Source organism: Lepus europaeus, chromosome 21, assembly GCF_033115175.1.
Source record: "Lepus europaeus isolate LE1 chromosome 21, mLepTim1.pri, whole genome shotgun sequence".
NCBI lineage: Eukaryota > Metazoa > Chordata > Mammalia > Lagomorpha > Leporidae > Lepus > Lepus europaeus.
Genome location: NC_084847.1, coordinates 25401790 through 25538037, shown reverse-complemented (window position 1 = coordinate 25538037; position 136248 = coordinate 25401790). Strand labels below are relative to the sequence as shown.

Genomic DNA, 136248 nt, shown 5'->3' with positions numbered 1-136248 from the left:
AAAAAGATAGGACAATTGTAAATAATTTTCACCAAATGGCAAAGCCCCAAAATATATGAGGAACTTGGGCAGAACTGAATGGAGAAATACACAGTTCTACACTCCTAGTTGGAGTCTTCAACACTTCCACTTTCTGTAAGAGAGAAAACATCTAAAGAGTAGATAATTGAGGGGGCCGGCACTGTGGCGTAGTGGGTAAAATGGCCGCCTGCAGTGGAGGCATCCCATACGGGTGCTGGTTCGAGTCCCAGCTGCTCCTCCTCTAATCCAGCTCTCTGCTGTGGCCTGGGAAAGCAGTAGAAAATGGTCCAAGTGCTTGGGTCCCTAAACACACGTGGGAGACCTGGCTTTGGCTCAGCCCAGCTTTGGTTGTTATGGCCATCTGGGGAGTGAACCAGCAGATAGACAATCTCTCTCTCTCTGCCTCTGTCTCTTTGTAACTCTTTCAAATAAATAAATAAATAAATCTTAAAAATGATTAATAAGGACTTGAGTAGCACCATAAACAACTGAACCTAGTAGACATACGCAACACACGCCACATAGCAGCAGAATACACGTTTTTCTCAAATGCATATGAACAGTCTCCAAGACAGAGCATATGGTAGGCCACAAAAAAAGCCTCAGTAAACAGAAAAGTATTGAAATCACACGGAGTATCTTCTCTGACAGCAACAGAATGAAGCCAGAAATCAGTAGGAAAAAGAAAACTGGAAAATTCACAAATATGTGGAAATTAAACAACATATTCCTAAAATCCCCCCGATTTAGGGGACAAAACAAGGATGCTCACTATTCAATATTGTATGGCAAGTTCTAGATAAGGTTGTTCATCAAGGAATTGGAGAAAAAGGCATCTAAATTGGGAAAAAAAAAAAGTAAATCTCTCTCTATTCACAGATGACCTAATTATAGAAGGCTTAAATACCACGATGAATTTGGCAAAGTCTCAGGATACCAGATCAACGCTAAAAGCAGCTGTGCTTCTGTACGTCAACAATTTTTCTTGACCATCTGTAAAGAAAATTGACAAAACATCTCCATTTATGATAGCAACAAAAATAATACTCAGGGCGGGGCAGCCCTGTGGCCCAGTGCCAGCATCCCACATCAGAGCTCTGGCTCGAGCCCTGGATGCTCTATTTCACATCCAGCTTCCTGTTAATGCACCTAGGAAGGCAGTGCATGATGGCCCAGGTACTTAGGGCCATTACCTATGTGGGAGACTGGGATGAAGTTCCTGGTTTCTCTTGGCTTCAACCTGGCCCATTGCAGGAGTACACCAGAAGATGGAAGATCTGTGTGTGTATGTGTCTCTCCCTAGCTATCACTCTGTCTTTCAAATGAATAAACAAATCTTTAAAGAAAATAATACCTACGAATAAGTGTAACTAGGAGTTAAGACTTGTACACTAAAATATGGCAAAATGTTGCTGAAAGCAAATGAAGACCTAAATAAACAAAACGACATCACGTATTCAGGGATTGTAACACTTCTCATCGTTAGGATGGCAATTCTACCCAAAGCAATTTATAAATTCACTGTAACCCCTGTCAAATTCCAATGACTTTTACCATAGTAGTGGAAAGGTTAATCCTCAACTTCTTTTGGAATTGCAAGGACCCCAAATAGTCACAATTTTGAAATGGAGAAAAAGTTGGAAAGTTGAATTTTCCAACTTTAACTTTCAACTTGGTGATTTCAAAATTTTCTAGAGCTACAGTGATCAGAACAGTATGGTACTGACAATGGAATACACATATAGGCCAATGAGATAGGATTGAGAGTCCAGAAATGAAATCGTAGATCTATGGTGAATTGATTTTTGGTCATTCAATGTAGGAAGAAATGGTGTTAGGGAAACTAGCTAGTCCATGCAAAAATGAAGCTGGATCCCTACCCATATACAAAAGTTAACTCAAAATAAATGGATCAGCAACCCAAATAAAATAGCTAAAACTATAAAATCCTTGGAATAAAACAGAGGGTTGGGGCCAGCATTGTGGCACAGAGGGTTAAGCCCCACATGCAATGCTGCCATCCCATATCGTCTGGCTGCTCTGATTCTGATCCAGTTCCCTGGTATTGTACCTGAAAAAGTAGCAGAAAATGACCTAACTACTGGGCCCCTGCCACTCAGGTAGGAGACCTGGATGGAGTTCCTGGCTCCTGGCTTCAGCTTGGCCCAGCCCCTGATGTTGCAGCCATGTGGGGAGTGACCAGCAGATGGAAGATCTCTCTGTCTCTTTTCTCTCTGTGTAACTCTGCCTTTCAAATAAATAAGTATTTTTTTAAAAAATATATAGACTTCTTTTAAAGATTTATTTACTTGAAAGTCAGAGTTACAGAGAGAGGAGAAGCAGAGACAGAGAGAGAGGAGAGAGGAGAGAGGAGAGAGGAGAGAGAGAGAGAGAGAGAGAGAGAGAGAGAGAGAGGTCTTCCATCCGTTGGTTCACTCCCCAGATGGCCACAATGGCTGGAGCTGTGCCAATCGGAAGCCAGGAGCCTCTTCTGGGACTCCCACGCGGGTGCAGGGGCCCAAGGGCTTGGGCCATCCTCTACTGCTATCCCAGGCATAGCAGAGAGCTGGATCGGAAGAGGAGCAGCCAGGACTAGAACCGGCACCCACATGGGATGCTGGCACTTCAGGCCAGGCTTTAACCCACTGCACCACAGTGCCAGCTCCCAAATAAAATATTTTAAAAAAACTGTATTGTGATTACTGTGAGCAGACTTTAGATTACTGGTAGTAGCAATAAAACAATAGCAACAGGGGCCAGCACCATGGCTCACTTGGTTAATCCTCTGCCTGAGGAGCCAACATCCCATATGAGTGCAGGGTTCTAGTCCTGGTTGCTCCTCTTCCAGTCCAGCTCTATGCTGTGGCCCGAGAGGGCAATGGAGGATGGCCCAAGTCTTTGGGCCCCTGCACCCACATGGGAGACCAGGAAGAAGCACCTGGCTCCTGGCTTCGGATCAGCGCAGTGCCGGCCTTAGCGACTATTTGGGGAGTGAACCAATGGAAGGAAGACCTTTCTCTCTGTCTCTCTCTCTCTGTCTACCTGTCAAATAAATAATAATAATAAAAAAACAATAGCAACAGGTATGGGGAAATTGGCTGGAAAATATTGTATTACAATTACACTTAAGAAACCTAATAGTGGCTGGTGTTGTGGAGTAACAAGTGGGGCTGCATCTCATGTGGGCACTGGTTCAAGTCCTAGATGCTCCACTTCTGATCCAGTTCCCTGCTAATGTGCCTGGGAAAAGCAGCAGAGATGGCCTGCTGCTCATGTGTGAGACCCGGAGAAACTGGCTCCTGGCTTCGGCCTTGCTCAGCCCTGGCTTTGTGGCCACTTGGGAAGGGGGTAAACCAGCAAATGGAAGCCTGCGCGTGCTCTCTCTCTCTCTCTCTCTCCAACTCTCTCTGTAGCTCTTTCAATAAATACATCTTTTTAAAAAAAGAAGAAAATAGGCCGGCACCGTGGCTCACTTGGCTAATCCTCCGCCTGCAGCGCCAGCACCCCAGGTTCTAGTCCCGGTTGGGGCACCGGATTCTGTCCCGGTTGCTCCTCTTCCAGTCCAGCTCTCTGCTGTGGCCTGGGAAGGCAGTGGAGGATGGCCCAAGTCCTTGGGTCCTGCACCTGCATGGGAGACCAGGAGGAAGCACCTGGCTCCTGGCTTCGGATCGGCACAGCGCGCCAGCCGTAGCAACCATTTGCAGGGTGAACCAACGGAAGGAAGACCTTTCTCTCTGTCTCTCTCTCTCTCATTGTCTAACTCTGCTTGTCAAAAAAAAAAAAAGTAGAAGGAGAAGAAAAGAAACGTAATAAAGCATAGATATTAAAAAAAAAGAAAAAAGGGCCGGTGCTGTGGCTAGTGGGTAAAGCTGCTGCCTGCAGTGCCAGCATCCCATATGGGTGCCAGTTCAAGTTTTGGCTGCTCTACTTCTGATCCAGCTCCCTACTAATGTGCCTGGAAAAGCAGTAGAAAATGGTGCAAGTCCTTGGGCTCCTGCACCCACGTGAGAGGCCAGGAAGTAGCTCCTGGCTTCGAATCAGCCCAGCTCCAGCCATCGTGGCCATTTGGGGAGTGAACCAGCAGATGGAAGATCTCTCTTCATCTCTCTGCCTCTGCATCTCTGTAACTCTTTCAAGTAAATAAATAAATCTGGCCAGCGCCGCGGCTCACTAGGCTAATCCTCCGCCTTGCGGCGCCGGCACACCGGGTTCTAGTCCCGATCGGGCACCGATCCTGTCCCGGTTGCCCCTCTTCCAGGCCAGCTCTCTGCTATGGCCAGGGAGTGCAGTGGAGGATGGCCCAAGTGCTTGGGCCCTGCACCCCATGGGAGACCAGGAGAAGCACCTGGCTCCTGCCATCGGATCAGCGCAGTGCACCGGCTGCAGCGCGCCTACCGCGGCGGCCATTGGAGGGTGAACCAACGGCAAAGGAAGACCTTTCTCTCTGTCTCTCTCTCACTGTCCACTCTGCCTGTCAAAAATAAAAATAAAAAATAAATAAATAAAAATAAAAATAAATCTTCAAAAAAAAAAGCAAGCAGTGGTAAATCTTCATGACTTTGGAACTGGCAATTGAGCTCTAGATACAAAAAAAAAGCATGAGAAAAATGGATAAACTGAACTCAATGTAGGTTTTTCCTCTCTAAACTCTGCTATAGTTGCTTTTTATTTTGCTTTGAAATGTATCCATTCCAAAATATTTTCTAATTTTTGTTGAAATTTCTGCTTTGACCCACTGGTTGTATAAGAGTATGGTGCTTAGGGGCTGGCATTGTGGCATCCCATATGGGCGATGGTTTGTGTCCCGGCTGATCCAGCTCCCTCCTAGCGCACCTGGGAAAGTAGCCGAGAATGGCCCAAGTGTCTAGGCCCCTCCACCCAACTGGGAGACCTGGAAGAAACTCCTCGTTCTGGCCTGGCCCAACTCCAGCTGTTGCAGCCATCTGTGGAGTAAGCCAGTGGATGGATGAACTTTCTCTCTTCCTCTCTCTCTGTAACTACGCCTTTCAAATAATTAATTTTTTTAAAGAATGTGTTGCTTAATTCCCAAGTATTTGAATATTCAAATTTCTAAAAAATTCCTTGATTTTATTTTGCAGTCAAAACAAAAGTTTCACATATTTATTACAAAACTAACATTCTTCTACAGACTCTAGAAACAAAAGGGAAAAAACCTTTTTCCCAGTAAAACGTGTCCAGCTGTCCAGAGAGTGGTGGTACTTTCTTCAGCTTGATGTGGTAAGACGACAGTGACCTTGGTGCCGTCACACGTGCAATTCCTCAGAGACCCAGCTTGGTTCTCCTCCAATGTCTTCTCTTGGAGTTGTACCGGATTTTGTTGCCCGTCTTCATCCAAATCCACTGGGGAATGGGCCGGTTCTGCTTTTGTTTCTTGGCCAGGAATCGCTTGATCCGGAAAGTCTTGTGAGAAGACATGGCGAGCGCTGGAGTCCACTTCGCACACCACGACAGCGGAGAGGAAAGACTGTTAATGAGAAGAGACTGTCAGCGCTTGTAAATCCCATTCTAGAACTGAGTTGCATGGACTCAGTCTTCTTAAGTTTTGGAGTCCCACAAATGGTCTCTCTTGGAGAATATTCCATAAGCACTTGATAAAATGTGCATTGTACTGTTTTGCAGAGTGCTCTATGGACTGTTGTTAGATCTGGAGTTCTAGCGTTGTTTTCTATTTCCTTGTTACTCTTTCTAGTTCTATTACTGACATTGGGGATTTGAAGTCTCCAGCTGCAATTGCCTATTTGTCCCTTGAGTTCTGTCAGAAAAACTGCCTACCAAAAAATTCTGTATCTAAAAATATCCTTCAAGATCAAAGAAATTAACCGTCACCCAGGGCCAGCATTGGGGCCCACAGGGTTAAGCCACAGCCTGGACCTCCAGCATTCCCTATCAGAGCACCGGTTCACTGCTGCTCCACTTCTGATCCAGCTCCCTGCTAATGGCCTGGGAAAGCAGCAGAAGATGGCCCCAGTGCTTGGGCCCCTGCCAGCCATGGGGTGGTTGGACCTGGTTGAAGCTCCTGGCTCCTGTCTCCTGGCTTTGACCTGAATCAGCCCTGGCTGTTGTGGCCATCTGTAAGTGAACCACTAGATGGAAGATCTCTGTCTCTCCTTTTTTCTCTACCTTTACCTCTATTTTCAAATGAATAATTTTTTAAAACAAATTAATGCCAATAATGTAAATTTTATAGGTGAATTTAAAAACCAGTAATATTCTGCTTTTGGTGTACAACTTCTGATTTTCCTATATGGCTTAAAAGTCAAATGCATTAAAAATGGTAAATCTCTATTAATGGGAATATGATATATAAAGTTCTATTCTGTTGACAATAATAATACGAAGGTGCTAGTGGGCTGGCGCCATGGCTCACTTGGTTAATCCTCCGCCTGCAGTGCCGGCATCCCATATGGGCACAGGGTTCTAGTCCCGGTTGCTCCTCTTCCAGTCCAGCTCTCTGCTGTGGCCCGGGAGGGCAGTGGAGGATGGCTGGGGTGCTTGGGCCCCTGCACCCGCATAGGAGACCAGGGAGAAGCACCTGGCTCCTGGCTTCAGATCGGCACAGCGCTGGCCATGGTGGCCATTTGGGGAGTGAACCAACAGAAGGAAGACCTTTCTTTCTGTCTCTAATTCTACCTGTCAAATAAAAAAAAATTTTAAAAAAATACGAAGGTGCTGGAAAGAGTGGTATGAGAGTATTATTTGTATAGTAGTGAAACTAAGATGGTATTTTTTAAAATAAATTCTTTCTAAAATTTTGATATATTTATTTGTATTTATTTGAAAGGCAGAGTGACAGAGAAAGGGAGAGACAGAGACAGAGACAGAGAGAGTTCTTCCATTCACTGTTTCACTCTCCAAATGGCCATGATGGCGGGGCTGGGCCAGGCTGAAGCCAGGAGCCAGAAACTTCTTTGGGATCTCCCACGTGGGTGACAGGGGCCCAAGCATTTGGGCCATCTTCAGCTGCTTTCCTAGGCTGTTAGCAGGGAGCTGGATCAGAAGTGGAGCAGCCAGGACTTGAACTGGGGCCCATACGGGATGCTGGTGCTGCATAGGTCTCCCACCTGGTAGCAGGAACCCAAGTATCTGGGCCATCTGCTGTCTCCCAGGCACATCAGCAGGAAGCTGAATCAGAAACCGAGGCAGGATCTGATTGCAGGCACTCTGATAGAGGATGTGGGCATCCCAAATGGTGGTTTGACCCACTATGCCACAACGCCTTGTCTTATATGTTTTTGTTCCTTAATTTCCCCATTACTAATTCTCTCTCTCTCTCTCTCTTTTTTTTATTTAGTTGATTTTTGTGTGTGTATGAGTGTGTGATGTATCCTTTTGGCTTCCTTTGTGTGCATTTTTTGGTTATTTTCTAATGCCCAACTTGAGGCTACAATTCCCATCTTAAAATTAGAAGAATCTGGGGCCAGCACCATGGCGTAGTGGGTAAAGCCGCCTCCTGCAGTGCCGGCATCCCACATAGGTGCTGGTTTGTATCCCAGCTGCTCCACTTCTGATGCAGCTCTCTGCTATGGCCTGGGAAAGCAATAGAAGATGGCCCAAGTCCTTGGTCCCCTACACTTGTGTGGGAGACCCAGAAGAAGCTCCTGGCTCCTGGCTTCAGATCGGCTCAGCTCCAGCTGTAGCGGCCAACTGGGGAGTGAACCAGTGGGTGGAAGACCTCTCTCTCTGCCTCTCCTTCTTTCTCTGTAACTCTGACTTTCAAATAAATAAATAAATCTTAAAAAAAAAAAAAAAAAAAAAAGGGCTGGCGCCACAGCTCACTAGACTAATCCTCCACCTGCGGCGCTGGCACACCAGGTTCTAGTCACAGTCGGGGCGCCGGATTCTGTCCCGGTTGCCCCTCTTCCAGGCCAGCTCTCTGCTATGGCCCAGGAGTGCAGTGGAGGATGGCCCAAATCCTTGGGCCCTGCACCCGCATGGGAGACCAGGAGAAGCACCTGTCTCCTGGGTTCGGATCAGCGCAGTGTGCCGGCTGCAGCGCGCCGGCCGCAGCGGCCATTGGAGGGTGAACCAACGGCAAAGGAAGACCTTTCTCTCTGTCTCTCTCTCTCTCACTGTCCACTCTGCATGTCCAAAAAAATAAAAATAAAAATAAAAAAAAGAAGAATCTGGGGGTGGGTACTGTGGCACAGCAGCTAAGCTGCTGCTTGGGACGCGCACACCTTTTGAGAATGACCACGTACAGGTCCCTCCTCTGCTTCCAATCCAGCTCCTGCTCACGTGCACCCCGGGAGGCAACAGGTGATGGCTCAAGTATTTAGGTCCCCCCCCCACATGGGAGACTGGGATAGAGCTCCTGGCTTCCTGCCTTATGCCTGGTCCAGCACTAGCTGTTGTGAGCTTTTGAAGAGTGAATCAGTGGACAGAAGATAACAGCTGGCCTGGGCTGTCCCAAGCCAAAGCCAGGATCCTGGATCTCCATCTGATTCTCCCACCTGAGTGACAAGGCCCCCAGCACTTGGGCCATCTTCTTCCCTATTTTAGAGATGAAAATTTGTTTTTATTTACAGGAACATTTTAACATTAAAATTGCTTATATGTTTGGGCTTCTGTGTGATATTTCAATACATGCATGTGTTGTGTAATATCTAGTCAGGATAAATATATCTCCTCAAACATTTACCATTTCTTTGTGGTAAAAGTTATTAAATTCCTATCTTGTAGTTTTTCCTGAATGAAGGATGCTTGATTTGATGCTAAGAAACCTACTTATTAATATTTATTGTTTTAAAATGAGTATTTCCTTTTCTATAATTTCTTTTAATAGTGGGCTTTAATTTAATTGGAACATATCCAAGGGTATTTTCCCCCAGAAACCTTTTATTTAAGGTACACAAATTTCATGCATTTCATAAATAGAAATTTAGAAACAATGATTCTTCCCACCCTACCTGCCCTCCCACCCTTCTTCTTACTCCCTCTCCTATTCCCATTCTTATTTTTTACTAAGATCATTTTTAAAAAAGATTTATTTATTTGTTTGAAAGACAGAGTTACAGAGGCAGAGGCAAAGATAGAAAGAGAAGTTTCCATCTGCTGGTTCACTCCCCAGATGGCCGCAACGGCTGGAATAGCTGCAATGGCCGAAGCCAGGATCCAGGAGCTTCTTTGAGGTCTCCCACGTGGGTGCAGGGACCCAAGCCATCTTCCACTGCTTTCCCAGGCCATAGCAGAGAGCTGGATTGGAAGCGGCGCAGCCTGGACTCGAACCTGAGCCCACATGGGAATCTGGCACTGCAGGTGGTTTTACCTGCTATGCCACAGAGCCAGCCCAACTAAGATATATTTTCAATTAACTTTATACACATAAGATTAACTCTATACTAAGAGCTCAACAAATAGTGTAAAAAAACTTTCTCAACAGTTGAGACAAGGGTTGTTTCATTTCACTTCTACAGATTACTTTTTAGGGGCTCTATTAGTTATCACAGGTCAGGGAGAACAGATGGTATTTGTCCTTTGGGGACTGGCTTATTTCACTAAGTATGATGTTTTCCAATTGCATCCATTTTGTTGAAAATGACAGCAATTCTTTTTTTCTTCAAGATTTTTATTTATTTGAGAGGTAGAGCTACAGACAGTGAGAGGGAGAGACAGAGAGAAAGGTCTTCCATCTGCTGGTTCTCTCCCCAAAAGGCCGCAATGGCCAAAGCTGAGCTGATCCAAAGCCAGGAGCCAGGAGCTTCCTCTGGGTCTCCTACACGGGTGCAGGGGCCCAAGGACTTGAGCCATCTCTACTGCCTTCCCAGGCCACAGCAGAGAGCTGGATCAGAAGAACAGCAGCCGGGACTAGTATTGGCACCCATATGGGATGCTGACACTGCAGGCAGAAAATTAACCCACTGCATAACAGCGCCAGCCCCAGGAACTCTGTTTTTAACCGCTGTGTAGTATTCCATGGTGTACATAACCAATAATTTCTTTATCCAGTCTTCAGTTGACAGACACTTGGGCCATTTTCTGCTGCCTTCCCAGGCATATTAGCAGGGAGCTAGATCGGGAGTGGAGCAGCCAGGATTTGAACCAGGACTCTATGGGATGTCAGCATCACAGGCTGTGGCTTAACCTGCTGTACTACAACGCCGGCCTCAAACATGAACTTTACATTTAAAAAGGTAACAAGAGACAAAGGCATCACATTTTGATAAAAGGTTCAATACAACAAGAATAGTTATATCACAAATTATATATGTACCTAGAAAACAGGTTTCAAAATATATGAAATATTAACAGAATTGGGGCTGGCATTGTGGTGCAATGAGTTAAGCAGTTGCATGGGATGCTGGCATCCTATATCAAGAATGCCAGTTTGAGTCGTGGTTGCTCTGCTTCTGCTCCAGCTCCCTGCTAATGTGCCTGAGAAGACAGCAGAAGATGGTCCAAGTACATGGGTCCCTGCCACCCTCATGGGAGACCATGGACGGAGTTCCAGGATCCTGGCTTCTACCTGTCCCAGCCCCTGTCATTGTGGCCATTTGGGGAGTGAACCAGCAGATGGAAGATCTCTCTCTCTCTCTCTCTCTGAGTCTCTCCTTGTCTCTCTGCCTTTTAAATAAATACATAAATACATAAATAATTATATTTTAAGTACTAACAGAATTAAAGGGATAAATACAGTTCTATAATAATAGTTGGAGACTTCAATAATAAATACAAGACAGAACACTCTCTAGGAAGCCAGTATGACCCATGCCAAAGGTACTCCAAGAAAACAAAATTACAGATCAATATCTCTTACCACTACACACACAAAAGTTCCCAAAAAAACACTATCAAAACACTATCGGCTGGCGCCGTGGCTTAACAGGCTAACCCTCCGCCTTGCGGCACCGGCACACCGGGTTCTAGTCCCGGTTGGGGCGCCGGATTCTATCCCGGTTGCCCCTCTTCCAGGCCAGCTCTCTGCTATGGCCCGGGAAGGCATTGGAGGATGGCCCAAGTCCTTGGGCCCTGCACCCCATGAGAGACCAGGAGGAGCACCTGGCTCCTGGCTTTGGATCAGCGAGATGCACCGGCTGCAGCGGCCATTGGAGGGTGAACCAACGGCAAAATGGAAGACCTTTCTCCCTGTCTCTCTCTCACTATCCACTCTGCCTGTCAAAAAAAAAAAAAAAAAACCACTATCAAACCAAGTTCAGCAGCATATTAAAAGGATTGTACATCATACCCAAGTGTGATTTATTTCCAGAATGCAGGGATAGTTCAAAGTGAGAAATCAAATAACGAATTAAACAACAGACTGGGTTAATATTTATAATTTATGTATATATAGTATATAATTTATGTATAATTCTATCAATTCTATAACTATAATAGAATTAACACTAATGAAGTGGCTGGCACTGTGACATAGCGTGTAAAGCCACCACCTGCAGTGCTGGCATCCCATATGGGTGGCAGTTCAAGTCCCAGCTGCTTAACTTCTGATCCTGCTCTCTGCTGTGGCACGGGAAAGCAGTAGAAGATGGCCCAAGTCCTTGGACCCCTGCACCTGAGTGGGAGACCTGGAAGAAGCTCCTGACTCCTGGCTCCTGGTTTCGGATCAACCCAGCTCCAGCCATTGAGGCCATTTGGGGAGTGAACCAGTGGATGGAAGACCTCTCTCTCTGTCTTTCTCTCTCTCTCTCTCCCACCCTCCCTCTCTCTAACTCTGCCTTTCAAACAAATAAATCTTTAAAAAAAAAACAAAAAACAAAAAACCACTAATGGAATGAAAAAAAATCCAACATGATCATCTCGATCAATGCTAAAAGAACATTTAACAACATTCAACACTCTTATGACAAAAACATTCAGCACACACATAGAAGGGGCCTTCCACAACATGCTAAAGTGCATAATGAAAAACCCACAGCCGACGTGGTACTCAGTGGTGAAAGGCCGATGCTTTCCTCTAAGATCAGAAACAAGGCAAGGAACCCACTTTTGTCGCTTCTCTGTCTTGGTGTACTTAAGCCTTTTTTTTTTTTTTTTAATTCATTGACTCTAATTTTAAAGGAGTTTTGCAGAAAGAGACAAGTAAGTGATGGCAAACCACATTATTTAACCAGACATCTTTTGCTAATGCTAGTGACATCATTTCTATACAACTATATGACTGTAGTTAAAGTACAAAATCAGATTAAAAGAATAAAGTCTGGGGCCGGCGCTATGGCACAGCAGGTTAATGCCCTGGCCTAAAGCTCTGGCATCCCATATGGGCTCCGGGTCGAGACCCGGCTGCTCCACTTCCGATCCAGCTCTCTGGTATGGCCTGGGAAAGCAATAGAAGATGGCCCAAGTCCTTGGACCCCTGTACCCACGTGGGAGACCCAGAAGAAGCTCCTGGCTTCTGGCTTCGGATCAGCACAGCTCCGATCGTTGCGGCCAATTGGGGAGTGAACCAGCGGATGGAAGACCTCTCTTTCTCTCTCTGTCTCTCCTCTCTCTGTGTAACTCTGACTTTCAAATAAATAAATAAATCTTTTTTTAAAAAAATAAAGTCTACGGGATGGGAGTTTAGCTCGGCAGTTAGGACATCACCCGTATCACCCACATCACATTTTGGAGGGCCTGGGCCTAAGTCCCAGCTCCATTTCCAACTCCAGCTTCCTTCTGATGGCTACTCTGAGACTCAGCCCAAGTAGCTGAGTCCCTGTCATCCCCACGGGGGACCCGGATGGAGTTCCAGTGTCCTGGCTTCAGCCAGCCCCTCTCCTGGGTATTTCAAGGCATTTGGGGAGTGAACCAGGGGATGGAAGATCTGTGTGTGTGTGTGTGTGTGTCTGCTTCTCTCTCTTTCAAATAAATACAAAAATGTAACTGTCAAACAAGAGAATAAAAGTCTAGAGTCTGCACAGGCTTGCTTCCTCTGGTTCCTTCACTTGATGACTGATTTCCAACTCAGGGAAATCAGCTGTTCCACAAAGCAAGCCCTTTGCTGGACAGCAGAGCCCTGCCCTGGCCCTCTTCACCCTCAGGCTTCACTGTAAACAGCCACCTCTCCCCACTCCTACCAAAATCAAAACTTGGGAGATGGGGCCAGTGCTGAGGTGTAGCGGGTTAAGCCGCTGCCTGCAGTGCCGGCATTCCATATGGGCACCGGTCGAGTCCCAGCTGCTCTACTTTTGATCCAACTCTCTGCTATGGCCTGGGAAAGCAACAGAAGATGGCCCACGTGCTTGGATTCCTGCATCTGCGTGGGAGACCCGGAAGAAGCTCCTGGCTCCTGGCTTTGGATCAGCACAGCTCTGGCCGTTGCAGCCAATTGGGGAGTGAACCAGCAGATGGAAGACCTCTCTCTCTCTCTCTCTCTCTCTCTCTCTCTGCCTCTCCTCTCTCTGTGTAACTCTGACTTTCAAATAAATAAATCTTAAAAAAAAAAAAAGAATTGGGAGAGTAAAGACTCCCCTAGTGCTTCTGACACAGCTCCCCCACCCTTGACTAAGTTACCAAACTTGCTCAGGTGCCCTGGTCACAGCCATGCCTCTCTTAGGGAAACACTCCACTTGTAAATATAGCAAATATTGATTTTCCTGAGCCCGCAAAACCTGCTCCATCCTCACCCTTTTCTCCTTCAACTGATGGCAAACCCCACCACACCACCACCACCACTACCACCAAGTTCAGTAGCTCAGGCCAAAAACCTTAGAGCAATTCCTAATTCCCTTTAAAAAAAAAAAAATCTCATATCTGATTCTCAATCTTTTGGAAAACCTATCCAGGATCTGACCATCACACCACCAAGACCCTGGGCAAAGCAGGTGCACACTGGGACAGGCTTTTTCTTTTTTTCGAGAACCTTCCTGAGACTCTCGTGGCCCCCTTGCACTGGTTCCCAACACGGCAGCCAGGGTGATTAGTCCAAAACGAAAGTCAGTGATTTCACGCCTCTGCTCAGAATCCCGCCATGCCCCCCACCCCAAGGACCTGCACTCTCCGCTCCCCACTTTCTCACCCCCTCCTCGCCCCCTGCCCCAGCCGTCCCGCCGCCTGCAGTTCTCCCAGCGAGCTCGCTCGCTCTCACTGGCGTCCACTCCCTGAGGTGCACTGCGCTCCCTTCTCGGAGCTGTCCCGTCCGGGAAGGCGGGAATCTGTCCCGAGCGGCGCCTGCCTCGCGCTCAGGCGCTCGAGGGCCGTTAACCGTGAACAGTAAACCCCCGGACTCCTCGCCACCGCTGAAAACACCGCGACGAACAGCACCCGGAGGCGAGCCCCGAGCGAGCGAGCTCGGACGCCCGCACCCGCTACTTGGATTGGAAATATCGAATTTCCCTTCCACCTCAGCTTTTACAAAGTGCGCGTCTCCTGCTCGCCCCATCCAACCCGGGCAAGGCCCCATGCAGCCGACCAATCAAAATCTCGCTTTTTTTTTTTTTTTTTTTTACCCCTTCGGAGACCTTTGCTTTCCGACGCCGGAGCCCAGAAGCGCGGGTAGCGGCCAATGGAGCCGCTGGGCGGTTAGGCTGGGGCGGTTGCCTAGGTCACCTCACAGCTTCCGCCGCCCAGAGGGAAAAGAGGGGCGGGGCGGCAGGCGGACGTCCCGCCCCTGGCGCGCTGCGGGGCCTGGGATAGGCTCGCCGCTGTGTGGTCACGCCCCCTGCCCCGAGCGCGGGCTGCCGGCGCGCCCCCCAGGGCGACCTGGAGGTGGCGGTTGGCGCGTGCCGATCGCCGCCCCCGCGTGAGGCGCGGAGCCCCGCGGCCCGCACACCTGGGTTCCGCCCGGAATAAGTCGCCGGGGCTCGGCTCCCGGAGGGGTGCCTCTGCCCCCGGGGACCCTTCCAGCCGCATTTTTCCTGGTGGTTCGCTCAGGCTGCCGTGCGGGCCTGGAGGTCGGGTTCTAGATCCAGAAGCTTCAGGGAAACCTCAGCGTGGGCCGGCTTCGCATCTAAGACGCTTGTTTAAAAAGGGGTTGTCTCCGCGGAGTTTGCGCCCTGGGCTTCGTGGGAGTCCCTGGGCTAGGGGATCCTCGAAGTGTCCGTGGATAGACGTTGGAAAGCCGAGAGCACCGGCCCTGGCTGTGGCGCTCACTTGCTGCGTGGCCCTGGGCACATCACATCCTGTTTCTGAGTTTCTTTCCTCACCTTGTTGTGAAGGGATTTGACTGAGTGGCCCCAAAAGTCCTTTCTGGGGCCGGTATCATAAGCCGCTGCCTGCAGTGCCGGCATCGCATAGGGGCGCCGGTTCGAGTCCTGGCTGCTCCACTTCCAATCTAGCTCTCTGCTGTGGCCTGGGAAAGCAGTAGAAGATGGCCCAAGTGCTTGGGCCCCTGCACCTGTGTGGGAGACCTGGAAGACTCCAGCCATTGCGGCCATTTGGGGAGTGAACCAGCATATGGAAGATCTCTCTGTAACTATCAAATAAATCTTTAAAAAAAATTTTTTTAAAACTCCTTCTAGTTCTTTGCTACCAAAGAGCCTTGATAACATATGCAAATACTCCTCGTAAACGTTTGAGACTGTCCTGCGAATCATAAGCAATTCATATTGCTGTCTTAGCCACCTGCATTTCCAGAATTCCTAGAGAAGGCAGGCCAGGTCTACACTGGCGCCTAAAAACGAAGTAGAGGCTGCACCACCTGGAACCGAGGCGCCGAGGCTGGTGCGGCATCCACTGGGTTAACTCCTCCTCTCACAGAGGCGGCAGCTCAAGAAAGAACCTCAGGTTTTCTGACTTCGTGATCGACGCCTTCACCAGTGTTAGCCACTAGAAAGCATAAGTAGGCAGAAGCAGGGGAAGAATTACCCACCGAAGGCAAGCAATTTTCACTGGCACCACGTTCTACTTTCGCTTACCTAGAACTTCTACCCTGCCTACATTTGGGGTGAATGACAGAGATCTGTAGAGCAACAGGAATTGAAACAGCAGCAGCGGGCATTCGGTGTCGTGGTTAAGACAGTCTTAGGCCGGCGCCGTGGCTCACTTGGCTAACCCTCCACCTGCGGCGTTGGTACTCCAGGTTCTAGTCCCGGTTGGGGCACCGGGTTCTAGTCTTGGTTGCTCCTCTTCCAGGCCAGCTCTCTGCTGTGGCCCAGGAGTGCAGTGGAGGATGACCCAAGCTTGGGCCCTGCACCCATATGGGAGACCGGGAGGAAGCACCCAGCTTCTGGCTTCAGATCGGCACAGCGCTGGCCGTAGCAGCCATTTGGGGAGTGAACCAACAGAAGGAAGTCCTTTCTTTCTGTCTCTCTCTCACGATCTATAATTCTACCTGTCAAAAAAAAAAAAAAAGACATTCTTATTGCCTAGGTTTCCAGATGTGCCCTTCCTGCTAATGCACATTCTGGGAGGTAGCAGGTTGTTGCTCAAGTAGTGGGGTCCCTGTCACCCACACAGGAACCCCAGGTTAAATTTCAGGCTCCCCACTTGGGTTTGGCCTAGCCCCAGCTGTTGCAGGCATTCTGAGGAGTAAGACAGCAGATGGGATCTCTCTCTCTCTCTCTCTACCCCTCACCTTTCAAAAATAAATATTTTAATAAAGATAACAGAGGCCAGTGCCATGGTTCAACAGGCTAATCCTCCGCCTTGCAGCGCCGGCACACCGGGTTCTAGTCCCGGTCAGGGTGCCGGATTCTGTCCCGGTTGCCCCTCTTCCAGGCCAGCTCTCTGCTGTGGTCCAGGTGTGCAGTGGAGGATGACCCAAGTGCTTGGGCCCTGCACCCCATGGGAGACCAGGAGAAGCACCTAGCTCCTGGTTTCGGATCAGCACGGTGCGCCGGCCACAGCAGCCATTGGAGGGTGAACCAACGGCAAAGGAAGACCTTTCTCTCTGTCTCTCTCTCTCTCTCTCACTGTCCACTCTGCCTGTAAAAAAAAAAAAAAAAATTAAAAAAAAAAGATAACAGAGGCAAGTTATTTCCCTCTTCTGGTTTTACTTATTGTTCACTGCTCCTCTCCAGAAGAGCTGCTTAACTTCGTTAAAAAAAAGATTGATTTATTTATTTGAAAGAGTTACAAACACACAGAGAAGGAGAGGTAGAGACAGAGAGAGAGGTCTTCCATCTGCTGGTTCACTCCCCAATTGGCTGCAACGGCTGGAGCTGCGCCGATCTGAAGCCAGGAGCCAGGAGTTTCTTCCGGGTCTCCCACACAGATGCAGGGGCCCAAGCACGTGGGCCATCTTCTGCTGCTTTCCCAGGCCACAGCAGAGAGCTGGATCAGAAGTGGAGCAGCCAGGACTCGAACCGGTGGCCATAAGGGATGTCGGCACTGCAGGTGGCGGCTTTACCCGCTACACCTCAGCACCAGCCCCCAGCTGCTTAACTTCTAATGTTCCAAGCCCACCTTTGCAGTCTTCAGTGGTCATCTAACCACCTTCCGGAAACAGAAAGGGGAAGAAAAGAAAAGAAAAAAGCCGTCAAGCCCAAAACAACACGAGCCATTTATCCACAACATCCAGGCTAAATCTGCAAAGGCAGAAATTACATCAGTGGTCACCTAGGGTTGGGAGTGGTGGAGTTGAGAGAAAAGGAGAAATGGCAGCTAACAGAAGTTTACTCGTGGGTGATGAGCATGTTCTAAGATTCATTCTGGTGATGGGTTGTACGACTCTGTGAATGTACTAAACATCATTGAACCATACACATTATAAGAGGATGAAGTGTGGGATACGCAAATCATGCCATAACGTGCTTCAAGTTTCTATTTGGCCAGAACCCACAACCTGAACCTGAGTAAGCGGACGGCTGAGTTCTGGGGCCTGCCCACATCCCTCGTCAACCCCAAATGTCTTAGTCTTTTTAGGGATGTATTTATTCGTTTATTTTTGAAAGGGTTACACAGAGACAGAAACAGAGAGAGGTCTTCCGTCTGCTGGCTCATTCCCCAGATGGCCACAATGGTCAGCGCTGGGCTGATGAAGCCAGGAGCCAGGAGCTTCATCCAAATCTCCCACGTGGGTGCCTGGGACCCACACACTTGGGCCATCTTCCGCCGATGTTCCCAGGCCATTAACGGGGCACTGAAGCGGAAGTGGAACAGCAGGAACACAAACCAGCACCCATACAGGATGCCAGTGTCGCAGGCCGCAGCTTCTACCTGCTACTCCACAAAGCTGGCCCCAGCCAGAGATTTTTTTTTTTTTAAGATTTATTGGGCCGGCGCCGCGGCTCACTAGGCTAATCCTCCGCCTTGCGGCGCCGGCACACCGGGTTCTAGTCCCGGTCAGGGCACCGATCCTGTCCCGGTTGCCCCTCTTCCAGGCCAGCTCTCTGCTGTGGCCAGGGAGTGCAGTGGAGGATGGCCCAAGTGCTTGGGTCCTGCACCCCATGGGAGACTAGGAGAAGCCCCTGGCTCCTGCCATCGGATCAGCGCGGTGCGCCGGCCGCAGCGTGCCAACCGCGGCGGCCATTGGAGGGTGAACCAACGGCAAAGGAAGACCTTTCTCTCTGTCTCTCTCTCTCACTGTCCACTGTGCCTGTCCAAAAAAAAATTTAAAAAAAGATTTATTTATTTATTTTAAAAGATTTATTTATTTATTTATTTATTTGAAAGTCAGAGTTACACAGAGAGAGGAGAGGCAGAGAGAGAGAGAGAGATCTTCCATCCATGGTTCACTCACCAATTGGCCGCAATGGCTGGAGCTGGGCTGATCTGAAGCCAGGAGCCAGGAGCTTCTTCCGGGTCTCCCACGTGGGTGCAGGGGCCCAAGGACTTGGGCCATCTTCTACTTCTTTTCCAGGGCATAGCAGGGAGCAATCAGGACTTTAACTGGTGTATCTATGGGATGCCAGCACGCGGGTGGTGGCTTTAGCTACTATGCCACAGTGCTGGTGCCCCGCCTCCACACCCCCAGATGTTTTAAAGGAGCATAAGCCGGGGACCCTAGACTCAGCCCAGATGGATTTGACCTCCTAACTTCGCCCATTTCTCTTGGCCTTGGCAACTTACTCAGACAGCAAACCTGAGCCCTCTCGGCTGCAGCACAGGGACACTCACTTACTGACCCCAGCGCAGCAGAGAGCCCAGGTGCGCGGTGCGCGGCTCAGACAGCGCCCTGCACGTGTCACTGTCACTGTTGTTCTAGAGTTTGGAATTCAGAATCGGAATCAGGCCGAGGCGTTTGCATACAAGGGCGCGTGGCTACAGCGCTGTCCTAGACGAAGCTTGGGCTGCCTCCTGGGCAGTTTCTAAGCCAGGCTGGGAAGCGCTTCCCCCAGCACTCAACAAAGCTGGCACTGTGGGTGCCCTAGGGGCTGTGTCTCCATCCCTCGAGGCCTCTGAAGCTTCAGGGAGCTGCTGCTTTCTGGTGAGGAGCCAGACTGAACACTCGCTATCTATTGCTTGTGTTGGGGGGGGGGGCGCTTCTTTCCAGCACCTGTTCCCCCTGAGGTGACTGAAGCACCGTGTAACTCGCTAGGGCAGGGCACAGATGCCCCGCACAGGCCCCCGGGCTAGACCAGGAGATAGTGTGCGTGGGGACGGGCTGGTCCTAAGCCCAGGGCCCAGGGCCTGGCCTGCAGAGCGTGGATGGCGGGGAGGAGGGGAAGGATCAGTGGGTTGGATGGGGGTTTTCCAGGAAGGCTTTGCCAGGTGGAGCAGGCCCTGGGTCGAGAAGATGTGGCCCTTGGTTTCACCTAGAAAACTGTACAGGGTGTACCAGCGGGGTCTGGATGGAAGACTCAAGTTTGTGTGAGGTCCACGGGAGAACAGTAAGTGCCACAGAAGGCCCAGCGCAGACTCTGGTTTTCTTTCTTTTTTTTTTAAAGATTTATTTTATTTATTTGAAAGAGTTACAGAGAGAGATAGAGACAGAGACAGAGAGAGAGGTCTTCCATCTGCTGGTTCACTCCCCAATTGGCTGCAACGGCCAGAGCTGCGCCAATCTGAAGCCAGGAGCCAGGAGCTTCTCCCGGGTCTCCCACTTGGGTACAGGGGCCCAAGGACTTGGGCCATCTTCCACTGCTTTCCCAGGCCACAGCAGAGAGCTGGATCGGAAGTGGAGCAGCCGGGACTCAAACCGGTGCCCATATGGGATGCTGGCGCCTCAGGCCAAGGCGTTAACCCACTACGCCACAGCACCACAGCGCCGGCCCCCTCTGCTTTTATTTCTACACACCGCTGTCTTGATCTCCCTTGACAGAGAGCCAGCTCCCAAACCTTACTCCTCTACAACGTGAACAATGTCAGTGCAGAAGAAATGCTGGTTCTCAGGTTCTCAGACAGGGAGGCAGTTGAGAGTCGTGGGGGTTATGGCGAACTAGGGGACCTACATTAAATGGGACAGCCAGGTCTCAGCTCAAGCAAGGGGCTGCTGTAAGAACACAGGCCTGAGGCCGGTGCTGTGGCGTGGTGGGTGAAGCTGCCACCGGCGTGAGTTGGCATCCTGTGTGGGCATGGCTTTGAGTGCCGGCTGCTCCACTTCCAATCCAGCCCCCTGCTGGTGCACCTGAGAAATCAGCGGAGGATGGCCCAAGTACTTGGGTCCCTGCACCCTGGCTTCGGCCTGGTCCAGCTCCAGCTGTCAGGGCCATGTTGGGGGTGAACCAGCAGATGGAAAATCTCTCTCTGTCTCTCCCTCTCTTTCTCTATAACTCTGCCTTTCAAATAACTAAATAAATCTTCTAAAAATTTTTTAAAAAAAGAAAGAACATAGGCCAAATCCTTACAGCTCTTATGTTTCAAAAGAGGCTGAAAATCTGTTTTCTTATTTTTAAGAGATTTATTTATTTCAAAGGTAGAGTTACAGAGAGGGAGAGACTAAGAAAGATCTTCCATCTACTGGTTTACTCCCCAATAGCCACAACAGCCAGGGCTGGCCAAGCTAAAGCCAGAAGCCTGGAAATTCACCTGGTCATCTGCTTTCCCAGGCACGTTAGCAGAGAGCTGGATCAGAAGTGGAGCAGCCAGGACTCGAACCCAGGACCCATATAGGATAGTGGTGTCGCAGGCAGCAGCTTAAGTCGCTGTGCCATGACATTGGCCCTGAAATCTGACTTTTTCTTTTTTTAAGATTTTTTTTATTTGAAAATCAGAGTTACACAGAGAGAGGAGAGACAGAGAGAGAGAGAGAGAGATAGGTCTTCCACCCGATGGTTCACTCCTCAATTGGCCTCAACGGCCAGAGCAGTGCTGATCTGAAGCCAGGAACTTCTTCCGGGTCTCCCACGCGGGTACAGGGGCCCAAGGACTTGGGCCATCTTCTACTGCTTTTCCAGGCCACAGCAGAGAGTGGATTGGAAGTGGAGCAGCCGAGTCTTGAACCGGCGCCCATATGGGATGCTGGCACTTCAGCCATAGCACTGGCCCCAAAATCTTTTTTCAAATTAAATCTTATTTTAAACTAAATATCAGCTCAAACTTTAAGGCATTATACCAGTTGGTCAAAACACGTTTTGCTGGGGCTAGCGTTGTGGGATAGTGGGCAAAGCTGCCGCCTGCAGGGCTGGCATCCCATATGGATGTCGGTTCAAGTCCCTGCAGCTCCACTTCCCATCCAGCTCTCTGCTGTGACCTGGGAAAACAGTAGAGGATGGCCCAAGGCCTGGCTCCATTTTGGATTCCAGCTTTCTGCGAACACACAAGAGGTAGTAGGTGATGGCTCAGTACTTGGGTCCTTGCCACCCGCAAGGGAGATCCTGATTGAATTCTGGGCTCCTGGCTTTGGCCAGGTCCTGCTGTTGTGGGCATTTGAGGAGTAAATCAGCAGATGAAATTTCTCTTTCTGTCTTCGTCTCCCTTTCCAATTAAAATATATATATATATATATATATATATATTTTTTTTTTTTTTAAACAACATAAGGGTGGCATTGTGGCCCAGTGGGTTAAGCTGACACTTGCAATGTAAGTATCCCATATTGGGCTGCTAGATCAGAGCCGGCTACTCTGCTTGTGGTCCAGCTCCCTGCTAATGGCCTGGGAAAACAGATTGCTTGGGCCCCTGCAGACCAGAATGTAGTGTGGCTTTTTTTTTTTTAAGATTTATTTATTCATTTGAGAGGTAGAGTTACAGACAGTGAGAGGGAGAGGCAGAGAGAAAGGTCTTCCATCCACTGGTTTACTCCCCAAATGGTTGCAAGGGCCAGAGCTGCACTGACCCGAAGCCAGGAGCTTCTTCCTGGTCTCCCATGTAGGTGCAGGGGCCCAAGGACTTGGGCCATCTTCTACTGCTTTCCCAGGCTGTAGCAGAGAGCTGGATTGGAAGTGGAGCAGCTGGGACTAGAACAGCACCCATATGAGATGCTGGCCCAGCAGGTAGAGGCTTGCCACTACACCACAGCGCCGGCCTGAGAATGGAGCTCTTCATCCCTGGTTTCCTCCTGACCCAGCCCTGGCTGTGGTGGCCGTTTGAGGCGTGAACCAACAGATGGAAGATCTGTCTCTCCCGCTCTCTATCACTCTGCCTTTCAAATAAATCAATCTTTCAAACAACAGCACATTCGCTCGTTACACCTGCCAGTCCGTGACCTCTTCTTAGGGAACGCGAGAGGTCAGGTCACAATGCAGGCCAGGAGGTGGGGTGGCGTTGTGGCGCAGTCTGCAGCACAGCATCCCATGTGGATGCCGGTTCGAGTCCCGGCTGTTTCACTTGCGATCCAGCTCCCTGGTATGTTTATGTCTTGGAAAGCAGTGGAGGATGGCCCAAGTGAGTGGCCCCAGCCGCCCTGTGGGAGACCAAGATGGAATTCAGCCCCTGGCTTCCTCCTGCCCCAGCTCTGGCTGTTTCAGCTCTTTGGGGAGTGAACCAGTGGATGGACAACCTCTCTCTGTGTCTCTCTCTCTTCCTCCCCCTCTCTCTGTAACTCTGCCTTTCAAATAAATAAATAACTCTAAAAAAGGAAGGAAGGAAGGAAGGGAGGGAGGGAGGAAGGAAACGTTCCCAACCTGACCCCGCAGGACCCATCTCCGTGGCAACCTTGGGCAGCAACCACGCTTTCACGAGAGCCTTCGTCATCAGGCTGGAGGGAGAACTGAGCGTTCCCTCCCTGGGGTCTCTGGAAGGTTCGAGGCCCCAGGTGCGGGATGCGCAGGCCGAGACACCTCCCCCTCTCTGCAGCTCAGCGGGCCGGCCCAGCCTCTCGGGAACCTCTGGGTCGCTTTGTCCCCAGACGCTGCAGCTCGCTCTGAGCCCGCGAGTCACTGGAGCCGGCCCTCGGCAGGTCCCTCTGTGGGTCCCTCTGTGGGACGGCTCTAGGTGCCTGCAGCCCTGGTGACTCAGTGGGAATGACCATTCTGCTCTAGCCCGCAGCCCGATCTCGGAGGACTGCCTCTCCTTTCTGCCCGCACAGGGCCGTGTTGTCCTTAGGGTTCACTCTGGGGGCCGTCTGGTTGAGTCCAGGGCCTCTTGCGATGGGGCAGGCTCATCTGACTGGCCCCGGATCCCCATGGGCCAAGGTGCTGGGCATCCCAGCACCTAACCTTTCTTTTTTCTTTTCTTTCTTTTTTTTTTAAGGCATAGTGACAAAGAGACCTTCCACCCACTGGTTCCAGCAGCGCCAGGAGCTGGGAACTCCATCCTGGTCTCCTAGGTGGGTGGCAGGGGCTTGAGTATCCCGACCTTCTTCTTCCACCTGGCAGGTACATTATTATTTTTAAAGATTTTTTTTTTTTTTGACAGGCAGAGTGGACAGAGAGAGAGACAAAGAGAAAGGTCTTCCTTTGCCGTTGGTTCACCCTCCAATGGCCGCCGCGGTAGGCACGCTGCGGCCGGCGCACCACGCTGTTCCGATGGCAGGAGCCAGGGGCTTCTCCTGGTCTCCCATGGGGTGCAGGACCCAAGCACTTGGGCCATCCTCCACTGCACTCCCTGGCCACAGCAGAGAGTTGGCCTGGAAGAGGGGCATCCGGGACAGGACCGGTGCCCCGACCGGGACTAGAACCCGGTGTGCCGGCGCCGCAAGGTGGAGGATTAGCCTAGTGAGCCGCGGCGCCGGCCGATTTTTTGTTTATTTGAAAGGCAGAGTTACAGAGAGGCAGGGGAGATAGAGGAGAGAGAGAGGTCTTCCATCCACTGGTTCACTCCCCATATGGACGCAATGGCTGGAGCCAAGAGCTTCTTCCTGGTCTCCCATGCGTATTCAAGGACCCAAGAACTTGGGCCATCTTCTACTGCTTTCCCAGGCCACAGCAGAGAGCTGGATTGGAAGAGGAGCAGCTGGGACTCGAACCTGTGCTCCTTTACAAGGGCTTAGCTAAGCCACCATGGAGGCCTCTGGGCCTGTGCTTTCTCTCTGTAAGATAAGGGTGTGGACCTGGCAAAGGTTTGCTGTGCAGACTCCGCGGAAGTGTACTCCGCGGAAGTGTGTAGAAGCGGGCTGATCCCTAGAGGTTGGATACATAGTAGATATTATTTTTATGTTTACTACCACAAAAGGAGCGGGGTGGAAGGCCAGTTCTGTGAGGTGAGAGTGAGGGTGTGACACGTGTGACAGCAGAGCTGCTGTTTCCTGAGGTTCCCAGCTTCCTTCCCTGGGCTCTGTGAGGTCAGGCCAGGTCTGGGATTTACAACCACGTGTCAGAGCCTGCTTGGAACCCACGGCGCCCTGGTGCCAGGGCGCATCCTTCTGCTGCATACAGGAATCTCTGGTTGGGGAAATTCTCCCTGAGAATCCCACGCTAAAGCATCGGCCCGTGCAGGCACAGACGGGGTGTCTGGTGAGGCTGGAACGCAGAAGCCTCTGGAAAATCAGCTAATTCCCTTCCAGGATAAAGAGCCCTGGTGCGTGGGCTGCCCCAGAATGGGTGCTAAACCTTGCTCAAAGGAAAGGCTCTGGGGGCCGGCGCTGTGGCGCAGTGGGTTAAGCTGTTGCCTGCAGCGCCGGCATCCCATATGGGCACCAGTACTAGTCCCAGCTGCTCCTCTTCTGATCCAGCTCTCTGCTGTGGCCTGGGAGAGCAGCAGAAGATGGTCCAAGTGCTTGGGCCCCTGCACCCACGTGGGAGACCCGGAAGAAGCTCCTGGCTCCTGGCTTCAGATCGGCGCAGCTCCAGCCATTGCGGCCATCTGGGGAGTGAACCAGCCTATGGAAGACCTCTCTTTCTGTCTCTCTCTCTGTAACTCTGCCTTTCAAATAAATAAAATAAATCTGTTTTTTTAAAAAATGGCTCTTGAGACCTTAAAAAGGTCCAAAGTTGTAGAACATCAAAGAAAGATGCTGAACATATATGTCTCTCTCTCTCTCTCTTTCTCTCTCTCTCTAAAAGGCAGACAGAGAGCTCTCTTGTGTTGGTTAACTCTTCAACACCCACAAAGCCAAGACTGGGCCAGACCAAAGGTGTCCCACGTGGGTGGCAGGGACCCAACCACTGAGCCATCACCTGCTGCCTCCCAGGGTGCACACGAGCAGGGAGCTGGAAGCAGGACCCAAAACCAAGCTCTCTGATAAGGGTGCAGGCATCTTTTTTTTAAAAAACAGAGATCTTCCATCTGCTAGTTCACGTCCCAGATGCCCACAACAACTGGTGGTCCTGTGCCAGGCTAAAGCCAGGAGCCTGGAACTCTTTGGAACTCAATCTGAGCCTCCCAGGTGGGTGGTAGGGACCCAAGTCCTTGCGCCAACACCGGCTGCTTCCCCGGGATGCACAATAGCAGGAAGCAGGAGTCCGAAGCAGAGCTGGGACTGGAACCCGAGCATTCCATACGGGGTTTGAGCGTCTCGTGTGATGTCTTAACTCCTGTGCTAAGACGCAGACGTCTACTCTGTGAGCTTTGGAGAGCGCCTGTTTCTCCATGCACCATGTAATCAAGTTCTATCGGATCACCTCCTAGGTTAGAAATGGTGTTCTAGGGGGCCGGTGCTGTGGCGTAGTGGGTAAAGCCGCCACCTGCAGTGCCAGCATCCCATATGGGCACTGGTTCAAGTCCTGGCTGCTCCACTTCCAATCCAGCTCTATGCTATGGCCTGGGAAAGCAGTAGAAGATGGCCCTGGTCCTTGGGCCCCTGCACCCGCGTGGGAGAGCCAGAAGAAGCTCCTGGCTCCTGGCTTCCAATCAGCGCTTCCAACCAGCGCTTCTGGCTGTTGCGGCCAACTGGGGAGTGAATCAGTGGGTGGAAGACCTTTCTCTCTCTCTCTCTCTCTCCCTCTCTTTCTCTGCCTCTCCTCTCTCTGTGTAACTCTTTCAAATAAATAAATACATCTTCAAAAAATAATAAAAAAGAAATGGTGTTCCATGGTTGGCTTTCATTTGCATTATGAGGTTTATTTTTAAGAAGCAGAAATTGATACCTAACGTGGGAGGTGCAACATTTGAAGGAAACTTCCTGCTGCTTTGAATTAACTCACGTCTCCTGCTCTGACTCGGATGCGTGAAATGAGAGGAATTGGCAGTGAGCGCTCCCAAAGCATCTGACCCCAAGAGATGCAAAACCCTGGAGATTGGATCCGTGAAGCCTCGCTTTTCTAAATCAGGGAAAATTGCCCGTGCTACAAACCCAAAGCCAGGAAGCATCAAGCTTGATGTTTGACACAATCAGAATGCTGAAACAGACGGCCCAGCAGATGCCGTGCAGCCAATATGGTTACAGAGCAGGGACGGAGCGAGGCCTGGAGCCGGCACCACTGCATCAAAGCTCAGCCTTCCCGGCGGATGGCCGAGGGCAAGCACCTACTCTGTCCTTGAACTTCACTTTTCTCTGCACAAAATGAGGACAGCAAGAGCCGTCCACCAGAGTGACGGCAGAAACGAAGATAACTCATGTCCAAGGCTTGGCTAAGGAGATGTTTAACACAGAAAAAAAAGACAGTCAGATCCAAGCCCTGCAGGATCACAGGCCCTGGACTTGAGGGGGAAAAAAGGAAGGAGGAATCTCGCGTGGGCTGGGGCTCGAGGAGCTGAAAGCTAGCCCAGCTTGGTTGCTCCCAGCTAAGGCAGGCTCACTCCAAACCTAGTGGGCGGATCTCTCGGGCAGAGGAGCGAACATCAGGAACAAGCATTTAGTGCAGTGGTTAAAACACTGCTTGGGCCTCCCGCGTCCCAGACAGGAGTGCCTGGTTCGAGTCCCAGGCACTCTGCTTCCAATCCAGCTTCCCGCTAATGTGCACCCTACGAGGTAGCAGGTGACAGGTGACGGAGTACCTGGGTCCCTGCCACCCACAAGGGAGGCCTGGACTGAGTTCCAGTTTCCTGGTTTCAGCCTGGCCCTGGCTGTTACTGGGGAGTGAACAAGTAGTTTAAAGATTCTCTCCCCCACCCCCTTCAAATAATTTTTAAAAATTATGTATTTATTTGAAAGTTAAAGTTACACAAGAAGAGAAGGACACACACACACACACACACAGATCTTCCATTTGCTGGTTCATTCCCCAGTGGCGGCAATGGCCCAGGTTGGGGCAGGCCAAAGCCAGGAGCCAGGAGCTTCTTCCAGGCCCTAACATGGGTGGCAGTGGCCCAAGTACTTGGATCATCTCCTGTTGCTTTTCCCAGGACATTAGCAGGGAGCTGGATCAGAGGTGGAACAGCCGGGTCTTGAACTGACGCCCATGTGGGATGCCAGTGTCTTAGGCGGAGGCTTTACCCACTCAGCCACAATGCCGGCTCCAGAGAACAATACTTTTTTAAAAATTATGGGGCCGGCATTGTGGCATAGCAGGTATAAGCCGCCACCTGCAATGCTGGCATCCCCTCTGGGCGCGAGTTCGAGTCCCGGCTGCTCCACTTCCCATTCAGCTCCCTGCTAATGCACCTGGGAAAGCAGGTCAAGAACTCAAGGGTGAAGTTGAGGATGTGGCCCTCTGCATGACAAAATATCACCTTCCTGAGGCCCGCAGGAGACCTCCCCAGGTGCACATGAGTCATGGAACCGACATTTGCCTGAGTTTCCAGAAAGCTCTGCAAATCAGTACCTCTCACCCCACTCCCACACTATTAACAACATGAGAGTCAGAGGCAGGCGGACAGAGCCCCCGTCCGCTGGCTCACTCCCCAGATGCCCACAGCAGCCAGGGCTGGGCCAGGCTGAAGCCAGGAGCCAGGACTCCAGCCAGGTCTCCCCCGAGGATGGCAGGGACTGACCACTTGGGCTATTACCTCCCCGAGCCTGCATTAGCTGGAAGCTGGAGCCAAGAAGTAAACCCAGCACTCCGACATCTGCAGGCATCTTTTTTCCTTTTTAAAAAGATTTATTTTATGTATTTGAAAGGCAGAGTTAGAGAGAGAGAGAGAGAGAGAGAGGGAGAAACACAGAGAGAGATCTTCCACCACTGGGTCACTCCCCAAAATGGCTGCAAAGGCCGGGGCTGAGCCAGGCTGAAGCCAGGAGCCAGGAGCGTCATCCGGGTCTCCCACAAGGGGTCAGGGGCCCAAGGACTTAAGCCATCTTCTGCTGCTTTCCCAGGCACATTAGTAGGGAGCTGGATTGGTGGCTTAACTGGTTGTGTCACAATGCCAGTCCCTGTAACTCATATTTAACAATTATTTAAAAATAAAATATTTGTTTATTTGAAAGGCAGAGTTACAGAGTGGAGAGAGAGAGAGAGAGAGAAAGAGTTCCATCCTCTGGTTCACTCCCCAGATGGCCACAACGGCTGGAGCTGCTCCTATCTGAAGCCAGGAGCCAGGAGCTTCTTCCTGGTCTCCCACGCAGGTGCAAGGGCCCAAGGACTTGGGCCATCCTCTACTGCTTTCCCAGGCCATAGCAGAGAGCTGGATGGGAAGTGGAGCAGCCGGGACTCGAACCTGTGCCCATGTGGGTTGCCAGCGTCCCTATTTTTAGGGTTGCAAATGATCCTACGGACTGCACTCCCACTGCTACTCTTGTGACAATGGCCGGCAGCTAGCAGCTGTGTGCCGTGCTGGGTGCCAGGCACCTACTGAATAGCGCGTTGCTCCGTGAATGCCTCGTCTCCTCCCTGAAACCAAGCAAAGGCACAAACACACACCAGTGCAGAATTCCCTCTTCTTTTTGAGATACCCTCTTAAAGGTGGCTTCTTAGTTTCTCACAGCCTTAGCTATTAGAGAAAGACTGCATGTCTCTGGCTTCATAGTTCTTAAAAACCTCTGTTTGAGGGCCGGCGCCGTGGCTCAACAGGCTAATAATCCTCCGCCTTGCGGCGCCGGCACACCGGGTTCTAGTCCCGGTTGGGGCGCCTGATTCTGTCCCGGTTGCCCCTCTTCCAGTCCAGCTCTCTGCTGTGGCCCGAGAGTACAGTGGAGGATGGCCCAAGTCCTTGGGCCCTGCACCCCATGGGAGACCAGGAGAAGCACCTGGCTCCTGGCTTCGGATCAGTGCGGTGCGCTGGCCACAGCACGGCGGCTATTGGAGGGTGAACCAACGGCAAAGGAAGACCTTTCTCTCTGTTTCTCTCTCTCTCACTGTCCACTCTGCCTGTCAAAAAAAAAAAAAAAAAACACACACACACACACACAAAAACCCTGTGTTTGAAAGTAAACCAACCTAGGGAGCAAAGCGTTAATCTCTTAGGAGTTAGAAAGCATTAGTCTAGGGCCGGCGCTGTGGCGTAGCAGGTAAAGCTGCCACCTGCAGTGCTGGCATCCCATATGGGCGCCAGTTCAAGTCCCGACTGCTCCACTTCTGATCCAGCTCCATACTAATGTGCCTGAGAAAGTAGTGGAAGACAGCTTAAGTACTTGGGCCTCTGAACCCACGTGGGAGACCCAGATGGAGTTCCAATGGCCAGACTGTGCCGAGCTAAAGCCAGACTAGGATCTTCCAATCGGTCTCCTACATGGGTGCAGGGGACCAAGCACTTGGGCCATCTTCTGCTACTTTCCCAGGAGCATTAGCAGGCAGCAGAAGTGGAAGTGGAACATCTGGGACACAAACCAATGCCATAGGAGATGCCTGCGTTGCAGGTGGTGACTTAATCCGTTTGCCATAATGTCAGCCCCCAAATGTTTAAGCTTTGATGAATTTGTTTACTTGGTGCTGGCATAGTGGTGTAACAGGTAAGGCCACCCTCTGTGGCGCTGGCATCCCATATGGGTATAAGTTCGAGTCCTGGCTGTTCCACTTCCAATCCAGCTCCCTGCTAATACACCTAGGAAAGCAGTAGAAGATGGCCCAAGTCCTTGGGCCCCTGCACCCACGTGGAAGACCAGAAGAAGCTCCTGGCTCCTGGCTTTGGATCAGCCCAGATCTGGCCAGTATGGCCATTTGGGGAGTGAACCAGCAGATGGAAGACCTCTCTCTCTCTCTCTCCTCCTCTTCCTCCTCCTTCTCTCTCTGTGTAACTCTGACTTTCAAGTAAATAAATAAATATTTTAAAAAAGAAATTGTTTATTTAATTTCTTTATCCTGTCACTGGTGCATTTGTATCATATTTAAGACTGCCAAATCCAAGGTCCAAAGATTTGCCAATCCAAATCCAAAGATTTGCCCTTGTGTTTTCTTCTCGAGATTTTATAGTTTTGGGTCTTAAATTTAGGTCTTTGTTCCATTTAGAGTTAATTCTGCATTACATTTCTTTTTACAATTATGTAAAATTATATCTTCATATAGCAATTATTTTGTCAATACATACATATAAAGTTCTTGTTCTAACAAGCAGCTTTCTATGCATCATAATGATATTGAGTTTTCCTCTCAGGTTTGTTTCTGCCCATTAAGAACTATGAGTCGAATCGGAGACGAAGATCTCACAGATACCAGCAGGGGACGTACTGCATCGCAGGGCAGGCAAGGTGAGGACTTGGGGATCCCGGACTCAGCCCGTGGCTGACCAGCAGACCTCGGAGGCGGGGCAGCTCTGCGGAAGAGGTGGGCTTCAGCTGGATTTTGAGGGTCAGAAGCTCCAGACTTTGCATCAGGAAGTTCAAGACCCCCAGGCCCCTACGATCTCACAGCCGCTCTGTGACCCGGAACATATTCTCTGACCTCTCTGAAGTCCTTTTTCCCTGCGAGTCTGAAGAGGACGAGAACATTTGTCTCTTGGAGGCATCCAGAGAAACAAATGGCTTCATGTGTACGAGAGCACGTGGTAAGCTGTGAAACATTTAGCCGGTGTGAACCAAGGACCCAAAGACAGACAAGACTTGCCTGACCAGGGAGGTGAGAGGGGCGGCGTGGGGATGGCAGTGGAGGGCGGCAAGGCTCAGGTAATGGCCCAGAAGCAGGATGTGCAACAGGTGTATGTGAGATGGGTGTGTGCGTGTGTGTGTGATGGGTGTGTGTGTGCATGTGTGTGTGCATGTGCGTGTGATGGGTGTGTGTGTGTGATGGGTGTGTGTGCGTGTGATGGGTGTATGTGAGGTGGGTGTGTGCATGTGTGTGTGCATGTGCATGTGCGTGTGTGTGATGGGTGTGTGTGTGTGATGGGTGAGTGTGTGTGATGGGTGTGTGTGCGTGTGTGTGATGGGTGCGTGTGTGTGATGGGTGTGTGTGATGGGTGTGTGTGTGATGGGTGTGTGTGTGTGATGGGTGTGTGTGTGTGTGATGTGTGTGTGTGATGGGTGTGTGCGTGTGTGTGATGGGTGTGTGTGTGCATGTGTGTGATGGGTGTGTGTGCATGTGTGTGATGTGTGATGGGTATGTGTGTGCATGTGTGTGATGGGTGTGTGCATGTGTGTGATGGGTGTATGTGTGTGATGGGTGTGTGTGCATGTGTGTGATGGGTGTGTGTGTGTGTGTGTGATGGGTGTGTGTGTATGTGTGTGATGGGTGTGTGTGTGATGGGTGTGTGCATGTGTTGATGGGTGTGTGTGTGATGGGTGTGTGCGTGTGTGTGATGGGTGTGTGTGTGCATGTGTGTGATGGGTGTGTGTGTGATGGGTGTGTGCATGTGTGTGATGGGGATGTGTGTGTGATGGGTGTGTGCACACCTGTGTGTGTGCATGTGTGTGCACTTGTGTGTGTTTCTGGAGCCTGCGAGGGTGGGGCTGCCCCGGGAGAGCCCTGTGCAGGAATGCAGTCAGGAGTTCTGACTCCAGTGTTTTATAAGTGCAATGTTGGGTTCCTTGGGGGATAGCGATGGTGGGGGTGGGGGGAATCAGGCTTCAGGCATCTAGAAAGCTTACTGGGTTTTCAAGCAGTGGAACCGTGTGTGAGAATATCATTCGGCCGGCGCTGTGGCTCAATAGGTTAATCCTCCATCTTGCGGCGCCGGCACACCGGGTTCTAGTCCCGGTTGGGGCGCCTGATTCTGTCCCGGTTGCTCCTCTTCCAGGCCAGCTCTCTGCTGTGGCCTGGGAGTGCAGTGGAGGATGGCCCAAGTGCTTGGGCCCTGCACCTGCATGGGAGACCAGGAGAAGCACCTGGCTCCTGGCTTCGGATCAGCGTGGTGCACCGGCTGCAGCGCGCTGGCCGCAGCGGCCATTGGAGGGTGAACCAACAGCAAAAGGAAGACCTTTCTCTCTGTCTCTCTCTCACTGTCCACTCTGCCTGTCAAAAAAAAAAAAAAGAAAGAAAAGAATATCATTCTTTCTTCCATGTCTTCTGTCTCCTGTCCCATCCTTAGCCTTCTGCACAGCGCTGCTCCTGGGGAAGATCAGGACCTCTCTAGATGGTTAGTCCAGGGGTCACACGTGGGTAGGGAAACAGACACGCTTATGGCAATGGAGCTGCTGAGTGCCAGATGGGAAAACCTGTTAGGAAATAGAAGGGGAGGGGTGGGCCACTGACAGCCTAGGGTTTGGGTATTGACCCCACTGAGAGTGTTTTTAGAACACAGAGGAAGACTAGGGTCTGAACCACAGCAGCCAGCAGCCAGCAACCAGCAGCCAGCAAGAGGTGTGTGTGTGGGGGGACACTTCTTAGGGAGCCACTGTGGGTTCCTGAGCAGATGAGTGAGTGACAGGTCCCAGAAGAAGGGAGCCCCCAGGTTCTCAGACCCAGCTCTCTTCCCGCATCCCAGGACCATAGTCCTGAAAATCAGCCCCCAGCACACCCTGTGGGCGTGCACACCTCCAGGGGAGGAGGCAGGATCCTTGCCCCAGGCAGCTGGGACAGCGTCCCCTGCCTGTTAGAAAGCAGGTGTTTAGCTCAGGGTCTGACCACAGCAGCAGGTGGCGGCTCGAGGACTTGGGTCCCTGCCACCTACGCGGATTAAGCTCCTGACCCCCTGGCTGCAGTCAGATCCAGCCTCAGCTGCTGTGGGCATTTGGGGAGTGACCCAGCAGATAGAGGATCTTTGACATCTGTCTCTCTGACTCTGTCTTTCAAATAAATATTTAAAATTAAATTAAATTAAAATTTAGAGGGGCCGGTTAAGGCTGTGCCTGTTCGAGACCTGGCCGCTCCACTTCCCATCCAACTCCCTGATAATGTGCCTGGGAAACAGCGGGAGATGGCCCACATGCTTGGGCCCCTGCACCCATGTGGGAGACCCAGAAGAAGCTCCTGGCCCCTAGCTTTAGCCTGTCTCTTTCTCTCTCTCTTCCTCCTCTCTGTAACTCTGCCTTTCAAACGAATTCAAAAACACATCTTTAAAACATTAAATACAAAATAGAAGCCCTCCTGGGGGAGGGACCTCAAGAAGGGGTCAGCATCAGCCCCCTCCACTCCCACCTTCCTGACCTTTGGCTCCTGCATCCGTGTAGCAGAGCTGTGCAGTGTGGGCTGTGGCCTCCAAGTCCTCCCCGGGTGAACCCTCCCTGTGCCACCAGCGCCCAGCTCCGAGGTCCCTTTGCCCTCTGCCTCTGCTGAGGGCTACAAACAAACTCTGACTGGGATGCCCAAGGTTATCTCCACATGGGAAAGGAATAGCATTCTTGCAAAGTGTCAGACATGGATTATCTCTTATTTTAAACATTTTAAAATTTATTTGAAAGGCAGAGAGAGAGAGAGAGAGAGGTTCTCTACCTGCTGCTTCACCTCCTAAATGCATGCAGCAGCCAGGGCTGGGCCAGGCCAAAGCTGGGAGCCCCGACCTCCACCTGAGTCTCCCACGAGGATGGCAGGGGCCCAAGGACTTGAGCAATGGCTACTGCCTCCCAGGGTGCGCGTTAGCAGGGAGTTGGAGTCAGGAGTGGAGCTCAGGCGCTCTGGTACAGATGCGATTCTTGCAAGCAACAGCTTAACCCCTGAGCTAAATCCCCACGCCCAGATTCTCTTCTAACCCTAGAGTGCTTTTCTTTTCTTTAAAGACTTGTTTTTTTTTTTTTTTTTATTTATTTGAAAAGCAGTGTTACGGAGAAAGGTAGACACACACACAGGGAGAGAGAGGTCTTCCACCTGCTGGTTCACTCCCCAAATAGCTGCAATGGCTGGAGCTGGGCCAATCTGAAGCCAGGAGCCAGGAGCTTCTTCCGGGTCTCCCACGCGGGTGCAGGGGCACAAGGACTTGGGCTGTCTTCCACTGATTTCCCAGGTGCATTAGCAAGAGCCGGGACGTAAGTGGAGCAGCTGGGACTCGAAGCGGCGCCCATATGGGATGCGGGCACTGGAGGATCAGCTTTAACCTGCTGCACCACAGCGCTGGCCTCCGCTCTGCCTCTTCTTCAAAGAAGAGGAAGTTGCATCTCTAAGAGGCAGTATCAGTCTCAGTTGCCCAAGACCACAGCAGCCAGTGAGGAAGGTGCAAGGTGTGGACCAGGGTCCCCTCACAGCAGCCTGGGGGCCTTGTGGTCCCCATGGGAGGCTGGTGAGCCACACCCAGGAGGAACAGGGCAGTTGGTTGCTCCTGAGAGCCCCGGGAGGGTGGGGATCACCCTCATCCTTCCAAGCGTTCCCCTGCCAGGAGGGTTGCCAGTCAGGGGCCCCTCTGCCTCCCTGGGATCAGGGCGCCCAAACTGATCCTGCCTCCGCTGGCTCAGCTCAAACCAGGCTGCGCTGCCTGGTCCCAACTCCTGGAGCTGGATGGGGCAGGAGGTGCGGGACAGATGGGCTGAGAGGCTGCCCTTTGACCCCATCTGCACTTGAACCACTGAGCAGCAGAGTGGTGGTTGGGAGCCATGGTGGCTCTGAGGCCAGCTGAAGAGTACAGGTGACTTACCCTGTCTACGCTTGGGTGACGGCAATCCCAGTGTCACCAGCTGTCGTGAAGGTTCAAGGAGCCACTGTGTGCAGTCGGCTCGATGATAAACGCACCAGTCTTGGAAGACGTCCCTCTCCCATTTCTTTTTTTTTTTTCCTTATAAGATTTATTTATTTATTTGAAAGTCAGAGTTCCACAGAGAGAGAAGGAGAGGCAGAGAAAGAGAGAGAGAGAGAGAGAGAGAGAGAGAGAGAGAGAGTCTTCCACCCATTGGTTCCAACCCCAATTGGCCACAATGGCCAGAGCTGTGCCAATCTGAAGCCAGGAGCCAGGAGTTTCTTCTGGGTCTCCCATGCGGGTGCAGGGGCCCAACCACTTGGGCCATCTTCCACTGCTTTCCCAGGCCATAGCAGAGAGCTGGATCGGAAGTGGAGCAGCCAAGACTTGAACCGGCATCCACATGGGATGCAGGCACTGCAGGCATCAGCTTTACCCGCTGTGCCACAGCGTCGGCCCTGCATCTAGCAATTTCTGCAATGTTCCTCTGGCCAAGTAGACCTTGTATCCAGGACACACGCAGTAACCTCCACACTTCTTGAGGGTGGGCAGCCTGGTCCTTGGTCAACTTCTGAGGTCACAGCGTGGCGAGGACAGGTGTTTCTAGAATAACAGGGCCTTAGGCCCTTCCCCTGCCTCCACACACCGTGGTTCCTCACCTGGAAAATGGGGGTCCTACCTATACCCCATCCTGCCTCACCCCATGTGGTGAGAAGGAAATGAGATAGACTGTGAAAAAACTGGAAGCCCAGATGTCCTGCCCCCTGGGCGTGGGGGGGGGCAGGGGAGGGGCTACAGTGTTCCAGGATTTTTTAAGGTTTCCTCTGTGAGCTGGGTGCCTCACGACCCCCCCCAAGGGGCTGACTGCTCACTGGCTGAGGGGGGTACCCCAGGCTGGCTTCTCTGCTGCCTCTGGCCCTCTTCTCCGCTGATGCAGGAAGAAAAGTAGAGGGCACGGCTCTCTCCGTCTCTCCTCAGGCCAAACCCGGGTTGCCATGAATTATTTCCCTGAGGTCATTTTGAGTCCCTGCCCCCACCCACCCGCCACCCCCCCCCTCCCATTCCCACAATGATGAGTCCACACAAAGGCCGCCGGCAGCAGGTCCCCTGCGAGGTGGACAGCGGCCAGAGCTCCAGAGACCCTCGCTGACACCCGGGTCCCACCCCACCCCCGCCCCAAAGGACCAGGGCTCCGGCTCCCCCTTGAGACAGGGAGAGGGGCGTCGCCTCAGCCACTTTCCCGGCTCCCGCCGTCCCCTTTTTTCCCAGGCTGCGGGAGGCAAAGGGTTAAATCCCATAGAGCTGATGCTCTGACTCCAGGCTAGAGGGGCCCGGGAAGCTGGGGTCACTTCCTGCTCCGTCCCAGTCACCCTGAACTGGTCCCCGGGTCCTCAGCCTGGAATCACCCCTGCAGAAGGACCCCAGAGTCCTCGACTCCTAGCCCGCCCCCTCCCCCCGAGGCAGGGCACTGAAGGGGTTAAGTCCCCTGGGGCTGGATTCTGCCTTCCGGCTTTTCCCAGACCCCCAGAGCCGTGAGTTGGGGACGCCAGGGCTCCTGGGGGGGTGGCCTGGAGGACCCGGGACAGCGGCCGGGGAACAATGGGGCCCGGAGGCGGGCGCCGGCCGCCTGGGCCCGCGCCCCCCGCCCGCGCCCGCGCCGCCCCGGGCAGGGGTGGGGGCCGGGCTGGGGGCCGCCGCGGGCTGGAGGATTCTGGGAAGGGCGCGAGGGTCTGGCGGTGGGGGAGGGGAGGGCGTGTGCGCCCGCGGACGGGGGATCGGGGCCCGGGCCGGGCGCTGCGAGCCGCGGTTGTGGCCGGCGGCGGCCGAGCCGGGAGTCCCGGGCCCGGGGCCGGGGGAGAGGGAGGATGCGGGGCTCGGGGTCAGCAGCCGGAGCGAGGGTCGCGGCGCAGGTGGAGCGGGAGGGCGGGGGCTGGCGGGGCGCGGGCGCGGCGGGGCCGGGGCCTGGGGAGGCTGCATTCCCGCTGCCTCCAGTCAGGGTCACCCCGGGCCGCTCCCCACACCTCTCCCGAGCCGTCTCCTCCTCCCTCCGTCCGCAGTGGGGCTCCCGAGGTCCGAGGCCGGTGTTCCGGGCGCCGGGGCCTGCTCCAGGCACTTCTTGCCTCCTACTTTTCCTGCTCCGTGTCGGCCTTGGCGTTAACCCTTTCCCTCCTACTCGGGACCACCGGGTTGGGATTTCTCCAGACGATTCAGGTCCAGGGGCGCTCACCCACCCTCAGCAAACGCCGTGGGGGCACCTTGCACCTTTCTGGCCTCCTGGGAGCAGCCAGGCCGCCCCCACCAGCACAGCTAGAGGTCCCAGCTTCCACTTCTCCAAAGACACTTAGGGTTGGCGGCTGGGGTCTCAGAGCTTAAGTAGCTGAGGGGATGAAGACATTAATTCCCTCCTCAAAGCCAGCTTCTGTGTGTGCCGCGGCCCCTTGGCAGGGTTCGGCTGCTGCTTGCTTCACATTGGTATCTCAGCTGCCTCCCCGTCAGTCTGCACCTGGCCTGCCCTGCACCCAGCATCCACCCCCCTTCTGCCCCCCAAAGCCCTGGCCCTACGCAGGGATTCTCTTAAGGGTCTAAGTGTGGGGCGCCCTCCTCCTGGAGTCATCTCGTGGCTTTCGAAGTGACAGCTGGCTGTGTGCGGCCCTCCTTGCTCCGTCGCTGGCCTCTCCTTAAAGAAACGGGGTCAAATGGGTTCTCCCAGAGTCAGGGGCTCATGCGCGCGGCCACCACAATTTATTGAGCACCTATTATGTGCCAGGGGTTGCTCCTGAGCTTGCAATACAGCATCAGCAAACCAGAGCTTTTAAAAGGACAAGGAGGAAGAGAAGTGACGAGACAGGGCAGTGGAGAGTGAGGGTCTGGCCCGGGAGGCGCTGGGTCCAGCCCCACCTCGCTCAGCCTGGGTGACCGCTCCGTCCCACCCATTCTCAGGGCCAGCAGCCTCTGAGCCTTTCCTGTCACTCGTCTCCTGCCAGCCAGGCTGGCCGTATGAGGCTCACATGACTCCCAAGGTCACCTCGCGCTGTCAGACACAGAGCCCTGCCTTTGTGCTCCTAGCTCGGCCACTTCCCAGCCGGCGACTGTGGGGAGGTCTCCCGGGCCGTTGGTCTACTAATCTGTGAAATGGACAGCCTGCTTGCTGGGTCTCTGCAGTGGGCACCCGGCCGATCCTACCCTCTTGGCTTGTGCGGAAGCCGGGCCCCACCTCTGGCCTGAGCCTTCTTTGCTGGGATAATGCGCGAAAGTGCCCCAAAGGCCTCCAGCCCTCTCTGGAAAATTGGGGTGGGTTCTTTTTTTAACCCTTTAAATGCCAGCGTCCATTCTTTTGGGGCTTAGAAGGGGAAGGTTTATTGGTCTCAATTAGCAGCCCCATTAAGGAGGAAAATTGGAGTCTTAATGAGCTTCCTCTGATTAGCAAAATAACAGGTTTCTCAGCCTCTGGGCATGGGAGGTGTGGGCTCAGCCGGCCTCCCCTGCTGTGTCAGAGGCTCCCACAGCCCCCAGTCCGGGTTCAAAGGGTTATGGCTGATGAGTTTTTAATTACGCTCTTAAATTCACCTCCTTGTGTAGCTGTGATCTTAAGATCTGGAGCAGGAATCAGGCCTTGGGGGTTAGGGGCTGGAGTGAGAACTGGTTCCCAGACCGGTGAGGAATGAGGGGGTGTGGTGGGGGAACAAGACAGGTTCAGGGGAGCAAAGTGCAGAACGATCTCCCCTGGTGCCCTCCTTTCTCTCCTCCCCCCCCCCCGCCCTGCTAGGGTCCCCGGAACCCTGCTCAGTCCTGAGCTCTGGGATGGAGCCGGAGACAGCGCTGTGGGGCCCGGATGTGCAGGCTGCAGGACACAGCCCGAATCATGCCGATAGAGGTGAGGGGCCCAGCCAGGGCCGGTGGTCCTGATGCAACAGCGCCCCCGCTCGGGGAGGGGGAGGGAAGAGAGCCCAGACACACACCCCCGCTCCCTCCCACCCGCGGGCACCCCAGTTCTGAAGGGAGACGAGGGCTGGAGACTCCCTTTTTGTCCGTAGGTGCCGAGAGTGGGAACGAAGAGGAGGACTCCAGCCCTCAGCGGGAAAGTTCCGGAGAGGAGGTCATCTTGGGCGAGCCAGCTCAGAGTCCAGAGTTCAAGGACACAGCAGAGATGCCCCCGGAGAGCCCCTGCCCGGACCCCTCGGCCCCCCAGGCCCCGCCAAGCCCCCCGGACCCCGCAGCCCCCGAGGTGGTCCCCACCCCGCCCGACTGGACCAAGGCCTGTGAGGCCAGCTGGCAGTGGGGGACCCTCACCACGTGGAACAGCCCCCCGGTGGTGGCGGCCAGCGAACCCAGCCTGCGAGAGCTGGTGCAGGGCCGCCCGGCGGGCGCCGAGAAGCCCTACATCTGCAACGAGTGTGGCAAGAGCTTCAGCCAGTGGTCCAAACTGCTGCGGCACCAGCGCATCCACACGGGCGAGCGGCCCAACACGTGCTCCGAGTGCGGCAAGAGCTTCACGCAGAGCTCGCACCTGGTGCAGCACCAGCGCACGCACACGGGCGAGAAGCCCTACAAGTGCCCGGACTGCGGCAAGTGCTTCAGCTGGAGCTCCAACCTGGTGCAGCACCAGCGCACGCACACCGGCGAGAAGCCCTACAAGTGCACCGAGTGCGAGAAGGCTTTCACGCAGAGCACCAACCTCATCAAGCACCAGCGCTCGCACACCGGCGAGAAGCCCTACAAGTGCGGCGAGTGCCGGCGCGCCTTCTACCGCAGCTCGGACCTCATCCAGCATCAGGCCACGCACACGGGCGAGAAGCCCTACAAGTGCCCCGAGTGCGGCAAGCGCTTCGGCCAGAACCACAACCTCCTGAAGCACCAGAAGATCCACGCCGGCGAGAAGCCCTACCGCTGCACCGAGTGCGGCAAGAGCTTCATCCAGAGCTCGGAGCTCACGCAGCACCAGCGCACGCACACCGGCGAGAAGCCCTACGAGTGCCTGGAGTGCGGCAAGAGCTTCGGCCACAGCTCCACGCTCATCAAGCACCAGCGCACGCACCTGCGCGAGGACCCCTTCAAGTGCCCGGTGTGCGGCAAGACTTTCACGCTGAGCGCCACGCTGCTGCGGCACCAGCGCACGCACACGGGCGAGCGGCCCTACAAGTGCCCGGAGTGCGGCAAGAGCTTCAGCGTGAGCTCCAACCTCATCAACCACCAGCGCATCCACCGCGGCGAGCGCCCCTACATCTGCGCCGACTGCGGCAAGAGCTTCATCATGAGCTCCACGCTCATCCGGCACCAGCGCATCCACACGGGCGAGAAGCCCTACAAGTGCTCCGACTGCGGCAAGAGCTTCATCCGCAGCTCGCACCTCATCCAGCACCGGCGCACGCACACGGGCGAGAAGCCCTACAAGTGCCCCGAGTGCGGCAAGAGCTTCAGCCAGAGCTCCAACCTCATCACCCACGTCCGCACCCACATGGACGAGAACCTCTTCGTGTGCTCCGACTGCGGCAAGGCCTTCCTGGAGGCCCACGAGCTGGAGCAGCACCGCGCGATCCACGAGAGGGGGAAGACGCCGGCGCGCAGGGCGCAGGGCGACTCCCTGCTGGGGCTCGGCGATCCCGCGCTGCTGACGCCGCCGCCCGGGGCCAAGCCGCACAAGTGTCTGGTCTGCGGCAAGGGCTTCAACGACGAGGGCATCTTCATGCAGCACCAGAGGATCCACATCGGGGAGAACCCCTACAAGAACGCCGACGGCGCCCTCATGGCGCACGCGGCCCCCAAAGGCCCGCAGTTCTGCCCGCCGAGGCTCGCCGGGTCCCCAGGGCAGCCGTTTAAGGCGCCCGAGGGGCAGGAGGGCTTCGGCCAGAGGCTGGGAATGCTCTCCTCCAAGTCCTACATCTGCTCGCACTGCGGCGAGAGCTTCCAGGATCGCGCCGTGCTGCTCCAGCACCAGCTCACACACGGCAACGAGAAGCCCTTCCTCTTCCCCGACTACAGGATTGGCCTAGGGGAAGGGCCGGGGGCGGGGCCCAGCCCCTTCCTCGGTGGGAAGCCCTTCAAGTGCCCGGAGTGCAAAAAAAGCTTCGCCCTCAGCTCCGAGCTGCTGCTGCACCAGAAAGTGCACGCAGGCGCCAAGCCCCCCAAGAGTCCCGAGCTGAGCAAGAGCTCCTCCGTCCTCCTGGAGCATCTCAGGAGCCCCCTGGGGGCCAGACCCTACAGCTGCTCCGAGTGCGGCGCCGCCTTCCTCGATCGCCTGGCCCTCATTCGGCACCAGGAAACCCACACCCAAGAAAAATCCCCGAGATCTGAGGACCCCGAGCTGGAGCCCGAGCCGGAGCCGGAGCCGGAGCAGGACCTGGAGCCGGAGCCGGAGCCGGAGCCGGCGCCCGAAGCCCTGTGCACAGACCAGGAAGGTGAGGGAGAGGCCCCCGCCCCGACAGGGGGCAGCAGCCACAGGGAAGGCGACAGCCCCGCCGCGCTCTCGGAAGCCAAGCCGTACGTGTGCCCCGAGTGTGGCGACAGCTTCACCGAAGTCGCAGCCCTCCTCCTGCACAGGAGCTGTCACCCAGGGAGCTCTCCGTGACGTGGCTCCGTGGACCCGGGGCCTCTCTCTCTCCCGCCCTCCTCGGAGAGGGACACTGGATCCCCCAGAGAGGCTTGTGGGGAAAGGACACCCCTATCACACTGTAGAGAAGTGGAGGAGAAAGCCGGGTGCGGGAATCCTATGTCCCCCGTGAGAACCCCTATGAGGTCATGGGTGGGAATCACCAATAAGGCAGTAGAGAAAAACTGTTGGGGTTAGGAACCCTATAAATATGTAGGAAAAAAAAAAAAACACAAAAAGCCCTTTAAGTCTGTAGCAGAAAAACCCTATAAACCATAGTGGATAAAAGCCCTTATTAATTGTAGGAAGAGGTCCCAATATGTCTCTAGGCAGCCCTATAAAACTGTATCCAAATCCTTATCAAAATCCTGTAGGGTCAGGGAATACCGCAATGGCATTGACTGGGAGATGTGACCCCAAGAAGCTGTAGAAAAATTGCTCCCAGCCCCTCGCTCTGCAAACTTCTGTCCTCACCCCCTGGGGGCGGGGGAGCAGAGGGAGGGGCCTGTCTCCCAGGGAGAAGAGAGGGCCTGGGAGCAGGGCTAGAGAAACCGGGAGGACTTCAGGCCGAGGGAGGCCAGTGCAGCCCCTGGCCCCGGGAGCCAGCCTTGTAGGGAATCCCTTATCAAAAAAGAACCCCCCAAAAAATGGGGGAGAAAAAGCATCAAGCCTTTCTGAAGGCTAAGTTTGGGGTGCTTAAGAACTTTCGGGTTTAAGAATACTAAGAACCCACCATAAAAATGGGGGTGGGAGGGGGCGGGAGTCCTGCTAGGTTGCTCTGGGGGGAGCTGTGGGATGGAAGCCAGCCAGGGAGGCAGCTCCAGGCTCCCCCCTCCCCCGCAGCCGCTGGGAGCTTGTTAAGCTGCAAGTACAAGCAGATCCCAGCTCAGGCGGCAGGGTCCCCCCACCCCACCCCCGGCCAGGCAGGACTGCCCTTGCCCCAGCCCCCACCCGGCCAGGGGCGGAGGCGGCTCCGGCCACATTCTCAGGTCTCGCTAACTGCCAGCAGTCCTGCTGCCGCGGCAGCCCCATTGCCTCGAATTCTGTCCTCAGTGGAGAGGGGAAAAGCTGCTAGCCAACCTCCAAAGAACCCAGCCCTCGGCTGCCGCCGCCTGCCCCGTGCGTGGTGCGCTCCCTCGCCTTCTCTTCTCCAAGCCTGCCCGAGCCGCGGCGGCGTTCGCTGCGCCGAGCAGGGGCCGAACACAGCTCGGATTCGCCAGCAACCTGATTCTCAACCTCAGCCGCTCATCCGAGCCGGTGGCCAGGCCGCCCTCGGGATGAGGCAGCCCGCATGCGTGCAGGGTGCGGGACGCCCCGCAGGGCCCATCTGCCCGTGGCCCCCTCCCCACCGGAGCCCTCTGGGGGCGGTGATGACCCAGCCCGATCTCGGCCTTGGCCTTGGGACCGGCCAGCTGCCCCCGACTCCGCTCTCCTCCCTACCCAGAAGCCTTCGGAGGGAGGAGTGAGCACAGCTGTCCTCGCGGGCCACACGCACTGAACTGTGGGAGTCCCAGCCGCCCTGCTCACGTGACGGGGTGGGGCGGGGGTGTCCCTGGAAACTGGCTGAAGAGAGAATGCTTGAGAGAAACACGTGACAAGAGCCCCAACCCCTAACCCCGGAGACCCCCCCACGGGTGAGGATACCATCCCGGCCTGGTGGCAAAGGAATTCTCACAGACCCCACACTGGCTTCAGGGTTGCACCGCTGTGGAGGTGGGGGAACTGAGACGCCACGTTGAGGTGGCCCCCAGAGAGGGCTGACCTGGATTTCTGCAGAGCGAGAGGTTCAGAAGGTGAACATTGTCGCCCCGACCCCCACAGAGGGATCACCTCACTGAAAACGGATGGAAATCTAGAACACCGTGGGAGAGGACAGCGCAGGCCTTCTGGGGGGGGAGGCGGAGGGCGGGGGCAGACCTTGTTACCACCTGCAGGAAGCCCCGCCCACAGGAGCCAGGGAGGAGGGCGCTGCCCAGGGGGAGGCACCTGCTTTTGATGGCCCCGGGAGACTGGGGATGCTCCCCCTCTAAGCTGGGAGCAGGAAGAAACTGAAGTCGTGCAACAAACCCCTTCGGGAAGCTAACGGCAGATTTCCCCAGACACAGGTCTGAGGGGCTGTCGCCAGAAGAGAGCCCTAGGGGCTCAGAGGCCATCCAGGGGGGCGGTGGTCCGTGTAGCACATTGAGGACTAGGGTGTAGCGTATGTAGTAGGGTGCTCGCATGTGGTGGGGATGGGTGAGGGCTGAGGGGTCCTGGCTGGGGTACAGAATGGACGGTGTGGACATGACTTGGTGGGGGTCTGGCTCTTCTCAGACGCCCCTGGGTGTAGCCCCGTATCTCGTACCCACCTCCCCCAAACTTGAGCCAGGTGCTTCCCTCCCCGGAGCCAGCTACATCTTGGGAGACATTAAGCTGGGAGGCCGTGGCATCCAGAGTCCCTCTGACACTGGCCGGCCAGCACTGAGCCTGGAAGGCACAGCGTGGGCCCCAGCCCCTTCCCGAGTGCCCCGTGGAGGAGCCCAGCAGAGAGGAGACTGGAAACTGGTCCAAGCTGGGGGTGAAACTCGAAACTGCTGTGACTGGAGGTCAGACGGGAACTGTAAAGAATTGGGCCTGAGTCCCGAATTGGGGGAGGCCAGGGGGGGGACTTGAAACCATCACAACCAAGACGTGGGGGTGCTCCTGGGAGGGGGCCCCAGTCCCGTGACTGGTCCCCGTGGAGGTTAGAGAAGCCCCACCCGTGAGTGTTGTGTGTTAATAACTGTTGTGTCACCGGTGGTCATGTTGATTAGTTGAAGAGAATAAAGGGAGTAAGATAGTCCTGGCGTTTTGTTTTCTCTTAGTCTAGAGCGAGCCCAGAGAGCTTGTCCTGTCCCGGAACCAGCCTCCCACAGCCCCTATCCAGTGCTGGCCTGTGGGAGATCCACACCCTTGGGGAAAAGGAGTGACATCTGACAAGCACCACACCCCTCCCCAGGGGCCACAGGCCAATGCTCTGACCCCTGGCTTGTCACCTCACTCAGGATGTCAGCCCAACTGCCCTCACCCTGTGGCCAGACTGAGGCTCCGAAAAGGGTAGCTGTTTGCCCACAGTAGGTCAGCGAGGGGAACCAGAATGGCGGGAGCCCCGGCAGGCCCTGCACCCCCAAGCCTGGCCTCCCGGTGCCCGGGCCTGCCCAGGCCTGACAGAGCTTCTCCCAGCGCCTCCTCTCCTGAGCCCGAGTGAATGCCTGAGGTCCCTGCTTGCTCTGCCTGTCCTAGCCGCCTCCCCACACCTCTGGCCCAGAGCCCCCTGCAGGTTCCCTGTTCCTCCAAGTCCGGAGCTCGGGAAAGAACCGGACTGAGGGAGCTGGGTCTCAGCAGCTTAGCCATGGGCTTGGATGGACCTTCCCAGGGAGACCTGTTAACAGAAAACTGAGGGATGAGTGGGAGAGGACCCAGGGGCGGGGGTTGAGAAGTGGTCCGTGTCAAACGCTCCAGGAGCCAATCACAGCCCGGTGCTAATGGAAAGTTTCCACGAGGGAAGCCAGCACCTGCTCAGCCCCCAAAGGACAGCCAAGGTCAGGACTGTCTCGGGGAGGTGGCCCAGACTTCTACAGCCGCTGGGACCACTGGTGAAGGTCAAACCTCCCAGCTGGGCGGCCCAACCAGCCCTTCAGACAGACACTGCCAGCACCTGAGAGCTTCGTGGTAAACCGAAGTTTATTGGGAGCTTACCCTGTTGCTCCAGGGCATCAGCGCTCGCTCCGCCCACGACTTGTATCCCGTTCCCTTGGGCTTGGGAAAGGGGCTTGCTGCCTACTTTACTACTGGGTAAAGACCCGCACTCGGATGTCTGTCTGGGGAGGATTTCTCAGGTGAGGTGTAGTTACTCGCACTCAGTTACAGAACCCATGGAGAGGTCTGTCCTGGGGAACGCCCGCTCCACAGTGGCTGCGTCTCTATGATGCAATATCCTGCGTTCTCCCCTCCCCTTGCCGCAGGGCCTCGGCCGCGGGACACTTCCCTGGCGGCCCGATGTCATCCCCCGCCACGGCCCGTGCCTCGGCGAGCGTGCCCACCACCAGCAGCCCTGTGCCCGAGGTCACCGTAGCCCGCGTTTCCGTCTCCAGTCCCACTTGGTCCAGCCGCTGCGGCCCCGCCGAAAGTCTGGACGTCAGATGGGGTCCGAAAGCGGACAAGGCCGCGAGTCCCCGCGAAGGCGAGACCACTGACAAGCCTACGGGCCCCCGAGAAGGTACAACTGCTGACAAACCCGCGGCTGCCACCGTGGCCATGGCCCTGACTCCTGCTCCAGCACCAACACCAAGCCAGGTCGGCGCCAGTCCTAGTACCGACTGGGCGAAGGCTCCGTCCGAGGAGCCGGCAGCACGCTGAACACAGGCGCCGCCCGGCACGTGGCTCACGGTCCCTGAGACGCCGGCCCGTGGCTGGGGCAGGTTGCAATGAAGGAAGTCCCCCCGCCGAGATGTACCGGTCCTTGCGTCCAAGGGTGGGAGAGGGCGATGCCGCGGGAAAACGGCCAGCCTGGGTTCAGGGCCCTTTGGCCGGCACGACCGGGGCTCCAGTTCTCTTTCCGCCAACTCCCCACGTGCGAACGAGGGACTACATTTCCCAGGATGCAGCTCGGAGCTCCCCAGCCTTCCCAACGACCAATGACCGCAAGGGGCGTGGCCCCCTTGGCCTGCGGGGCCCACAGCCCCTCCTCCTGCTGAGGCCCTGTGAGCGCCTCTTGATGCGTTGTCTCTGCGGCCCCCAGCCCACCCCCACCCCCCAACTCGCTCTAAGCATAACTTAGCCGTTGGGCGGGGTAGACCACAGAAGTGTGCGACACTTGAAGCGGCCAAGACGGGGGATGTTTAGGGCAGAAGGCCTGGCTACTCCGCTGAGGGCTGGAGGTTTATTCGGAACAAGGGGCCTGTACAAGACACGTGTAGAGCAGAGGCTCCGGGTCCCAGCAGGCCCTCGCACCTGTCCAGCAGCTCCACCTCCCAAGCCCCTCACTAGACTGTGTGGACGGCACAGGCCGCACGGGGGAGCGGGGCGGGTACAGGCTCAGTCTCAGGGTGTTGAATGAGGCTCTACCTGGAATGACTGAAGTTGGCCCAGCAGCTGGGGCTGGTCTGTCTGCCATCCTGGGAAGCTGCCCTTCCACTGCAGTACGGCTGCCAGGATGAAAGCAGGGTTAGGGCCAGGGACCCCGTGCAGGCTTAGATGCATGAGTTGGGGGCAAATGGGCTTGAGAAATAGTAGACATTGGGGGAGGGGCCTGACTAGAATAGAAACTGCTGACCATCATGGCTTAGCTCCCAAAACGAAGTGGGTAACCATAGCAACCATAGAGCACCCAGAGGAAGCAGGTGGTCCGTCCCCCCGCCTCCCTCTTTAGCCTAAGAACCAAAGTGTCCTGTGAACTCTACAGCAGACAGGAGCCTCCAGCAGGCCTGGGGCTGGTGGGTAAAGCCAGCCTGGCTGGGCCCCTGGCGGACGCCCTGCCCTGCCTGCCTCTCGGTGGTGGGCAGGCGAGGAGTGAGCCTCCTCTGGAGGGCAGGGAAGGTCAGAGGCCAGGCAGTTTCCCTTTAGGGACAGGTGCCTCCAGGAAGCTCGGTGGAGGATTGGGGGCCCCTGAGGCTTCTCTTGGCAGCCCCTTCCAGCAGAGGGGTGCTCCCTAGGCTGCAGTCTTGACCTTCAGGTAAAGATGGAACTGAATCTGGCTGACCCCGCTCCCACTAGCATTCATCCAGGCTCCCAAACCAACTAGGTGGCCAGGGGTTGGGCCCATGGGGTCCAGAATAGAGGGTGGGGCTGCTGGCTCTGAGATGGGGAGGGGCTGGGGGCACAGCCCCCCGGGTCCGTGGGTGTTGCCAAGTCCCGGGTCCCAGGTTCAGCTGATGTAGACACGGTGGAAGTCGTGGGCACCAAAGGCTGCGTTGCACTTGGGGCACTTCCTCTGGCGGGCCTCGTAGCGGCCGCGCACGCACTCGAAGCAGAAGACGTGGAAGCACTTGGTGAGGACGGCGTCCTTCTTGCGGGTGTTACAGCAGGGGCAGGTCAACCGCGCCTGAGCCAGGCAAAGGCATCAGCTGGGGAACAACTCTGACAGCACTCAGACCCTCAGCGGACAGTGGAGGTGGGCCAGGCGAAGCCCCCACGTGGCGGCTACATCCAATCCTCACAGAATCCCCCCCGAATGAGGAAACTGAAGCTCAGAACCAATGGTCTCAAAACCAGAATAAAGCAGCTGGACTGACTCTAACCTGGGCAGTGACGGCTGTCCGGTGTCCCATCTCAGGGACAAGGACGCAGCCTGGACTCTCCCGCTCTGGGGCGCCCTCCCTGGCCCCATCCTGGCCAGCTTTTTCACTGCACCTGCTCCGTCGCAGGTGAACGCAGCAGGGCCACTAGGAGTCTGCGATCCCGCCCTCACGGCCCGGTGCAGCCCACACCCCTCTGCGTCTCCGGGCCCGAGATCTGCCCCCGCCCCCAGCAGGGTCTTTCCTGCCTCAGCTGCACACAGCAGTCGCTTCGACTCCGCGTTGCCCAAGAGTTCACCCTGTGCCCTGCTGGGAATCCCAGCCCCGGCCACTGCCTCCGCACCCTCCCCAGCGGCACGTTTCCACCTCTCGGGGGCCCCTGCTGCCTGCTGCCACCTCCGCCTCTTCCAGGCAGCCTCAAAGGGCAGTCGGATCCCCGACTGGGCACCCCCCACTCCAGGGGCCGGACCTGCAGGGGGCCTGCCCCTCTCCCTTTCACCCCTGCTCCAGCACCACCCTCCCGCGGCTCAGTTCCTTCGTCTTCACCCCCATCGGCTCCCTCAGTATCACTCTCATCCCTCCCAGCCCCACAGGCCTCCCTTCCTCCACCCATCACTTAAGATTTGAGGTTCCTAAGAAGAGGGGCCCTCCTTGTGGCTCCCAGCTGGCAGCCCGCACCCCATCCTGCTCAGCATCCCTCGGCGCTGCCCATCCGAGCCTGCTCCTCCCCAGTCTGATCAGGAAGCCGGGAGTTGTCCTTAGCCTTCTCCTCCTGCTCACCCCACGCACTCCATACATCCCCAAGTCCAAATGATCTGCCTCTAAAAGCCTCCTGAATGCAGCGCGCAAGCACTTCAAAAAGGTGGTGGACAGGCAGGCAGTGGGGGAGGCCTGCGGCCCGCACTGGGCTCTGCGCTCTGCTCCTGGATCCTGGCAGCCTGCGATGCGCACCCTGGCGGGCAGCAGTGATGGCTCAAGTCCTTGGGTGCCCGCCCCCCAAGGGGGAGGCCAGGACTGTGTTTCAGCTTCTGTTCCAGCCAAGCCCTGGCTGCGGTGGGCCTCTGGGAGGCAATCAGTGACAAGGAGCTCCCTTGCTCTGTCTGCTTTTCATTGAAATAACAATTATAATTCTTTTTTTAAAGTTTGTGGCAAAATGGATTAAAAGACAAGTTTATTTTAGAGAGAATTATTGAAATCCATGCAGTTTCTTCATATGTACTTTCTATGAAATGGAAAATGGATTTCAAAAATTTTTGCACCAAAATTTCTTTTAACTCCATTTTCCATTACCTTTAAATTTATTTATTTAAAAGTCAGTTACAACCACTGGTCCACTTCCCAAGATGGCTGCAACAGCCAGGGCTGAGCCAGGCCAAAGCCAGGAGCTTCATCTGGGTCTCCCAATGGGTGCAGGGGCCCAAGGACTTGGGCCATCTTCTGCAGCTTTTCCCAGGCCACAGCAGAGAGCGGGATCGCAAGTGGAGCAGCCGGGAGAACCGGTGCCCACACGGGACGCAGCACCGCCGAGGGCGGGCCCCTTTCCTCATCTCAGAACCTTCAGCTGAGTCAGGTTTCGCTCCAATGACTGCAGACGCCCAGCACTTACCCTGCCTCAGTCTTCACCTGCCCTAGCCCCAGCCCACTCCACTTTAACTCCTGGTTAAAATCTGACGTCTCCACACTCGGCTGCTTGAGTGGGCTCGCCACACCTGCAGGTTCTGCAGCTCTGCAGCCCCCACACGCTCGCCTCCAGCCATGAGCTGCGAGCCCAGCCCCGCTGTCCAGCACACCGCCTCCCAACCTGCCCTCCCCCACCCCACGCCCTGCACCTGCCTTTCCCTCTGCCTGAGCCCTCTCATGCCCACTCCTCAGCACCAACCCTGATCCACTCTGCAGGCCGCCTTGGGGGACATCCCTACCTGGGAGCCCGAGCTCCCCAGAGCCATCGATGGCATCAGCTCTCACCGAGAGCACACAGGTACCGAGGGGTTACCAGTCAGTTTCGGCCCTGCCGGCCTTCACCTGGCCAGGCCCGTGAGCCGTGTCCAATGCTCAGCCGGCTCTCCAGTCACCTTCCCAGGTGCTGCTGCCCCGCCTCAATCCCAAGGGCCCCTCTCATCTACAACTGCTGGGTTGGGGGGCACGACTCAGCCCCGCGGCCCCACCTTGTACTCCTTGATCTCCTCCTGCAGGATCTCGTCGGCGTCGGCGTAAACCTCCACCTTCCGCTGCTTCTCCAGCTTGCGCCGCAGCCGGGAGATGTCCTCCTGGGGCAGGAGAGGGGCCGGGCTCAGTGCAGGAGTCCTCGGGCCCACAGGTGCCCATGCCCACGCCCTCCCGGACACACGCACCTGAGCCCTCTTGAGGTTGAAGCTCTCCTTCTCACGGGCAGCCCGGCTCTCCGCCAGGCAGGGCTGGATCTCCCGCAGCCGAGTCTGCACGTGCTCCAGCTGTACCTTCAGGTCCTCGGCCAGCTGGGCCGCTTCCACAGCCTGAGGTGGGTGGGACAAGGAGGGGCACGTGGAGCCGCCGTCCACCTGAGCCTGCGTCGGACGTCCCAGCGCCGTCTACGCCGGAGCCGGTCCTGCCTTCCCGATCCTTTGGCCCTCGCCTCCTATGCTCTGATCCGCAGCTCCTGCCAGCATGGCGATCTCGCTCTTCTCTCTGCTCCCCTCAACTCACACACACATGCACTCACACACACTCACACACACACACACGGCACTCCCACAGGTCTCAGCTCCAGTGCCACGCCCCGACAAACCCAGATTTCCCTTGCCCCACACCCGAGTTTCCTTCTTAAGACCAACTGTGACCTGCCGCACCGTTATTTATCTGGGGGATTACTGCCCTGGAGACGCGGTCCCAGGCCTGCCCGGAAGGCAGAGTCCCTCTCGTGCCCACCGCTTTCGCAGGGACATAAGGAATACTGCTTACGTGAATGGATTCACTGGAGAAGAACACAACGGACAGGAAGAGGAAGGTTAAAGCCGGTATTACTCTAAAGACGTGAACACGGACTAGATCTTTCCTATGTTGCAGCCAACCTACGAGTGGTCAGAACGTGGGCTCTGGAACCATGGGGACTTGGGCCTCCTGGCTTCACTTTCCTTTTTTTTTTTTTTTTTTTAAGCAAGTCTACTGACCCTTCTACACCTGTCTGTCCAATTCGGAAACATGGACAGCACCACGCACATCTTGGTAGGCTTCTTAGGCTGAGACTAACACGTGACCAGTGGGTCAGGCAGGGCAGGCTTGGCATCCAGGTGAGGCGAGGCGGTGCAGGGCTCCCCGGGCCTTTCCCGGCAGCTTCTCCGTACACACCCAGGGGAGGCTGGGAGCCGGCGGCCGGGGCCCAGCCTCACCTTCCGCTTGTTGAGCTCCAGGGCCTGGCTGCGCAGCGTCAGCTCCTTCTCCACGCCGCCGAGGCTGCCCTGCAGGGCCCGCTCCTTCTCCTCCAGCTTCTGCACGGTCAGCAGCTGCGCGTCCACCTGCGGACGGGGCAGGCCTCAGGGCGCGGAGCTCCAGCCTCCCCCGCTCCCCCGCCCCCCGGCTCGGGCAAGGGGCGGCCGTACCTGGGACTTGAGGCCCAGCACCTGCTCGCCCAGCTCGTCCTTCTCCTCCCGCAGCAGCTTGTGGATCTGGTTGGCCTTGATGCGCTCGGACATGAGCTTGAAGTTGGCATCGTCTTTTTCCCGCAGCTGCTGCAGCAGCCGCCCGTTCTGCTCCTGCATGTCCTCGAAGGCCTGACCCGTCACATCCATCTCGGACAGCAGCGCCTCCTCCTCCTGCAGCGCGGGCCGGGGATGAGACAGGACACGGCAGATGGACACGGGGGGAACCACAGGAAACCGTGGCCAAGGACTACAGTGCGAACAGAGGCAGTGAGGGGCCACCTCTGCAGGGGGCTGAGGGAGTCCCAGCACTCATTAGCCAGGGGAGCGCCACGGTCGCACCTGCTTGGTGGCGCCCAACTTGCGCTGCAGGTGCTCGATCTGCTCCTCTGCCTGCCGGATGCGGCGCAGGGCGTCCTCGTCCGCCATCTTCTTGCTCTCCCTCCGATCCCGCTCCTCCAGTTCCCGGATGCGGCTCCTTAGCTCATCGACCTGTGGCCATTATGATGAGGGAGCTCTGGGTGCCGCTTCCTGCTGCCACAGCGCCCTAGGGCAGGCCGGCCCCTCTGTGTCCCCCAGGCCCCACCAGCCCTCACCTCAGCCTTAGCCTTGCGTTCAGCGGCCATGAGCTGCACCTTGTCCCGCTGCTCCTTGGGAGCGGACTTGTACATGTCCAGTAGCAGCTTCATCTCCTTCTGGCTTTCCTGGGCCTTCCTGGGGGAGACACAGGAGGAGGGCCCGGTGGGCGGGGCTGGCGGCCACTCGGCAGGGACAGCAGGCAGGAGGCAGGGGGAGGGCCTCACTTGAGCTCTGCCCGGAGACCCTTGAGTAGCTCCGACTCCTTCCTCTTGGCCTCCTCCACCTTGGCCTTCTCCCGATCGGCTCTGGAGAGAGCTGAAGCTACAGGTGCAGGTCCCAGGCCAGGCCCTTCCCGTTCCCGAAGCTCCCGCTTGGGCCTGGTCTCGGGTTCTCGGCCCCGGGAGGAGGGGCCCTGCGCCCCGGGAGTTAGGGCCTGGGCATCGTCTTCAGGGGAAATCAGCTCCTCTTTCTTCAAGGAGGTAGCAGTGGTGGCACCGGGCACCGAAGCCATCTCCTTCCTGCTGTTGGTAGCGATGGGGCCTGGCCCACCCTCTTCTTTCCCTGGGGCAGGGGCACTGAGGCCAGAGTCCTCTGGGTGGCCCAGACTGGAAATGGAGTGGGCAGAGCCACTGGCCTGAGCTCGGAGCTGCAAGGATAGAGGGGAACAGGGATGAGGTGAGACCGGGCTCGGTGAGGTCTAGCCAAGGCTTTCCGCAGGCAGCCCCTGTTCACCTTGCCGATCTCAGCCTGCACTTCTCGAAGCTTCCGCTTGTATCGCTGGGCATCGCCCTTGAGCTGGTGGTTGTGGTTCTGCAGACTGCTAATTAGGTGGCGCATCTCCCGGTTGATAGGGCCTGGAAGAAGGTCAGGGTCAAGAGTGTCAGGCTGGTCCCCAGGTCGGGATCTCAACCCCCTCAGTGGGGGAGGAGGCAGAGCCAGAGCCACCAGGGCCACTGTGCAAGGGGTGGGGTGGGTTACACAGCACATGACCTCACCGAAGGAAACCCGCCCAGGAGCAACCAGCACTGCCGACCTGTTACCTTTGCTAATGGAGGTTTTTAAATAGCTCCAAACTTCCTTCGATGGAATTGCTAACCACACAGTTCACGAAGGCAGCGGCTGCCCTTTCAGCACGAGGGGCCCTGTGTCAGTTACACTGCCCAGGCCTCTTCTGGGCAACGCACCTCCTCCAGACATCTCCTGAGAGACCCTTCCTCCCTCCTCGTTGGCGTATTCTCCCTGGCTAACACCCACCCTCTGGCTGTCTTCCCCTACGACAACAGCGTGCCACAACAGGCTTGGGGAACTGTTCTGCTCACTGGCGCTCACTGGGGTTTAAGGCCTAGACCAGGGCCTGGCTCGTGGGTGGCATTCAGCGACCGTTGTAAAACGAGCATCTGACAGAAGACGCCAGAAGCCAGGGCGGCACAGACAGGACTGACAGCGCCTGTCGTGGCTACACGTGCTGTGGCAGCCACTTCTGCTGGTTGTGGCCAGGCGGTGCCAGCCTCGCTCTGCCCAGGAGGCTGGGGCTCTGTGATGGACATCTGGATAAGAGCAGCCCTAGCCCAGGGGGCCCGGCTCTCCCACATGAGGCCCCGCTCCGCCCCGTGGGCACCACCTACCCGCCTGCTCGTTGGCCGCCAGGTTCTGCTCAAACTCGATGCGCAGCATCTCGTACTCCTTGCGCACCTGGGCCAGCGTGTCCTCCAGCTGGATGACCTCCGTGCGCAGCTTCTTCTGCAGCCCCAGCTCGTCGCTCTGTGCGGGGGGAGAAGGCATTTGGGACCCGTACGACCCCAGGGCAAGCACACGGGAACCCCGAGTCCTAGTGGCGCAGCCCCCAGGCCTGTTCCAGGGCCACACCTCCATGTGCTCAATGTGCCTCAGGTGGGAGTTCTTGGTGGCCAGCAGCAGCCCCCGGGCCTCGTCCAGCTGCGTCTTCACTTGCAGAGACTCGTTGTACAGCAGCGAGAACTGGGCCTGCAGCAGCCGGTACTCCCCCGTCTCCCGCACCACCTCCTCCGGGAGGCTCCGCAGGGCCACCTGGGTGCACGGAGGCCCAATGCGGGCTCAGCAAAGGGACTCCGCAGGCCCAGGCCCCCCTCAGCCCCTGCCCCACCCCAGTTCACCTTGAGGCGCTCATTGGTCCGCACAGCCCCCTGAAGTTCGGCCTGCAGCTTCTCCAGCTCCGCCATGCGGCTGTTGGCCAACTCCTGGTTCTCCTCCAACTCTGCGTTCAGCATCTCAAACTAAGGCGCAGGAGGGCACAGCGGGCAGGGCCAAGTCAGGCGGCAGGATCCACTCGTTCACACCACACCCACCCCAGCAGAGCGGCAGTGACAGATTCGGAAGCCCCCCATCGAGGACCCGCCTAGGGGCGCCCTAGAGAACACTCAACATCTCAGGGGATCACGGAACACTGTCCCCTAAGGTGCTTAACTGACAGCGAGACAGGGAGGCATTCCCAAAACGCGGGAGCGCCAGCGTGTACTCCCCTGCTGTCTTTCCTGGGCTTTTTCCTCGTGGGACTTATTTCTCGTTTCTCTCCCCAACCAGAACCTTTGCGCTCTTATTCTCTCCAATGTGCCTGGGTCCCCAGCACGCAGTGTTCAGGAACCATCCCCTGATGACTGACAGAGCGGCAGGAATGGCGGGGAACGGCCTCGGGGAGCGAGGCTTCTCCTCCCTGCTGAAGGGACTTCTGGGAGGCCAGCAGGGCCGGCGCGGCTCACCTTTTGCATGCTGAGCGTGATCTGGCCCCCCTGGAAACCCGACGAGCTCCCAGACACGTAGTAGCCGGAGTTGAGCTGCGGTGGGCACAGAGATGACTGGGGTGAATGGGAGGACCCAGGGCCTCCAGTGCCCAGCCGCAGTGCTGACGGCCCAGCAGCCCGGCTACCTGCTCCAAGGCCTCCGCCAGGTGCTTATTGAGCTTCTGCTCTCGCTTGCGCAGCTTCTCGATGTCCCACTGCAGGTCCTCCACCGTGGTCTCCATCTCCAGCACCTTGGTCTCTGCTGATGTCACTTTATCCTGGAGCTCGGAGTACTGGGGGGTGTGGGAGGAGGCAGATGGGTGGCCCTGCCCCCTACCCTTACCCGACCCCAGCCATGCTTGTCATCCCAACCAAGAGCCCAGCTCCAACGCCCACCTCCAGTGAGATGCGGTGGTGCTTCTCCTGCAGCTGCGTGGCCAAGTCCTGCAGCCTCCGGTTCTCCCGGCCTAGCTCCCGGGTGCGAGCCCGAGCCACTTCACTGGGGGGCTCACTGTCCCCTGGGAAAGCAGGGCCCAGGTAAAAGCCAAGCCCAGCGCAAGGGGGCAAAGCACTAACTCATCTGAAGTCTCCCATGTGCCCAGCACGATCCACCAGCTGTCTTCTCAACTTCTTATGACAGAGTCTTGATCCCCGCTCGCCAGAGGAAGAAACCAGCTCAGGAAGGGCGGTCATTTGCCCAGAGCGCCCAGGCTAGGGAGGCAAAACTAAGGCTGGGAGGAGCCTGTCCACCTGCCGAGCGCGGACGTTTGCAGCTGCGCTGGGTGGATCAGCCAGTGGCCAGTGAGCTTTGGGCAAGGAGCTCCAGAGAGGTCCCTAGCTGAAAGGGGGCTGCCCGACCACCACCCTCTCCTCCAGCCAAGCTCTTGAGGGTTTAACTGCAAGAATCAAACTGAAACCCCCATGGACAACCTAACCCTTTTTCCTGAAAACATGGCTGATCTGTTCCTTGTGGACTTCTGGCGGCCCATGGGCTGGGGGCATGGGGTCGCATAGAGATACAGGAGGGGAGGGACAGCTGTGGGGAGGCCCACGGCAAACCAACCTCGGCTGTACACCCGCTGACACAGTTCCTCCACTCGGCGCTGTAGCCGGTCTGAGGCCTCCACCACCCGGGACACGGCTGCCTTGGAGAACTCCATCCGGCCCTGTAGCTGCAGCTCCACCTCCTCACTGCTGCTGGCACCCAAGGCCACCACAAAAGCCAAGGCTGGCTCGCTGAGAGGGGGCCGCAGCTGCGCCGGCAGGGGCTCTGGGAAGGAGGGACAGACCCTTAGGAGGGTCACGGTCACGGTCATCCCCGCTAACTGCTGCCAAGTTCCAGACTGAGTTTGTCAACACTCCCCTGGCCCCTGAACGCAACCTACAGCGCACGGCCGTGCCACCTTGAAAGCGAGACAACACAAGTTCAGGGAGGCCAAGCCATGTCCACAAGAGCTGTCACATCCGTCCCTTAGGGGGACCTCTGCAATCTAGGCAGACACACACACGCGCACACACTCACACACGCATGCACTGTCCCTTTCAGGGGCCTCCATACTTTTTCCTTACTGTGACTTATGACCACTCCTTCCCTGTTTGATTTCTCCGCGTCTGGAACAATGCTAAGCACATAGCCAACACATAAGACTTTCAAATTCACGGGCGGCAAAACAAAAATAAACTCGCTGCGAACCAAGCGAGTCAAGATGCCAAAGCCATTTGCTGCCCACGGGGCAGAGGGAGGTGAGGACACTCAGCGGCCCCCGTACCAGAACCCCCTCCTTAGATCTTTTCCCAGAACGGCAGTACCCCAGATTCCAGGGCTCTGGCCCTACCCCTCAGCTCCGACGTCCCCGGCTCTGGGAGAGGGGTCCCATCGCGCGGCGGCCCCTCCTGCGTCTCAAGTGCCTCCGCTCCTGCAGACAGCTCGCCCTGGCTCTCATGACAACGCAGAAGGGCTTCCACAGTCTCGTCCAGCTGAAGCGATAAAGCACCCACAGATTAGGGCTCCCTCGCTGCGGCCGGCCACTGGGCTCCTTTCCCGGCCGGCAACGGGATGAGGGGCGGCTGGAGCATGGCCGCGTCTCAGAGGGCGGACAAGGCTACGGACCTGGGCCCAGTAGCGGTTGACGATGAGGAGGGTGGCATCGTCCGTGGCCTGGCGCTTCTCCAGCTTCTCGATCCGCTCGCGGAGCTCGTCCTCGCAGGCCTGCCTCTGTTCCAAACGCTCCGCCAGTTTCTTGTTCTTGAACTGAAGAACTTTCAAGTCCATCTCCTCCTACCAACACACAACACAGAGGCTTGACCACCCGGAAACGGATCGCAAATAGGAGAGGAACCGGGAGGGGGGCGGGGACGGCCGTAACTGTTTAACACGATTCAGAGCGACTCTAGGCGCCCACAGGGGAAAATGCCTACTCCTGCCGCCGTCCCGTTCCAACTCAGAGGCCAGCGCCCTCTGGCAACCCATTTCCTATCTGCGAGGCGCAGACGGGGCACCGTGTCCTGGGTTTCCACGTGGACCTGGCTTCGCGCGGGGAGCTGGGAGCAGGAGCCCGGGCGGTTTGGGCGAAGCACAAGAGGCAGCAGTGTGGCAGCTCTGAGGGCGGTGGCAAGAGCCCACGAACCGTGGAGGAGATGCCCCCGAGCCGAATGGGCTCGATGAGAGTGGTGGTGGTCTTTTCCTCACGGCTCAGCTTCTTCTCCGGGGGCCCCGAGCCCCCGTCGCCGGCGGCGCGTTTGTTGCCGGGCCCGGACATGGCCGCGGCGGGGACGGGGAGCGGCGCAGGGTGCCCCGAGGGGCGTCAGGCGGGCGGAGGCGGCACTTCCCCTGCAGAAGGCAGAGCAGAGACGTGGGAGCGGCGGCGCGCCACGGCCCGGAGCGGCCCCCGCGCAGACACCCCGCTCGGATCCCGCCCCGCCGGCCCCGCCACCCTTACCGACGGCAGGCTCAGCCTAGCGCCGCCATCTTGGATTCCACCGGACGTCACCGGCTCCCCGCCGCAGCGCGCAGGCGCCAGGAGCCGCGCCGGATGTGGCGAACCTCCTCTATTTCCTGTTTCTATGGGTCGTGCTTGGCCCTGCCTCTCGCGTGGTTGGGTTCCTTCCGGAACGCCCTCTCTCTCTCCCGGCGATTAGCCAGTAGACAGTTTCCATGGTAACTGACACCGCACTCACTTTCCAGCCCTCAGGACAATCCTGCTGGTCCCAACTTTGGCGAGACGGCACCCAGGTGGGTGCTTGCAACTTATCACGCATGCGCACGCCCCCCCCCCGCGCTGGTTGGCGTGTGCGTGCATTTTCTACGTTACGTCTTCTTCCACAAGGCCCCTTAGCAACGGTCACCGTGGAGACGGAAGGAGCCGCCCTCCCCGGCGGATTGGCTGCATCCAGCGTCTCTCCGGTGTAGATTGGCTGAAGCGTCGCTAGGGGGCCGGGCCTTGGCGAGAGCTGCTGGAGACCCGGCTGTCCCAGACCGCGGGCGGCGCGAGGGAGCAACGGCACCCGTCAGCCAGACGTCCGGCCGATCCCAGCCGGAGCTTGAACAGAAGGATCTCAGCTCCGGGGGTGGATCCGGTGCAGATGGAAACGGGTGTGCGGACCGAGTCGGTCGCGGCGGCCGACGAAGACCCCGCAGCCAACTTGTTCCCGGTGAGGGCGACGCAGTGGTCCGTTCGTGAAAGTTCACAGAAGGCCCTCCGGCGGGGCGCCACCTGTTCTAGACTCTCCCGGGCTGCCTTGGTGAAAAGCGGTGGGGGATTTGTGCCCCCGATTGTGAATGTGTTCGTGGATAACGCTATCCACGAAGTCCAGCCCCGACCGCGTTGCCTGGACGCGGCCAGTTAGAGCGCGTTCGGGCCCGCTAGGCACTGGCCACCGACCAGGGTTTAGGGACCGCAGACGGCACAGCTCTCCCCTCCCAAGCTGCTTTCTCTCCGCAGCCGCCGCTGCCCCAGCCCCGGATCTGCATGTGGTGAGTGAGAGCTGCTTGGGGGGGAGGGGGAGTCCGGTGCCTCCTCCCAGCAACTGCGCCGTTCCCATTGCTCGGAGGAGAAGGCTGAGGCCAGAGATGCCACGACTCACTCAGTGACCGGCACACAGCCTTGTAACCTCCCAGCTCAAAGAGGCGCCAAGGACCGAGGCTGTGGATAGAATATCGCAGCTGCCATGGGGCCAGTGGGGCCCGCACTGACCTAGGTCATCTGTGGCTGAGCACAGGTTTCCTAACCCCAGGCCACAGAGGGAAGTGACTTGCTTAAGGTGCACGTTAGTGACAGAGCCAAACCTCAAACTCAGGTCTCCTGCCAGCCAACCTGATGCTCTGACAGGAGACATCAGTACTCGGTCCCCTCTCTTCCCCGTGACAGGAAGTACCTGGACATCCACTCCATGCAGCGGCTGGAGAAGACAGCGAGCACGGAGGAGATGCGGAAGTATGGGCCCGGGCGGGGGCGGGGCTGGGAGGACGTGAGGAAATGCTGGCTCCCGCTGCCCTCACTCCCCACGCAGGCTGCTGGCTGAGCTGCTGGGGCTAAGCCAGCCTTCGCAGAGCCTGCGGGATGCCATCGTCCTCGATCTCTTCCACCACGCACTCACCTTCTGCCGCCAGCAGGGCTTCTCGCTAGAGCAGACGTCCACGGTGTGTGCCATGCTCCAGGAGCTGCACAAGGCCTGCACTGGTGAGAGGCGGCGGCTGGGCCGCCCCAAGTGACCACAGCGGAGCATTGCCACCCAGAATCTGTTCTGCCATTACTGCTGTTAGCCCACACAGCTACTCCTTCATCAGGGACCGAAGGATTCAGCCGAAAATCCTGATTGCACTGGACTGTCCCGAGAAATAATGTCTGCAGATGTACCTGGAGTGCCGCCTCCCCTGCCCCTCCTTTACTGCCACCCTCTCTCCAGACTATTGAGCGACGGCTGCAGTTGATCCATTTCTGGCTTCACGGTCCATGGCTTCCACTAGAATGGAAGCTGCTGGGGGCAGGCCCTCGGTCTGCGTTGTGCAGTGCCCCAACAGTGCACAGCGACTAGGGTGCTTGCTGGATTCGGAAGCCAGCCAGGACGTGGGCCGGCCCCGCCCCCTCGGAGGCTGCCTGCTCACTCGGCAGCGGCTGAGGGAATGACGCTGCCTCTCACTGCTGCTCTTGCTCTCCCCACCAGCAACCCCCCTGGGCAACGTGGAGGAATGCTACCGCTACTTCAGCAGCCTCCTCTTCTGCCATGGCATCAGGGTCAGTGCCTTGGGATGGAACCTGCAGCTCCCTGCCACCCCCACGAGGTCGAGCCCTGGAGGCCACGTGGGCTCTGGGAGGGGCAGTGCTCTAACCTGCAGCCTCCCCACAGCGGCCCCCCTTCAGCATCGACCTCTTTAAGGAGGAGCAGCTGCTGGCCGTGGCGGACTACGTGGTCAACACGTACTTCCGCCACTTCAAGCTCTACAAATACGCCTTTACACCCCAGGTACCGGCCATGGGCTGTGCGGAGCCACCCTGCCCGCCCCAGCCCGGCCTCACAGCCTCCTCTTCCCCTTTCTGCCCAGGTGCGGCTGGATCTATCTTTGACTTACATAGGGCTACAGCCACCCAAGCTCTGGGCAGAGCGTAAGTTGGGTACCGAGAGGGCCAGGGCGGGGCCAGGGCGGGCCGAGCGAGGCTCTTCTTGCTTTTGTCTGGCAGAGAAAGAGAGTGAGGAGGCAGAGGAGCAGGCAGCCACCCCGCAGGAGGAGGAGCTGGAGACAGAGGCCCAGCCAGAGCAAGAGCCCAGTGAGGACCTGAGGGGGTTGGGGTGTCGTGTGGCTGCGCGCCGGCGTGAGACATCAGGATTTCAGGCTGTGCTGCCAGTCGGGTCTTTGTCCCAGATGGCTCCTTACACAGCAGCGCTGGCACGTTTGGCAGTTCTGTACGCCGGGATGCCACATCTTGGGTCTTTTCTGTCCAACTCATTTAATCCACCTCTTCAAGCTGTGAACTGAATGACAGCTGCCACTTGTATCCACACATTCCATGCAGGAAGGTGAAATAACACAGCTACTGAGCGGCGATCAGAATTTCATGCCGCAAGTCCAGCTTGGCCACTCGGCCCCAGTGTCTCTCAGAGGGGCTGGCTGGCATTTCCTGCCTGCCAGCCGCAGCGCCATCTTCGTGGGCCCCTGGGGGGTGGGGTGAGGTCCCCCGCACCCACACAGCATGGCTCCTGACCTGCCCCCCTCTTGGCGACCCCGCAGGCCAGGTCTCCGTCCTCCGCGCCTACATTAAGACCCAGCTGAGCAGGGAGCTGGGGCAGCTCCAACAGCTGGTGGAAGAGCGGCTCAAGGCCAGCGAGGACAGGCTCAACAGCAAGCTGACCATGCTGGAACGGCCCTTCCAGCCGCCTCCCGGCAAAGGCAAAAATAAAACTAAGTGAGCTCGCAGCTTTTTTGATTCCCCCAATAAAGGCCAGAGCAGCCCCGTGCCTCGCCCATCCCTCCTGAGCACCTTCTGGGCTTCTCTGCCAAAGCCGGACACCACACACAGGGTGCCTGCTCTCCCTGGCGTGGAGACGGTTTTATTTCATGCACAGCATGGGTAGCCCTGACAAGGCCCGGCGTGGTGTTTGCGATAGTTCCCTCCCGCACCAGCTCTGCTCTCCAAGCCCTGGCCAGCGAGGCAGGTGCACTGGACCGCAGTCTCTCAGAGTGGCATGGTCAGTGGCGGGCCTGAGGCCGAGCGCCCAGAGGGCTGGAATGATTGCTCCTGGGGATCCCGGGGCTGAGCGCCTAGCCCAGCGCCAGCGCGGTCTGCTCCTCGGTGACGGCAGCTGAGCCCCCCTCGTCCTCACTCCTGGGGATCCCGGGGCTGAGGGCCTAGCCCAGCGCCAGCGCGGTCTGCTCGGTGACGGCAGCTGAGCCCCCCTCGTCCTCAGGGCCCAGGCCGGGAAGCGGCCCCGGCGGCCGGTGTTGGAAGAGGGCCGCCCGGCTCTGCTGCTCCCCCTTCTTCACCCAGTGCCCATAGAGCCGGAAGGCACAGTTGTCGATGAGGCGCCGCACCGGCCGCAGGGCGTAGGGGTCCCTCAACAGGGCACTCTTGGTCAGTGGTCGTACGCGGTGAGCGCTCAAGGCCACTCGTCCCGCAGCCAGCACAGTCCACACAGCCACCTGGCAAGAGCGGGGGTCCGTGTGAGCTCCAGTGGAGACACCAGCACAGGGCGAGGTCGTAGGAGGGGCCGCAGACGAGGGCTTACCCGGAACCGCTGGCGGGGAGTGAGGCTCCACGCCTGGCTGCCTTGGCAACGCTCAAAGAAGGGGTGCTGCAGGGCCTGCTCGGCTGTCAGGCGCTCCTCGGGATCCACCTGCAGCAGCCTTGAGATCTGGGGGGACCCCAGAGCATGAGGGGCAGCCCGGTGCCTCCCCCAGCGTCCACGCAGGGCCCCAGCTCACCAGGTCTTTGACGGTGTTGGACCGGTCATCCCATTCAGGCGAGCTGAACTGGTACTGGCCCTCCATGATCATGCGCAGCATCAGGATCTGGCGCCGGTGCCAGAATGGCGGGGAGCCAGCCAGGAGTGTGAACAGGATCACCCCACAGGCCCAGCTGCGAGCGAGATGGCAGAGTCAGGTGGGCTGAGCTCACCAGCCACACACACCCATGGGCCCAGGGACCCTGCAACTCACAGGTCGACCTCCTTGCCGTAGCCTGGGTGAGTTTCATCCATGGAGCATTTGAGGATCTCAGGAGCCAGGTACCCTGGGGTCCCACACAGCTCTGGGGAGAGAAGGTTAAGAATGAGGGGCTGTCATCAGCTCCTTCCCGGGCCCTGAGCGCCAGGTCTCTCGGAGCCTCCTCCCCACTGCCAGCACCCTTGGTGTCCCCTTTCTGCTCCTTCCTGCCCTCTGCGAGGCCCGATACCAGACAACAATGCCCGCTGGGGCTCCTGGTGGCCTTCCGTGGAAAACCTGGTTTGGGGACAGACTTCAAGGTTCGGCTCAGCCGTCCCGCCGAGCCGCCCTGCCTACTCCTCACACAACCCGTCACCTCATCTTTACATGGAAGCAACATTTTTTTTTTTTTTTTTGACAGGCAGAGTGGACAGTGAGAGAGAGACAGAGAGAAAGGTCTTCCTTTTGCCGTTGGTTCACCCTCCAATGGCCGCCGTGGTAGGCGCGCTGCGGCCGGCACACCGCGCTGATCCGATGGCAGGAGCCAGGTACTTCTCCTGGTCTCCCATGGGGTGCAGGGCCCAAGCACTTGGACCATCCTCCACTGCACTCCCTGGCCACAGCAGAGAGCTGGCCTGGAAGAGGGGCAACCGGGACAGGATCGGTGCCCCGACCGGGACTAGAACCCGGTGTGCCGGCGCCGCAAGGCGGAGGATTAGCATAGTGAGCCGCGGCGCCGGCATGGAAGCAACATTTAAGTCTTCCTGGCATTCCTTCTGCCCAGACCTGTTCCTCCTGCTAGAATCTCTTCTTCAGCTGGTGGAACCCCCTCCCCTCAACCCCAGAGCAATGTGGAGAACGAGGGGGTTTCTTAAGGCATGCACTAGGTCTGCCCCTTGTTACAAAGCCCTCCCCACGCCCCACGTCGGTGTCAGGATGACACCCAGAGTCTACCCACGGCAAAGCCCTCTAAGACTCGCTGCCAACTCTTCCATCCTGGCAACTTCCCAACTCTGTTCCACGGCACACTTCAATCAGCCGCAACCAAGAGTCACTCTTAGCAGACTCCTTCCTATGCTAAGTATTTACTGAATGCCTGCCATGGCCCAGGCCCGTGTTAAGACACAGTGGCGAGGCCGGCACTGTGGCTTAACAGGCTAATCCTCTGCCTGCGGCGCCGGCACACCGGGTTCTAGTCCCGGTCGGGGCACCGATCCTGTCCTGGTTGCCCCTCTTCCAGGCCAGCTCTCTGCTATGGCCCGGGCCGTAGTCCTTGGGCCCTGCACCCACATGGGAGACCAGGAGAAGCACCTGGCTCCTGGCTTCGGATCAGCGCAGTGCGCTGGCCGCAGTGCGCCAGCTGCGGTGGCCATTGGAGGGTGAACCAACGGCAAAGGAAGACCTTTCTCTCTGTTTCTCTCTCTCTCACTGTCCACTCTGCCTGTCAAAAAAAAAAAAAAGAAAGAAAAGACAGTGGCGAATCGACGCACTGCCTTCCAGAAAGCAAACGAAAAACGAAAGAGGAAAACACGTGTCACACAGGGACGGGAGTTGAGAACAAAAAGCTGGAGACCTGACCAGGAGGTTTGAAGTGAAACCTGAACTACTTAGACTGAGGCAGAGAGCAGTATGTGTGGAAGTCAAGAGTACAACATCCATACGATGTGCAGTCACAGTCAGCTTGTCCAAGTTCAAGTTCAACTCCTGGCATACAGCCTAGGGCGTCATCACAGTCATTTCACTTTTTTTGTTTGTTTGTTTTCTTTTGGCCATTTAGTCATCTTTTAAGCCCCTCTAGAAAAGGAGATACAAATACAGTACCAGCTACTTTGGTTGTTGAGAGGATTTAGAAAAAGAGGCCATGCAGGCCGGCGCCACAGCTCACTTGGCTAGAAAAAGAGGCCATGCAGGCCGGCGCCACAGCTCACTTGGCTAATCCTCCACCTGCGGCGCCGGCACACCGGGTTCTAGTCCCGGTCGGGGCACCGGATTCTGTCCCGGTTGCCCCTCTTCCAGGCCAGCTCTCTGCTGTGGCCCAGGAGTGCAGTGGAAGATGGCCCAAATGCTTGGGCGCTGCACCCCATGGGAGACCAGGAGAAGCACCTGGCTCCTGGCTTTGGATCAGCGCGGTGCACCAGCCGCAGCAGCCATTGGAGGGTGAACCAACGGCAAGGGAAGACCTTTCGCTCTGTCTCTCTCTCTCTCTCTCACTGTCCACTCTGCCTGTCAAAAAAAAAAAAAAAAAAATTTAAAAAAAAGAGGCCACGCAATACCAGGTGTGGCCAGGAAGCATGAAGTCCAGTGCAAAGCCACTGAGGGAGAGGGAAGCACACGGAGGAGGCTGAGCCTGAGGCTTTCCCACTGTTTCTGCTGCAGCAGGCGTGTGCACACGGGTGAGCCCAGGTGGAAGTGCCGTGAATGTACACATCAGGCGGCTCAAGCCCCCCAGCGGCACCCTGGTCCTCCCTGCCCCGTTCCTTCTTCCGCTGGGACGAGGCTCAGCGCAGGAGGCCCTGCTGCGTGTGTCCCTCGGGCGCACACAGTGCCCGTCCTCCCGGCGTCCCCGGCGGGGCTGGGAGCACACATCCTGCCCAGGTCAGGAAGTCTGCTCTGAGTTGGACACGAGGCTTTGCTCCCAGAGGGAACTCGGCAAATGCTCACCGCCTGCTCCCCTTTCCTCGGTACCTGGGGTGTCACGCTCCCTCCCGGGTCTCTTAGACACCAGGTCCCCTCACCTCGAAGCTTCTCGCCGGGTTCCAAGTGGCAGGAGAACCCGAAGTCCGAAAGTCGGATCTGCATGTTGTCATCCAGGAGGATGTTCTCGGGCTTCAGGTCTCGGTGCACAATGTTGTTGGCGTGGAGAAAGCTCACCGCTTCCAGCAGAGACCTCATGATGGACCTGGGGGAGGCGCGGTCTCTTCTGCTCCTCGCCGCCTTGCCCCACACCCTGCTCCCCCCAGGGGCTGCGGGCTCTGTGTTACCTGGCTTCCTTCTCTGAGAGGGCCACCTTCTCTGTGAGGTAGTCAAACAGCTCCCCCTTCCGCATCCTAAGGGACAGGAGGGGCACAGGGGTAGATGCGCCCACGTGGGGGCTGAGGAAGGAAGCTGGCGCTCACTTAACCCATCGTGCCAGAGGCCAGCAGGGTCCTCTCCAGACAAGCCGCGGGCTCACAGTGAATCGGGGACCAGGGGCACCTGGGCCCACTGCGTGGCGGCTGAAATATCTGAAGTAAACAATAACTGACTTCTCATGGCAATAGTCTGCAGAAGGCCCTTGGTTATCTGAGAAAGACCATACCTGCAAAAGGCCTCTATTTTAGAACATGGCCGGGGGGGCCGGCACCATGGCTCACTTGGCTAATCCTCCGCCTGTGGTGCCGGCATCCCATATGGGCGCCAGGTTCTAGTCCCGGTTGCCCCTCTTTCAGTCCAGCTCTCTGCTCTGGCCTGGGAGGGCAGTGGACGATGGCCCAAGTGCTTGGGCCCTGCACCCGCATGGGAGACCAAGAGGAAGCACCTGGCTCCTGGCTTTGGATTGGCGCAGCGCGCCGGCAGTAGCAACCATTTGGGGGGTGAACCAACAGAAGACCTTTCTCTCTCTCTCTCTCTAACTCTGTCAAATAAATAAATAAATAAAAGAGAACATGGACTGGAATGTCACTCGAACAGTGGCAAAAGGGTTGAACAGGACTTGACTTTGAACCTTGGCTTGTCTGGAAACCTGGAAGCTATCATCGAGACTGCATCCGTCCTCGGGATGCTGTCAGCGGGCGCGGCGGCTGCCTGCTACCCCTCTGCCTGTAGCACAGGCTCACGTCAGCAGATGCATAGCAGGCTTCACAAGCCCTTCCCAGGGGCCTCTCTGAAGTCTTTGGGGTTCCAATCACTGTTTTCTCCAAACGCCTTTGCAATTGGTTTGCGCTGTGTGACGTAACACACGCCTTCCAGACTCACACGGACAGACCAGAAACAGCCAGGCAGAGACAGACACAGTGCGGCAGACTGAGCTCAAGGTGGTGGGGAGGAAGGCTCTGTCTGAGACGTGGTCACTTCATGGGCCACTCTCCTCCTCAAACAGCTCTGTGCCCTGTTATTTTACAGTGTGCGATGAACAGGGGACACCTCATGACGGGCGGGGGGACTGGCACAGTGACCCCTGGGTTGTGAGAACTATTCCTCTTGTCTCAGTCGAGGCCCCGGGGAGAAGGTCAGGCAGGCGGCCGGGGACAGCGCGCCCTGGCTGGAGCCGAGGCAGGCGTCGGCAGGGCTGTCTCCGGTCCCTTGAGCGGGAAGGCTGGGGCTCTGCACTGACGTAGGGGAAGGGGCAGCTCGAACCGGGCAGGTGGATACTCACAGGTCAAACACCAGGAACATGAAGCTAGAAGACTCGTAGGAATCGATGAGAGTGACTGGGGAGAGAGGCAGAGAGGCAGAGAGAGATGGGAAGGAGCAGACTCGCGTCACGGGGGCTCTTCCACCTTCCACCCTGAGGCAGCGCTGGCCAGCACTGGGCGGGGAGGAGAGCTACAGGAGGCAGTGAGGACCCCACAGCCGGGGAGGGGAGGGGGCTGTGGGCGGGGCCGGCAGGAGCAGGGGAGGCAGCCTCACTGATGTGGGGGTGGCCGGCGACCTGGCGCAGGATGTGTGTCTCTCGCCGTGTGGCTTCCCGCACCTCCTCCAGCTGCTCGGGGCTCAGCCGCTCAGCGGTCACCTCCATGATCTTTACTGCAAACTCACTGCCTGTGGCTCGATGAACACAGCGGCGGACCACAGAGCTCACGCCCCTGCAGAGCAGAGCGGCCCAGTGAGGACCCCTTGGCTGTCGCTTCCTCACAGAAGGGAGCCTCAGCACCTTCCTGCCCACCGTTGACAGCCTCGCAGACCCATCTGGGCAGCAGGACAAGGTCCCCTGCCCTCCGCTAGCTCCATGGTAGTCTTGGGAACCTGAGTCCTCAGCCAGGTTCAACACAGAGCTCACAGGGACGGCAGGCAAAGGGCCCGGGGCTGGAATCCAGGCTCCACCAACGCTCCAAGGGTGGGACTCGGAAGTCCTTTCCACCCTGAGCCCCAGGACCTGCCCCCCTCCCCATGTTGAGCTCACATTTCCCTGACTACTCACCAAATTCCAGAATCTTCCACAAGTAAATATGTGGTCATGGACTGGAAGAGCAAAGCTGACCCTCAGACCTGGTTTAGGCCCCACATTTGCCACCAGGTAACAGAGGACGGCTGCCCCTTAGCTCCTGCAGCACTGACGCGTGCCCAGACCATCTGGAAGGGGTCGGAAGGCAGAGCGAGGCCGAGGCAGGAGCGCCCATTTGGCTTTCCTAAGAGAGGTTCCTAGACAGGGATTTCCTTGCCTGGGCCCTGTCACCATTTCCGTGTGACCTGACAAAAACATCCTGCCCCAAATCACAGTTTATTTATGGGGCCAGTGCTTGTGGTGTAGAAGGCAGCGCCGCATCCCATATGGGTGCACATTGGAATCCTGGCTGCTCCACTTCTGATCCAGCTCCCTGCCAATGGCCTGGGAAAGCAGTGGCTCAAGTGCTTGGGCCCCTGCACCCACGTGGGAGACCCAAATAAAGCTCCTGGCTCCCAGCTTTGGTCTGCCCATCCTGGCTGTTGTGGTCATTTGGGGAGTAAACAGCAGATAGAAGATCTCAAGATCTCTCGATTTCTGACTTTCAAATAAATAAAAATAAAATCTTTAGAGTGACTGAGCAAGGGAAGGAGCACCAGGGACAGAGCTCTTCCACCTGCTGGTTTGCTCCCCAAGTGGCCGCAACAGCCAGGGGCAGAGTCTCCGTCAGGATCTGCCATATGGATGGCAGGAGCCCAGGTGCTTGGGCCATCTTCTGATGCCTGCCAAGAAACATGAACAGGAAGCCGGATGGGACCTGCGGCAGACAAGACTCAAACTGCACTGAGATGGGATTGCCAGTGTGGCCAGCAGGGCTCAAGCCCCTGGCCACGACACTGGCCACCCAGACCACACTCTTAATGCTGCGCTCTGCCAGGCCTCCTTGGCCTCACTCCCACACTCCCTCAGTCTGGCATTCTGTTATCCACTGCTCTGGTGAGGTCTGGGGAGCTGGGTGGTCCCTGGGACCGGCATAGCCCACAGGTGTGCTAGCTTTTGGCCAGCACTGAGGTTCTACAGGTCCCATAATTCACACAACCTAGATGGGCCAAGAACCCACCAGCCACTGCCAAAAATACTGTTTTCCTCGATCTTATCTGGCTACTTTACAGTTTTAATTTTCTATCCAACCATTAAAGGTATCTGAGTTTGAGACCCATGGTCCACTTATTAGTCACTTTTTTTTTCCTCTTTAAGATTTTATTTATTTGAAAGAGTAATAGATGGGGCTGGCACTGTGGTGCAGTGGGTAAAGCCGCCGCCTACAGTGCTGGCATCCCATATGGGCGCTGGTTCATGTCCTGGCTGCTCCACTTCTGATCCAGCTCTCTGTTATGGCCTGGGAAAGCAGTAGAAGATGGCCCAAGTTCTTGGGCCCCTGCACCTTCACAGGAGACCAGGAAGAAGTTCCTGGCTCCTGGCTTCAGATTGGTGCAGCTCCAGGTGTTGCAGCAATCAGAGTGAACCAGAGGATGGAAGACCTTTCTTTCTTTCTCTCTCTCTCCCTCTCTCTCTCTCTCTGTAACTCAGACTTTCAAATAAATAATCTTTAAAAAAAAACACAAAACAGAGTGATAGAGAAAGAGAGGGAGACATAGCGATCTTCTACTCATTGGTTCATTCCCCAAATGGCTGCAAAGGCTGGGGCTGGACCAGGCTGAAGCCAGGAGTCAGGACCTCCATCTGGGTCTGCCCTGTGGATGGCAGGGACCCAAGCGCTTGGACGTCTTTGCTGCCTTCCCCCGCGCATTCGCAGGGAGCTGGATCGGAGCAGTGCTGGCCTTGCAGGTGGTGGCTCAGCTACCACGCCATAGTGCTGGGTCCCGTCAGTCCTCTTTAGTGAGCCACTTGCAGAACCTGGGCAAAGCTGGACCCCTCCAGCACATACACACATGTCTAACATTTCGGGCCATTTGAAGACCTCCTGAAGGCAGGAAGCTAAGAATCCTTGCTTTAAGGCTCAATCGAAATGCTCCTTGCACCAACTCTTGTGTAACAGGAAGAGACCGCTCCCTCCTCTGTCACCCCGCAGAGTTTTGGCCATCAGAGCACTTACTCTTAAGTAATTAGCTATGCACCAAGACCGTCTGCGAGGGAAACCCAAGGTTTTGGAGTCAAAGCCCAAATTCTTTCCACTGGTCCACGCCACTGCTGTGTTCTCAATGTCAGACTTCCCAGAGTTCCACGCTCGGCCCTGTTTCCGGGCTACCCCTGCTCGCCCTCAGCAACCCTCTGCACCTCCATGACTTCCACCTTTAAGCCTGGATGTCTCCCCTAAGTGTCAGGCCGACCCTTCTTCCTGGGGCCATCGCTTCCCCAGGGTCCGAGAGACCTCTCCCACGCGCTCTGACCACAGAACACCTCGCCTTCGCTGGAAGCCAGCTCCTCCCTGCTCCTCTCAGCAAGGTGCTGCTGTCCAGTCAGACCAGAAACCTTCTGTCCTCTCTCACAATCCACATCCAACAGGTCCAGCTCCCTCTCATTCCGGGTGCTCTGCCTGCAGCCACTGCCCCGGCGTAGGGCCCTACCTCTCACAGAGCAACAGCCTCCTCCCGGGTCTCAGCCCAGGCAACCCATCGGTCAGTGCTTCTAGAACTACCTCTGTAAGACACGGCCCAGATCGTGTCACTGGCTGTTCAAACACTGCCCAACTCAACTTCCCTGCCAGGCTCCTCAGCAGGAGCCCTGGGCTAGGTGTCCTCTTTTCGAACCACGCTTTGTACTTCCAACCTGAGAGTTACTTGTAGGATGCACCCAAAATTCTTGTTTTCAGGGCCGGCGCTGTGGCATAACAGGTAAAGCCGCTGCCTGCAGCGCTGGCATCCCATATGGGCGCCACTTCGAGTCCCAGCTGCTCCACTTCTGATCCAGCTCTCTGCCATGACCTGGGAAAGCAGTAGAAGATGGCCCAAGTCCTTGGGTCCCTGCACCCATGTGGGAGACCCGAAAGAAGCTCCTGGCTCCTGGCTTTGGATCAGCACAGCTCCAGCTGTTGCGGCCAAGTGGGGAGTGAACCAGAGGATGGAAGACCTCTCCCTGCCTCTCCTCTCTGTGTAACTCGGACTTTCAAATAAATAAATCAATCTTAAAAAAAACTCTTGTTTTCTTCCATACTACCTCCATATTACCTACAAGTTAAAAATAAAATCCCAGTGCCTTCACTAAACAGTGTCACCCTCGTTCCAGCCACATATCTGGCTACAGCACTGCCATACAATCTTCGCTTGAGTGACTCAGAACCTGCCAGCAATTTCTAGAGAACTCTGCCAGGTTCTTTGAAAGCATCAAGCCTTTATCCATGAAGAAATGGTAATCTGGGGAAAAGAATGTAATGAAAATGTGCAACTAATTTACAATGCAGGAATAACAAGAGGGAGGGGCTAGCATGAGGTGCATTCCATATGAGCACTGGTTCCCGTCCCAGCTGCTCCACTTCTTTTTGTTCTTGTTGTTGTTCTTTTTAAGATTTATTTATTTATTTGAAAGGCAGAGAGAAAGAGAGAGGGAAAGAGAGAGGTTTTTCATCCACTGGTTCTCTCCCCAAATGGTCACAACGGCTGGAGCTGGGCCAATCCGAAGCCAGGAGCTAGGAGCTTCTTCCCGGTCTCTCACACTGATACAGCGCCATCTTCCACTGCTTTCCCAAAGCACATTAGCAGGGAGCTGGACTGGAAGTGAAGCAGCTGGGACTTGAACCAGCGCCCAGGTGCTGCAGACAGTGGCTTTACCTGCTACGCCCACAGCGCCAGCCCCTCTGCTCCACTTCTGATCCAGCTCCCAGCTAATGTGCCTGGTGGAAACAATGGAAGACAGCCAGAATGCTTGGGTCCCTGCCACCTGCATGGGCGATCTGGATGGTATTCCAGGCTCCTGGCTCCAGCCTGACCCTGGCCCAGTGATTGCAGCCACATGGGGAATGAACCAACAGATGGAAGATTTCTCTGTCTCTCCTGTCTCTTTTTCTCTCTGGAACTTTTTCCAATAAATAAACCTTTAAAATAATAAAGAGGGGCCAACACTGTGGCATAAAGGGTAAAGCTGCTGCCTGTGGTGCCCACATCCCAAATGGGTGCCACTTCGAGTCCCAGCTGCTCCACTTCCGATCCAGCTCTCTGCCATGGCCTGGGAAAGCAGTGGAGGATGGCCCAAGTGCTTGGGCCCCTGCACCCACATGGGAGACCCGGAAGAAGCTCCTGGGTCCTGGCTTCGGCCTGGCCCAGCTGTAGCCATGGTGGCCATTTGGGGAGTGAACCAGCAGATGGAAGAGCTCTCTCTCTGCCTCTGCCACTCTGTAAATCTTCCTTTCAAATGAATAAACAAATCTTAAAAAAAAAAAAGAAGAAGAAGAAGAAGAAGAAGAACTAGAAAAACAAAAGGGAAAGCAACAGAAGGGCAAGGGCTGATGCGGTGAGGCAGGACATCTGCCTGCACACCTGTACGTGGGGGAGCAGCTGAAGGACAAAGGCGGGCGTTCTGTGTGGTTGAATGAGGGGAGAACTGCAGCCCCAGCCTCAGAGGCAGGACAGCTTTTGCACATCACAAGCCCTGCCCACGTCCAATAACCTTGTTAGGCAGGGCTCAGCCCCCAGACCTCCACCCCTGCCATCCCTGGGTAGCTTGGGGGTGCTATTTGGTTCAATAACATCCAGAAGAAGCTCTTGGCTCCATGCTTCGGATCAGCCCAGGGCTGGCCGCTGTGACCATTTGCGGAGTGAACCAGCAGATGGATTACCTCTCTCTCTGTCTCTCCCTCTCTGCCTGTAACTCTGCCTCTCAAACAAATAAATAAAATATTTTAATAAAATATTTACTTATGCGAAAGGCAGAGGTGAGGTGTGGGGAGAAAGATCCTTCATCCACTGTTTCTCTCCCCAAATAGCTGCCACACCCAGGGCTGAGCCAGGCCAAAGCTAGGAGACCGCAACTCCATCCGGGTCTCCCACGTGGGTGCAGAGGCCCAAGGGCTTGGGCCATCCTCTGCTGCTTTCCCAGGCGCATCCACAGGGAGCTGGATCGGAAGCTGAGCAGCTGGGACTCAAACCGGTGTTCCCCTGTGGGATGCCAGCATGGCGGGCCACAGGCGAACCTGCCGCGGGCCACAAGGTACCTGCAACTTAACTTCTTCCACCTTTTCCCACTCTGCCTACACTGTAGCCACTAGGATCCTGTAGCCATGACCTGAACTGAAGGTACTGTTGCCTCTGTGGGACATCGCCCGTCTCAGCTGGTGAGCTGCCCCCCCCACCCTACCCACAGCAGTCTGCGTCAATCACCCTCACTCCATCACCCCATTCATTTTCCCCCAGCACTCTGCTGAGCTCTATCTTGTTTTTGTCTTTCCTGTCTTTGCCTACTGCTACATTATGAAGCCCAGGACAGAAACTTTCCCGGTCTCGTGTCCCCACTGCCTCACACATGGGACCCGGCTTGCTGCATGTGCTTAGGGACCCTGGATGAGTTGGCCTATCTGCCACTGCCACCACGACAACTTCCTTCGTCTCTGCACGCTGAACTCCTACTCGTACGTCAAGACCCCAGCCCAAAGATGACGCCTTCCGGGAAGCTGCGGTTTCCTGCCCCCCATGGCATGTCATGCAGCCCTGCCCCCATCTAGCTTGATAACCTTCTGAACGTTCACGTCCATGTTTCACTCCACTTCCACCAACCCCGCGCTTAGTTTTGTGTCTCGCACACAGGACGGACTTCTACCACGGTTGTTGGGTGCATAAATGGATGAATTTGTGGGGAAAAAAAAACAAATAGGGACCGACCCAGGAAAGGCCGAGCCACCGATGTCCTCCGCGACCCCCGGCCGCGGCCTCACCTGCCAATCACGTCCTTAGGGTCGTACTTCTGGTAGAACTCCTTGGCCGCGGCCCAGTCGGGCAGCTCATCCTCCGGCCCCACGTCCAGCGTCATTCTGAAAGAGGAGACCTGCGCGGAGGAGACGGAGGGCATGGAGGGCAGGGAGGCCCACAGGCTCCGAGACGACGCACATCGCGGCTCCCGCAGGCGCAGCCCTTGCGGCTGGGGCGCCAGGGTCCTGGGGGGCGGGGGCGGGGCAGGGGAAGGACAGGGGCTGGGGCGACCCCGTGGACGGGCCTACGGGGAGGGAAGGGTGGCCGGGCAGGGCAGGGGCCGGGGGAGGGGAAGGGAAGGTGCTCAGGGAGAAGGGGGAGGCGGCACCGGGGCAGGCGGCTGTTGCTGCGCAGGCGCACTTGGCGGGCGCTCGGAGGGGCGCGGGGTCTCGGCCAGGCTCACCCGCGGGGGCGGGCAGACGGGCCAGGGGGTCGACGCGAGGCTGTCCGGTCGCCGGGTCCCCTACTTTACCCACTGGCGGCGCCGGCGACTCGCTGAACTACGCCCCCATCCAATTGGCCAATGGCCGGTGCCGCCCGAAGGAACCCTTCCGATTGGAAGCTGCTAGTCCAATAGGAAGCCGAGGGCCCCGGGGCTGGGGCAGGCATTGGCGCGACGCTGGGGCGGGGCTCCAGGTACGGCCAATCAGCGCACGGCATCTGCGGAAAGTAGCAGAGGGCGGAGCTTGTTGTTAAGTGGCATCGGCCTGGAGCAGGATCCGGAAGTTAGGCTCACCGGGAATCTGCGCCTGGCAGGTGCGGTGCTGGACCTCGGTGCGCCGCCAGTTCCTGAACTTGGGGTAGGCGCCCCGCCGCCAGCCTCCTGTCAGCGTCCCTGTCAGGATCCGGCTCTTTAAAGGCGGACTCCAGCCCTTAACCTTGGATGCGCGCAGCTTTGAGACCTGCTCGGCCGTTCGGTCCTCGCCATTCACCTCTTCTGATTCCCACCGGGACCTCGCACTCCCTGCCGCCCAGCGGCTCCCAGAGCCCTGGGAGGGGGGCTGTCGTGCTGTTCTGAGCCCACCGAGCTGTGAGATTCTCCCACGAGAGACTCAGTAAGTTTGACACAGGAAGCCAGCTCAGCCCTGGCATTCACTTACTCATTCAACAAACATTTGAGTGTGGAAGACCTGGGGGGGGGGGGGGGTGTCTAGACTCGTGGCGTGAAAAACAAGCCCCTGTGGAGGTTACGTTCCAGCAAAAAGCAAACAACGACTTCATCCTCCAACAGCTGTGTTAGAAATGTCATATTGGGGGGCCAGCGCTGTGGCGTAGCGGGTAAAGCCACCGCCTGCAGTGCCAGCATCCCATATGGGCGTCAGTTCAAGTCCTGGCTGCTCCACTTCCGATCCAGCTCCCTGCTGTAGCCCGGGAGAGCAGAAGATGGCCCAAGTGCTTGGACCCCTGCACCCGCTTGGGAGACCCAGAATGAGCTCCTGCCTTCGGATCAGCGCAGCTCCAGCTGTTGAGGCCATTTGGGGAGTGAACCAGTGGATGGAAGACCTCTGTGTCTCTACCTCTCTAACTCTGTCTTTCAAATAAATAAATCTTTAAAGAAGAAAAAAAAATGTCACATTGGGATCACAGCTACATAAGGGGAGAAACATGAATCCAAGCAACTTTTTGGAGTGCTTTGACTTTAGGCAAAGGAACTGCACAGAAATCCTGACCTAACTTAGGGGTGTTGTTTGGTAGTATAATGGGGTAATTATTTGAAAATGGAATAAGCTAAAGAAATTGCTGTAGTTGGGAGCCAGCTGTGTGAATGTGGATCGAGGAAAGGAAGAACACGATGGCTGACAAACTGGAGTGCTTGAGGACATAGAGGCAGTCAGGCGTCCTCTGCCTCTGGGCCTGATTGCTAAACAGTTCCCTATAATGGAACCAGGCGTGCTCGGGAGAAGGGACCAATTCCCAGGCTGCAGGAGGGAATGCACGGGATTAGTAAGGAACAGCTCACTCCAGACAGGCAGGAAGGATGAGCCTGAAGAGGTTCTGCCGGTCAAAGTCAGGGGCAAAATGAGCAAGGGCCCTATGGGAGCCTTCGCATGTGCAACAAACGTCCCATTCCCCTGGGTGTAGTCACATGAAAACATCCCTCAAGCTGCGTGCTTTGTGATCCGTGCATTTTACTACATGTAAACTATACCTCAACAAAACATTTCCAGGATAATGACAGAAATGGATATAACAAATTGAATTAAACAATCTGATGGAGTGTTGTTAAGTGTCAATAGAAAAAAAATCAGAACATAAAAATCGTAAGCAAATAAATGGAGAAAAAGATCTTTATAGAACATCAATAAACATAGAATAAATGATAAAGTCAGAACAATGACGTGTTACAAACTTCACAGTAATAAGTGATTTAGGCAGGATTAATACACATTAAAATCATTGGTGAAAATTTGCTGGAGGACATGGCATCGATATAGATTGCTTTTTTAATTACAATGGAAAAAAAGTACTTTACCTTGCAGAAATATGAGAGACTACTAAGCCAACCAAGTTCTCAATGCTACCACCACCACCAAGAACAGGATATCGTAAGCTTCCCGACGTGATGCAAACTTGCTTCAAAAATGTCATGAGACAAAAAAAAATAAAGGAGGGAGAGCTCCCCAAACCTAAAGGAGACTCGAGATGTGGCAATTAAGAAAAATGAATGGGGCCAGGATTGTGACACAGGAGGTTAAGTCGCCACTTGCAACGCCAGCACCCCATATGGAGTGCCCTTCTGAATCCCAGCTCCTCTGTTCCCAGTCCAGCACTCACTGCACCTGAGAAGGCAGTAGACGGCGGCCCAGGGGCGTGGGCCCTGGCATCCATGTGACAGCCCTGGAGACAGAGTTCCAGGCTGCTGACTTTGGCCTGTCTCAGCCCTGGCTGTTGCAGCCATTTGGCACATGAGCCAGCAGTGGAAGTTCACTCCCTCTCGCTCTCTCCCCCTCTTTTGCCTTTCAAATAAACACATCTTTTAAAAAAAAGATTTATTTATTTATTTATTTGAAAGGCAGAGAGAGAGAGAGAGAGAGAGCGAGAGAGAGAGGTCTTCCATCCATTGGTTCACTCCCCAGATGGACACAGCAGTTGGAGCTGGGCTGATCTGAAGCCAGGAGCCAGGAGCTTCTTCCTGGTCTCCCATGTGGGTACAGGAGCCCAAGGACTTGGGCCATCTTCCACTGCTTTCCCAGGCCACAGCAGAGACCTGGATCAGAAATGTAGCACCCATATGGGATGCTGGCACTGCAGGTGGAGGCTTTACCCACTGTGCCACAGCTCCGGCCCCTCAAATAAACACAACTTAAAGGGGGGGGGGGGGCGGTGGCAGTGTGGTGCAGCAGGTAAAGCTGCCGGCTCAGACGCTGGCATCTCTTAGGAGCACCGCTTGAGTTCTGGTTGCTTCCTGTCCAGCTCCCTGCTAATGTGTCTGGGAAGGCAGCAGGTGGCTCAAGTGCTTGGGGCTGCTATCTTTGGGAGACTCAGATGGAGTTGCAGGCTCATAGCTTTAGGCTGACCCTGTCCTGGCCATTGCAGCCATTTGAGGATTAATCAAAGATCAAAGATCTCTTGTCTCCCTCCCTCTCTGTAACTCTGCTTTTCAAATAAAAATGTCATTAAAAAAAATGAGGTCAGCGTTGTGGCACAGTAGGTAGGAAGCTGCTGCCTGCAGTGCCCACATCCCATATGGGCACCAGTTCAAGTCCCAGCTGCTCCACTTTTGATCCTGCTTTCTGTTTTAGCCTGGGAAAGCAGCAGCAGATGGTCCAAGTGCTTGGGCCTCAGAACCCATGTGGGAGACCTGGAAGAAGCTCCTGGCTTTGGATCGGCCCAGCTCCAGCCACTGCAGCCATCTGGGGAGTGAATCAGCACATGGAAGACCTCTCTGCCTCTGCCTCTCTGTAACCCTGCCTTTCAAATAAATAAATCTTAACAACAACAACAAAATACAATGAATATTCCCAACTAAACTTTAAAACATGAACTGCTAGGAAAGATGTTATTAGGAAGCCGTAAATTTGAATACGGACTATGTTTTTTGTTTGTTTGTTTTGGTGCAGAAATTTTTTTTTTTTTAAGTCTTATTTATTTATTTGAAAGGCAGAGTTAGAGAGAGAGAAAGAGATCTCCCATCCGCTGGTTCACTCCCCAAATAGCCACAATGGCTAGAGCTGGGCTGATCTGAAGCCAGGAGCCTCTTCCGGTTCTCCCATGCAGGTGCAGGACCCACAGACTTGGGCCATCTTCCACTGCTCTCCCAGGCCACAGCAGAGAGCTGGATGGGGAGTGGAGCAGCCGGGATGTGAACCAGCAGTCAAATGGGATGCCGGCACTGCAGGCGGCGCCTTTACCTGCTACACCACAGCATTGGCCCCTAAATGTTTTATTGTATTGATGTCAACTTCTCTGAATTATATAATTGTATTATAGTTATGTGAATGTACTTGTGTTTGGGAGATAGTTCATGAAATTATTGACATGAAAGACATGTATCAAATGGTTCAGCAGTAAAGCAAATGTGAAATGTTGAAAATGATTAGGTGAAGGGGATGCAGGAGCTTGTTATGCTGTTATTGTTCTGAAATGTTTCCCGAATAAAGAGGAGGTGTTGTGGCACAGCAGGTTAGGCCACCACATCCCACACGTGAGTGCCTGTTCCAGTCCCGGTTCCTCCACTTCTGATTCAAGTTCCTGATAATGTGCCTGGGAGCCAGCAAACAATGGCCCCTAGTGCTTGGGTCCCTGCCACCCACATGGGAAACCGAAATGGAGTTCCTGGCTCCTGGCTTCAGCCTGGCCCAGGCTGGCTGTTGCAGGCATTTGGGGAGTGTGCATTAGCAGATGGAAGACATCTCTGCCTTTCAAATAAGTAAATAAATCTTAAAGATAGTATTGAAAAAATAGCAGGACTTCACGTAACTCGTCTGGGGAACAGGGATATTCTTTCAGTAAACTGAAACGGATTAAGTCAAGCATTCACTCAGGAATCAAGTTCCCAGAAAGCACCTAACATGTGTGTTACCCTTTTCTTCTGATCTGAGAATCAGTAGCGGGAATTCAAAAAGTGTTAACTAAAGAGCTGTGGCTCTCAAAGCTGTGCACTGGCATTGACTGGGAACTCCCAAGAAGGCCCGATGCCCCATCAAATGAGCATCTCGGGGGTGAAACCCGTGAGCACCGTGTCAGGCTCCCCAGGTGGCTCCGGCGTGAAGCCGAGGTTGAGAGCCACTGTGATGTGCATGCCTGCGACCCACGCAGCTGGAATTTAACTCTGGGGCCACCAAGGGATTCTCTCCACTTTTCCTATCTGCAGCATTTCCTCCCCCTAATCTGCTCTTCAGGCCACAAAATCTCTGATCGTTTTTAGCTGCTCCGCTGGCCTCTGAATTGGGGTAAAGTAATCGAAAACCTCTATTCCCAGGGCTTGTGTAGTCCAAGAGGGATGAGCATGAAAGCCCATGGCAGAATAATTCATAATTTCCCCAAACTGGAAAATCCCCAAAGCCCACCAACAGAAAGCAAACAGGTAAATTATACAGATATTCATATAATGGAATACTATAAAGCAATGAAAACTATAGCTACACATCAGTGAATCTCACAATGTTAAGAAGCCAGACATCCAAAGAATACTCAAATGCAGGCAAAATTAAACCACATTGGTAGAAGTCAGCCCGGCAGTTACCTAAGGGGAGAGAGGAGGGCTGGTGGTTGGGAGGGGTGTAAGGCTGGTTTTGGAGTCCTCACAATGTTCCGTTTCTTGGCTGAATGGTGGTTATTCAGATGTTTGCTTTGTGTTCATTTATTGAGATGTACACTTGTTTTGGGTACCTTCCTGAGTCATAAAATTCAAAACGTTTTCAATGTTTAAAGTGTGACCATGGTAGGAAAGGTCATTATAATCACACAAGTCCCCGTGTGCAGAGTGGCTGCCGCTATCGCCGTCTCCTCACCACTCAGCTCTGCCACCCACTAGCCGAGCAGCCTTGGACAGATTTGTACCTGCTTCCAACTACAGAACGGAACAGCGGTACCTACTATCGAGCAACATTCTGAGGACTGAAGGAAGAAACAGAACACAGCCTGCATATAGTAAGTGCTCAATAAATAGCACCTACTTCTACTACTCTTCCTTGATGGCCTCAGGGTTTCTTGTATAAGGGAGAAGCTGGGGGTCTTTCCAAGAATGGACATTTCCAGGGGAAAAAAGAAACCACAACTGTTTCCTTCTCTTGGCGCCCTTAGGTGAAGCGAGATGCAGGCTCCTGCCATCAGATGACCCTTGCTCTCATCAAGGGTCCGGGGAAAGCAGGGAAGGACAATTAGACAGGAGTATTTCACCACTAAAAAAAGGTTTTTATTAAAAAACAAATTCTAATAAAATCAGGGCTGGTCTTCAAGCCCTTTCCGGGTGAATGCCTCCAGGGTGGGGTAGGGTCAGAGATGGAAGGTGGCAGGGCTCGCTGACCTTGCCTCAAGGGGCTCAGCTGGGTGCCCAACTTTTAGAAGGGCGCCCTTCATCCAGGTACCATCTTCCCAAGCAGGAAGGACCACTGCTGTCCCCGGACCTTAGCAATGCCGCATTGCAGGATCCAGGAAGTCATTCAGCCTGAGCGATGGCGTAGGAAAGCAGCCACAGCAGCAGAGGGGCCAGAATGAGCACAGCAAGCCAGACAGTGAAGCTGGCCAGGACGAGCCTCCGGGCCCGAGCCCCCCAGTGGGCCGCCTCCTCGGACCGGCCTGCCTTATGCCGCTCTTCTGCCTGTGGGGGCAGGTTCTTGGTTAGGTTCTCCTCCTGCTTCCGCCCCACTGTCCCACTCCACGCCCCCATTCCTGTCATAGATTCAACTTCACCCCCAAACCCTCTGCCTCCCCCACCGCCGGTCAGGGTGGCCACAGTCCCCTTACAGGATCAAATACAGGAAAGCACTTCCCAGTCCTTTTGTTCCTCATTCTTTTCTACTCAGCCCAGGGCCAGTCTGAAGCTGGAATTCTCAGCAAGAAACAGTAAGCTGTGACATTTCACTCACATAGGCAGGCAGCACCCATTCTCACAGCCCAACTGGCCGCATCTTTTCACTGTCATTAAGGATCCAACCTTTTAGTATTTCCCTAATGAAACCCAGCGTTCTTCGGTGTTAGGGTTGAAGAGATTCTAACATGATGTTAAGTCAGCCTGTTGGGGGCTGGCACCTGGCCTAGCAGCTAAGATGACACTTGGGACACCTGCATCCCATGTCGGAGTGCCTCGGTTCAAAGTACCAGCACCTAGGGCCAGTGCTGTGGTGTAGCGGGTAAACCCAGTGCCTGCAGTGCCGGCATCCCATATGGGCACCAGTTCTAGTCCCAGCTGCTCCAATTCCAATCCAGCTCTCTGCTATGGCCTGGGAAAGCCATAGAAGATGGCCCAAGTCTTTGGGCCCCTGCACCCACGGGGGAGACCCGGAAGATCCTCCTGGCTCTTGGCTTCGGATTGGCACAGCTCTGGCTGTTGCGGCCAACTGGGGACTGAACTAGCAGATGGAAGACCTCTCTCTCTCTCTGCCTCTCCTTCTCTGTGTAACTCTTTCAAATAAATAAATAAATCTTAAAAAAAAAAAAAAAAAGTACCAGCTCCACATCTAATTCCAGCTTCCTGCTAATGTACATCCTGGGTGGCACAGGTGATGATGGGTCAAGTACTTGGCTCCCTGCTACCCATGCGGAAGACCTGGAGGGAGTTCCAGGCTCCTGGCCACAGCCTGACCCAGGACATCCTGCTGCAGATGGAAGATGTTACTCTGCCTTCCAAATAAGTAAAAATCAAAGAAACCTAAAGCAAAATTAGTCTGTGTACCTTCTAAAAGATGCATGTCTTCTGAAGTGGTGAAGCCCCCTCCAAGACCCCACAGCCTCCTTTAGGCTCAGACACTACTCCCATCTGTGCTCAGCTGCCTCCAGCCCTGCCCCTTCCAACCCACCCTCCAGGTAGGCACACAGTGGGTCTTTCGGAAACGCAAATCCGAGCACATCACTCTCCCCTACAAAACCCTGCCCATGGCTCCCCAGTAATGAAGAGAAGAGTCAAAACGCCTCTGCACTGAACTGAGGGCCCCTGGGAATCTCGGTCCCCAGCCTCCTCTCTCCCTCACTCGCCTGCTCTGCTGGACCTGCGTGCACACCGTCCCTCCCCTGGAATGCCTTCCCACCCTCCGGCACGCATTCCGCCACCTTCCCCAGGGGACTTTCCTGTGGGCTACTCCACTGCACACACATTCAAGGGTACCTCCAAGTTTGTGAGAAGCAGAATTCAAAGATGCTTATTTTGGTGCAAAAAGATTTTGAAATCTATGCAGTTTTCTCACAACTGCCATTTTTCATTAACTTTCTCTAGATTCATCTTATGCATGGATTTCAGATTTTTTTTGCACTAAAACATCTTTTTTTTTTTTAATAACATACGCTAAATTGTTTTTATTTTTTTGAAAGGAGAGAGACAAAGAGTTGGAGAGAGATCTTCCATACACTGGTTCATTCCCCACAGACAACGATGGCTGAGCCAGGCTGAAGCCAAGATCCCAGAACTCAACCTGGGTGTCTCATCTGGGTGACAGGGGACCCAAGTATTTCAGCCATTATTTATGCCTCCAGGATGGGTATTAGCAGGACGGACAGGAAGTGTAGTCGTCAGAACCCGAACCAGGCACTCCCATACGGCATGTGGGTAACCCAAGCACCGATTTAACTGCCGGGCCACGTGCCTGCTGAAATTTTACCTTTTATTCCCATTTTCCATGAACCGACTGAAGTTCCTTTGTGTGTAATCTCACACATAACATCCTGCCTGGCTCTGAGCACCTTGTGCTGCCTCTGTGATGGCTCTGTTGGACTGCTGTCTGGTGATCCTCTGACAGGCAGGAAAAGTATTTTATTCTGGCACTAGGCCTAGACCCAAACCCTCCCTGACAGGTACTTGTACCCGTCTGTCAACACACAGATCATACACACAAAACCACGGCCTTGCGCCCACCCGCCTTGTGCCCATGGGAACTGCATTCCTCACCTTGATGGCAAACACAAGAGCCATGACTCCCAGGCAAGAGCAGCCACAGATAATGCTAGCAGCTGCCAGGCAGCGGAGGCGGAGCCAGCAGCAGCGGGCGGGAGACGGAGGAGCAGCAGCTTCCACGTGGCTCACCAAGCGCTCCGCTGCCTTCTCCTCGTCCTCCATCACCTGTGGGCGACAGTCAGGTACTTGTGATTCCGTAACCGAGCCCTCGGCCTGGCCTGCTGACTCCACCCCTCAGAGCACGCGGGTCGCTGCAGCCTCACCCAACTCTCAGGAATGCCGCCCTCCTGGGGAAGTCCTCGGGTGAGTCAGAGACCGGGACGGGAACTGTGACTAGAATCCCTTTTGCTCAGCTTGCTGGGTCTCTGAAGGAAAGCTAGTCTCTGCACTGCTGTTTCGACAAGTGGAGAGAAGCAAAATGACAAGTTCACACTGTGCACCAGGAGGGACATACGCCATCTGGAGAGCTGCTATGAACCTGGGACTAAGAGATTATAAACTCAATTTCTAAGGCCCTGGGAGGTAGCCCCAGAGACAGAGGGAACAGAGAACAGGGCCCTGGGTCCGGCTCCCCCACGTAAAGCAGAGCTTCTAAAGAAAAGTACCCACCTAAGAAGCCCTTTCTGACAGCTGAAGCACTTGAACATCACAAAGACCTTACTTCCTCCAGCAGAGCTGCCTCTGCTATGCTGCCTGCCTGGCCCCTCCTCTTTCCATTCCAAGCCAAGCCACACAACACCATCAGATTAAGACGAGAGTCCAGATGACCTCATTATTCACACAGAAACCTGCGTGAAGACGCCGTTTCTCACATCCTCTACTGCTGGTATCACCAACTTTCCACCCTCATCTTCAACTGTTTCTCTATACAGCCTCGACAAAATGGAAACACCCGTGGTTCCCTGCACACAAGCACCAGAAGACAGAAAGCGTGATGGAGGCAGGACAAGCTGAGCAGTGATGGGTGCCACAGGCTGCAGGGGAGGGGGTGCGGGCCAGAACTAAGGCGAGGTAAACACAAGTGCAGTCTGTAAGGGGAGAGCAGGAGAGGGCCCAGAGGTGGAGGCGAGAAAACACAAACAGGAACAGGGCTCTTACCTGGCTACAGGCCTTGAGAGACTGAGAGTTTCGGCTCCTGCCTCGGGTTTGATTTGGCTTGGGTGGAGATGGAGCTGACTCAGGGCGCCAAGCCAAGCCCAGGGGTGGGGCTGGGTGGCCAGCCACCATCTGAAGAGCCCCAGGAACTGGGCAAGGGGTGTGGCTGACTCAAACCAGTTAGGCTAGATGGAGAGCAGGGGCAAGCCAAGGGATGGAGCAACTAGAGGTGGGCGGCCTGCTTTCTGGAAACACCTGAGCGAGACGGTCAACAGGCGGGAAGTCGGAGGCCTCTGGGAAAGCCCAGGGTCCAGGGGCACTGCAGGGAGGGTGAGGACAGGCTACGTCTGAGTGACTTATTTCAACATGCAGGGAAAGGTATTCGCAATCTTCCCTCTTACTGGGCCGCTGGTACCTCGGAGGCAGATGATCCAGGGTTACAGACAGCCCCACAGTCTTTCAGAGGGGAGAAAACCGCTGCCCAAGTGCCCACCCAACCTCCACCAGACCAGAAAATCAGAAGCCTCCTTACGCGGATGCTCGTACAGAAACTAAGTTTATTATTTTTTTCTTCTTAAAAAAAAAAAAAAAAAGAAAAAAGAAAAAAAAAACTCATTGTAGAGAAGCCCCTCTCCTTTTCACTAAGGGTGGGGCTGTGAAGGACAGCTGGGGAATCAAGTACAAGGGGGTGGGGACAGAGACTATCTTGCCACCCTTAACACTGCCCAGCCATGTGGGGTGGAAGGGGAGGGGATTGCGATGAGCCCCATCTCCATGACAACCAGTTGCCTTCTCCCTACTTGGGTGGGAAGAAGGGAGAAGGCCCCTATGTCTCCTTGGAGGCTTTCCCCCTCAAGACTTCAAGTAGTGGTTAACAGAGTCAGGCCTGGTCATGGAGGGAGCACGCCCACGTTGGCGAGCCAAGGTGGAGGGGCAGCCCACTCACGTCTTGGCCTTGCGGCCTCTGTGACTAACAGTAGGGCCAGCCAAGAGGGGAGGGGCACTGCTGCGCAGGATGCGCTGGTCCCCTTGGTTGGTGGTCCCAACGAGCCTGCGGGGGCCAGGCCGGCGGCGTGGGGTCCCATCCCCTTCTTCCTCCTCACCAGAGGCTTCAGCCTCAGATTCCTCCACTGAACCCTCAGGCCCTAGGGGACTTGGGGGCTGTGGGCGGCCCCGCTTTGCCAGCCCAGGGCCTCCACCAATTGGAGCCCCGGCTCGTTTGCGAGGCACCTTCTCAGTCTCCAGTGGGGGAACTAGAGACCCTGGACGCAGCCGAGTTGAACGCAGTTTTGGGGCTCCTGAGACCACAGGAGGTGTCAATTCTAACCCGCCTGGCCCACTCTCTGCTGAGTCCAGGTCATCCTGAATCACAGCCACCACCATGGACCCTTCGCTCTTCCGTCCCCGCGTTCCCTCCGCTTCGAGCCGCAGGCGAGCCAGGCGGGTGAGAGGGCGGCTTCCATCTTCGTCGGATGAACTACCCTCGCTCTCCCCCTGGCCCTGGGGCTGCCGCTGCCTCCCCACCCCACAGCCTTCGAGGACAGAGGCGCCGTCACGGTCCAAGACAGGGAGCTGGCTGGGCCGAGGTGACGGTGGGTTCTTGGGAGGCCGGCCCCGCTTCCGCTTGGGTGGGGATGTTGAAATGGTGACAGTGGTGACAGTGTTGGTGACAGTAGCAGTGGAACAGGCTAGCAGTGGTGGGAGTGGTGGCAGGGGTGGTGGTAGCGGGAGTGGCTGTGTCCGGCTCTCTAAGCTGCCATCCCCCGGAGAGGAAATGGTCCCAGGGATGGGCAAATCTCGAGCCTTAGGGGGCCGCCCACGCCTTCTTTTCTCCACAGGTGACAGGATGAGGGGCTCAGGTCTGTGAACCGGTGGGGGTCCAAGAGGCTGGGACCCAGGAAGAAGCTGGGGTCCCAGGACAGGCTCCGCAGCAGTCAGGGTCTCGGCCCCAGGGACGGGGTCGGCCCCAGGGACGGGGTCGGCCCCATTGGCTTTTCCCTTCGAAGTGGAGGAGAGCGCCTCATCCACTCCTCTCCCGGAATCTGCTGGAGACCTGTTCTTCTTGGGGGGCCTCCCCCGCCGCCGTTTCACAGCAGGTGGGGTGATGGCGAGCAGTGCCCCTTCTCCGTTCTCCGGGCTGCCCCCACCTGCCACCCCCAGCTCAATGCGACGACGAGCTATGAAGGGCTGCTGGGGTGGGGTGGGCAGTGAGGACGAGGGAGCAGCTTCGCAGGCCCCGCTGGTGGGCGGCGAGGACTCCGGCCCTGACACGCTGCGGGCTGACGGGCTTCCTGGGCTGGCACTGGTCTCGGACACACCCGGCACGAGGGTGCTGGCAGCTCCCCGCTGCTGTCGTCGTCGTCTCACCAGCTCCTTCTCCTCCACCACGGTCACCAGCCGTCCTGGCAACTTCCGAAGCACTTTGGGACCTGGAGGTTGCCCTGGTCTACCAGCCCCCTGGCCCCGAATTTCTACATCAGCACTGGTGCGCCGCCGCGGGGGGCGGACAGGCGAAGGGCTCTCGGGTGAGGAGGTGGCTGAAGATGAGGTTGACGGGGCTGCGGCCTCAGCTGTGACAAGCTCCTGTGGCTTTTCCGGGGTGGAGGTTGGCGTCTGGGAGTCCACCAGCTCTTCCAAGTTCCTGTCTGCCTCTAACGGCTCCTGAAGCGGCTCATCACACGCTGCTGCGGGTGGGAGTTCAAGTCCATTGCTCTCACTCAAACACGCCGACAACTGCTCAGCATCGGGCAGCACTGTGAGGACGGTCTCCTGGGCAGCCTCTGGGACCTCCCGCTCCTGACCGTTGAGGACGCTGCCAGCCTCCAGGGTCGGGCTAGGTGCACAGGCGGCGAGGGAAGGGTTCTTCTCTGAAACAGGGGGGATCTCGACAGCAGCTGGCAACAGATCCGCAGGGGGCCCGGGCGCAAGCTGGGCACTCTCAGAACTGGTCGAGCCACCCAGCTCCTCGGACTCTGCAGACGCCAACGTCTGTGCACACAGTTCTGCCTCAGGCCCCAAAGCCAAGGTGAGGTTAGAGACTGGGGGAGAAAGGGGTCTGGAAGGGGGACCAAGCAGGAGAGGAGAGGAAGGAATTAAGAGAGAAGTATGGACGGGTGGGGGGGAATGAGCAGGTGGGGGAGTACAGGCAGGAGGAGGAGTACAGGCAGGAGAAGAACAGGAGGGAGGAATCTGTGCAGGAGGAGGTGGGGGAGAAGGTAAGATATGGACAGGAAGAATGGTTACTGGATTTGGGGCTGAAATGGGTATCGGGACAGAGACTGGGACGGGGATCGGGGTAGGAATTGCAACAGGAGCTGAAGCTGGAGTGGGTCGAGGCCTGGGTGCTGGCCTGGGAATGCGCTCCCTGGCAGGGCTGGAGCAGGGGGGTGTGGGCGTGCTGCGGGTTTGATGGGTGGATGTGACAGGAGTGTGGTTTGCCCCTTGAGTCTCAGCCCGGGCTCCACGAAGACGTTCACTGACACGAGTTCCCGGCCTCTCAGGAGCCTTGGCCTTCTTACTGCGCCGGTGGCTGCCTCCACCAGTCCCACAGGAAATATCATCCCCAGCCCCTGGCCCCTCCTCCTCCTCTTGGGGTAGGCGGAACACCTCCTCCTTGGCTTGGTCCAGGTCTTTGCGGGCAGCTTCCACTTGCTCCTACCAACAACAGAGCCCAAGGGTGGTCAGAGGGAAGCCAGCAGAGCACGGAGTGAGGAGAAATTCGCAGCTTTCCACTGCTAGTTCCACCCCCGAAAAAATACTCACTTCTGCCTGCTTGAGTTCTTCTCGGCTCACCTCCTCCAGGGATGCTTCCAGGAATTTCATGGCATAGCGCTCAATGGGGGTCAGCTGCAGGTCAGAGCAGCAGAGGTAAACTCAGGGACTTGATGCCCTGAGCCCCATCACCCCCGACAGGAGGAGGGTCGAGCCCAGCAGGGGTTCTGAGGGGTGAGGTGGAGAACTCCCAGTCCAACACTGACCTGTTCAACAAGGGCAGCAATTTCCTGTTCAGCCCGAGACATCTCTTCATCCTCAGCCCCGGGCCGACTGGCCTCCTCGCCCTCACCAGCAGGAAATCCGTCATTCTCATTAAATTCTGCCAGCTCAGCCACCTGCTCAGCCTTGGCCTGGGTGGCAGCACGGATATCCTCTTCATCTTCTGCTCGACATAATGCCTACAAGGGGTATAAGAAAACAGTCAACAAGTGTGTGAGACTTACCAAGAACCAGATAGCCTGTGCTTTTATTCTGGCAACATTTTGAGGCCAGGTTTACACTAAACTAGATTTGCAACAGAATTCAACAACATTCTGAGTTTCCAACATCAGCAAACCAGCACAGTGCTCCACACAGGATGAAATGGGTTTCACCAGCAAGTGACTCTTGTAGAGATCCCTAGCACTATTTCCTCTCCTTTAGAGTCAGCCTTAGAACTCTTAGAAAAGTTAATAAAAAAAAAGGTTACAGGGGCCAGCGCTGCAGCTCACTAGGCTAATCCTCCGCCTGCAGCGCCAGCACCCAGGGTTCTAGTCCTGGTTGGGGCGCTGGGTATAGTTCCAGTTGCTCCTCTTCCAGTCCAGCTCTCTGCTGTGGCCCAGGAAGGCAGTGGAGGATGGCCCAAGTGCTTGGGCCCTGCACCCACATGGGAGACCAGGAGGAAGCACCTGGCTCCTGGCTTCAGATTGGCGCAGCGTACTGGCCATAGCGGCCACTTGGGGGGTGAACCAATGGAAAAAGGAAGACCTTTGTGTCTCTAACTCTGCCTGTCAAAAAAAAGTTACAGGAAGATACTAATATCAAAGAGCTCCTAACGCTTTTTTTGTACTGAGATGCCTCACGCTAACCTAATAATCACATCGGATCTTTTAGTGAGATGAACACACCAAAGCCACTGAGGGAAGCAGCTTAGAGCATGTGGAGGGTTGAGGGTTCCTTCCAAAAGTTCATGAAAAATGGGATTGAAAGGTGTAAGACAAAAAAAATTATTTTTTTTTTTTGGACAGGCAGAGTGGATAGTGAGAGAGAGAGAGAGACAGAGAGAAAGGTCTTCCTTTTTGCTGTTGGTTCACCCTCCAATGGCCGCTGCGGCCAGCGATTCGTGCTGATCCGAAGCCAGGAGCCAGGTGCCTCTCTCCTGGTCTCCCATGCAGGTGCAGGGCCCAAGCACTTGGGCCATCCTCCACTGCCTTCCCAGACCATAGCAGAGAGCTGGCTTGGAAGAGGGGCAACCGGGATAGAATCTGGCTCCCCAACCGGGACTAGAACCCGGTGTGCCGGCACTGCAAGGCGGAGGATTAGTCTGTTAAGCCACGGCGCCAGCCGACAAATTTTTTTAAAAGAATTGTTTATTTGAAAGAGAGAGAGAGAGAGCGAGCGAGCGAGAGCACTTCCATCTGCCGGTTCATTCCTCAAATGGCCACAACACTGGAGCCAGGTGGGCCTCCCTTGAGTGCAGTGGCCCTAGGACGTCAGTATCCTCCACTGCTTTCCCAGGTGCAGTAGCAGAGAACTGGATTGGAAGTGGAGCAGCCAAGACTCAAACCAGCATCTATATGGGATGCATGCATCACAGGTAGTGGCTTTACCACTATGCCAGCCCCAGAAAATTTTTAAAATTCATTTTCCATGAACTTTCTGAAGACCCCTTGTACACAAGGACTTACTCAGCAGTAAGAAAAAGGCTCTCAGCAGGGAAAAACATCTCCATGAAGCTCTACACCTGTAGCTCCTGAACACCTGTCTATGGAGTACTCTGCACAAATACAAATGCTCAGAGCCAATGCCCAAAAATGATTTAGTAGATTGAGATGGAGCACAGGAATGAATCCTCTTATTACCTTTCCAAGTGATTCTATTATGTATCAATGTTTAGAAACCACTGTTTGACAATATGCACCAAGCAATTCTTGAATCCATTGCTCATTTAACCATCAGAGCTACGTCCTTCTGATTAGCACTTCAGAGAAATAGGAAGAGGCTCATAAGAGTAAACATTTGTAATTTGGCTGAACACACACAATTATTATTATTATTATTTTATTTATTTATTTATTTTTTTTTTTTGACAGGCAGAGTGGACAGTGAGAGACAGAGAGAAAGGTCTTCCTTTTTGCCGTTGGTTCACCCTCCAATGGCCGCCGCGGTAGCGCGACTGCAGCCGGCGCACCGCGCTGTTCCGATGGCAGGAGCCAGGTGCTTCTCCTGGTCTCCCATGGGGTGCAGAGCCCAAACACTTGGGCCATCCTCCACTGCACTCCCTGGCCACAGCAGAGAGCTGGCCTGGAAGAGGGGCAACCAGGACAGGATCGGTGCCCCGACCGGGACTAGAACCCGGTGTGCCGGCGCCGCAAGGCAGAGGATTAGCCTAGTGAGCCGCGGCGCCGGCCACAATTATTATTTTTTAAAAAAGATTTATTTACTTGAAAGAGTTACAGAGACAGAGAGAGGGAGATCTTCATCTGCTGGTTCACTCCCCAGATGACAACAGCCAGAAGTAGGCCAGGCTGAAGCGAGGAGCTTTCTGGTTTCTCACGTGGGTGACAGGGGCCCAAGCACTTGGGCCATTTTCTGCTTTTCCTAGGCCATCAGCAGGGAGCTGGATCAGAAGCAGAGCAAAAAGGGGGCCAGCGCTGTGGCGCAGCGGGTTAAAAACCTGTCCTGAAGTGCCGGCATCCCATACAGGCACCGGTTCTAGTCCCGGCTGTTGCACTTCAATCTGGAGGATTGATGAGGATCTAATAAGAATAATGTCCTGGAAATGTAAGACTGAATAAAAAAGGGGTTTCTGGGGCCGGAACTGTGGAATAGTGGGTAAAGCTGCCGCCTGCAGTGCCGGCATCCCATACAGGCGCTTGTTCAAGTCCTGGCGCTCCACTTCCAATCCAGCTCTCTGCTGTGGCCTGGGAAAGCAGTAGAAGAAGATCCAGATCCTTGGGCCCCTGCACCCACGTGGGAGACCCGAAAGAAGCTCCTGGCTCTGGGATTCAGATCAGTGCAGCTCTGGCTGTTGCAGCCAACTGGAGAGTGAACCAGCAGATGGAAGATCTCTCTGTCTCCTCTCTGTAACTCTTTCAAATAAATAAAATAAATCTTTAAAAAAAAAAAAGTAGAGCAGTTAAGACTCGAACCAGTGCCCATATAGGATGCCGGTACTGCAGGCAGATTTCCCTACTACGCCATACCACCACCCCCAAGAAACACAATTATTAAGAAGCACTGTTGTGGGGCTCACACCGTGGCACAGTGGGTTAAACCACTGTATGTGATGCTAGCATCTCACATGAGCACTGGTTCAAATCCCAGCTGTTCCACTTCCAATCCAGCTCCCTGCTAACGTGCTTGGGGAACTGCTTCTTGGCCTTTTGGCTAAGATCAAGTATAATGTGCCTGGGAAAGCAGAAGATGGCCCAAGTACTTGGGACCCTAGGAACCTGTACCCACCTGGGAGACTTGCATGGAGTTCCCATCTCCTGGTTTTGGCCTGGCCCAGCCCCAGCTGTTGCAGCCATTTGGGGGAATAAACTAGTGGATGGGAGATCTCTAAGTCTACCTTTCAAACTTAACAACAACAACAACAACAACAAAGCACTGTTTGAAATCAAGCCCAGAATGAAAGAATCCTTATCCTGTTTTTTCTTTCCTACTAAATTATGTGAACCAATTTATAACTATCAAAGGCTTAGTATAATCTGAGACGCAGTAACAACAGTTCTTTCCCTGGGACAAGCTCAAGAGACTAGAAGACAAGACATAAATGTCCGCTCCATGTTAGGGATGGCCCACTATTTTTTCACCTGCTCCAAAATATGGGTCTGCTTGCTGGCCACAGTCTCTTCTTCTTCCTCAGGGGCAGAGGGCACCGACGAGCCAGATGGCTCCTCCACAGGCATATCGAACAGTTCTCGGATGGTCTGCTGTCAGACAGAACAGAGCAGTGTCAGAGCCAACGGAGCACTAGGCCTGGGTCTACAGCTGTGAGGCTGTTGGCCCTTGGAAGAATCACAGGCACCGCTGTGAAGACTGAAAACTGTGAAGCAGTCTGGGAAGGCCAAACAGCTGCTCTTCAATTAGCACAGCTCCTACAGGCACAGTTTCCTGCACAGGCTGAAAGATCGGATTTAGTACCTGTTTGAAATAAGCTGTGGTGAAGTTGCCTCCCTCAATGGCCATGTCTCCCAACATTCTCTTCTGATTCGCCTTTTTCAGGATGTTCTCCTCCACTGTCCGCTCACTGATAAGCCTAAGGGGTGATGGAGATCAAGTGTGAACAGCCAAGCATCGAGGAAACCCTTTCAAGACAGGGAAGGCTAAGGTCGAGCGAAGAGCAGACAATACCTATAGATGTGGACATCGCGGGTCTGGCCAATGCGATGACAGCGGTCCTGGGCCTGAGCATCCATGGTGGGATTCCAGTCGCTATCATAAAAAACAACAGTGTCTGCTCCTGTCAGGTTCACGCCCACACCCCCACTCCGAGTTGAAAGGATGAAGCAGAATATGCGCTTGTCTGCATTGAATCGTTCCATCAAGGCCTAGAAGGAAAAGAAGAAAATACGGTATCGGAGACTTATCCCCAAAATAAGGTCCAAAGCTCAGTGGTGAAGCTGAGGCTCTGGAAACAGCAGAGAGAAGCTGAGGCGAGCCTCTGGTTGGCAAAGATGGCAGGGTTACCTGTCTCTGTTCAACTCTAGTAGACCCATCCAGACGCAAGTAGAGGTGGCCATGGTAGGTGAGAAACTGCTCCAACACATCCAACATTCGGGTCATCTGGGTAAAGATAAGCACCCGGTGGCCCTCTGCCTTGAGTTGTCGCAGCAACACGGCCAATGTTTGCAGTTTTCCTGAAGAGATATGAAGGGGAACAGGGAGCAGGCTTTACGGCCGACTGGGGAAACACTCAGCACTGGATGGCTATGGTTGAAAGGCAATCAAAGCTTAGAGTAAAGTTTCAAACAGCCTAAGGAATCAAAAATACTGACCTCCAAACATTTTCTTCCCTTCAGCCTGCTCTTGCCTGGAATATAACTTTCTAACAGGGGTAGGATAACATGGACCACCGGGGGGACAAACAGAATTCCCAATGGTTTATAAGCAAGAGATCTCGAAGTACTACAATAGTCACAGAACAGATTCACAGGACATCGACAAAACCATGACTTAAAGACAGGAATTTGTACCAGAACTACAACGCCAGATAGGATTTCCTGAGGTTATCTAGTTCAACCTCCCAGCAAACCAGAAGTAACACCTGTAACACTGCTAAGTCACTTAGAGTGTTTCTGTTGTTGCTGCTGCTGATGTTGTTTTTACATTTTTATCCAACAGAGACAGAGAGCACCCATCCACTGATGGGTTTACTTCCTGGGCCAAAACCAAGTACCAGGAATTCAAATCAAGTCTCCCACATTGGCGGCAGGGACCCAATTACCTGAGTCATCACCCGCTGTCTCCTGAATTGCTTGTTAGAAGCCAGAATGGACAGCAAAGCCAGGACTCAAACTCTATTAACAGCTGTAGGCATCTAAAATGGCTTATTAAATTTTTAAAAAGATTTATTTATGGCTGGCGCTGCGGCTCACTAGGCTAATCCTCCGCCTTGAGGCACCGGCACACCAGGTTCTAGTCCCGGTCGGGGCACCGATCCTGTCCTGGTTGCCCCTCTTCCAGGCCAGCTCTCTGCTGTGGCCAGGGAGTGCAGTGGAGGATGGCCCAAGTGCTTGGGCCCTGCACCCCATGGGAGACCAGGAGAAGCACCTGGCTCCTGCCATCGGATCAGCGCGGTGCGCCGGCTGCAGCGCGCCAACCGCGGCGGCCATTGGAGGGTGAACCAATGGCAAAAGGAAGACCTTTCTCTCTGTCTCTCTCACTGTCCACTCTGCCTGTCAAAAAAAAAAAAAAAAAAGATTTATTTATTATTCATTTGAGAAGTAGAGTTGGGGCTGGGGTGGGGAGAGGGTGGTGAGAGAAAGACACCTTCCACCCACTGGTTCACTCCACAAATGGCTACAACACAATGGCCAGGCTGGGCCATGCTAAAGCCAGCAGCCAAGAACTCCATGAGTGGGCAGGGGCCAAGTACTTGGAACATCCTCTGCTGCTTTCTTTTCAAGCAGCTTTTTAACTGTTGCATTAAGTGCCTGTATCCACTTTGAACATTTTTAACAAAGACTTTCAGTCCATCTAGTTTGAATGATTTTAACTATTAAACATTTTTAAAAAACTGAACTCATAAAAAAAAAAAACACCTGATTTTTGTGTATTGTAGGGTGACGATCTCCAAACACATTACTACAGAAATGTCTGTGCAAGTTTTTGACAGAAACTGCTAACTACTGTCCAACCAGCATTCTTGGTCAACAGCCCTGCAGACAGCTGGCAGAGAGGACTTGCTCCCAGGGGACTTAGACCCTAACCCAACCCCAGAAAACAAATCATGACTGGGCCAAAAAAGCTATGATTTCGTTTCGCTATTCCTTTGTGCCAGTGATTGCTCTGGGGATGGGCAAGTGTCCCAGTTTGGGGCAATGAGCTGTAGAGTGTTCAGTCAGAACTCTTTTCTCCCCTCTCCCCAACCCCCAACATAAAACAGAAAGAAGAAAGGAAATACGAAAGGAACTGAGTGTTGGCTTCAACAAAACCCTTGCTTCCTTAGATTTGCATGTTCCCTGAAACTATGGCGGCCATCTTAACACCATGAAAAAATCAAGCATGAAAATAAAAAGATAAAAAATACAGTAGAGAAGGCAGAAAGGTAAGAAGATGCTGGGTTCCTGTGGAACCAGCCACATTCCATCCATTCTCACAATTCCTCATTCAGCAAACAATAACGTCCTTGTGGCTTGAGCCAGTCTCGGTGGGCTCTGTTGTGTGCAGCCACGTGCATCACGATCAATCCAAGGGTCCTTGCGTTGCCCAAACCACACTTTACTACTGAAACCCTTGCATACTTTTCTCTGCAACACTGCCAACCCCATGCTGTCTTGTTTCTATATTGCAAATGAATGACAGATGTTCATAAATCACTTACTGAACACGTGAATTAGCAGCACGTACTTCCTAAACGCAAAGAATCCATCAGAAGGCCCAAAAGCATAACCTGAAAAAATGCCCTCCAGAAATCCCTCGAGACCTGATGTGCAACACCCCCCTGCTATGGCAGCAAAATCAGTCAAGGACGCCACACTGGCCAGGGAACTCACCGCAATCATACTGGATGAGCCTCAAATCAGGGAACTGCGTGCGCATGTTACACACAATGCGGTGCAAAGGACGAGCCCGTGGCCAGAGCTCACAGGACAGCTGCTCCTGGAAGGCTGCCTGACGTGGGGCCAGCCAGGGAGGTGGGTGGCAGGCATGTAGGGAAGGGGGAGGTGCCTCCACAGGAGGCATGACAAAGATGAACCTGTGTAAAAAAGGCACGCAGTGTCAAAGATGGAATTCTGAAATGCCCCAGAGATTAACACCTTCACCAGCCCTAAGCACTACAGCCACTCTGAGGCCCCAAGACCCGCTCCCCATTAGCACTTAGCCCTGCCAACCTCTCAATGATTTCTGACAGCTGGTCTAGTCGTTGCTGGGGAAACAGTACAGCCCGGTGGGCAGCCTCGGTATAAGTCCAAAAGGTGGGGTGGCTGGGGCCAGGAGAACGAGGGCCGATGGGGCTGGCAACAGGTTGGGGCAGGGTACAGAAATCCAGGACTTCAGTCCCGTACACGGGTGCCAGGGCCCCATGAGCCTCACTAAGTTGGAAAATCCGTTCCAGGCGTTCAGATCGTTGCCGCTTCCGCTTTTCCTCCAGAGAGTCCTGGAGATGAAAGAAGAAAACACACAGGAAGAGTGATCAGTCCTTGAGAGCACACATCACAGCCGGCTAAGCTGCCGGTGGGGACAGCCTGCTCGCATACTGAAGCGTCTAGGATCTAGTCCTGCCTCCAATCTAGCATCCTGCTGATGTGCACCCTGAGGGGCCGCAGGTGGCCGCTCAAGTACTTGGGTCCCTGCCGCCCACACTGCAGAACCAGATGGAGTTCTTGGCTCCTAGTGTCAGCCAGGGCCCATTGCAGCTGTCAAAGGCACTCGGGGAATGAACTAGCAGACAGAAGATATCTTTCTCTCACTGTCTCTCGCTCTCTCTCAGCCTTTTCAATAAATACATCTTTAAAACAAAATATAATACCTCACAGTTCTGGACAGAAAGAAATGTAAGATCCAAAATTATACTATACATTTTGCGGTTTTCCAAGTTATCATTGAGAATTGCTGCTTTTCACATAATATTAAGTGAAATTTATCCACTACAGAAAATTCATATTCTCATATGCTACCAAAGCAGAATTCCTGGATAGTCAAAATAAGATCTACATTCCAACACGTTTATAGAATGGATGGGGGTGGGGGGGGAAATGGCGGTGCTGTGGCATAGCAGGTAAAGCTGCGGCCTGCAGTGCTGGCATCCTATATGGGCACTGGTTAGAGTCCCGGCTCCTCTACTTCTGATCCAGCTGTTATGGCCTAGGAAAGCAGAAGATGGCCCAAGTGCTTGGTCCCCTGCACCTGCTTGGGGGACCCGAAAGAAGTTCCTGGCCATTGCAGCCATTTGGGGAGTGAACCAGCAGATGGAAGTGCTCTCTGCCTCTGCCTCTCTGTAACTCTTTCAAATAAATAAGAAAATAATTAAAAAAAAAAAAAAAAAGGATGGGGGATGTGGGACTAGCCCTGAGTACCACTTAAATTCCAAAACACTCAATTCATCTTCTTGCAGTAGGTACCAAATGATCAGAATACTCTCCCTCCAATTGCTGACCAGGAAACAGGGAAGCTAAGTCCTTTCAGCAAGGGCCAGACTGGAATGGGGCGAGATGGGACAGTTAACCTGACCTCTAGTTATCAACATCACCCTGAGAAAGAAGGGCAATGCCTGTATGACTTCGACCCGAGCCTTTCCCAGCTCGATGCTGCAAGTCCCCCAGTCTGTACACTCATCACACTTGTAGCTAGACACATGTATGATTACTTGATCAACGTTGTCTACCTACTGTGGTGTAAGCCTCATGAAACATGAGCTGTATCATCCTGCACACTACAATCACTCAGTATCTAGATCCATCTATGGCACAAAATAGGCTCCCAATACATTGATCTGTTAATAGCATGGACTAATGACAGACTGGACTCTCCGGGATACGGACATGAAAAAAGAACTGTCCCAACTCTCCCTATCTGCCTGCTACCTTAAGCTTCAGATCTTGGCTTGAGTGCTTAAGGTGAGATAAAAAAGCATCCTAGCAGAGGAAAGTCAACATAGGCCAGCTCCCCATAGCAGCAAAGGAGAAAATGTCTATAAATCATAACATCCAAAAACAGAGAAAAGGAACTTGACCTAGAACACAGAAAGACCTCTTACAACTCAATAAAAAAAAAATGAAAACCCATTAAAAAAAGTAAAATAATTTGAACAGATATTTCTTCAGAGGTACACAAATGGCCAATAACCACATAAAAACATGCTAAACATTAGCCAATAGAGAAATGAAAAATCAAAACCGTTAACAAGAAGGGCCAATGCTGTGATGTAGCGGGTAAAGCCACCACCAGCCATGCCAGCATCCCATATGGCTGCCAGTTCACATCTTGGGCACTGGTTCACATCTGGGTTACTCCACTTCTGATCCATCTCCCTACTAATGGCCTGGGAAAAGCAACTTGAGGTTGGCTCAAGGGTTTGGGCCCCTGCTACCCATATGAGAGATCCAGATGAAGCTCTTGGCTCCTAGCTTCAGCCTCACTCAGCCTGGCTGTTGTGACCATATGGGGACTGAACCAGTGGATGGAAGATCTCTGTCTCTCCCTCTAACTCTTTCAAATAAATCAATCTTCTAAAAAACAAAACATGTAAACCCATGAGACTCTTCACACTACAATGGCTATAATACGGCTACAACCAAAAGGACAAATGAGGGACAAGCATTTGACACAATGGTTCAGCTGCTGGTTGAGACAAGTGCATCCCCTATTGGGGTGCCTGGATTCAGCTACCCCCAAATCCTAATTCCAGCTTTCTGCCACTGAAGACCCTGGGAGGAGCAGTGATGGCTCAAGTACTTGGGGTCCTGCCACCCACATGGGAGACTTGGATTAAATCCCCAGCTCCTAACTCCATCTCCCCAGCCACTGTGTGTACTTGGGGAGTCAATCAGCAGATAGGAAGCTCCGTCTGTCTCACTCTTAGATCAATAAATTAAAAAAAAAAAAAAAAGGTGTTAAGGAAAACGTGGAGAAATAAAAACCCTCACAGACTGTTGGAGGAATGTCAAATGGTGCAACCACTTTAGGAAATAGTTTGGCAGGGGTACACCGTGGCATAGAAGGTTAGGCCTCCACTTATGGACATCCCACATGGGAGCCAGTACAAATCCTAGCTGCTCCACTTTTGATCTAGCTCCCTGCTCGTGTGCCTGGGAAAGCAGTAAAAGATGGTTCAAGTGCTTGGGACCCTGCACCCACATGGGAGACCTGGAAGAAGCTCCTGGCTCCTGCCTTTAGTCTGACCCAGCTCCCGACATTGTGGCATTTGGGGAGTGAACCAGCAGATGGAAGCGTGCATGCTCGCTCTCTCTCCTTCTATGTAACTCTGCCTTTCAAATAAACATAAAAAAAAAAAAAGTCAGGTAAACACAGTTACCATATAACCCAGCAATTCTCTCCCTATATTATGTTTAAGTTTCTGAAAACACATCCACACCAAAATTTATATGTGAAATGTTCATAGCATCATTATTCAGAACAGCCAAAGAGTAGAAACAACACGAATGTCTCCATCAGCTGACCAGCAGATACATAAAATGTGGTCTATCCACAATGGAAAATTATTCAACAACAAAGAAATAAAGTACTGACATATGCTGTAACACTACTGAACCTCAAAAACATGCTAACTGAAATTCAATCATAAGGACAACATAAAAGAGAACTTGAAAAAGTTCATGGGAGGGGCCAGCGCTGTGGCGTAGCAGGTAAAGCCACCGCCTGCAGTGCCTGCATCTCATATAGATGCCAGTTCGAGTCCCAGCTGCTCCATTTCCAATCCAGCTTTCTGTTTTGGCCTGGGAAAGCAGTAGAAGATGGCCCAAGTCCTTGGGCCACTGTACTCCCTTGGGAGACTGAGAAGCTCCTGGCTTCAGATTGGCTCAGCTCTGGCTGTTGTGGTCATTTGGGGAGTGAACCAGCGGATGGAAGACCTCTCTGTAACTCTGCCTTTCAAATAAATAAATAAATCTTAAAAAAAAAAAAAAAATTCATGAGAAACGGAATTAAAAAGTTTATCTGGCTACAGAAAACTTGAAACCCATTTGGTTTTTCAGGATATGCATTTTCCATGAATTTTTGCAGAACCCATAGGCAAATCTACACAGAGAAAATAGGTTGTCTAGGGCTAACAGTGATCAAGGGCAAAGGGGGTGATGGCTAAAAGATGCTGGGTTTCTCTTTGGGCCCATGGAAAGGTTCTAAAATTTATTGTAGTGATGGTTGCACAACTCTCTGGATAGATTTTATGTGTATATATATGTACATATACACATATAGGAGGGCTGGACTGAAGCCAGGCAACGGGAATTCAATCCAGATCTCCAACATGGGTGGAAGGAACTTAATTATTTGAGCTTCCAAGGAAGCTGGAATCAAGAGCTGCAGCTAGGAACTGAACTCACAGCAGGCACCTTAGCCATTAGGCTGAAGGCCCACCCTTATGAATACACTAAAAAGTCACCAATTGTACGCTATCAGTAGGGTGAGTTGTATGATATGTAAATTTATACATCATATTGTTTAAGAAAAGTGGCAAACACCTACGACAGCTTTAATATCCTATAACTAAAATGCTTGGAACCGCTGTTTTTTGGATTTTAGAGAGGCCGTGGTTTCATTTTTTTCAATATGCAACATTTGCACAGACTTCACTCTGCTGAGCAATGCTAATCCAGAACTCTGAAATCCAGATTATTATACACTATGTAATTTTTTGAGCATCAGGTTGGCTCGCAAAAAGTTACAGATTTTGAAGCATTTAGGATTTTAGATTAAGGACGTTCAACCTGTACCAAACTACAGAGAAAAATCACAATTGAACAGACCACGGCCTCTCCCCACTATTTATCATCAACCAGGGCCAACCTGGCAGTGTCTGGAAAAGACCAAACACAGAGCCAGTGGCACTGACAGATGGTGGTGAAGTTGGGTTGAAGCAAAATTTAAGCAGTGGTTTTGATAACACAAGGACGACAGAGGGGCAGGAGGGGCTCACTGGGCCTTTCTTATAATTCCTGCACTAAGCTCTAAGCTGAGAGATGAGTTCAACTTATTCATATACACATGAAATCACATGTAACGTAGAGGAAAATGGCCAGCAGAAAACTCATGAAAGAACAGGGAACAAAGTTATTTTTTTGCCCACTTATCACTATGGAGACAAAAACTAGTAAGAGGTGACTGTCAAGGTCAGAGACTCATGATCCCAGGAAGGCACATTTATGGTGTCCATCAGTCCACTGGAGTTTAATACTTGGTAATGGTGATGGTTTCAGCAACTGAGAACACCTTTCCATTTCTGAGGACTGCCTCTTTTGGGGAACAGGAGCACATCTGTGTCCTCACAAATTATGTAACTTTCAGAACATCTAGTGGGCCAGTCACCTCATCTGTAAAATGAGGCAATACATGCCAACATTCAGAAGAGTAAGCAAGACTCACACAGACCACTGGTAACAAGAGCACCTTGAGTCCATCAGCGATTCCTATTTCTAAAGCACATTCAGCCCTTAATTAACCATGGGGAAGGCAAAACACAAATTATTCCCATTTTGCACAGGACAGTATAGGCTCAGGGAAAAAAAGGAACTTGTCCAACTGTCCCTTGAGTACTTGGTCCATAGCACCAGGCTTTGTAATGTGCCAAGAAACATTCCATTCCGATCTACCAACACTCCAGAGAAACTCAAGTTCCAGTGCCCTCTCCTGTGAGGAAGTACAACTTACCAGATAGAAAGGGGAACGAGGTGGTGGGGGGGGCTGGCGTCGAGGCCGGGGGCCACTGAACGAGGTAGCAGTGGAGGGAGGGCTGGGGGGACCAGAGCGCAAAGTCAGTGTTTCAGGCTCATCCTTGGGAACAGGCAGTCGGGATACCATGGTGACAGGCAAGGGGGAGCCGCCAGATGCCGAAACGACGAGGGAAGATGCCTGGGAAGCTGGGGCCTGTGTTGACGCTGGGGCCAGTGCCAGAGTCTGAGCTGCAGCTGGGCCCAGGGTGGGCACTGGAACCGGGGCAGGGCTCAGGGTCAGTGTCTGTACTGAAGCTGGGGCCAGGAGTGAAGCAGATGATGATGCCGGAGCCAAAGTCAGCGTGTGAGCCGGGGCCGGGCCCATTGGAGAAGCTGGAGCCAGAGGCGCTGCTGGAGCCAAAGACAGCGTCTGTGTTGGACCTAGTGCTGGTCCTGGTGCCAAAGACAGTGTCTGGGCTGGAGTTGGTACCAAGGATGATGCTGGAGTCAATGACAATGTCTGAGTTGGAAAGGGCCCCTGGGGGTTCCCCATGCCCAAAGAAAGTGTCTGAGATGGAGACGAGCCACCAAGAGTGGATGCTAAAGCCGGAGCTAGGGCCAGTGTCTGCGTAGAAGCTGGGCTTGGGAGAGGTGATGGAACTGGGGCTGGTACCATGGTTTGAGTTGATGATGACGGAGCCAACATAGGAGTTGAGGTTGGCACCAGTGAAGAAGCTGAAGCTAAAGGGGTTCCTGCAGTAGATGATGGAGCCACAACTGGAACCGGAGTCTGTGATGGAGCCAGGATGGGAGCAGGACCTGGTGATGGAGCCAGGACTGGAAAAGGAGCCAGAGAAGGAGCTGGAGGAGCCAGGACTGCTGTCTGTGGAGCCGCCATGGGAGCCAGAGGGGTGGCCAAAGCCTGAGATGCAGAAGGTGCTGGAGCCAGAAGGGAAGCCTGGGCTGGAGCTGGATTTGGCGCTGCTGGGAAAGGACTGGCCAAAGCTGAAGCTGGCAGCAGGACAGGTGAGCACGCCGGGGCCACAGCTGAGCTCAACCCTGCAACATGTGGAGAGGTGGGAGCCAACAACACAGGGTGACTAGGTGTCTGAGATGGGGACAGGGACGGAGCTGTGGCCAAACCTAGAGTCAAGGCTGACGCTGACGGAGAAGCTGCAGCTGGTGCCAAAGAGGGAGGTCCAGGCGCCGCGGAGACAACTGGTGCCAGTGTTGGAGTCACATTGGTCAAAAGAGCTGGACCCGATGCCGAAACAGGCAAGGGGGCTGAGATGGGGATGGTTAGCGGAGTCGAGGCGGGAAGCGTGGTGGGGACAGAGATGGGGAGTGCCGATGACACTGGGACTGGGACTGTCGAGGGCACAGAACTAGCAAGGGGAGAGGAGTTGGGAATTGGCATGGGAGAAGAGGCTGACCCAGGGAGTGAGGATGGCACATGGAGCGGAGAAGAGATGGTCAAGGGAGCAGCTCCGGGTGCTGAAGCTGTGGAGACAGAAGACAAGTTAGCTCAGAATTCTGCTCTTGATCTTTCTACTACCCTGTCCCACTCTTCCCCTGAGGCCCCAAGCAACCTGTTTCCTAGGAAGCCATCATTCTCACAACATGAAGTAAAAAAAATCCAAGGAATTTGTCAACACAACATTCTTCCCCTCCAAGGTGCCAACACATGCTTGGAACTGGGTCACAGCTTAAGTAGTAGCCCAGTTCTGGGGACTACTGCAAAATCAAGGCAGTATGTTGATAACGAAAGGATCCAATGTCACTAAGAAACCTTGAAGGCCACCCCATCTCATCTACACTCCTGACAAAAATTTCCTGGCCTCCAACACCTGGACTCACCACTGACTTCAGGCGAAGAACCATGGACCAGCTTGAGAAGAGGCCTCACCAGAGTGGTCGTGGGAATGGGAGACCGGGCAGGACCCAGAGTAGGTGAGGGAAGGCGGCCAGGGGTTAATGTGGAGCGTGGAGTCAACACAGCTGGAAGCCCAGAACTCGGAGGCCGGGGTGCTGGGGCCAATGGAGGAACAGCAGTCAGTCCATCCCGAGGGGCCTGTCTCACTACAATCTTCACCACGCCTGTATTATTCACCATGGTGGGTGGCACTGTAAGAGGAAGCTACATTGAGGGGAAAGTAGAAAAGAAACAAGAGACCCAAAGGATGGAAGAAATCCAGGGGTAGGAGAGGGTGGCAGACAGATACTGGAGATACTGGCAAGGGAAAACAACACAAGAGGGAAGGCTAGACAGACAGTAGCCCAGCACACGCCTAGAGAGACAAGGCCAGCAAGGGCTAAGTAAGTAGGAAGGCCAGGAGCCTCACCCTGGTTAGCAGCAAGCGGAAGGCTGAGGCCTGTGGGGGCGGGGGTGGTGCTGGGGGTCGAAGAAGGCAGCACAGAGACAGGGGTGGGGCCAGGGGTCGGGGCGACGGCCTGGATGAGGGCCACATGGGCAGGCTGGCTGATGAGGTGGTGCTGCCCCCCTGCTGACACGAGATGCACCACATTCCCTGGGTTAAGGGAAGAGAGAAAGAGAGAGAGAAGCAGCTATCAGCCGGAGGAGGGCAGAGGCAATGGCAAGAGGAGAGGGAAAGAACAGAGAGGGATTAACTCTGAAATGACCTCTTCTCCATCAAGAAACACCCTCTGCCCACTCCCCTCGGTCCCACCCACCGAAAGCTAGGGAAAGGAACACGAGGCTGACATCTAAAAAGAGCCACAAAAACAAGGGGACAGGGGAGGAGGAGGAAAAAGGCAGGACAGGGGGTGGGTTTTACCTACTTTGCAGCGGGCGGGGCTGCCCCACAGCAAGCTGGCGCACCTGGGCACCAGTCAAAGTCAGCTTGTTGCCCTGGATTTGGAAGGTGAGAGGTTTGCTTCCACCTGCACTAGCCACTGGACGCTGCGCCAGTGAGGCCAACTGCCCGATGCTGACCACTTCACCTGCTACAAACAGAGAAGGCTTTACTGTACACAGGGCTCAAGCTGCTCAACGCTTCACAGACCCACACGCAGCACACAGCCCTTACCAGTTCCTCCAGGTCCTTCCCACAACTTCCCACATCCCCAAACACTCAGCCTCTCGGCTTCTCACGCACCGTAGATACTACTCTCCACTTCATGGTCTACTTAGCCAGCTTAACACCCTCTAAGGGCCTGTTACCAGACCGAGCTAGCTGCCACCTCCTGCTCCATGCGGATCTTCTTCTCCAAGATGACTGAACCAGCTGTCACTAGGTCTAGGTTGACCCTTAGTTACTCATCCACGTGTCATCTCCCCAGCCGACTTCCTTAGGGCTCTTAAATATGACTTACCAGGGTCTGGCAAAATACCTAATATCTGTTAGCTGCCTAAACTTTGAACCTATCATGTTCCTAAGCTTTTCTCTTCCAGATCCCTAGCACAGGAACAAGCCTTCCTCCCATCTCCAGTCCCTCACTAGAGAGCCCTGGGAACTTACAGGGCAGACGAGCCTGCATATCAGGAGACAGGATGAGGCGCTGTGGGGCAGGAGCTGGAGCTGGCACTGCTGTGGTGGCAGCAGTCACGCTGGTGGCAGAGGTGGTAGTTGCAGCAGCAGGAGGGAAAGTGTAGCCTGGTGGTACAGTCAGGGGCTTCAACAGGCTAGAGGAGCCTGGGGGTGGGGCTGGACTCAGGCGAACTGGGGCAGGCGGGGCTGGCTTCAGGGACAGACTTGGTGTCGGAGGCCTCGAGGTCCCACTCAGGACCCCCAGGGGGGATGGCAACACTGCAGACACAGAGCGAACACCTGTCAGACACACCCTGACTAATCTAAGCCTGGTCCCAGAAGCCTCCACATTCTCTAGCAATCCATCAAACACCAGGTCCTTGTCCCCAGCCCCGCTCCTCAAACCGTTAATTTCATTATTTCTTCCCCAGTCTGAATGACTTTTTTGGGCACTACCCATCACCACTTTCAACTCACCCTGAGGGAGAGGACCACTGTTTGGCTGCAGTGGAGGCAAGAGAACAGGACCAGGGGTCCGCGGTGCAGGAATAAGTGGGGGTCCAGCAGGTGGGGCTGACACCATCAGTGGTGCTGGCAGCACTGGGGGACTTGGGCCAGGGGTGGGCTGAGCTGAGAGCTCAGGGCCTGGAGGGGGTCGGATGGGGACAGGGCCTACGGGCGTCCGTGGACTATTCACCACCACCACTGTACGGCCTTCTTGCTTGGGGACAGGCTGCAACATCCTATGAGAAAAAAAAAAAAAAATCAAAGGAATAAAGAGGGAAGGAAAATAAGGAGGAAATGAAACAAAGAACATGAGTCAGACGGAGATCATAAAAACAAAGAGAGGAAAGAAAATAGACTCGAAGAAAAATGACGGAAAGAAACCCAAGATCATCAGAAAGCACCAAGGAGAGAGACTGTGGGAGAGGCAGGGGGGTGGGAACATCCCATGACAAACACAGGGGCCTCTCCCAATTACTCTCTCCACCAACTCCCCGCAGCACGTTGCACCTATCCCTTATCAACATTCCAGCCTAGGCCTCCGGCTTTTCCCCACACTCCCATCCTCTCCAGCCAGCTAGAGCCACTCTTCCTAAGAATCCATCCCTTCAGGCCTCAGTCCTGGTACCTGTTAACCTTCATCTTGACGGGCTTGGGCCGGGGTGGGGGATCAGGAGCAGTAGCCACCTCTAGCAGGACCCGGCGGGAGAGGCGGTGCCGGGGCAGAAATGTGTCAGCCTCGTATCGAGAAACACGACCCTCCAGGCCAATGAGGTCAAACCGACCCATGTCTATCCGCTGCCACAAGAAGGAATACAAAGCAAACTGTCACAGAGGCCGATTTGAGAATGATTTCTTGGATATGACACTAAAAGCACAGGTAATAAAAGAAAAAAGGATAAACAGGGATACACTAAAATTTAAACATTTGCACACCGATGGACATTATCAACTGAGTGAGAATGCAACCCACAGAATGGGCTGAAATATTTACAAACCATGTATCTGATAAGGGCTTAACTACTATAACTCAACAACTGAACCAAATTACCTGATTTTTAAAAATCAGCAAGGCCTTGAATAGACAGGTCTCCAAAGAAGATACACAAATGCCCAATAAGTATATGAAAAGGCTCAACGTTATTAGTGAAAGATACACAAATCAAAACCACAATGAGATACTCATTAACATGGCAATTACCAAAAACACATCCTTAGGCCAGTATGCAGAGAAACCAGAACCTGTGCACTGCTCGTGGGAATGTAAAAACATACAGCTACTAGGGAAAACGTTTTGGTTGTTCCTCAAAACATAAGCAATACAAAGCATATAACAGAGTGATTTTACTGTGGATCTATACCCAAACAGGAAGCAGTATTTACACACCCCAAGTTCACAGCGGCATTACTCGTAAGTTGACAACAATCCAAGTGTCCATCAATAAATAAAAGGATAAGCAAAGTGTGACATATGCAACAGTTCCAAAAGTTTGTGAAAAACTGGGATTAAAAGTTTAGGAGCAGGTATCTGAAAAGCGCGTATCTCCAACTGGAGTGCCTGGGGTCCAGCTCCAGCTCTGCTTCCAATTCCGACTCCCTGATCAGTCTGCCTTCCGAACAGGGAACAGATGACAGCTCAGGTAGTTGGTTCTCTGTCCAGGTCATGAAAGATCCAGATTATTGAGTTCCAAGCTCCCAGACTTAGCTGCCTGGCCAGCCCATGCTGTTGTGGACATCTCAAAAAGAACCATCAAATAGAAGGTTCTTCTCTTTGTCCCTCAAATAAAAATAAAAAATAAAAAAAGCAAAAACCCCCACAAACATAAGGGGTCAGCATTGTGGCACAACAGTTAAGCCATAACCTGCAGTGCCCACATCTGATTTCTGGAGCACTGGTTTTGCGTCCCGACTGCTCCACTTCCAATGCAGCCTGGTGCTAGCTAATGCACCTGGGGAAGCAGCAGAAGACAGCCAAGTACTCAGGCCCCTGCACCCATGGGAAACACAAATGGAATTCCTGGGCTCCTGGCTGCAGCCATCTGAGCCAACAGACAGACCTTTTTCTCTCTTTCTCTTTATGTCACTCTGCTTTTCAAATACATAATTTTTAAAAAATCTTAAAAAAAAAAAAAATCAGGCCGGCGTCGTGGCTCAACAGGCTAATCCTCCGCCTTGCGGCGCCGGCACACCAGGTTCTAGTCCTGGTCAGGGCACCGGATTCTGTCCACGTTGCCCCTCTTCCAGGCCAGCTCTCTGCTATGGCCAGGGAGTGCAGTGGAGGATGGCCCAAGTCCTTGGGCTCTGCACCCGCATGGGAGACCAGGAGAAGCACCTGCCTCCTGCCTTCGGATCAGTGCAGTGCGCTGGCCATGGCGGCCATTGGAGGGTGAACCAATGGCAAAAGGAAGACCTTTCTCTCTGTCTCTCTCACTGTCCACTCTGCCTGTCAAAATTTAAAAAAAAAAAAAAAAAAATCAGGGTGAGCACTGTGGAGCAATGGGTTAAAGCTCCAGCCTGCAGCACCAGCATCCCATATATGCACCAGTTAAGAGTCCCAGCTGCTCCTCCTCTGATCCAGCTCTCTGCTATAGCCTGAGAAAGCAGTAGAAGATGGCCCAAGTCCTTGGGCCCCTGCACCCATGTGGGAGACCCAGAAGAAGCTCCTGGCTTTGGATCTGCTCAGCTCCTGCCGCTGCAGTCATTTGGGGAGTGAACCAATGGAATGGAAGACCTCTTTCTCTCTCTGGCTCTATCTCTCTTTTGTAACTCTTTCAAATAAAAAAAAAAAAAATCTTAAAAAAAAAAATCAAAACTTCATATTGAAATGAAACAGGGGCCGGCACTGTGGCATAACGGATAAAGCCTCCACCTGCAGTGCCTGCATCCTATATGGGTGCTGCTTCAAGTCCTGGCTGCTCCACTTCCGATCAAGCTCTCTGCAATGGCCTGAGAAAGCAATGGAAGATGGCCCAAGTCCTTGGTCCCCTGCACTCGCATGGGAGACCCAGAAGAAGCTCCTGGCTTCTGGCTTCCGATCAGCCCAGCTCCAGCTATTGAGGCCATTTGGGGAGTGGACCAGTGGATGAAAGTACAACCCCCTGCTTCTGCCTCAGTAACGCTGCCTTTCAAATAAATAAATAAATCGTTAAAAAAAAAAAAGATAAACCTATTTTGGTGAAAAAAAATTGAAATCCATACATAGTTTTCTAATGATATGCACTTTTTATAAAGATAAGTACTTCATGATTCCATTAACAAAAGTACTGAAAGCAGTTCAATTCAGAGACAGAAAAGTAGACTGCTGGATCCCAGTACTGTGCTGGAAGGGAGATTTTTAACAGGCATGGAGTTTCCAAGTGGAAGATGACAGAAGTGCTGGTGATACATGATGGTGACAGGTGCGTAATAATGTGAACATACTTAATGCTAGTGGACTACACACACAAAACTCATTAAAATGTGAAATTTGTACATGTATTTCACTGTAATTTAAAAAAATTGGAGGCATAGTCAAAAAGAGGGAAAGAGTTAAGAAAAACAATTATTTACAAAGTATCTATAAATATGCCAAATGTAGGTCTCAGCATTTCCAAAATTATCAACTCAATTCACAGATCAGAGTAGGCCTTACAGTCACTGTTTTGACAGGCAAGAAAGAGTCAGCCAAGTTAGGGGTTAATAAACTTGCCAAAAGCCACCTGCTAGAAAATTATGAAACAAGAGGAACTGGACTAAGCACTGGAAATGAGGGAAGTAGTACAGATGCAAAAGTCAAATCCCAGCCTAACCAAAGAGACACAGGGTCGGTACAGAGTAAACAGCCTTGTGAGGAACTACTTACCTGAAGAGGGTGGACATCAGTAGCCCTCAGCACCAGAGAGGCGGTGCTGAAGCAGATGCCTGGGGTGATAAAGGGGGAGGTAACAGGTCGAGGATCAAACAGATTTGGATGATTGCAAACTTTTCGCAGCTGCATCAAAATGTTGATGACACTCATGAAATGGCCTGTAGCTAGTGTCTCCTTAGTTCTGGGAAGAGAAGAAAAATGAATGAGACATGGTGACAGTCACGTGCACTCTAATATGGGATTCCAAGACCTCTCACCCCTCCCTTACGTCGTCTGCGCCATGAAGTCATCATAGAGACAGCGCTGGCGTTTGGAGAGCCGGCAGCGGATAACGTGCTCGTACTTTTTAGGCATCTGCTTCTCAACATCCACTTTAACTCGGCGCAGCAGAAAAGGTCGCAAAACCTAAAAGCAAATGGGAGGAGGCTGAACGAGAAGAGTGGCCACTAAGCCCCAGCCTACCCCCTCTAGCTGAGTCTTGGCCTGACACCCAGTAGAATGCTGGGTTAGTCCGTCAGCAAACACTCATGGAGTCAAGCAGTATGCCAGACACCAACCGCACAGAGATGCAAGCCCTCCTCTCAGGGAACTGTCTGCTAAAGGAGTCAGACACAAGGATAACAACAGCACAACCTACAAAGTGACAGAAAGCAGCACTGAGCCCAGATCAGCTAATACGCTGGAGAGAGAAACTACATTTTGGAAAGTGTGTGCTGGGGCCAGTGCTGTGATGTAGTGGATTAAGCTGCCACCTGCAATGCCAGCATCTGCTATGGGAGCTGGTTCAAGTCCTGCCTGCGACACTTCTGATACTAATGGCCTGGGAAAGCAGTGGAAGATGGCCAAAGTCCCTGGGCCCCTGCACCCGTGTGGGAGACGAAAACTCTTGGCTTTCGCCTGGCTCAGCCCTGGCCATTGCAGCTATTTGGGCAGTGAACCAGCAGATGGAAGACTGCTCACTTTTTCCCTCTCTGTGATTCTGCCTTTCAAATCAATCAATTTTTTTTTTTTTAATGTTATTTTATTTGAAAGGCAGAGTTACAGAGACAGGTAGAGAGAGAAGCTTTCCATCCACTGGTTCACTTACCAAATGGCTGCAACAGCCAGAGCTGGGTCGATCTGAAGCCCAGAGCCAGGAGCTTCCTTCAGGTCTCCCACGTAGGTCCAGGGGCCCAAGGACTTGGGCCATCTTCTACTGTTTTCCCAGGCCACAGCAGAGAGTTGAATTTAAAGTGGACTATCCAGGACTCGAACCAGGCCCATATGGGATGCTAGCACTGCAGGCAGAGAGGCCTTACCTGGTATGCCACAGCAAAAGCCCAATAAATGAATCTTAAAAAAAAATAAAAAAGAGTATGTGTAAGTTTCCAGGATTACAAAAATAAATCCAGGAGAGAAGCAGAGAAAAAACCTGCAGCCTTGAAAGGATAGAAAACGGGCCGGCGCCGTGGCTTAACAGGCTAATCCTCCGCCTAGCAGCGCCGGCACACTGGGTTCTAGTCCCGGTTGGGGCGCTGGATTCTATCCCGGTTGCCCCTCTTCCAGGCCAGCTCTCTACTATGGCCCGGGAGGGCAGTGGAGGATGGCCCAAGTGCTTGGGCCCTGCACTAGCATGGGAGACCGGGAGGAGTGCCTGGCTCCTGCCTTCGGATCAGCACGAATCGCCGTCCACAGCGGCCATTGGAGGGTGAACCAACAGCAAAAAGGAAGACCTTTCTCTCTGTCTCTCTCACTATCCACTCTGCCTGTCAGGAAAAAAAAAAAAGAAAGAAAGAAAGGATAGAAAATGGATCCTTTTTGTGGTTCATAAGTGTGATGACTGGGTTGCTCACACAGCTTTGTGAGATGTGCCTCCCTCTAAACCTTGTTACCATGCCGGCACATGACCTGACGTGAAAAAGGAAAAAAAAAGGAAAAAAAAAAAAAGAAAGGATAGAAAACCAAAAACAAATCTGTAACCTGGGGCCAGCACTGTAGCCTGTCAGGTAAAGCCAGCACCTGCAGTGTGGGCATCCCATATGGGAGTCAGTTCAAATCTTGGCTGCTCCGCTTCTATTCCAGCTCCCTGCTAATGGCACCTGAGAAAGCTATGGAGGGTGGCCCAAGTGCTTGGGCCCCTACACCCACTTGGCAGACCTGGAAGAAGCTCCTGGTTCCTGACTTCAGCCTGGCCCAGACTTGGCCATGCAGCCATTTGGGAAGTGAATCAGAGGATGTGAATGCAAGATCTCTCTTTCTCTCTCTGTAACTCTGCCTTTCAAACAAAAACAAATATTTACAAAAAAAAAAAAAAAAAAATCTGTAATCTCAAAATATGAAATTTAATAGGACATTACCATGAATGTCTATAGTGACACAAAAGTGAAAGAAGGGAGGTAAGTGAAGGGAGAGTAGTTAAGGAATACTTCGGACTTTTTGCTTGGCTTACCAAATGATGGTGTCACTGACAAAGATGGGGTGGTGACAACAGGTTTTAAGGAGACATACCTGCCTTAGAACTGATTTAATTCAAGAGGAACTTTCACTTGAGGATATCAAGTCATAAATTTAAATATAGGTCAAGGCATCTAGAAAATCAAAGGACTGGGGGCCAGCGTTGTGGCACAGAGGGTTAAAGCCCCAGCCTGCAGCACCAGCATCCAATATGGGCACCAGTTAGAGTCCCAGCTGCTCTACTTTCGATCCAGCTCCCTGCTAATGTTCTTGGGGAAGCAGAGAAAGATGGCCCATAGTCCTTGGGCCTCTGCACTCATGTGGGAGACCCAGATGAAGCTCCTCACTCTAGCCTGGACCAGCCCTGGCTGTTGGGGCCATCTGGGGAGTGAACCAGTAGATGGAAGGTATCTCCCTCCCAAACCCCCAAACTCTGCATTTCAAATAAATCTTTAAAAACAATTAAAAGATTAAAAATACAAATTGGGGAATCATTATCACATAGGAAACAGTCAAAGCCCTCAGAATGAGTATGCCTGTGAGACAGATTGAAAAGACAAAAAGTAAAGATCAGAACGCTGGAAAGTTATTTGAAAGCTAGGCAAAGGAGGACCCAAGGATGACCATCTACCCTCCCTGTGTGAAGGGCAGGGATAGAGCACACAAACAAACCAAAAATAAGAAATTGAAGAAACCCAGATAAAGAGAAATACAAGCAAGAACTCGCTGCTATTTAGTTCTATTCAAAGAAAACAGGGATGAAAACATCATAAAAGAAAACAAGGAGGGGCTCAGCAGGTTAACACCCTGGCCTGAAGCGCCAGCATCCCATATAGGCGCCAGTTCGAGTCTCCTCCACTTCCATTCCAGCTCTCTGCTATGGCCTGAGAAAGCAGTGGAAGATGGCCTAAGTCCTTGGACCCCTGCACCCACATGGGAGACCCAGAAGAAGCTCCTAGCTCCTGGCTTCGGATTGGCACAACTCCGGCTATTACAGCCAACTGGGGAGTGAACCATCGGATGGAAGACCTCTCTCTCTACCTCTCTTCTGTGTAACTCTGCTTTCAAATAAATAAATAAATCTTAAAAAAAAAAAAAAAAAAAAAAAGAAAACAAGAAGAATGACCAAAGTGAAGTCAATCCACTGGGGAACTGGTTAGTCCCTGGAACACTGAGACACCTGGATTAAGCACCGACTTCCTCCTACCCAAGTGTTTACTAAGCATTGCCCTGAGTCCTCTGCTGTTCTGAACTCCCAACACACTGCTGCGGGCCCTACCTTGTGGAGGCGTTTGACTAGACCTTCATTGTACTCTTGGCTGCCCTCAATCATGCCAGTCAGGGGGTTAGAGAACCATTCCTTGAACTCGCGATGAGACTGGAAGACATGAGGCATCAAAAAGTGCATCAAGGACCACAGCTCCATGAGGCTGTTCTGCAAGGGAGTTCCTGTCAGGAGCAGGCGCCTCTGGCTGCAGAGAGACAGAGCGAACCAGGAGAATGGTCAGCAAGTTCCCAACCTTCCACACATCCTTGAGACATTCCTCAACCCAGGATCTCCATCTTCCGGTCAACACTTCCATCCCCTCTATACCTGTTAAAGTTAAGCAGTGACTGCCAGCGCTGCGACTTGAAGTTCTTGATGTTCTGAGCCTCATCCAGAATGAGATAGCGCCAGTTCTTGCGGCGGAATGCCTGGTGGTCCTGCAGCACCAGCTTGTAAGATGTGATACACACGTGGAAGGCATTGGGCTTGGTCCAGCCCTGAGGGATCAAAAAGAGAAAGCAGCCAATAGCATGATGAAAAGAACAAGGGCAAAGACAGCAGATGTCAAGGGTGTCAAGGGACAGAAAATCAGGCTGGAAGAAATGAAGTACCAGCAGAAGAATGGGGCAATAAAAGAGAGAAAGGAACACTGCTGATGAAAGGGCTGAAAAATAGAGGAGGCACTGGTGAGGGGAAAATGGCCACGTGGAAGATCGAACCTGTCGTTTGAGCTTTCTCTCTTTCTGGGCTCCATAATAAGTGAGGATTTTAAAGCTGGGGCACCAACGTTTCAACTCCATCTCCCAGTTCAACATCACGCTGGTGGGAACAATTATTAAATGGGGACCCCAGTTACCTGTTTAGCAAAAGAATGAAAAATAGTAAGGAAATGTGGCTCCGGTTCCTCAGATCTAGCCCTGACCACGCCCTCCTAATGGTCCTTCCTAATACCAGCACCCACGCTACTAAAATAGCAACAACAGGGTAAACATCAGAGCCAGTGTCATGGTGCAGCATGTTAAACTGCCGCCTATGATACCAGCATCCCATTATCAGAGTGCTAATTCGATTCCAGTTTCCTGCTAACACACCTGGCAAAGCAGGGAATGGCCTGGGTCTCTGGACCCCTGCCACCCCATGGGAAACCAGTACAGAATTCCTGGCTCCTGGTTACAGCCTGGCACAGACCTGGCCGACACAGCCATTTCAGAAGTAAACTGATAGATCTAAGAGCTCTCTTTCCCTCTCTTTGTCACTCTTTCAAAAACAGTTGAAGTCTGCCTACTCCAATACTGATCCAGCTCCCTACTCATGAGCCTGGGAAAGCAGCAGATGGCCCAAGAGATGAAAGATCTCTTTCTCTGTCTCTCCCCCTCTCTCTAGTATTCTTTCAAATAAAATAATTTTTTTCCCAAAAAATAGTAAATATTTCACTTTTCTACAGCTGAAGCTACCACTAAGTAAGTTCTCAGAAAGCTGGCCAAGAGGGCTCAAAGGAAAGGCCCTGCCCAGTTACCTTTCTCACAGGCCAAGTGGGCAAGCAGGGAGATGGTCTGAATGGTCTTCCCCAGCCCCATCTCATCAGCGAGAATGCCGTTAAGCTTCTTCTCATACATAGTAACCAGCCAGTCCAGCCCAATGTGCTGATACTCACGGAGCTGGCCCCGCAAGAGCAGGGGGATAGGTGTCTTCACCTGACAGGGAGGAAAAGAGGTGTCACAGTGGAATTGAGGTACCTGTCACCGGGAAATGGCAAAGTCAAGAAATGAGGAAGGTCTCAGATATACCTGGGTAGTGGCCAAGGTATAACCCTTGGGCTGTAGACTTTCAGCTGCTGCAGCAATGTCTGTAATTTCTTTCTTAGGGCCCAGAGTGGTGGCGGGCCCTGGGGTGGGAGGTCCACTGCCCCCATCTGCCTCACTCTGCTCTTCGTCCCGGGCAAGCAGGTACTCCACCCCAAAATCCTCCTCCTCCTCCTCCTCCTCCTCCGCATCCGCTTGGCTCTGCGACTGGGCATCCTCAGACTCATCGGACTCAGACTCCTCCGATTCTGAACTCCCGCTCGATTCTTCCTCCTCCGACTGCTCATCCTCCTCCTCCTCACTCTGGTCCTCTGCAGAGTCTAAAGCAGGAGACCCTTCTTAGACTCAGCACTGGCTCCGCCAAGGCCTGCCCTCCCTGTCCCTGCCTCGTGAGCGCACATTCACCTGACGGACTGCTGGACTCATCCTGAGCAGCCTCTTCAGTCTCCATGACTCCCTCTGCTTCACACTCGGAGCTGTTGACCTCAATGTCCTCTTCCTCTTCCTCGTCACTGCTCTCTGAGCCGGGGACAGAGGCGTCAGAGGCATAGGCTCCTGCATATTGCTGCAGCAGCTCCTCCACAGAGAGCTCACCTGGAGAAGGGATGAAGGAGAAACTTCCGCTTGCTTCCAGACAGAGGAGAAGGGGAGGTCTGAGTGGTGCCAGTTCATTTTACATAGGTCTCTGAAGACATTGCTAGACCCAGGTCTGAGGGGATGCAAAGCAGTTTACTCTCAGTAGCAGCTACAAAGTCAAAGCCCATAATGTGGGCTAGAACCACTGGAGCAGCCTTCTGCTCAGAACATTATCACCCTGGTGAACCTCACATCCAAGGTTCAGATCAAACAGCACCAACATCTTTTTTTTTTTTTTTGGCAGGCAGGGTGGATAGTGAGAGAGAGGGAGACAGAGAGAAGGGTCTTCCTTTTTGCCGTTGGTTCACCCTCCAATGGCCGCTGCGGCCAGTGATTCGTGCTGATCAGGAGCCAGGAGCCAGGTGCTTCTCCTGGTCTCCCATGCAGGTGCAGGGCCCACCCTCCACTGCACTCCTGGGCCATAGCAGAGAGCTGGCCTGGAAAAGGGGCAACCGGAATAGAATCCAGCGCCCCGACCGGGACTAGAACCCGGTGTGCCGGCGCCGCAAGGCAGAGGATTAGCCTATTAAGCCACGGCGCCGGCCACCAGCATCCTCTTAAAATGGCTCCTCCCTCCACTGAGTTCCCACAGCACTCTGTTCAAACTTCCATCATGAGCACTTTTTTGTTCCTTGACAGGCAGAGTTAGACAGTGAGAGAGAGACAGAGAGAAAGGTCTTCCTTCTGCTGGTTCACCCCCCAAGTGGCCGCTACGGCCGGCACTTGTCACTCCCTACTTGTCACCTATCATTTATCAGTCTGACTTTGTCGTTACAGCTGGAGTTCCACCAGGGGAGTGTAAAAAAAACAATGCCCCATTCATCTCTATGCCGCCTGACAACCTGCACAAAGGAGACGCCAACCAGAAGTTCGGTAAATGGTCTGGTGAGTATCACCTTCTCGAGCCAACTCGCTCAGCTCCATGGCGTGATCAACCTCCCCTTCCAGCTGCTCCTCAGCTGCTATGGTGTCCTCTTCATCCTCCGCTAGGAAAGAGAACGAAGCGGGATCAATGGAGATACAGACACAGGAAACCATGAAAGGTCAGGTCCAGACAATTAACTCAAGGGGTAACAGGCTACAGAATAGAGAGAGCAGGGCTTACCTTCATCCTCATTGGCGGTAAACTCTTCATCATCTTCATCTGGATGCCAAGGTTGCTTATTGCGCTGTGTGACAGAAGAAGGAGGAGCCTTCACCTGAATGGCAGACAATGAAAAGGGAGAGTCTTAGGTTGGAACAGGAGAAAGAAATAATATTGAATAACACATCACAGAATGGTCTCTGTCCCATTGAGTGTCAACTGCCACTGGTAGAGTCCAGGGCAAAGATACAATCAAGGGTTTTCTCTCAGCACCAGCTACCAAATCCTGGCTCCACTGCCTAGGAGAGGACCTGTGAAAGTGCTAACAGAGGATCAGTACTGCCACACAGCCACAGCAGGTTAAGCGACAGCCTTATCACACTGGCATTGCACATCAAAGCACTGGCTACTTTACTTCCAATTAGGTTCCTGCTAATGTACCTGGGAAGGTAATGGAAGAAGGCCCAAGGACTTTGGTCCCTGCCACCCATGTAGGAGACCTGGATGGAGTTCTAGGCTTCTGGATTCAGCCTCACCCAGCCCCAGCTATTGCAGCCATTTGGGGAGTGAATCAGTGGATAGAAGAGCTCTCATTCTGTCTCTCTCTTTCAAATGAATTTTAAATATGAAAATGACAATGACAAAATAAGGGGAGACAAAACTCTTCCATCTGCTAGTTCACTCCCCAAATGGCTGCAATGGTCAGGTTTGAGCCAGACTGTAGCCAGGAGCCAGGAATTCCATCCAGGTCTCCCACATGGGTGGTATGGACCCAAGGACTTGGGCCATCTTCACTGCCTTCCCAGGTACATCAGCAGTGAGGTGGATCAGAAGCAAAGCAGCTCGGATTCAAACTGGTGCCTATATGGGATGTTGGTGCTGCAGGTGGCAGCTTAACCCACTGCACCACAGGTTTATAAAGACTTTTATTAAGAAAAGCTCAAAGAACAGGCATTTTAAACAGTTGTTAAGTTTCCACTTTGGATGCCCATACCCCATTATCAGAGAGCTTAGGGTGGAGTCCCAGCTCTACTCCTGATCCTGTTAATGCACACCCTGGGAGGCAGCAGATAATGCAAGTACTTGAGTCCCTGCAAGCCTCATGGGAGACACAGATGGCGCTCTAGGCTACTGACTACAGCCTGACCCAGAAGCAGCTGTTTCAGGTCATGTCGAGTGTAAACAAGTGGATGAGAACTCTTTCCCCACTTCCAGACCCTCCACCTTTCAAACACATAAATATACAATTTACAAATAAAAAAAGAGAAGGAAAACACAATCCCCACTTAAACTATCTATAAACCGGGATCAGCATTACCGCAGTGGATTGAGTCCATCTCCCATACCGGAGCAGCAAGTTCAAGTCCTGGCTGCTGGGAAAGCAGCAGAAGATGCCCTAAAGAGCTTGGACCCCTGCCACCCATGTAGGAGACCGGGATGGAGTTCTGGGCTCCTGCATTTTGCATGGTCCAGGCCTGGCCATAGTGACCATTCAGGAGCAGTGAACCAATGGATGGAAGAAAATGTTTTCTCAATCTGTCACTCTACCTTTCAAATAAAAAAGAAACAAAAATCTTAAAAAAAAAAAAAAAATACAGAAACAGCACTTAGGTCTTGAAAAGTTTTCAAGTTAACATCCCAGCTCCCAATCTCATAAGCCAGTAAGGAAACTACCAAGGCCATTTCACAGAAGTGGCAAGAATATTTTCTCAAGTCCCACACAATGGGGCTGGCGCTAGGGTGCAGCAGGTAAAGCTGCCGCTTGTGGTGTTGGCATCCCATATGGGTGCCAGCTCGAGCCCCAGGGGCTCCACTTCTGATCCAGTTCTCTGCTGTGGCCTGAGAAAGTAGAAGATGGCCCAGGTCCTTGGGCCCCTGCACCCGTGTGGGAGACCCAGAAGAAGCTCCTGGCTCCTGGCTTCAGACCACAACAGCTCCAGCTGTTGCGGCCAATTGGGGAGTGAACCAGCAGATGGAAGACCTCTCTCTCTCTGCCTCTCCTTCTGTAACTCTTTTAAATAAATAAATAAGTAAATAAATAATTTTTTAAAAGATTTTATCATTGGTTTTGAACTATTTAATTATGATATGTCTTGTTAATAGTTTTATTCATATTCAGAACCCCTTGTGGTTCTGGTGTTTCTTGAATCAAAGAGATTATAGTTTTTATTAAGTTTGCAAAACGTTTGACCATTATATTTTCAAAACGTCTTTCTGGGGCCAGTATTGTGGCATAGCAGGTAAAGCCTCTACCTACAGCGTCAGCATCACATATGGGCGCCCACTGGAAGACAGGCTGCTCCACTTCTGATCAAGCTCCCTGCTATGTGCCCAGGAAAAGCAGCCAAAGAGGGCCCACATGCTTGGGCCCCTGCACCCACATCTCTGCCTCTGCCTCTCTGTAACTCCACCTTTCCAATAAATAAATAAAAACCTCAAAAAATAAATAAAAGAAAGAAAAAAAGACCACACAGCCACCTCAAGGGTCCAATATACTCTTCCACTACAGCACTGGAAATTCTGCCATCTGCAGGCTACAACTTGCTCCAAGCCCACATTCTTCAAGCCATTTCAAGTGAGAGCCCTGTTGCCCTCAACGAGGGAGGATGCCTAGAAACCACAACCAGCCTCACAGCCCAGTACTTGGGACGCTGAACCTCGTCCTCTGCTCCCACTTGGAACCCTCCCCGCCACCCCTGCCTATACCTCCAACTCTTGAACGGGTTCTCCTTCACCACCTTCCTCAGGTCCATCCTGGGTGTCACTATCATGAGATGAGGGGGTTCGGGAGGGGCTGGAAGGCCCTCCCAGCAGCTGAGGCGGGAGCGAGCGCAGCAGCTCTTCCAATGGCAGTTCTCCCTCACGTCGAAGCAGCTCAATCTCACGCCTCTGGGTCTCTGCATCATTGCCTTCCTGTTGTTCTTCAACCTCAATCGTCTCCTCATCATCCTCTTCCTCCTCTTGGGGTTGGAAGTCCCCATCTATAGCAGGAGAACAAGGTCACAAAGTCCACGGGCCCTGCAAGCCACAGGGTGGGTTTTTCAGCTCTGGAAAGGGTACATGGGGACAAGTAACAGGACCAAAGAGAACACACACCTTCCTCATCCAGCCGGGAAGCCGGGTGTGGAGGACTGGAGGCAGCTGAGGAAGAGCCAAGGCAAGGAGAAGAACAAGCTTTGCTGGGGGGCAGAGGCTGGTTGAGGCTCTGCGACAGAAGGTCCGAGTATTTTTCAGTTTGCCCAACAATGAAGTCCAGGTGCAGATCCAAGGCTTTTTTGCGCTTTTCCTCAAGTCGCGACTGTTGCTTGAATTGCACCACCTGCCAGAGTTATGTCTCGTCATCACAGTAATCATTCACTAGAGCCGGCAATGCTGCACAGAGGATTAAGATGGTGCCTGCAATGCCAGCATCCCACATGAGCCCGTATGAATGGAAATCTCTATTTCTCCTTCACTCTCTGTAACACTTTCAAATAAAAAATTAAACCTTTAAAAAAAAAAAAAACTATGCATTTTGTCACCTAAGGTTTAGGGAGGCCTTTGCCAGGCTCTCTGGGCTGGGGTATCAGGAAGGAAGGGTTAAACAACCTCAAGAGTGTGATAGCGTGCTTCTGAGGAAAGCACAGGGGAGCACAGACAGAGAAGAGCCAGCTCAGCAGCAGGCAGCGGGAAAGCCCGACCACTGCATTCAGAGCTAAAGGGTAAAATAAACAGGTACCCCCACGTGCCAAACAGGAGAGAAGCACCCCTAGCAGGAAAAAAAAAGTCAAGGATGTACAAAACAAAACTGGGGACCAGCCTGTGGCATATGAAGCCACAATCCACAATGCTGGCATCCCATATCAGAACACTAGTTAGAGCCCTGGCTGCTCCACCTCCAATCGAGATACCAACTAATGTGCTTGAAAAGGCAGAAGATGGCCCAAGCACTTGGGACCCTGTCACCCATTGGGAAACCCAGACGGAGCTCTTGGCTTCAGCCTGGTCCAGCCCTGACCATCATGGCTATTTGGGGAATGAACCAGCAGATGGAAGATCTCTGTCTCTTCTCTTTCTCTATCACTCTTTCAATAAATAAAATAGATCTTAAAGAAAGCAAGCCGTCTGAAGTGGGGTTTCACATCTACAGAGCCAAACAGCCACAAGTTGAAAATATGTGAAACCCAGAAATATAGGATGGTTGACAGAAAACTTGTAGGCGGCCAGTGCTGTGGCATAGTAGGTTAAGCCTCCACCTGAGGTGCCGGCATCCCATACAGGTACCAGCTCAAGTCCCAGCTGCTCCACTTGTGATCCAGCTCCCTGCCAATAACCTGGGAAAGCAGTGGAAGATGGCCCAAGTGCTTGGTTGGGCCCCTGCACCCATGTGGGAGACCCAGAGGAAACTCCTGGCACGGGATTAGCCCAGCTCTTGCCATTGTGGCCATTTGGGGAGTGAACCAGTGAATGGAAGACCTCCTTCTGTCTCTCCCTCTCTCTGTGACTCTGTCTCAAATAATAAATCTTAAAAAAAAAAAAAAAAAAAAAAAAAAGAGAGAGAGAGAGAGAGAGAGAGAGAAAGACCACTTATGATGCCCACATCCCATACCAGAGTACCTGGGATTAACTCCCAGCTCTGCTTCTGATGTCAGCTTCTTAATGTACACCCTGAAGTGGCAGCTCATAGCTCAAGTACTTGCGTCCCTGTCACCCATATGGGAGCCCTAAATTGAGTTCCTGCTTCCTGGCTTCAGACTGGCTCACCCTGTCTGCTGCAGGTATTTAGGGGGTGAACCAACAGATGGGCAATCTCTCTCCCATCTCTCAATTACATAAAAAAGTTTTTTAAAGGACAATCTCATTGACTTTAAAAAAGACTGGGAGAGCTCTCTCCACCTCTCAAATATATTTTTTAAAAAAAGTTTGTAAAGGAAAATCTCATTGACTTAAAAAAAAAGGAATCTGGGCCGGCGCCGTGGCTCAATAGGCTAATCCTCTGCCTTGCGGGCTGGCACACTGGGTTCTAGTCCCAGTCGGGGCGCCGGATTCTGTCCTGGTTGCCCCTCTTCCAGGCCAGCTCTCTGCTATGGCCCCGGGAGTGCAGTGGAGGATGGCCCAAGTGCTTGGGCCCTGCACCCCATGGGAGACCAGGAGAAGCACCTGGCCCCTGCCTTTAGATCAGCGCGATGCGCCAGCTGCAGCGACCATTGGAGGGTGAACCAACAGCAAAGGAAGACCTTTCTCTCTCTCTCTCTCTCTCACTGTCCACTCTGCCAGCCAAAAAAAAAAAAAAAAAAAGGAATCTGGAGGCTGACACTGTGGCACTGTGGCGTAGCAGGCTAAGCCTCTGCCTATGGCGCTGGCATCCCAAATGGATGCTGGTTCTAGTTCCAGCTGCTCCTCTTCCAATCCAGCTCTCTTCTTTCCTTTTTTTTTTTTTTTTTGACAGGCAGAGTGGACAGTGAGAGACAGACAGACAGAAAGGTCTTCTTTTTGCTGTTGGTTCACCCTCCAATGGCTGCTGTGGCCGGTGATTCGTGCTGATCAGGAGCCAGGAGCCAGGTGCTTCTCCTGGTCTCCCATGCGGGTGCAGGGCCCAAGGACTTGGGCCATCCTCCACTGCACTCCCTGGCCACAGCAGAGAGCTGGCCTGGAAGAGGGGCAACCGGGACAGAATCCGGCACCCCGACCGGGACTAGAATCCGGTGTGCCGGCCCCACAAGGGGAGGATTAGCCTATTGAGCTGCGGGCGCCAGCCCCAATCCAGCTCTCTACTATGGCCTGGGAAAGCAGAGGACAGCCCAAGTGCCTGGACGCCTGCATGTCTGCACGTTCATGTGAAACTAGAAGAAACTCCTAGCTTTAGATTGGCCCAGCTCTAGCAATTGTGGCCATTTGAGGAGTGAACCAGCAGATGGAAGACCTTTCTGTCTCTACCTCTTGTCTGTAACTCTACCTCTCAAATAAATACAAATAAAAATCTTTAAAAAATAAAAAGTGAATCTGTACTTAACAGGTCCAGTTTTTCACTATTTTCTATCAGTACAAAGTAACACCTACATTATCATATATAATCTATAAGTAACTTAAAACTTGCAGATGTGCATGGGCTTTATGTAAACATTACACAACTTCATACAAAGGACTTCGGCGTCCTTGGACTTTGGTGTTCACAGACTGGGAGCACAGGAACTGCCCTTGGATACCAAGAGACAACTGTCCTAACATACAGACAACACAAACTAATGGCATAAGTCAGTGAGATGACACAAATACACTTTAGGAGAAGCAGGCTAAATGCCCTGCAAACAACAGGTGCCTAGAGGGGTTAAGGAGTACTGTTCATCCCCAAAGCAACGCCCACATTTGGCCACTACATTTCCTTCTTCACAGCATTCATTGCTAGAAAGATCCAAAGCACAACAGAAATATCATTAGAGTCACTTCAAATTGTAAATTCACTCTCAAGGAGCTATGATCCTTTCTAAACCGTGCCAACCACCAACCTAACCCAGCTCCATCTCCCTTTCCCAGTCCCTACTGCCTACTTTCTCCACGTTGCTCCAGAATTGTCTGACATCTTTGGCCATGGTGGAAGCAATTCGTCGAAGCTTGGCCTGCTCCTCCCTCCGGGCCCGTTCCTCTTTCTGGCGCTGCTCCTCGTGGTGCCGGATCACCATGCGCACCACCTATTAGGACAAAGACGCAGCATGGAAACACTCAAAGCCAGACCTCCCACCCACCCAAATACCAAGAAAATAATCAAGGTCAAGAAATTTGAGAAGTCACAGCTTGCCTTGTGATACTATGGGCATCAAAAAGCACTCTGCACCATTCTACTCAGTTCCCTTCCCACTAATGCCCCATCAAGGGAACACACATTAGAAAAGGAAGAAAGGTGACCCAGTGGGGCCCTACCTTCCGGGCCACACCCCTCTTCCAACGGCGCTCCTGAGCGAAGTCAGCAGACAGCCACTGCATCTCTTCACACAGGTAGTCCCAGTGGCCTTTGGGGCGAGGGGGCTCTGGAACTTTGGGCAACCTCTTCAGTGACCAAAAACCCTCCTTCCGCAGCTCAGCAATCCGAGTCTCAATCTCGGCTTCCTAAGGAGGAAGAGCTGGGTCAGCCGACAGTTTCTGCACACTTACTCCACCTCACTGCCCAGCTGGCTTCCTCGGCACCAACCAGACTGAACGTCTGACGCCTGTGTCTAGTCCACATCCCAACCCTATAAATAGGTACTATGCTCTCTTCATATGAAAGAAATCAGCGACAGTGATTTCTCTGAAAGAAGTAAGAGCTGGGAATCAATAACCAAGTCTAAATACTCCAGGCACCAGATGTCATGCTTTTCATTATTCATACGATCCCTACATCACATAAACATAGGCAAATCCTGAGAAAACAGATCCCAAAGGGAGCTCCCCAGAGAGGCAGAGAGCACGTTTCATCCTTCATTGCAGATACAAAGATCCGCCATCACTGGAGAATTCTACTTAGAGCATGCTCATGCTGTATTAAACTTAGAAATATGCTACACATCCTATTTGCATATTACAAAAACGTTGCAAAATTATACATGAAAAAACAGTTGGGGCCGGCACTTTGGCATAGGTTAAGCCAGGGCCTATAATGCTGGCTTCCTATATGAGAGCAGCTTCGTGCCCCAGTTGCTCCACTTCTGATCTGGCTCCTTGCTAATGGCCTGGAAGAAGCAGCAAGTGTTTGGGCCCCTGTCACCCACGTAGGACCTGGAAGAAGCTACTGGCTTTGCTCTGGCCCAGCCCTGACTGTTGTTGCCACCTGGGGAGTGAACCAGTAGATGGATGATCTGTCAATCTCCCTGTTTCTCTGTAACTCTTTCAAATATATAAACCTTTTTTTAAAGGCTTATTCTTACTTGAAAGACAGAGTTACAAGAGAGAGGTCTTCCATCCACTGGTTCACTCCCGAAATGGCCACAATGGCTGTGACTGTGCCAGGCTGGAGCCAGCAGTCAGGAGCTTCTTCTAAAGTCTCCCACGTGGGTGCAGGGGCTCAAGCACTCAGGCCGTATTCCATTGCTTTCCCAGACACATTCGTAGGGAGCTGGATAGGAAGTGGGGCAGCCACATTTCGAATCAGCACCCATATGGGCTGCTGGCATCACGGCTGCAGCTCAAACCATGCCACAGCATTGATCCCAAAAAAGTGAATCTTAAAAAAAAATTTACTGGCCAGTGCCGTGGCTCATTTGGCTAATCCTCCGTCTGTGGCACCAGCACCCCAGGTTCTAGTCCCGGTTGGGGCGCCGGATTCTGTCCTGGTTGCTCCTCTTCCAGTCCAGCTCTCTGCTGTGGCCCGGGAGTGCAGTGGAGGATGGCCCAGGTGCTTGGGCCCTGCACCCACATGGGAGACCGGGAGGAAGCACTCAGCTCCTGGCTTCGGATCGGCGCAGTGCCAGCCGTAGCGGCCATTGGGGGGTGAACCAACTGAAGGAAGACCTTTCTCTGTCTGTCTGTCACTGTCTAACTCTGCCTGTCAAAAATAAAAAATAAATTTAAAAAAATTTTTCTTTAAAAAGCATTTGAAGGGCTGGCACTGTGGCAGAGTAGGTTAAGACTCCACCTTCAGCGTTGGCATCCCATAAGGGTGCTGGTTCAAATTCCAAATGCTCTACCTCTAATCCATCTCCCTGCTAATGGCTTGGGAAAGCAGTGGAAGACGGCCCAAGTGCTTGGGCCCCTGCACCCGTGTGGGAGACCCAGAAGCAGCTCCCAGCTCTTGGCTTCAGATTGCACCAGCTCTAGCCATTGATTGTAGCCACTGAGGAGTGAAACAGTGGATGGAAGACCTCTCTGTCTCCTCCTCTCTCTGTGACTCTGCCTCTCAACTAAATAAATAAAAAGCATTTGAAGTGTTTTTGTCACAGAGGTGACCAAAAAACTCAAACTGGGGCCAGCGCTGTGGCGCAGCGGGTTAAAGCCTCAGCCTACAGTTCCTGCATCCCATATGAGTGCTGATTCAAGTCCCAGCTGCTCCACTTCCGATCCAGCCTCTACTATGACCTGGGAAAGCAGCAGAAGATGGCTCAAGTCCTTGGGCCCCTGCACCCGCATGGGAGACCTAGAAGAACCTCCTGGCTCCTGATCAGCTCAGCTTTGGCTGTTGTGGTCATTTGGGGAGTGAACCAGTGGATAGACGACCTCTCTCTCTTTGTAACTCCTTCAAATAAATAAAATAAATCTTTAAAATGACTGTCAGAGTTGAGACATGGAACTAAATGGCGTGATAAAGAAAACATCAAAAAGGACTTGGAGGGGCCAGCCTTGAGGCGCAGTGGATTACACCTGCTCCTGTGATGTCGGCATCCCACATGGGCACTGGTTTGAGTCCCTCTGCTCCATTTCCAATTCAGCTCCCTGATAATGTACAGGAAGATGGCCCAAATATTTGGACCCCTGCCACCCATATGAGAGAGCCAAATGGAGTTCCAGACTCCTGGCTTCAGCCTGGCCCAGCTGTGGCATTAGCATCAACTTTGCGAGTAAACCAGCTGATGGAAGATCTAGATCTCCATCTCTAACAGAACAAAGGGGCAGTGTTGGGGCCAGCACTGTGGTGCACCTGGCCTGAGGTGTCAGCATTCCATGTGGGCACCGATTTGAGACCCGGCTGCTCCACTTCCCATCCAGCTCTCTGCTGTGGCCTTGGAAAAGGTACAAGATGGCCAAAGTCCTTGGGCCCCTGCACATGCATTGGAGGCCCGGAGAAAGCTACTGGCTCTAGATCGGCGCAGCTCCAGCCATTGCGGCCAATTGGGAAGTGAACCATCAGATGGAAAACCTCTCTTTCTCTCTCTCTGTGTAACTCTTTCAAATAAATAAATCTAAAAAAAAGGGGGGGGGGGCAGTGTTGTGGTGCAGCAGGCTAAGCTGCTATGTGAGAAGCCAGCATCCCACATCCACATGAGCAGTGGTTTGAGACCCAGCTGTTCCACTTCTGATCCAGCTCCCTGCTAATGCACCTGGGAAAGCAGTGAAAGATGGCCCAAATACTTGAGCCCCTGCCACACACGGGAGAGTTTCGGCTCCCTGCTTTGGCCTGGCTCAGTCTCAGCTATAGTGGCCTTTGGTGAGTGAACCAGTGGATAGGAGATCTCTATCTCCTCCTCTCTGTCACTTTCAAACAAAATAAATCTTAAAAAAATTAAAAAAAAATCTTTTTTTTTTTTTTTGACAGGCAGAGTTGATAGAGAGAGAGAGAGACAGAGAGAAAGGTCTTCCTTTTTGCAGTTGGTTCACCCTCCAATGGCCACTGCGGACGGCGCATCTCGCTGATCCGAAGCCAGGAGCCAGGTACTTCTCCTGGTCTCCCATGCGGGTGCAGGGCCCAAGGACTTGGGCCATCCTCCACTGCACTCCCGGGCCATAGCAGAGAGCTGGCCTGGAAGAGGGGCAACCGGGATAGAATCAGGCGCCCCAACCGGGACTAGAACCCGGTGTGCTGGCGCCGCAAGGCGGAGGATTAGCCTGTTAAGCCACAGCGCCGGCAAAATAATCTTAGGGGACCAGCACTGTGGCATAGCAAGTAAAGCTGCCTGTAGCCCGGACATCCCATATGGCGCCAGTCTGAGTCCTGGCTGCTCCACTTCAGATCCAGCTCCCTGATAATGCACCTGGGAAAGCAGCAGAGCAGAGAGCTGGATGGGAAGTGGAGCAGCCGGGACTCAAACTGGTATCCATATGGGATGCTGGAGTCCCAGGCAGTGGCTTTACCTGCTAGGCCACAGCACTAGCCCCAAGAATTCGCACTTTTTTTTTTTTTTTTTTAAGATTTATTTATTTTACTTGAAAGTCATAGTTACACAGAGAGAGAGAGGGAGAAGCAGAGAGAGAGAGAGAGAGAGAGGAGAGAAGAGAGGAGAGAGAGAGAATCTCTCATCTGCTGGCTCAGTCCCCAAATGGCCGCAAAGGCCGGAGTTGCGCCGATTTGGAGCCAGGAGCTTCTTCCAGGTCTCCCATGTGGGTGACAGGGGCCCAAGGACTTGGGCCATCTTCCACTGCTTTCCCAGGCCATAGCAGAGAGCTGGATCAGAAGTGGAGCAGCCGGATCTCGAACCAGCGCCCATATGGGATGCCGGCACTGCAGGCGGCAGCTTTACCTGCTATGCCACAGCGTCAGCCCCAAGAATTCGCATTTCTAAAAAATACCCCGGGGGCCAGCACTGTTGACGTAGAAAGTTAAGCCTCCACCTACAGTGTTGGCATCCATGTGAGTTGCCAGTTCAAGTCCTAGCTACTCTACTTCCGATCCAGCACCCTGCTAGTGTGCCTGGGAAAGCAGAAGATGGCCTAAGGCCTTGGACCCCAGCACCCTTGTGGGAAAATCTGTCTCAGTCTTCCCCTCTAACTTTGCCTTTCTAAAGATTTATTTATTTATTTGAAAGTCAGAGTTACACAGAGAGAGGAGGAGAGGCAGACAGAGAGAGAGAGAGAATCTTCCATCTGCTGGTTCATTCCCCAACTGGCCACAACAGCCGGAGCTGTGCCAATCCAAAGCCAGGAGCCAGGAGCTTCTTCTGGGTCTCTCACATGGGTGCCAAGGGCCCAAAGACTTGGGCTATCTTCCACTGCTTTCCCAAGCCATAGGAGAGAGCTGGTTCGGAAGTGGAGCAGCCGGGACTAGAACCGGTGGCACATACAGGATGCCAGTACTGCAGGCGGTGGCTTTACCCACTACACCACAGCGTTGGCCCCTAACTCTGCCTTTCAAAAAATAAACCTTCCATCTAGCTCCTGGCTGGCTTTAGCCTGGCTAAGTCCCAGCCGTTGTGGCCATTTAGGGAGTGAATCGGCAAATGGAAGGTTATCTCTTTCTCTGTATCTCTGCCTTTCAAATAAATAAATCTAAAAAAAAAAAAAAAAAAAAATCCAGGTGATGCTGATGCTACTGGCCCAAAACAATTTACCAGTGATATATGTAACACAGACTGCAGCACAGAAGCAGAAACCGTCAATTATAAGAACATCGCAGTTAACAAAACACTTTTATGCCTATTCATTCCTTTCACTTAAAGCTTATAATGGCCATTCCGATTTTTAAGGAAAAGTAAAATGAAGTTTAAAATTCAAACAATCGGTTCAACATCATACAAATTAAGGCAGAGTCTTACAACACTTAATTCCAAGAAAATAAAGGAGAGGAACATGAAATGCCCAAGGCACATAAGAGTTCTGGGAAGAAGGCCCAAGACTCCTAACAGGCCTCCTTGATACGTACGTGCTTGGCCTGCTCCGCAATCTCGGCATGGCTCTTCTCCCATTTTGGGCCCTTGTTAGACAGGTCGGCGACCTGTGGCACGCTGAGCCCCTCCAGCGGCACCGTGGCACCATCTGGGGGGCCTGGAGGTCCATCCAGAGAGGAATCTTGAGCTATGTGCTGAGGGGAGATGCCACCTGCCCTACTAGAGGCTGGGGAGCTGGATGAGGCAGGGGACACAGGATTACTGCCTGTCATGCCGTCCGACACCATCTAGGAAAGAGGCAAGAATTGAGAAAATGAATGCTTAGCAAGGTGCAAGTGCTTTCAGTACATTATTTGGTTCCATCTTCAGAAGAAAAAAACTATGGAACAAATACCAATCTCATTTTTACAAACACAGACATTAGACATGTTTTTAACATGGTGCTCAAGACAGCAGAGCCAACTTATAGTAGATGAAGTTACAGAGTACCGTCCTGATGTCTACATGGCTCCCGAACTCCGTCTACTGCCATGGCATGTGATTTCCAATTTCACTGATCCTTCCTGAGCCTCAGTGAGTTCACTCACAATTGCAGATCCATATTCCTCCCACATTATCACAGCAATCAGGGCACATTCACCTATGCAACAAACCCAGTCTGACACCAAGTTCAACACACACCAAAATAACAAAAACCAAAACCCCAGCCACCTACACATCTTCACTAAAGAATGAAGAGTGAGGAGACGGCCACTATTCTCAAACACCCACACATTACAAGGTACAACACAAGTAAATGAAGCAGAGGGGCCAGTGTTGTGGCGCAGCAGGTAAACCTGCCACCTGCAATACTGGCATCCCACGAGGGCATCGGTTTGAGTCCCAGATGCCTCACTTCTAAACCAGCTCCCTGCTAATGCACCTGGGAAAGCATGGGAAGACGGGCTCAAGTGCTTGGGGCCCCTGCAACCATGTAGGAGACCCGGACGGAGTTCCAGGCTTCTGGCTTCAATCTGGCCCACCCCCAGCCATTGCAGCCATTTGGAGAGCGAACCAGCAGATGGAAAATCTTGTCTTTGTCTTCCCCTATCTGTGTATCTCTGTAACTCTGCCTTTCAAAAAATAAACCTCAAAAAAAAAAGTGGAAAATAAAAAACTACTGAAATATGGATACTCAGGACACTCCGAAAATTCACTCCAGCACACTTCACAGTGCCCCAAATTTCTACCTCACCTAAATGACCATTCTATGTCATCAACTTTCCCATTTATTCTTGTGAAAATTAGAAGCTACAAATCTAAAAACATCAAAAGCCTACAGTACACAAAATTACGTTTGTCCAGTTTCAAAAGCCAGGTTTCTTTCCCCTACCCTGCACACTTCCATGGTATAAGAATGAATGGTACACAGCATCCATAAAGCTTAGCCTGTTCCAGTTCCAAAATATGTTAAATTATTCTCAAAACTGCACAAGCATTCTGTCCAACCTCCTTTTCCAGCGTGGTCTGGTCCACATTTCCCGGCAGCAAGGAGCTTCTGCGCTCCTAGAGATCAACACTGCACTCGTGTCAAATAGCATCTGAGTATTCAACAGCCTTGACATCCTGAAGCACAAGCTACCTAAGCTCCAGACCCAGCTACCCAACTAGCTAAGACTTGCCACATTATTTCTACCTCAGAGCCAGCAGTCCACAAAGCAAGAAACATAAGCAACCTCCCAACTTGTCCAACCTGTGTCTGTAGAATTGGGAGCTGAGGGTGAGCAGGGGAGGGGCTGCTCTGCATGGTCCCACTCCCAGGCTCCTCGTTGGATGCCTGAAGAATGACTGGGTTGTTATCACCACTGCTGCTGGCCGAGGGGCTGGCGTCCGGCTGCAGGGCATGCTGGGAGCTGGCCTCATTCTGGGCCACTGGCCACCGGGACCCGCCTTCCAGGGCCCGGGGCCCACCAGGGCGTCCCAGCCTCCGCTCAGGTCCACCAGCCTCTGGAGCACCTAAAGCAGGGTAAAAAGGATAGAAACGGGAGTCAAGGAAATTAAAGAATGTTTTCCAGAAACAAGAAAACTTCAAAAACTAGAGACAAACAGTTGATTATAGGCTACATTTCTTGGGCATTCATTATGTATCAGGTATTTTCCTAAGTACTTCCTTGATGCGTTCTATAATCTCACACCTACCTTATTTTAAAACTTCTTCACACACTGAGAATAAAATCATGAAGGAAAGATCCCTGACCTATGTGGAACTTACATTCTGATATTACTTCCACATTTTAAGTTAAGAAATCAGGATGCAAAAAGACCGACTGGCCTGCATAAAGTCACCCAGTAAGGAACAGGTAATCTGATGCCAAAACTGTGAAGAACCTACTGCTATCCCTGGTAAAACCAGGAAAGACTGGACAGTCCTCTACCCAAAGCCCCAGTTCCATCATTGCACCATTAGCACCAAACCCTCCACAAAGATATCACATGCAAAGATTACCATACTTCTGCAAAGCAAAAATCCACAAGTACTGACTTGCAATTTCTCTCATCATTTCCTATGTTTCCTCCCGTTAGTGTCAGTACACAAAGTGCCACAGGAACGCGTACCTGTGTGAGCTGAGACCACAGCCCCTGTGAAAGTCTGCACTTCCACGGTGCCGCCGTACTGAGGAGTATCACGCCTGAAACAAACAGGAGAGGAGAAAAGCACAGTTAGGAACCAGCCCACCTTTGCCAACATCTACCACGGCTTATTACTTACTCCAGCGTTTTGACACTTCTAAATATCAGTTCAAAAGCTGGAGAAACTACAGCAGCAGGAAGAGCTCACATTTCAAAAATTAAAATTAAAAAAAAAAAATCAAGTCATGTTTAGTGAAGAGAGAATTCTGCAGGGACATAAATTTCTGGCAGGGAGAGGAGCAGGGAAAAAGTGAAGCAAAAGAAGAAAAGAAGTAAAAACTAAAAAGCTTAAGTGTAAAAGGCTCCAACCAGAGAACGGAGGTGGAAATAGCAAAGCCAAAGAGCTGTCACATTCCGATGCTCCAAAGGGTGCGCCTGCCCAAGGAGGCTGCACGCAGCCAGGAACACGAGAATCCACCCCAGGACTCAGGGCAGGGCCCTGTGACCCCCACACCGAGAGACACACACTCCCGCCAAACCCCGGAACTACAGCACAACACGTTAAGGAGCAGTCAGGGGTGAGCAGGGTCGCCCCAGCAAAGAGCCATGTGCCGGAAACCAGCGGGGTGAAGCGACACAAGTCCCGGAAGTGTTTCCCCAGTGTTGAAGGAAATTCCTTAGCCACGGTGCCGCCCCTGATTCACTCCCAGCTCCACAACAGACTCCCAGGACCCGAGCTAACCAGAGCCCGACAAGCCTGAACTCTTGACCCCGGCCTCCACCAGTCTCCCAGCCCCTCCCCGAGACTGACCCCGCGTGACCCCTGACCTCGGCCCGAGTCGCCACTAGCCCTAAGGTGGCCCCGCCCCCTCGCAGACTCCCACCCCACCCCAACGTGCGCGCCAGGCTGGGGGAGGGGCCCGCGCGTGCGCGGCTGGAGGCGGAGAGAGCCGGCTGCGCGCACGGCCCGGGGGCTCCCGCCAGAACCCAAACCCACGCACACAAGGGTCGCGGGGCGGGGAAGCCCTTCGTGCAAGCCCATCGGGAAGCCCCCTCCACCAGACCGCGAAAGGCTGAGCGGAGGGAGGGTTCGTGCCACCAGGACCGGGTCCCCTGACTGAACACGGGGGGCGCGCGCCCCGACTGCTCGTCCCACGCCCCCCTTCCTCTTCCCGCGCGCCCCTGAAGGGTGACTGGGCTCGGTGGGCGGGCGGGAGCGCACCTGGGTCCGTCCTCTCAGGGCTCGCTCGCTCAGGCACGCGTGCGCAGAAGGCGGGAAGCGAGCGGAGCTGCGCCGGGACCCAAAGCCGGCCGGTCTGGCCCTCTCAGTCTGTCTCTATGGGCGCGCGCCGACTGCCTCGCGCACCGGCCCCGGGGCCCCGGCTGAAGGTGCGCGCGCAGCACCCCGGGAAGGTGGGAGGGGAGGCGGCGGCGGAAAGATGCGCGCGCAGGCACCCGCCAGGGGAGGGGGAACTCTGGGGCGTCCGCCATCTTGTCTCCCTCTCCTTACCTGCGTCCTCGGGGGCGTGCGCACCACCCCCCCTCCCGCCGAGGAGGGGGGAGGGCCCCCTCTTGGCAGCCGCCTTCACGGCCTTTCAATTCCCCTGGGGACCGAGGCTATGGCCACCGCCTTGCTTCCACTGCCTCTTCTCACGGCATAGAGGTGCGGGCGGCGAGTGCGAAAAAGGGGGAGACGCTACTCCCGGCGAACTGCCGCCGCCGCTCCCGAGGCCTCACCAAAATGGCCGCCGCCGTCTCGGCCGCCACCACCACCACAACCACCCCAGCTCGCTATCGCTACCGCCGGCGCGGCCCGTCCTCTCGCGAGAGACAGTAACTGGAGGTTGGGGTGTGTGCAGGGGGGTGAGGTTCGCGTGCTAACGTAGGGCGCTGCCCGCGGCGCAGGGCAGGCTGGGAGATGTAGTCCGCCCGGAGGTTCCGCGCTTGCCCGGCGGCAGAGCGGCTTAACTCGCGGCGGTTGAAGCCGCCTTGGGCTGCACTGCGGCTGCCGGCTTGGACCGCCACCCCACATGCCTCGTTTTGTTTTTTGTGCTTTTTCTTTTTAATGTTTTTAAGCAAGTTATCCGATGAGCTGAAGTGTGGTTAGCCGTGAAGCCTGGGCCTCCTGGCGATCCAGTCCATTTTACGTGAGCATGGTTCCCCGGTAGCTTCCAAACACCTGTGCCACCTTTCCACGTCCCTTCTAGGTGTAAAAACTCTGACCGCAGAATGGAACAGTGACAGCCGCCTGTACTGAGGTCACTTTGTGCGTCACCTCTTTTAGGCCTGCCTCTTACAGTGACGGCTCAGAGGTTAACCACACTGACTGAGCCCAAAGCCAGCGCCCACAGCCAAGCAGTCCAAGCCCCCAAGAGTGCAAGATGCTCTCACAGTGCCCACCCCAGCAGCCCAGGTTAAGAAGCCCTGATGAGGGTCCGGCACTGTGGTGTGGATGGTAAAGCTGCCACAGGCGATGCTGATGTCCCGTGTGGGCTCCGGTTCGAGTCCCGGCTGCTCCACTTCCTATCCAGCTCCCTGCTAATGGCCTGGGAAAGCAGTGGGAGATGGCCCAAGTCCTTGGGCCCCTGCATCCACGTGCGAGACCCGGAAGAAGCTGGTTCCTGGGTCCAGATGCGCCCAGCTCCTGCCCTTGTGGCCATTTGGAGAGTGAACCAACAGATGGAAGATTTTCTCTTTCTCTCTCTCTGTAACTCTGCCTTTCAAATAAATAAATGGATTTAAAAAAAAAAAGCCCGATGAAATTCTCATTCAGAGAAGGCATTGTTGGTGTCAGTTTACAGATGAAATTTTGATTGAATGAGAGGCCAATATTTTTAGATCTGTCTTACAGAGGAGATGGGTGGGGCCTGTCTTACAGAGGAGATGAGTGGGAGGTGGCCTTGCTGATTTCTTGCTCGGTGACCTCTGAGCCTCAGTTTCCTCTTCTATAAAGTGGGGATAGAACTGCCGAGGTAGGGGCCGGCGTTTGGTGAAGCAGTTTGAGCTGCCGCTAGGAATGCCTGCGTCCCCTGTTGGAGTGCGTGGGTTCGAGTCCACAGTCCACTCTGCAGTCCAGCTTCCTGCTAATTCTCACCCTGGGAAGCAGCAGGTGATGGTTCAGGTACTGGGGGGTCCCTGTCATCCATGCAGAAGACCCAGAAGGGATTCAAGTCTCGCCCAGTAAACTAGTGGATGTGAGAGAGTCTCCCTCCCTCCGTGTTGCTGTGGATTCGTTCTGAGAGGAAGAGCGTGGTGGGGGCAAGGGGCGCGGAGTCCCCACACAGACCCCGGGAGTCGGGTGAAAGCAGGCCAGAGGCCAGCAGCCCGCAGGCTCCGTCCAGCCACCCACGACTGAGCAGTAACAGGTCTGTGATGCCCTTAGACGTCCGGGGCCGATCGGGTGTCCGCACTAAGTTCGGCATCAATATGGTGACCTCCCCGGAGTGGGGGACCACCAGGTTGCCTAAGGAGGGGTGAACTGGCCCAGGTCGGAAACGGAGCAGGTCAAAACTCCCATGCTGTTCAGTAGTGGGATCGCGCCTGTGAATCCTCCATCTTTGCCCTTCTTATAAATAAAATATCTTAAAATTGCTCATGTAAAATGGCCTTGAGAGCGCTAGGGAACCACTTAGATGCAAAGTGTGTTGGGGACATACGTGTCAGGGTCTCAAGCTCGCGGGCTTGAGGTCGTTAGCCTTCAGATGTGTTTTCCAGAGTGTTTTCATGCTCTCCGCATTAATACTTAAAGCAGCAAGTCGAGGTCTCCAGCTTGCCATAGAGGCTGCCATTCCTCAATCTTTTTTTTTTTTTTTTTAAATTTTTAACAGGCAGAGTGGACAGTGAGAGAGAGAGAGACAGAGAGAAAGGTCTTCCTTTTGCCGTTGGTTCACCCTCTAATGGCCGCCGCGGCCGGCACACCACGCTGTTCCGAAGCCAGGAGCCAGGTGCTTCTCCTGGTCTCCCATGGGGTGCAGGGCCCAAGCACTTGGGCCATCCTCCACTGCACTCCCGGGCCACAGCAGAGAGCTGGCCTGGAAGAGGGGCAACTGGGACTAGAACCTGGTGTGCCGGCGCCGCTAGGCGGAGGATTAGCCTATTGAGCCACGGTGCTGGTTCCTCAATCAGCTTAACACTGAATGACGTCACACGTTTGTGATGTCATCTGACTTCTGAAGGCGGTTGAAATGTGTGACCTCTCGTTAACACACACAAGTGTCAGCGAGCACATTGTCCCAACCAGCACTTTCTCATCTATGCCATGTCGGGCCCTGAGCTGCGAGCAGTGGGGAGATGGCACACTCCCTGCCAGGAATTTAGTCTCAGGGAGGCATTGGACACAGCAGTTAGGATGCCACTTGGGGTGCCTAACATGCCACATAGGAGTGCCTGGTTTGCATCCCAGCTCCACTCCCACTTCCAGGTTCCTATTGATGCACACGCTTGGAAGCAGCTTGTGTTTGGGTCCCTGCCACCCACGTGGGAGACCCAGGTGGAGTTCTGGGCTCCCAGCTTCTTCAGCCTGGTTCCAACCCTGGGCTTTTGGGAAGTAAACTAGCAAGTAGAGATTCTCTCTCTCTCTCTCTCTCTCTCTCTCTCTCTCCCTCTGAGTGTGTGTCTCCTCTCTCTGTCACTCTGCCTTTCAAATAAAATCTTTTTTAAAAAAGAATTTAGGAGCCGATGCTGTGGCACAGCTAGCTAAAGCCCCAGCCTGCGGTGCTGGCATCTCATATGGGCGCCGGTTCGAATCCTGGCTGCTCCACTTCCGATCCAGCTCTCTGCTATGGCCTGGGAAAGCAGCAGAAGATGGCCCAGACACTTGGGCCCCTGCACCCACGTGGGAGACCTGGAAGAGGCTTCGGATCGGCGCAGCTCTGGCCGCTGCGGCCATCTGGGGAGTGAGCCAGCGGGTGGAAGACACCTTTCCCTCTCTCTACCTCTCTGTAACTCTGCTTTTCAAATAAATAAATATTTTTTTTGACAGGCAGAGTGGACAGTGAGAGAGAGACAGAGAGAAAGGTCTTCCTTTTTGCCGTTGGTTCACCCTCCAATGGCCACCGTGGTAGGCGCGCTGCGGCTGGCGCACCGCGCTGATCCGATGACAGGAGCCAGGTGCTTCTCCTGGTCTCCCATGGGGTGCAGGGCCCAAGGACTTGGGCCATCCTCCACTGCCTTCCCGGGCCATAGCAGAGAGCTAGCCTGGAAGAGGGGCAACCGGGATAGAATCAGGCGCCTCAACCGTGACTAGAACCCGGTGTGCTGGCGCTGCAAGGTGGAGGATTAGCCTGTTAAGCCATGGCGCCGGCCTACAACTCAACTTTTTTTTAAAAAAGATTTATTTATTTGACAAGCAAAGTTACAGATAGAGAAGTCTTCAATCTGCTGGTTCACTCTTCAGATGGCCACAATGGCTGGAGTTGCGCCAATCCGAAGCCAGGAACTTCTTCCAGGTCTCCCACGTGGGTACAGGGGCCCAAGTGTCTGGGCCATCTTCTGCTGCTTTCCCAGGCCATAGCAGAGAGCTGGATCGGAAGTGGAGCAGCCGGGACTCGAACTGGCACCCACATGGGATACTGGCAATGCAGGCGGCAGCCTTACCCGCTATGCCACAGTGCCGGCCCTGACTCTTAACTTCTTTAGCCAGGTTTTTTTTCCTTCTGCTCCACTCGCTGCACCCCACCTCAGATCTCAACAGCCAGAGCTCCAGAGCAAGGCATCTGGAAGTGCCACAAACCACATTGGAGAGTTTGGATTAAAGACGGGGTGATCTGGCCAGAGAAGCTCGCCCTTGGAGGCCTTCCCACCAGCTCCTGAAACTCTGGTGTGTGAAGATACGATTCTGATCAACACCCCGGCGTGGAGTCCTGCACGC

General features: G+C 53.9%; 7 protein-coding genes and 2 non-coding genes across 23 annotated transcripts; 3 read left to right on the top strand and 6 right to left on the bottom strand.

Moving 5' to 3' along the window:
* Positions 1–5107: 5107 nt before the first annotated feature.
* LOC133750854 (large ribosomal subunit protein eL39-like) lies at positions 5108–14526 on the bottom strand. 2 transcript variants are annotated; one of them, XM_062180566.1, is made up of 2 exons: positions 14436–14526; positions 5108–5506 (listed from the first exon to the last, which is right to left on the bottom strand). In XM_062180566.1, exon 2 carries the CDS (start codon positions 5455–5457, stop codon positions 5302–5304), a length of 156 nt encoding a protein of 51 aa, XP_062036550.1. In that variant the 5' UTR covers positions 5458–5506; positions 14436–14526; the 3' UTR covers positions 5108–5301. The 2 variants fall into 2 exon arrangements, with proteins under 2 accessions (XP_062036550.1, XP_062036551.1); XM_062180567.1 differs by having other exon boundaries at positions 14424–14524.
* Positions 14527–36235: 21709 nt separating this feature from the next.
* Positions 36236–44303, top strand: ZNF629 (zinc finger protein 629). Its single transcript, XM_062179990.1, has 3 exons — positions 36236–36434; positions 38669–38776; positions 38937–44303. Exons 2-3 carry the CDS (start codon positions 38704–38706, stop codon positions 41465–41467), a joined length of 2604 nt encoding a protein of 867 aa, XP_062035974.1. The 5' UTR covers positions 36236–36434; positions 38669–38703; the 3' UTR covers positions 41468–44303.
* A 2066-nt stretch (positions 44304–46369) lies between these two features.
* RNF40 (ring finger protein 40) lies at positions 46370–57733 on the bottom strand. Its single transcript, XM_062180219.1, has 20 exons — positions 57631–57733; positions 57319–57521; positions 56802–56969; positions 56527–56668; positions 55755–55961; positions 55088–55209; positions 54838–54984; positions 54671–54745; positions 54068–54187; positions 53802–53981; positions 53561–53696; positions 52668–52789; positions 52160–52581; positions 51953–52070; positions 51699–51848; positions 51318–51530; positions 51108–51233; positions 50094–50234; positions 49908–50009; positions 46370–47549 (listed from the first exon to the last, which is right to left on the bottom strand). Exons 2-20 carry the CDS (start codon positions 57448–57450, stop codon positions 47373–47375), a joined length of 3000 nt encoding a protein of 999 aa, XP_062036203.1. The 5' UTR covers positions 57451–57521; positions 57631–57733; the 3' UTR covers positions 46370–47372.
* Positions 57734–57754: 21 nt separating this feature from the next.
* CFAP119 (cilia and flagella associated protein 119) lies at positions 57755–61155 on the top strand. Of its 10 annotated transcripts, XM_062180229.1 has the most exons (9): positions 57757–58342; positions 58633–58664; positions 59059–59124; positions 59201–59370; positions 59855–59925; positions 60038–60154; positions 60234–60294; positions 60370–60456; positions 60918–61155. In XM_062180229.1, the coding sequence occupies exons 1-9, from the start codon at positions 58274–58276 to the stop codon at positions 61094–61096; spliced, it is 852 nt and encodes a 283-aa protein (XP_062036213.1). In that variant the 5' UTR covers positions 57757–58273; the 3' UTR covers positions 61097–61155. The 10 variants fall into 10 exon arrangements, with proteins under 10 accessions (XP_062036211.1, XP_062036215.1, XP_062036207.1 ...); XM_062180227.1 differs by having other exon boundaries at positions 57755–58342; positions 60370–61010; XM_062180231.1 differs by lacking the exon at positions 60370–60456 and having other exon boundaries at positions 57756–58342.
* Positions 61156–61187: 32 nt separating this feature from the next.
* On the bottom strand, positions 61188–73831 carry PHKG2 (phosphorylase kinase catalytic subunit gamma 2). Its single transcript, XM_062180220.1, has 10 exons — positions 73732–73831; positions 73295–73404; positions 66936–67111; positions 66682–66736; positions 65309–65374; positions 65063–65226; positions 62343–62433; positions 62109–62262; positions 61913–62038; positions 61188–61826 (listed from the first exon to the last, which is right to left on the bottom strand). Exons 2-10 carry the CDS (start codon positions 73387–73389, stop codon positions 61536–61538), a joined length of 1218 nt encoding a protein of 405 aa, XP_062036204.1. The 5' UTR covers positions 73390–73404; positions 73732–73831; the 3' UTR covers positions 61188–61535.
* Positions 73832–79613: 5782 nt separating this feature from the next.
* Positions 79614–83870, bottom strand: TMEM265 (transmembrane protein 265). 4 transcript variants are annotated; one of them, XM_062179679.1, is made up of 3 exons: positions 83476–83870; positions 82372–82542; positions 79614–80091 (listed from the first exon to the last, which is right to left on the bottom strand). In XM_062179679.1, exons 1-3 carry the CDS (start codon positions 83602–83604, stop codon positions 79930–79932), a joined length of 462 nt encoding a protein of 153 aa, XP_062035663.1. In that variant the 5' UTR covers positions 83605–83870; the 3' UTR covers positions 79614–79929. The 4 variants fall into 4 exon arrangements, with proteins under 4 accessions (XP_062035663.1, XP_062035665.1, XP_062035666.1 ...); XM_062179681.1 differs by having other exon boundaries at positions 82372–82768; positions 83476–83554; XM_062179682.1 differs by having other exon boundaries at positions 82372–82765; positions 83476–83535.
* A 139-nt stretch (positions 83871–84009) lies between these two features.
* SRCAP (Snf2 related CREBBP activator protein) lies at positions 84010–132166 on the bottom strand. Of its 2 annotated transcripts, XM_062179677.1 has the most exons (34): positions 131890–132166; positions 130365–130438; positions 129502–129764; positions 127805–128056; positions 122461–122646; positions 122091–122231; positions 118660–118882; positions 118270–118544; positions 115585–115678; positions 115376–115465; positions 114249–114437; positions 113829–114163; positions 113558–113735; positions 112761–112897; positions 112369–112538; positions 112054–112246; positions 108610–108746; positions 108336–108522; positions 105123–105292; positions 104468–104733; positions 103982–104269; positions 103302–103466; positions 102845–103030; positions 102360–102626; positions 100501–102002; positions 95007–95272; positions 94668–94870; positions 92140–92309; positions 91804–92000; positions 91594–91708; positions 91263–91382; positions 87450–87644; positions 87235–87318; positions 84010–87126 (listed from the first exon to the last, which is right to left on the bottom strand). In XM_062179677.1, exons 3-34 carry the CDS (start codon positions 129553–129555, stop codon positions 84415–84417), a joined length of 9747 nt encoding a protein of 3248 aa, XP_062035661.1. In that variant the 5' UTR covers positions 129556–129764; positions 130365–130438; positions 131890–132166; the 3' UTR covers positions 84010–84414. The 2 variants fall into 2 exon arrangements, with proteins under 2 accessions (XP_062035661.1, XP_062035660.1); XM_062179676.1 differs by lacking the exon at positions 102845–103030 and having other exon boundaries at positions 84011–87126.
* LOC133751151 (small nucleolar RNA U13) lies at positions 110132–110239 on the top strand. The gene has a single exon (XR_009864783.1). It is a non-coding gene; the product is annotated as a small nucleolar RNA U13 (small nucleolar RNA).
* LOC133751144 (small nucleolar RNA SNORA30/SNORA37 family) lies at positions 115762–115889 on the bottom strand. Its single transcript, XR_009864777.1, has one exon. It is a non-coding gene; the product is annotated as a small nucleolar RNA SNORA30/SNORA37 family (small nucleolar RNA).
* Positions 132167–136248: the final 4082 nt, after the last annotated feature.

Excerpts from the sequence above, each read along its gene's own strand:
- PHKG2 (XM_062180220.1), bottom strand. The coding sequence starts at position 73,389 with ATGACGCTGGACGTGGGGCCGGAGGATGAGCTGCCCGACTGGGCCGCG. Across the intron at positions 62,263-62,342 it reads TACGGCAAGGAGGTCGACCT|CTGGGCCTGTGGGGTGATCC; the intron begins GTGAGTTGCAGG and ends TCTCGCTCGCAG. Across the intron at positions 62,039-62,108 it reads CCAACACCGTCAAAGACCTG|ATCTCAAGGCTGCTGCAGGT; the intron begins GTGAGCTGGGGC and ends GGGTCCCCCCAG.
- LOC133750854 (XM_062180566.1), bottom strand. The coding sequence starts at position 5,457 with ATGTCTTCTCACAAGACTTTCCGGATCAAGCGATTCCTGGCCAAGAAA.
- CFAP119 (XM_062180222.1), top strand. The coding sequence starts at position 58,470 with ATGTGTTCGTGGATAACGCTATCCACGAAGTCCAGCCCCGACCGCGTT. Across the intron at positions 58,665-59,058 it reads CAGCCCCGGATCTGCATGTG|GAAGTACCTGGACATCCACT; the intron begins GTGAGTGAGAGC and ends TCCCCGTGACAG. Across the intron at positions 59,125-59,854 it reads AGCACGGAGGAGATGCGGAA|CAACCCCCCTGGGCAACGTG; the intron begins GTATGGGCCCGG and ends TCTCCCCACCAG.
- TMEM265 (XM_062179679.1), bottom strand. The coding sequence starts at position 83,604 with ATGGTGGCTGGCCACCCAGCCCCACCCCTGGGCTTGGCTTGGCGCCCT. Across the intron at positions 82,543-83,475 it reads CTCTCAAGGCCTGTAGCCAG|GTGATGGAGGACGAGGAGAA; the intron begins GTAAGAGCCCTG and ends TGTCGCCCACAG. Across the intron at positions 80,092-82,371 it reads CTCTTGTGTTTGCCATCAAG|GCAGAAGAGCGGCATAAGGC; the intron begins GTGAGGAATGCA and ends CTGCCCCCACAG.
- ZNF629 (XM_062179990.1), top strand. The coding sequence starts at position 38,704 with ATGGAGCCGGAGACAGCGCTGTGGGGCCCGGATGTGCAGGCTGCAGGA. Across the intron at positions 38,777-38,936 it reads CCCGAATCATGCCGATAGAG|GTGCCGAGAGTGGGAACGAA; the intron begins GTGAGGGGCCCA and ends TTTTGTCCGTAG.
- RNF40 (XM_062180219.1), bottom strand. The coding sequence starts at position 57,450 with ATGTCCGGGCCCGGCAACAAACGCGCCGCCGGCGACGGGGGCTCGGGG. Across the intron at positions 55,962-56,526 it reads GGGGACGTCGGAGCTGAGGG|AGCCCCTGCCGGCGCAGCTG; the intron begins GTAGGGCCAGAG and ends CCTCCTTCCCAG. Across the intron at positions 52,790-53,560 it reads GGCGGCCAACGAGCAGGCGG|GCCCTATCAACCGGGAGATG; the intron begins GTAGGTGGTGCC and ends ACCTTCTTCCAG.
- SRCAP (XM_062179677.1), bottom strand. The coding sequence starts at position 129,555 with ATGCAGAGCAGCCCCTCCCCTGCTCACCCTCAGCTCCCAATTCTACAG. Across the intron at positions 108,747-112,053 it reads TAGTCAAACGCCTCCACAAG|GTTTTGCGACCTTTTCTGCT; the intron begins GTAGGGCCCGCA and ends ATTTGCTTTTAG. Across the intron at positions 103,467-103,981 it reads TATGCAGGCTCGTCTGCCCT|CAGGTGAAGTGGTCAGCATC; the intron begins GTAAGTTCCCAG and ends CTCTGTTTGTAG.